This window comes from Telopea speciosissima, chromosome 6 (assembly GCF_018873765.1).
Source record: "Telopea speciosissima isolate NSW1024214 ecotype Mountain lineage chromosome 6, Tspe_v1, whole genome shotgun sequence".
Taxonomy (NCBI): domain Eukaryota; kingdom Viridiplantae; phylum Streptophyta; class Magnoliopsida; order Proteales; family Proteaceae; genus Telopea; species Telopea speciosissima.
This window is the reverse complement of record NC_057921.1, coordinates 47490945-47626678: the sequence shown is the minus strand read 5'-3', so window position 1 is coordinate 47626678 and position 135734 is coordinate 47490945. Positions and strand designations below refer to the sequence as shown.

Genomic DNA, 135734 nt, shown 5'->3' with positions numbered 1-135734 from the left:
TCTTGTCCTATTTGTGGGGTTGAGGAGGAGTCTTTTGTGCATGCACTTTTTACCTGTCACTTTGCAAATACACGCTGGCAGGCTTCTCCAGAATGAATTTAGTGATGAACAAGGCTAATCTGTCAAAACTTTTGCTGCTCAATTTCTGCAACTAGTTGGGCAATTCTCTAATCCTGATAATGCAATTATCCAGTGGGTGTCACTTCTATGGCAAATCTGGAAGCACCGGAATATGGTTGTTTTCCAACATTCTACTCCACCCTTATTTGTTGTCATGTTTAGTTTTAATAGCTCTATGTCAGAAGGGAGACTAAGTGTTGAGAAGCAATAGGGAAAGGATATAGTTGTCTCTCCTTGTGTTATGCCTTCACTGAATACTTGCTTGTGCTCTAATCGTTTTTTCATTCATGTAGATGGTTCTTGGATTCCTGATAGTGGCCTTGGTGGCAGGGGGTAGTCATTTGAGATTGGAGGAAGAAGTTCATTACTGCTAAATGCAAATCATGTTCAGGATGTTTGGCTCTCGCTTTGGAAACTGAGGCAATTCGTGACGCGTTGCTGTTAGCTCGTAGCTTGGGACTTAGAGATATAACAATTTTTTCTGATTCTTTGGTTCTTGTAAATTTTCTGATTTCTTCCTCTAGAGCCTTAGATTGGGCTTCTAGTGTTGTTGCTAAAGACATCTTGGATTTGTGTAAAGATTTCATGGATATTAGGTTTTTGTATGGCCCCCGGTCCCTGAATAGGGAGGCGCATGTTCTGGCCACGGGGCCTTGTAGGTTTAGGTTGTCAAAGGTTTGGTGGCTTTCCCCACCCCAATGTCTTGTATCCCCTGCTCCCTTCAGCAGACCTTCTGATTTTTGGTTAATAAATTCTTGGGTAGCTTTGCTGCCCTCCCTTGATCAAAAAAACAAAATTTCTAATCTATCAAGTTCTGGCAGTACCCCCTGGATAAGTGACACGTGGAGGTGAAGCATCCAATGGTGAGAATTTGATGAGGGAGTTACCCTCAACTTAACCCTCAATCATTCTAAACCCCCATCCTAACCTGGGTAACCTCTCACCTAACCCTGGTTACGACCTCACTCCCTCACTCTCCCCTTCGTCGTCTTCAATCGAACTCAACCGGAGTACTCAACTATTGAGATCTGTCAAGGGTTCCCACCATTGAACCTGCGCTCGAGTACATATCACGTTGTATGTTCGTTGTTGAGATCTCTTCCTCCATCGTCTCCTCCACAATTGTAATTTGGATTTCTCTCTTCCACCACCGAACTGGTACTCTTTTCCTCTGAACACCCTGTTATACCCGCACCCCGAGATATAATTAAATATTATTTCTTCTCGTGACGTGTAGATACCGCTGCCATGTATGCTGGTGACCTGTTCTCCATGATGGTCAAACCTAGTTACAAAATCATTGACCACAGTACGGGTTTGCCGGTGGAGGAAAGATTCCTCAACCGCTAGTGGGGAAAGTTCATTGACGGCGACTTCGTTGACTATCCTCCAAGTACCAGCCCGGGAAGCAAGGAGTTTAGGAGAGAGCATCCTGAATCGTCGCCTCAGTTGGACACTTCGTTCAGTGATGAGCTTGGCATTGCCGTGGCGAAGCTATTCGGGGTCATGGGTGATAAACCATAACAGGAGAAAAGTAAGTTCTAGCCCTCAAGCTTTATTATTTATTCTTTCCTTGTTGACCTCGAAGTACGGGTTAAGGTCTGAATCCGCTCGAGCTGTTTCATGTGAGAAGGGAATATTTAATTTTGGGTCCCACTTACCCTTGGGAAGTATATTGAGGACTTATACCCATCCCATGTGAACCCATCTTAAAGTGGGTTTTTCCCTAATTAAAGCTTGTGGGCAGGCCCACTTAACTTAAGGAGCCATTAACTTGTATGGCCCATTTCACTAAAGGCCCATTTAACCCTATTAATCCAAGGATGGGTTATTCCATTTACTTACCCACATAGAACTAATGGATCAACCCATTTAGCTCTTGACCCATTTGGCTTAAGAGACCCAAGATCCACTTTCTATAAATAAGCCAAAGGGGGAGGGAGCATTCAATTCTCAATTACTTCTCCCATCTAACCTAAATCGTGGAGGAGAGAAAGAGGAGGAGGAAGGTGGAGAAACTTGGTGGAAGGTTGAGACCCCACCTCTTGGAGCCATAAATCGTGGAACTCTCTTATCTTGGGGGTAGGTAAGCCATTTGAAGCCTTCTTCTTTCTTCTATTTTTGGGTTTTAAAAGGGTTGAAAAGTGGGAGAGATTCGACCTAGAGCTCTCTTGGAACCCAAGAAATCGATGAAACCTTAAAGTCTAGGTTATGGTGGAGTTATTTCACTCCATTATGAGCTCTAATGCTAGTAGTCTCATTCCATTTGGGAGATTTAGGATTTGGACCCTATTATGCTTTAGGTTAGGTTCTGCTCGGTTCCTTCTCTTGAATCTATTGGGTTGAATGGACCTAGAGAGGTCTTAGAACCCTAATGAGCTTAGGATGGAGCTTCCTTGATGTTCCTATGCTTTAAACTACTTGAAAATGGAACCCTTGGAGGGGGATCCTTTGAATTTTTGATCTGCAGGTGTGAGGTTTTACATGTGGTTTGAGACCTGCAAGAAACCACCCTGAGATTACCTCCCTGAGAAGGTCCCTGGAAAGCTAGGATTTATGTGCGATTTCATTTCCTGAGACAAACCACTCCTGCAACTGTACTTGACTGAGACTGTCCTGAGCCCCTAGTTTTATAGGATTTACATGTGGTTTCAGAAATTGGGCATGAAACCACTCCTGCAACCACTCTGCTACTGAAACCTTGTACTTAAGTGGTTGTGGGAGACCTTTTGGGGATCCTTTCTCTTTGCTTGTTTAACCTTATTTTTACTTCTTGTTTAGCTTAATATATCCATCTTGTGGCTTATTGCTTGATCGAGGCGACAACTTATAATCTTGGTGCTTAGCATATATATTGTGAGTGGGTTTGGTCTTGTTTGGGATTTCTATCATTAAATATACATGTATCATGCTAGTAGTATATCTTATAAAGCATGCTTGTGCATTTTGCATACTTATTATTGGATTTGATACATTGATGTTGTGGTTGTTTTCCTTTTCTTATTGGGTTACGGTGTCGATGAATGCCGGTGCTGGAACCCCAGACTATATACATAATATGTTGATTGAATTCATATTGAACTGTATGCACCGTGCCGTGCTGGTAACCGGGCACTAAACCAGATGAAAAGTTGATGCGCCCGGATTACCTCTTGGGACGATAGAACTTGCATGTAGTATATCTGCGGCTAGGATTTTGCACCTTATTGCTACGACCCTTGCCAACAGGGATTTTGGTGTTGGATAACCAGAGCCCGGATTCTGTGGTGTAAGAGAGAGCCAGTCATGGTAGTGATGGTTATATTGGGGTCTGCTACTAGAATATTTTGGTGGCATTGCCCGACGTAGGCTCCCTGATGACAATTGAGGTTTCATTGTAGTGATGAATGGAAGTGACCCACAGTGTCTCCCGAGTTGTCACAGTAGCATATACCTCTGACTTAGCTGTTTGTTAGGTGGAAAATGGAATTAACATGTGCAAGTATCATTGGACTATGTGAATTGCATGTTTGTGCATCCCCATCCCCTCACTGGCTCAGTGGAGCTAACCCCCTCATGCGCACACTTTTTAGATTATGATGCAGGTGACGGATATCTCGCGGGACTTAGAGTTCAGCCCTCGAGATACAATGAGATTGGTGAGGAGGAGCCGAAAGCCGTGTTCGAGGAACATGGTGACGAGTGTCCTTGCGATGATTGCGCCTACGGGCCGTGAGGATTTTGGGTCTTGATCCCTTTTTGATTTATTTTTGGGGCTTAGGCCCATGTATAAATATTTACTGTTATACTCTTTTGATAGTTATTAAATGGTCATTGGAAATGTAACTAACTACTGTATTTATCATCTAGCCTTTGAACATCTTGTAACTATTTGATTTTATACGCTTCCGCAATACTTCTGAACTTTGGAATGTAATATTCCTTTTTTCGCATTCTGATATTATAGTGTTAATATTGGTTATGACTGTGCGTTGGGACATTGTATCAGTGATCCGGGCAGCTTAGTAGGATGACACACGTCGTCCTAGTCACCCTTTATATTATATTATATTTCTTGTCAGGAATAGAGGCGTGACACCCCCCCCCCCAAAAAAAAAAAAGCTCTGAAGTTCAACAGTGTCGGCGAGGCATCATTGAGAAAAAAGAAAACCACATAAGCAAATAAAAGCCTCATTTGGGGATTCTCGAGTTTCTAAGGTTCGGTATTACAAACCCTAACAATTGTCAGACAAAGATGGAATGAGAGATGGAGAAGGAGAGTTGATCTCTCTGGTTGAGTTCTTTAGAGGAGACGAAGGGGAGAGGAGGAGACGAAGGGGAGAGTGAGGGAGGGAGTGTCCTGTGACCAGGGTTAGGTTAGGATGGATTAGTTCCTTTACCCGGGTTAGCCTGGGGTTGGCGGAACCACGGTTAAGTTGAGAGGTAAAACCCAATTTTCAAATTCTCGCCGTTGAATGTTTTACCTCCACGTGTCACTCACCCAAGGGTACTGCCATGAAACTTAGATTAGACATTGAGAGAATAAAACTCCGATTCACGATTCTTTTAGTATTAAAACCACTATCTTACCAACAGCTGCCTGGTGTAGTTGGTGAGTTGTTGATGCGCCTCATGCCCATAATCAAGAGTTCTCGAGTTCAAGTCTCCTACCTTGGTATCTTTTCCCTCCCTATTGCCCCCTAAACAAATAAAAGGAGAATATTCTTTGTACTACAATGACAATTGCACCCAAACACATGGACCTACCACTCAGGCCCAGGGGACAGGGTGGTCAAAAAAAGTATAAAAGCCGCTCTACGATTTTATGATTGGATTCGTTTTGACAATATTGCATGGACCCTACCCATGTGATCACAGGCTGAATATACCATAAAAATGTGACCACAGGCCACAGGGTGAGAGAAAGAGAATCCCAAAGTTTCACCACCTTCACACGATTTATGTTCTCGCCAATCAAAACAAAATACACCATTTATTTCCTTGTTTCCTATCTGCATTTTTCTATTATTGCTGTCTCATCTGTACCTTTTGAAAGATGCAAACCCTTATCCCCACAGGTTTTTTCTATATTTCTTTTCAATTCAAATTTTTTAAAACAGTGATCCAGCCTCTCAAGAGATATAAAAAAATAAACAATGGGCAAGGTGGCAATTATATCACTACAAAATAAAAACCCTTTCATTTCTATTAATTCTTCAAAATACAAGGGTGGCAAATTCAACAAGAACATAGTTCCTTGACTTCCTTCCCCCCCCCCTCCCTCCCTCCGATTTTTATCATCTGCGGTTCCCCTGTCCGGTACAATTTTCTAGTGCTTCTAATAAAAGGGGAGTGTACCCCACCCGAGTAGTGTGTTCGGTCAAGGGGTGAATGTTCATTTCAGCCCCCTATGAGAGAAACCGCACAACCATACCAGTCAACGAACCTCAAGGGATAAAGGTCCCCCCCAACTCGCCAAAGAACTAACAAGTGTGAAATTCATGATTTTTGAATTTTTTTTTGGGGGGGGGGTAAGATTGTGAATTTCTTGATTCACTAGGCACATCTTTGATTAACCACCGTGGAGATGTGGTCACAACTCAGAAAGAGAATTTAGGTGCCCATGTAATGTCTTTTGCTGGATCTTTGTCCCCTCCAGGTCTTTGTCCTGTCCAATTCCCCTAGTACCTATAATAAGGGGGGAGCAATGACCACCCTACCCCTGCTCGAACACTCTACCCAAGTGGGATCCCACCCCCCACCCCCCCTATTGGACCTGGAGGAGATAATTTTCCATCTTTTGCCTCCTTCCCTCTCTTCATGTTAGTGACAAGTCAGAGTTGTCACCTTTCTATTAAAAAAAGAGAGGTATGACATCAAATAAGATGGGTGGTTGAGATTTCTCAGCCCTAATATCAAACTTAAATTGGCCTGATTAATTCCCGGTTGCATTTTTGATATAGCAACCCAAAATCAAATAATATAGATATTTCATTATTTTCAAAAAGTAGATAAGATGCCCATCTTGCTTCCTTCATTTGCTGTGACTAGTCACCATCAGTGATGATAAGTTTATCACCATATGTTGGTTTTAATTGGACCAAATCAGCTTGTCAGGTGTGAATAGGAATAGCCGAATACGTTCAATAGTTTGGTGAAAGTAACATGAAATTTATTGGGTGAGAAGGAATAGATTCGACAATTTCGAAAAAGTGACATGAAATCTATCGTAAAATGAGTGACATTAAACGATGGGGATTTGGTTTTTTAACCTAAATAAGATCGAAATTTTATCAAACGAGATGAATATAAGTGAGATGGTTCTTCACGTTGCCAATATGGGGTGGTTAATAGAGAGTTGTGTGCATGACTGTGCATCATGCACGAGGTGTTCAAAATCTTTTGTATTTTAATAATTCATTTTTATTTTTTCCCATTTATCCACTGAGCAGTTTTTTATAATAGATCCTAAAACTCCGTACATGAGACACGTGGCCCAAGTACGCATGTTATAAATTATAATAGAGTCTTAGATAATTTTTATTATGTTTTCTAAGGATAGGTTGCAAGCTACATTAAGGAAAAAAAAAAAAAAAAGTGTTACTTTGATTAATTTCACATTTGGATTCTATTGATTAAAGAGAAAAGGATTTACATGATGCCGTGGTGAGGATTTCTTGGCACAATCTTTTACAAAAAAAAAAACAAAAAAAGAAAGATTTGCATGATATCGTCGGATAGGATGTGATCGGATCCAAAGTTTTCATGACAAAATACAGATATCCCTACATAGATACTGTTGCGTGTGAAAACCTCCGGTAGTTGGTTCGCCCGTGGATGAACCTGCAAAAACCAAACAATGAGCGCAAGAGGCCGATGTGGCTCCGGCCTAGGACTCTCCGATGCTCAAGTCGGGTCTTCAACGCGACAGTAGAATCTGCGTATTAAAAAGCAAGATGTCGAATAGAGCTCCATACCGGTATTTATAGAGTAAGGAGGAGATGAGGCACGTGCGGAGAGTCCTAGTATGGCGGAGTCCTTCTTTCGGAAGGTTCTCTCGCGTGAGCGGAGTGGAGAGTTATTTTGGGGTCGGACTCTTATTAAGGTAAGAGTCCATGTAGAGTGTGATTCCGTGTTGCGCTGGGATCGTGGCTCGGTCCTTATCCCGTGATTCTCGGGATGTCTTGACGTGGTCTTGGAGATCCCCGGTGGGGTGCTATGAGTGCCTCCATGGAGGAGGGCTCGGCCTACGAGGTCGGCCCGTGGGGTCGGCAATGGAGGTCGGCCCGGGAGGAGATCGATCTCGGCCATGAGGTCGGCTAGAGTCCGGGCGACTCGTATAATCTCGGCCTCGGCTCGGCCAGCTCACTCAAACCGAGGCTTTGTCGGGTGACTTATCGGATATGGGGTCGGCCCCATTTCTGCTCGGCCCACTCGGTTCTCGGACTGAGGTCGGGTCGGCCACGTGGCAGCCTCGATAGGTGGGGTGTTTTATGCCTCATCACGAGCCCCCACTCATCGGTGTCGGCTCGGCGTTGATGAGTGAAATTTCCTGGGCCCTTGTCGGGAAGATTCTTGCGGTTGGGCCGAGATTATTTATTATGCAGGATTTGACGTTGCACGATCCGACGGTTGGGTGTCGTGCCACATCAGCAGAAGTCATTATGGCGGGCTCGGGAATTCAAACGTCCTTCGATGCAGGCCGTTGGATCATCTTGAGCTGCAGTGGCCGTTGGATCGATGAAACCCAAGGATTATAAATAGGCGACTCCTAACTATTCATTCTTCATGCTCTAAGTTATTGACTTCTCGCAAGTTTGGAACCGTTAACTCGGAGATCTCGTAGTTTGCCTGCTCGTGATCGACTCGGCTGAAGCTTCGTTCGTGATCGACTCGGCCGTCGTTTCGTTCCACTCAACTCTTCTTCAACCAGTAAGTCTTCTCCGCGCTTTGTCGAGTTGGTAGTAGTCCTATGGGCGAACCGTCGCCAGCGCGGCAGAGAGGCCCGAGTCCGAGCCGAGAACTCCCGTTTGCTCTCCCACCATAGACTGTTGGGCTCGACCTCGACGAGCCCGATGTAGTGGAGCTCGTCAGGCCGAGGTGACCGAGCCCCCGTTACCCATGGAGTTTGACCACGCGCCCAATCCACGCCGGATCGGGCCGAGAACTCGGGTCGTCCTCATCGGATGAGGAATCAAGCGAGGGAGATTCGTCCGAGATGGGGTTGGCTCGTAAGCTCGTCCACCGACGCCCCGAGCCCGAGGAAGGCGGTGTCGGCACCGTTCCGAGCACAATCACGGAGGCCGACCTCGACTATCCGAGGACGACCTACGCCATCCCCGAGGACATTCAGCTCAGAGTTCCTAATCCGGGGAGATGGCCCTTCATCAGGCCCGAGGTGGCTCTGCACGAGACGCCCTTCAAGTATGCTTTCGGCTCCCCATTCTCACTGTGGACCAGATCTTGGACCACTTCCACCTATCTCCGGTCACCGGTGCCGAACTCCTGGCTGGCCGTCTATGGCTTCTACGCCTGCTTTTGCGAGATGGGCCGAGGTGCGAGCGTGGCGCTTTTCTCTCGGCTCTTCTTCTGAAGAAGTCTCCCGAGAAGGGGTGGTATTATTTCTGCCGCCGATCGGGGAAGAGTGCGGCTCTAGGCGGTCACAAGTTTCGGTCGGCACGCCGACCTTCAACAAGTATTGGAAGCCCCGTTTTCTTCGCTTCCATTCTCAACAGCCCTCTCCGAACCAAGTGGAAGGAGATGAATCTGAACTATGTAAATAGAGTACTACCCACGACCGAGAACGAGATGACCTCGCTCGACTCGATCCCCGGCGTCCGCCCCTTCGATGTTCTCCGGCTTCGGACGAGGGGTTTCTTCGAGTTGGCATATGACCCCTGGTAGGAACCCTTGCCGAGCTTATCTCGATTATCCGAGCCGACCCCTTAACTTAGTTTTCTTTTCCTTTTCGACTTGTTTCCTATGTTTTCGGTTTCTCTTGCGGTGGTCGGCCACATTCCTCCAATGGACACGCTCGGTGAGGGCCGAGATTATCGCGGATAGGAAGAAGAAGAATGCTGAGAAGAGACCCGGGGCGAGTCCTCCAAGGCCTCCAAGGAAAGGGGGTGATGCCGGGACCATCGGACGCGGTGGTCGGTCTGGAGGCCGAGAAGAACACGGGTCAAGCCGGGTCTCCAGGAAGGGAAAGGCCGAAAAGGCGAGAGGAGCCCGCCGAGAGACATCAAACGCCAAAAGCTCTCGGTTAACCTGACGAGTGGCGGCCTTCCGCCGTGGCCTCTCCACCAACATCTCCCGATACGTCCCGGGAGGGCTTCGGCCAACAACGTCCCGTGAGGCCGACTGGCGCCTCTTCCGGGGACTCGGCCTTGACGTCGGCCTCTCACGCCAAGGAATGGTGGATGCGGTCGGCTCCCACCGACAAGGAGAAGCTGGAGGCGCTGTCCGACCCTGAGCTCCTCTCCACCCTATTTCAAGACTTCAAAATGGTAAGTTTCCTTGTCGGCTCTTGCCTATGATCGATATGTGTAGTTTATCCGATTTTTGTTCTCAGTGCTTTTTTGTAGGGGTTCGCCAAAGCGGTGGAGACCATGCTCCGCTTGAGCGGCTCTGACGAGAACTATTCCTTGGGCGTCCAGTGTAAGAAGGCTTATCGGGCGCCCGAGATGCCGTTTGAGGCGTCGGGAGACCCAAGAGAAGCTCACCGCGCTGAGGCCGAAGTGGAGAGCTCTCGGGCCGAGGTGGCCAGGCAGAGAGAGAAGGTCCGGGCTCTGCAGGCTCGGCTCGCCGAGGTGAAGGAGAAGGCCAAGGAAGATCGGCCACGGCTCGGGCCGGCGATTAGCGACTATCTCCAATCGGAGGAGTACGCCGATATATCGCCACGAGATCGGAAGCCTCCCTTCGCCGAAGGTTTTGAAGCGGCCAGTGAGCTTTTGGCCGAGATCAAGGCAGCGTATCCCGATCTCAATCTCTCCCGCTTTGACGATGATGCCACTACTTTTGCGGGAGATGGGAGATGAGGAGGGAGCCGAGGTCACCCAAGCTCGGCCCGGAGGCACTGCTTGGCGACGTCGTCCCTCCGGGAGCTGGACCTCAAGACCTGCTGCCGAGCCCAACACCGTGGACGCCTCCGAGGGTGCCTCCAAGTCCCACGCCGAGGAGGCGGAGATGTAAAATTATTTATTTATTTATTTTTTTTTGGTGTGTGTGTGGGCCGAGCTGCCCTTTTTGTAACCGTGCCGATCAGTCGGCTTACAATGAATAAAACAACTTATTTTTGTCAAAATTTGTCTAAGTATTTGAACTCGGTGCCCTCGGCATTCTTTTCCTTGCGTGATTCGTTTTGTTTGTGGCCAAGTGCCGAGTCGTTTCACTAACCGAGCTTAGGAACTCGTCTCTTTTTATCCATGCCCAACGTTGTCGGCGGTCAATGCGATCTTCGATTTGGTTGTTAATTCGCCTTTCCCTTCAGTCCGATTGGAGAGGCTATCATATACGCGCACGCGTGGCCAAATATCCTTCTTGGCCGAGCCTAATGCCTTAGCGTGGTTTAGTACTTCGTTAGGCTCGGCCAAATAAGAATGTCGGCCCTTGAGAGGTCGGCCATGTCTATTTGGACAGGTCTTACGACTTGGCTGACGAGCTACGAGTGTCGGTTTTTGATGTCGGCCTGGTCTATGAGGACCGGTCTTATGACTTGGCTGCCGACCTATGAGGGTCGGTCTTGGATGTTGGCCTGGTCTATGAGGACCGGTCTTATGACTCGGTTGCCGACCTAGGAGGGTCGGTCTTTGATGTCGGCCTGGTCTATGAGGACCGGTCTTATGACTTGGCTGCCGACCTATGAGGGTCGGTCTTTGATGTCGGCCTGGTCTATGAGGACCGGTCTTATGACTTGGCTGCCGACCTATGAGGGTCGGTCTTTGATGTCGGCCTGGTCTATGAGGACCGGTCTTATGACTTCGACTTGGGAGCTTGCCAATACGTTGAGTGTTGGAGAAAAGACTTTATTGAATCAAATGTCGAACGAAACCGAATACAAACATGTTCAATTATTGAAAAAACTTTTTCAAATTTTCCGAGTTCCAAGGTCTCGGTACCTTCTTGCCCCGGTCTGCAAGCAATATGCGCGGGCGAATTTGCTTGGAGACTATGTAGAGCCTTCCGTTTGGTGCTAATTTTCCTTGTTGCCTCGGGGATGCGCCGAGTTTTCGAGAACAAGGTCCCCTTGACGAAAATGCCGCTCTTTGACTCTTGAATCATAGTAGCTTGCCGTCTTACGTTGGTACGCCGCGTTTCGGAGTAGGGCATTTTCTCGGACTTCATCGAGAAGTCAGTTGGCTCGCAGCCCATCTTCATAGGTCTTCTCATCAGTTGAGCACTCGGTATGATGAAGCCACAACTTCAACGGTGCAGGGCTTGGTCCCATAAGCGGGCGAAATGGACTCTCCCGGTTGGAGTTCTTACATCGTCCGATATGCCCATAGGACGCTTGGGAGTTCTTCCACCCATCTCCCCTTGGCCTCATCCAGCCTCCTCTTAATGCCGGCAAGTAATGTTCGGTTGGACACTTCTACTTGTCCATTTGCTTGTGGATGAGCTACCGAGATGGGTCGGAAGTCAATGTGGAAGTGCTCGCAAAATTCTCGGAAGGCCGGGTTGTTGAATTGCGCGCCATTATCAGTGATGAGAACTTTCGGTAGCCCAAACCGGTAGATGACCTTATCTCGGAAAAAATTTTCCATGTTCTTCTCAGTGATGGTGGCAAGAGGCTCGGCCTCGACCCACTTGGTGAAGTAATCGATCGCTACTACTACGTATTTTCTATTTCCCGATGCTGGGGTGAAATCTCCAAGAATGTCCATTCCCCACATAGCGAATGGGATTGGGCTCGACATTGAGGTTAATTTTGTTGCTGGTCGGCTTGGGATTGGCGCGACAGTTGGCACTTCTCACACGTCTTCACGTATTTCATGGCCTCTTCTTGCATTCTTGGCCAATAGAATCCTTGTCAAGTATCTTGTATGCAAGAGCTCGGCCGCCCATGTGACTCCCGCATATTCCCTCATGCACCTCGGCTAAAGCATACTCGGCCCCCTTCGGTCCCGGACATCGGAGAAGAGGGGCCGAGATTGCCCTTTGTAGAGTACTCCGTCGATCATTGAGTACTTGGAAGATCGGATCTTAACCTTCCTTGCTTCGTCTCGATTCCCGGGGAGCAGTCATTTTCCAAGTAGTTGACAATGGGGTCCAACCAGGTCGGCCCATCCTCTTCAATGTGCTTTATGCTTTCTTCTTGTAAGGATGGTTTCTCCAATATTTCTATGTATACTGACCGGCTCGGATATTGGAGGTCAGCCTCGGCCAACCTAGATAAGGAGTCCGCCGCGGCATTCTCTTGTCTCGGATTCGAGTCATCTCAAGTGTTCGAGCTCGGAGATCGATCTCGGCTCGACCCGGTATGCTATCATCCTTTCGTCTTTTGCCTCGTAGTCTCCTTTGACCTGGTTGACCACGAGTTGGGAGTCTCCTCGCACCTTCAACCGCTTTATGCCCATAGCTTTGCTGACTCGAAGTCCAGCTAGAAGGGCTTCATACTCAGCCTCATTGTTTGAGGCGAAAAACTTGAACCTTAGGGCATATTGGACCAGAAAGCCTTCGGGGCTTACAAGTATTAGGCCGGCCCGCTTCCTCCGAAATTGCTTGAGCCGCAACATTCATGGTCCAAGTCGGGTCGGCGTAGCCCCGACCTCCTCGATTGTCTTTTTCTTCTCCAACCTCATGCTCGGGCCCCGTGCATTCGCGATAAGTCGGCCAGGGCTTGTCCTTTTATCGCCGTCCTCGGTCGATAGCTTATATCGTATTCACTTAGCTCAACTGCCAGGAAATCAGCCGTCCCAAACTTCGGGTTTGTGTAATATCTTTTTGAGTGGCTGGTCGGTCGGTACCACGATCGGATGGGCTTGGAAGTACGGCCTTAGTTTCCTTGCAGCGTGATTAGGGCGAATGCTACTTTCTCGAACCCGAATACCTAGTCTCGGCATCAACAAGAACGTGGCTGATATAGTATATCGGCCTTTGAGTTCGACTCTCTTCCCTGATCAACACCGCACCGACCGCTACGGGAGTGGCGGCTAAGTAGACTTGAAGTTCCTCTTTTGGTTCAGGTCGGCGAGAAGAGGCGGAGTTCTCCAAATATTTCTTGACTCTTCAAAAGCTTCTTGGCATTCGGATGACCGATAAAATCTTTTGGGTTCCTGATATTCTTTAGGGCCTTAAAGAACGGTAGGCACTTGTCGCCCGATCTCGACATGAATCGCGCCAACGCCGCCACACGTCCGTTTAGCCTTTGTACTTCTCGGATCGTCCTTGGAGGACTCATCTCTTGGATGGCTCACGATTTTTGCCGGATTGGCTTGATGCCTCGACAGAGACCATGAAGCCGAGGAACTTTCCTGAGGTTATGCCGAATGCACACTTGGCGGGATTCAGCTTCATCCGGTTCTTCCTCAATACGCCGAAGGCTTCTTCCAGTCGGCCAAGTGGTGCTCGGCCTTCAAACTTTTCACCAACATGTCGTCCACGTGACTTCCATGTTCTTTCAGATCGCTCGTCGAATATATAGTTCACGAAGCGCTGGTATGTCGCTCCGGCATTCTTCAATCCAACGGCATGACCTTGTAGCAGTAAATTCTCTTGGTCAGTTCGGAAGGCCGTGTACGACTCGTCCTCCTCATGCATCATGATTTGGTTGTAGCCGAGTACGCATCCATGAAACTCGGCATCTCGTGACTGCCGTGGCGTCGATCAAGAGGTCGATCCGAGGTAGTGGGTACTCATCTTTTGGGCAGGCCTTGTTGAGGTCGGTGTAGTCGACACACATTCTCCACTTCCCGTTCGGTTTAGGGACCATGACGACGTTAGCCAACCAGGTCGGGAATTTCTCTTCTCGGATGAATCGATCGCGAAGCTTCTCCACCTCTTCTTTGATTGCGGTTTGCCGATCAAGTGCGTAGTTCCTTCTCTTACGCCGGATTGGTTTCCACCCGGATCCACATGGAGTCGGTGCTCACTATATGTTTGGGTATGCCCGACATGTCGGGCCGACGAGGCGAAGACATCGGCGTTCGCTTTTAAGAAAACTCGAGCTGCCTTCTTTGATCTTTATTTAGTAGTGATCCGAGTGGACCACCTTGGTGGGTCATCTTCGCTGAGATGAAGTGGGGTCGAGGTCTTCCACGGGTCGCCCTCTTCTCTCGATAAGCTCATCCCGCTGATCCTCGGGGAGATGTTCGACGCACATGGCCATTCCTCGAACATTACCCTTGTTTTGCTTGACGAAGGTAGCGTAGCACTCTCGTGCCTTCTTTTGGTCGCCTCGGACCTCGCCGACACCGTTCTCGGTGGGGAACTTCATCTTCAAGTGAGTCGGGAGATGATGGCTTGGAGGGCGGTCAATGACGGACGACCGAGTATGGCGTTGAAAGCCACTACCGACCGTACCACCATGAATTTGACTTGGATCGTCGCCGGCAGGAGCTTGCCCAATTGTGACTAGTAGATCGATCGAGCCCTTGATAGTCGCGGCGCTCCCGAGAACCCGTGAAGCGAGGTTCCTTCGGGCTTAAGCGCTCGCCGCCAAGCCAAATTGTCGATGCGCTTCCAATGACATAAGGTCCACGGATGCGCCGGTATCGACCAATACACGGTGTACGGATGCATTGCAATTTCTACCGCACCACTAAAGCATCGTCATGAGGTAAACTTATACCTTCGAGGTCGGCTTAGTGAAGGAGATCGTCACCGCCGGCTTGAGTTTCTTGGCGGGCATCTCGGCTACTCCGACGAAGCGAGCGTTTGCCTTAGCCTTTCTAGTACTCTCTTGCCCGGGCCCCGAGGACAGTGTATATGGGGGCTCCCTTGTCATTGCTCGGCCCGGATCCGTCCTCCTTCTTCTCGGCTCGGACCTTGTCATCGTCTCTTTTCAACTCGCCTATTTTCGGCCTTAGGCTCGGCTCTTCTTTGATCTCGGTCATCAGGCCGCCGACCTCCACGATCTTCTCGGCCTCCTTTGACATATAACTTCAAGTGGCCCGCTTTATCGCCTCTTCGCTTTCTCTTTTCAGTGATAACAATCTTGGTGTCGTGACCAATGTCCTTGTGGAATTGGCAATATTTGTTGGGATTCGAGATGACCCCGCTTGCATCGGTCGGGTCGGCGGATGTACCCCCATCTTGTATTTGCATCAGGATCTCCTTGCGAGATGCATTCAATGGCGTGTAGTCGGGGCTCCGAGCTCGATCCGACTGTCGCCGACGATCCGTCCTTGGCCTTTTGTCTTCTCTTTGGTCGCTCTGTGTCGGCCTTTTCTTGTCGTGCACGACCTTCGTTGCCCTTCCGGGCTTGGAGGACCTCGACCATATTTGCTAACTCGTTGCACCTCTCCAAGAGCTCGCCAGGTTTCTTGTCGGCTTCCGGGCCAAGTCCTTGATAAGGTCCATGTCGGCCAATCCGTTGCTCATAGCCGTATGGGCCGTGGCCTCATCCAAATCCTTGATATCTAAGGATTCCTTGTTGAAGCGGGAGACGAATGCTCGGATCGACTGTCGGGCCTTTGCTTCACGCCGAGGAGGTTGACCGTGGTCTTCTTATGTTTCATACTACTCGAAGCGGGTGACAAAGGCTCGGCAGAGTTGAGCGAAGCTTTTATGGAATTCGGCGGCAACCAGGAAAACCATGAGGTTGCCGCGCCCTTGAGGGATGCAGGAAGGCTCGGCAAGAAACGATCTCGGTACCCCGTACATGGTCATCATCGCATTAAAGTAGTTGATGTGATCTGTTGGTCGGTCGTCCCCTCATACCGTCGAACGGGGAGGTTTGAAACCGTATGGTAGCGGCGCGGTCATGATCTCGGGAGGATAAGGGTGACGCCCGACCAAAGAGTAGGCATCCCGGGGTCGCTTGTTTCTTCAACCCCTCCACTTGCTCGGCCAAATCTCGTAGCCGCTTCTCACTTCGGTTTGGTGCTCGCCAACCGGCTCCTCGGCCCGGGATTGATATGGTCGATCGTCCACCATGTAGTCGGCCATTCGGTCGCTCGGTCCTCACCATCCTTCCTTGTTCTTTTTCTTCTTGGAAGTTGGACCCTCGGGGCTCCCGTTGTTCTTCTCGGGAGGTGAGCTCACGCCGGGGAGTATGACGCGATCCTTGTCCGTGTCTCGCGCGCGCCTTTCAACCGGGTCTTTCCTTTATTCTCGGAATATCCTCGGCGGTTCGTCCTCCCGATCCGTCGGAAAATACCGACCTCCTTGCTCAGAGCCGGGCTGGTTCAATTTCCCTCTGTTCGCGGGCTTTGGCGATGTTCTTGTTCACCCTGTCGACGCCTCTCTTGGGCGCGGAGGTGGAGTCTTCGACGAGACGGGTGCGAAGACGCAGCCCGACTCGGCTCGACCCTACGCCGGCCACCATTTTCTGCAAGTTTCTTTCGGCGGGGCGAGCTGGAGGGACCAGCGGCGGTGACCCATCGCCCGCCTAGGGCCATCCCGTTTCATGAAGGCGCGCAGATCTCGTTGGTGTGGAGCATCTGCAGCTACAAATCCATAACTCGTCGATTATTTGCCGGGCTTCGGGTCCAAACTCTCCGGTAAGGGTGGCGGTGCGTAAGACATTCCCGTCCAAACTTGGCTCGGCTGTGCACGCTAGCCGCGGCCGTGGTTAGTGCACCTCCTCCATTCCCGCTTCTGGAGGTGGAATGGTGCCCGTGATGGGCTGCGCACCACCTGCTCTAGGGGGTCTTGCTTATCCCGCCGAGAGGCTTCGGGGCGGTGATCGTCTCGTCGGCACAACGGGTTGCGGCTCCTCCGTCGGGAAGTAGAGCCATGCTGCCCGACCGTATGCACCATTATTATTGTTCTAGGAATTGGCGTAAACGACGATGCTTGCCGATGTCGCTCCCACGACGCGCGCGCAAATCATTGCGTGTGAAAACCTCCGTAGTTGGTTCGCCGTGGATGAACCCGCAAAACCAAACAATGAGCGCAAGAGGCCGGTGTGGCTCCGGCCTAGGACTCTCCGATGCTCAAGTCGGGTCTTCAACGCGACAACAGAATCGCTGCATTAAAAAGCAAGATGGCGAATAGAGCTCCATACCTGGTATTTATAGAGTAAGGAGGAGATGAGACAGGCGAGAGTCCTAGTATGGCAGGAGTCCTTCTTTCGGAAGGTTCTCTCGCGTAGAGCGGAGTGGAGAGTTATTTTTGGGGTCGGACTCTTATTAAGGTAAGAGTCCATGTAGAGTGTGATTCCGTGTTGCGCTGGGATCGTGGCTCGGTCCTTATCCCGTGATTCCGGGATGTCTGACGTGGCCTGAGATCCCCGGTGGGGTGCTATGAGTGCCTCCATGGAGGAGGGCTCGGCCTACGAGGTCGGCCCGTGGGGTCGGCAATGGAGGTCGGCCCGGGAGGAGATCGATCTCGGCCATGAGGTCGGCTAGAGTCCGGCGACTCGTATAATCTCGGCCTCGCCACGCCGGCTCGCTCAAACCAGGCTTTGTCGGGTGACTTATCGGATATGGGGTCGGCCCCATTTCCTGCTCGGCCCACTCGGTTCTCGGACTGAGGTCGGGTCGGCCACGTGGCAGCCTCTGATAGGTGGGGTGTTTTATGCCTCATCAGATACGGATGTGAATCAAATTCGGATTTTCTGTTTACATTCTTGATTTGTGTAACATAGACCTTCCTCCCCTGACAAATACAATTCACTCTCAATTCATATCTATTAGTTGTCGTAGTCTCATGATTCTCATTTCTTCATTCCCTCAAACTTTTTGAATCTTCGAAAACCCTCAAGGTCGTTAGCTATTTATATTTGGATTGGATAATTTTTTTTTCCGGATATCCCTAACTGGTTACAGATGCTTCTGAATGAATACAGATGCAAAACCAATTCGAGTATCAGTTTACAACCATTTTTCTCCCATTGTACGGTTGATAACACAACCCTCCCATTCGTTCCAATTACTACACAGGCATGAAGGAAACCCTTGCCGTTCATTAAAATGCCCTTTGGTTCTCTTTCGTCTCTTATTTCTATGCTCCATTTTTCTCATCAATGACGCGAGTCAACTCAACAAATAAGCCGAGTTAGTTGAGTTGTCGAGTCGACTCGTACAACAATAGCGTTGGGTTATTCAATTTACGATTTTAACCCTCTCTTAATGGGTTGTTAGAGATCCTGGCGAAATCTCCTTCAATCGTCAATGAAAAAATGAGATAATTTCTTAGATCCTTACAAAATAAGTAGGTTTAAAATTTGTTTTACACCCATTAGTTTCTATTTTAAAAAGATTTACTTAATCCCCAGAGGTAATTATTGGTCATGCCACCTAAGAAGAAAATAAAAGTGAATTTTCAAAATTGCCCCAACCCTCATTTATCGTTTTAGATTGCTGATCTGAATAATCTCCTAGATAATTGAGTTCATGTCATATTAAAAGTAAAAAAAAACTGTTTTATTAGAAGATTGAGATGTAATGGGATGAGAAGATAACGATTAGTGCTCCTTAATTGAAAAAAAAAAAAAAAAAACTCTAGCGGCAGGTAGAGTCTAAACCAGGGTTTTAGTAAGCGACATCAGTCTCTGCCAATTCCAATATAGATCGACCGTATCGCCAGTATGGATCAGTCCTATTTTCTTCAAAAAAAAAAAAAAACTTTAGTTTCCCTCCTAATTTTTGAACTAGGATCATATTTACGTATGTGGTACGAGAATGGCTCCCAGTCGTTCAAATAGAATCCACTCTGTGGGATCCACATGGAGTGGTTTCCATCTGAACAGTTGTGAGCCGTTCTCGTGTAAACGTGAGCACAACTCCTTATTTTTCCCATTTCAGTTTTTATCTTCCCGTTTATTTTTCCATTGTGAATTAAATCTGTTATTTTTTTAGAATGAAAACGGTCATAACCTAAAATTGAGGTTTTGAAGAAAAAAATAAAAATAAAAAAATAAAGAGAAATGTGATTGGGGCCTTTTCGGAAGAACATTTCTATTTTCTTCTTAGGAGGCATGATCAATAACTAGCTAAGGGGATTAAGTAAATCTTTTTAAAAATAAAAACTATTGGTGTAAAACAAATTTGAAACTTATCTGGATCTAAGAAATTATCCCTTAAAAAATCGCTTTTTCTTTCTGTTTCTCCTCCCCCACCCCTCTGTTTTGGCGCTAAACTCTCATTTATGTTCGTAGGATGCTCTTCTCCTCTTCATGCCTTCAAAAGCCTTAAATCTGATTGTGTCAAGGCCCTGAGAGCTCTTAATTCTCAGGGTTCACTAACGCACAGAGCCTTCATGCAATCCCTGCAAATCTCTCGGCTTTCATTCTTTATTTAGACATTTTCAGAGATTCATTGTTCTAGGGATTGGAAGGGCCCCTTTTTCCCAAATTTGGGCGAAAATGGGGTCCAATTCGTTGTTAAATTACGATTGGGTCAACGATGTTGGAGGTTCTGACGCAGAATTCAATTGGGCTCTTGATGGTTTTAACGATCTTCCCAATGTCGGGTATGAATTCGACCTCATATATCTGTCGACTCCAAGAAAGGATTTCCCCCTAATTTTTTTCTTTTGATAAAATTTTGATTTTTCTTCTGTAATTACTAGTGAATGCTTGTTACTGCACAAAGTAGTAGTATCTTGCAATATTAAAATAGTTATCGAGTTCATAATATTTGATCGATTTTGCTGATGACTGAGGCAGTGTGGAGATTGCTGATGGATACACAGATTTTGATGGAGGTATCGAGAATAATAACTCCAGGAAAAGGTGAATATGCTCTGTACCCATTAACCCTGTTCTTTTTTTGTTGAATTATCATAGGTTTTACTTTCGTTCTAATGTTCTAATCAAGAAGTACAGTAGTTAATTTTTCAACTTTTGCACAAAATTTATGTTTTGTTTTGGGTGAGTGGGATCATAGTTCATTGGCTTATGCTGCTAATCGGTTCAGTTCCTGCCGTTACATTTAATAAGAGGAAAGAGGGGAAAGGGAAGGAAGAAATTACGACTCTTTGTGGTCATAGATCAGCTCTGCCGTTGCTTCTGCGGCCTAAAATCATCTAGATCAGCTTGTTTTGGCACGATTATGTCTCCTGATTTGCTAGTCTTTTTTGGAGTCATAGTTCTGAAATGGGGTTTTAATTCAAGAAAGAAGCCCAAGATTTGAGGCTTTGGATTAGGTGAGAATCTGGGATCTGCTAGACTGCTAGCACATCCCGGAAAGAATAAAATATTGAAAATTTCTGTTCATTTTCGCACTTGGAGATGTTTGGTGTGGTTGTTTTCCTTGAAGTTTTGCTTCTTTGGATGGTACAACTTAGTCCTGAAAATTACTTCGTTTTTTTGTTCAAAGTCATCTTCGTCTCATCTGTAATTGGGCACCAGCTGCTTGGTATTGTATAAGTGATTTTTACAATTTCTTGTAAATTTTTTACATTTTGAAATTCAATGTCTTCTAAGGCTATTGTATTGGGTATGATGACATCGTGTTTCACTTTTAGTTATTCAAGAGATCAATGGTTTTAGATTCCTTTCCTTCTTGCAGACTTCTTTGGAACTAGTTTCCTGTATAACATCAGGATAAGAGGACTAAAATTCTGGCGCTTCATTTTTTAATTACAACCTGCCTTGTATTACCGGGTTAGGATTGCCTGGGTCGAAAAATTAATTGATCTCTTTTGTGTTATGAATGGTATAAACAGTAATCTGGAAGCTGTTTACTTTATATATTATAGAATTAAATTGAAAATATTCCCTTTGCAAAATCATTAAATTATGTCATCTATCACCTCATACAGAGAGTCACTTGATCGGTGACTGATTGATTAGGATGTGGTACTGCAGTTCGAGAACATGTTCTATTTACGGGGATGGTGCTCTTTCTCCATGACGTGGATCATTCTCATTGAAGTAATTTGGAGAATTTATATGTTCTCGTGTCATACCCTATTGCTATGGTATTCTATAGGGAGAATGTTTATTTATAGAATTAAATTGAAAATATTCCCTTTGCAAAATCATTAAATTATGTCATCTATCACCTCATACAGAGAGTCACTTGATCGGTGACTGATTGATTAGGATGTGGTACTGCATTTCGAGAACATGTTCTATTTACGGGGATGGTGCTCTTTCTCCATGACGTGGATCATTCTCATTGAAGTAATTTTGGAGAATTTATATGTTCTCGTGTCATACCCTATTGCTATGGTATTCTATAGGGAGAATGTTTATTTGCCCGTCGCCATCAGAAATTTATTTTACCATGAAAATAGCTTGTTATTTTGTGGTGGATGGCTTTGCAACAGATGCCTTTGTGAAATTTTTACATGAGTTGAAGAACTTCCAATCTGTTTTTTTCTGACATTCTAAGAGGCTTTTTCCCGAGCTATCTTACCCTGATTCATGTCTGACCCATTCGTTTTATTACTTGCTTCTTCTGTTATCTACTGAAGCTTTGAAGTCACTGGACAGTGGAATTCTTAGGCTTTATTTCTTTGTAGGCTGTCCTTATCGTATAAACATTATCTAAGATTCTGTGAAGTTGTTATTTGATGTTCTACACCTGTGCAAATGGAGCTATGGAGTATCTGTAGTAGTTTCTTTCTTAATGTTGGCTTATTCCTTACATCTAGTAAACAAGAATACTGCTCATATTTGCTTCTAGCCTTCTAGTTTTGCATTCTAATTCTTGGGTAACTGTTCTCTCAATTTCTGATCTGTTGCTGAGTTTGACATGCTGAAACACTAGTTCTACTACTGCTTTGCTTTCCTAGTAGGACTTGGTTTTGTCGGCAACTCTGTGCAGGCTCCATTTGTGTTCTGTTCTCAGTGATATTTGGTAGGTTCATTCTGCTATTAGAGAAGACGACTCGATTAGGAAATCCGACCTGTCTGTTCTCTCTGCTTCGAGTTATATCACTTTTCTCCTTAAACAGCCCCCATTTCTCAGTTTTGGTGATCCTGGTTGTGCTAGTCAGTTATAGTAGCTATGTTTGGAACTGCATCTGCATTATTTGGTATCAGACCTATAACCACTAATGTAGGTAATGGAGGTGATGGAAATAATGATATTGAAAATCTTCAGAACTCCATTAACTAACTGTTTGAGATGGTTCAAAAACTATCAGAAGATGTTTCTGTTCTGAAGCAACAAAAGAAAGCTACTCTTGAAGCGCTAAGTGAAGATGAATATCAAAAATCAGCCACCAACAACTCTAGAATACTGGGTCGAGTAACTTATAGACCACCACCTCAATGGATGTCCTTGAAGATGCCATACAGAAGATTGTCAAGCCTGGAAACTACAATATGAGGATGGATGATTTGAAGAAAGTCAAACTTGACGTTAAAGAATAGGATGGAACCTAGACCGTTAAGTGTTTAATGATTTGCTTCTCTCTCGATGACTACTTTGACTAGTATGATCTGACAGAAGACAGGAAACTGAAATTTTCTCAGGCCAAGCTTACCAGTCATGCCAAAGAGTGGTGGAAAATTCACGAACAATGCTTGTGTTCGCCACTCTGAGTCTACTATTTGGGAGGAGATGAAGGAAGAACTGAATATCAAGTATCTCCAAGAGACATTCAGGGCATATTACATGATAAATTCAACACCTTGTGACAAGGCAACTTATTTGTGGCTGATTACATGGAACATTTTGATGCTCTTAGCTCCTGCGCTGGTCTTAATGAGAATGAGATGCAGCTGATTTCCTGCTTAAAATTAGGTCTGAATCTGATATTCGAAGGGAGCTTAATATTCACAACCTCTATGATATTTAAGATTTCTTTCAGAAAGCACTCTGTCCTGATTACTGAAGAGAACTTAAAGCAGCCCTTTAGGATGTTGGGTTCTCAAGCCAAGGATATTGGAAAGTATATATTGCTGGTACTAACAAAGGAATACCTTCGAGCATTATCAAAGGCAAGGGAAAAGCATGTATGGACATTAGCAATGGCATTGAATGCTATAACCATCACAAGATTGGGCTTTTAGCAAAGTTTCTTCCTATGAAGAGGAAGACCAATGCAGACTCTATTATTACTGAAGAAGATGATAATTCAGCTAAAGAATTTGATGGCTATCCTCCAGATGAAGAACGAGAATATGAAGATGATGATGAGGAAGAGGATACCAATGGAGCTGATGTGGTGAGCAGGATTCTAGTGGCTGAAACCAAAGGTGAAGATAGGATGTGTCATTGCACCTCCTACACATGCATGGTGAGTAGAACTAAAACAGCTGCAGTCATTGTGGACAGTGGAAGTAGTATTAATGTGGTATCTAACGCCTTCGTTGATTAGGCCAAGTTACCAATATAAAAATCCACGGCCCTACAAAGTCTCACGCATTGGAAACAACTTAGAAGTAAATCGAAGGTGTTCGTTTCCACTGAAGCTTTCATGATATGAAGAAGAAGTTTGATGTGATGTGATTTCGATGAGGCTCATACATCGTTTGCTGGGAATTCCATGGATGTATGTTAATAATGTGGTTGTCGGAGGAATCAAGAATCTATGCATATTCGAGTTCAAAGGAAAGCCCATTAAATTCAATCTTGTCAAGACGCTGGAAAAAAGAGGAAGGAAAAAATCTCTTAAGGCTACACACAAGAAGCTAGAAGGCAATGACAAGAAGATACTTGCAGTACCACAGAAGCTAGAAGGCAATGATAAGAAGATACTTGCAGTACCACAGAAGAAGATTACTGAGAGCAGCACGGATAGAAGATTTATTTTGGTTGTTGTTACAAGAGAAGGCATCCCTCAACAAGAAGTTAAGCTTCCTATGTCAATAACGGAGTTGATTTCTGATTTTTCAAATATAGTACCCGAGGAGCTTCCAGATGAATTGTCATTGATAAGAGCTATAGTTCTGGTTCTAGGTTTGAACTAATTTGTTGCCTATCAACTTAGGCCCATAGAATATGCTGAGTTGAAGAGGCAAGTAGATCATTTGCTGAAGAAGGGGTTCATACAAGAGAGTTTAAGTCCTTGCGTTATACTGAAATTGCATATACCTGAGGATGGGACTTGGCATGTGTGTGGATAGTGGGGCCATTAACAAGATTATTATCAAGTATACATTTTCTATACCCCGTCTTATGTTATGTTGGATATGCTATCAGGAACAAAGGTCTTTTCTAAAATAGACCTTCTAAGTGGGTATCTTCGCATTAGATCGGGTGATGAGTGGAAGATTGCTTTCAAAATAAAGGATGGTTTGTATGAATGCCTGTTATGCCTTTTGGCCTTATAGAAGCTCCCAATACTTTCATGTGGGTTATGACTCAGGAATTACTCCCTCTCATTTGTAAATTTCTAGTTGTCTTGATCATAGTTCGAAAACTCGTATTTCGGTCCGAAATGAGCAAAATTAGCGAAATTTTGACCGAAACTGCATTTTTTGCCAGCATGTTTCGGTTGACCATTTGGGGGGGGTGTGGGAAACAGCCATATTAAGCTCCGATACTTTAGGGAAACCTAACATAGACACCCAAGTCCCAACAATTAAAAAAAAGTCTGTAAATACATGAATACATAAGTACGAACATTAAAGTGGACCGAGGTCAGCAAAATTTCAACTGAAATTGTGCCAATCCCTTGATTCGCCTCCTGTTTCATCTCGGCCTTGTCAAAATCAGTGAAATTTTGCCGAGTTTTTGAACTATGGTCTTGATATTCTGGTCTACAGTAAGCAGGAGGATGAACATATTGACTACTTGATACAAGTGATGAGAGTATTAAGGGTTTCATCGTATCAAGTGTGAAGAAGCTGATCCCTAGAAGGTGGAAAGCATCGTAGATTGGTCCATTCCTAGGACTCTTTCTGAAGTTAGAAACTAACACGGTTTAGCATCCTTCTAGAGAAGATTTATATGGAACTATAGTGTAATTATGGCCATTATCACATAATGTACGTAGAAAAACTAAGGGAATTTGAGTGGATACCTGCTGCCACCAAAGCCTTTGAGTGTATCAAGAAGAAGATGACTAAAGCATTTGGAACTGCATTTGCATTTGCAACCCAAAAAACTATGGACCTGGACACGTTTATTTTGATTGTTGACGGTCTTTATGTCTCATCTTCATGAAACTACATATATTATGCTCTCTCACTCCTTTCTCGTTCTCATTTTTCTATTTAAAAATAAATTCTTGTGTTCTTTCTGCTATTTTAAAGAAACCTTCTACGTGTGTAGGTCGTGCTCCATACATGCTTTGCTTAATCAGCCCCATGACCCTTAAATCTAACTATTGGTCTCCGTCTTTTCTTCTCACTAGGAATATGTTTTGCAAGATGAATATTTTCAACCAGCACTGTGTCAACATATTGTTGACATGAAGGATGGAGACCCCACCATTCGTCCTGTAACAAAACAGGATCTGAATTAGTACCTGCAAAGAGAGAGAAGAGAAGAGAGAAGAGAGAAGGAGAGAAGAGAACTGCTGAACAACGATAGATTCGGATTCTGTCATGGTGATGCTCTGTTTTATTTATAGGATAGTAATTAGACTTTTAGTAGGAATTCTACTAAGAGTCAATGCACAATTACATAGGAAATAAAATAAGACTCAAACTAGGACTTAATTATTAACTAAACTAGCCCACAACATGATAGGGACAATCCCCCTTTTTGTGACAGCCACTCAACTAATGTGTGGTATACATATCTTAACACGTCCGATTTCTCTCTCATTCAAAATATTTGATTGCTTTGATGGTTAACACGGAGGATCCTAGCCTTCTTTGTGTATGCTCAATATCCTCATTTTATGATTAAAAGATCAGTTGATTCATTGGCTGTGCAACCTTTGCATCAGAAAGTGCTCTAAACTTAGAATTTTGTCTAAGTTTTATTTCTTACGTAATATCCTTACATCTATGAAATTTGCAGAATGAGGGATGAATCATGCACAGGACTTAGGTCTAAAGCATTTCGGGAGAAAATGAGAAGAGAGAGATTGAATGATAGGTATTTACCTCTCTATACCCTAACTTTTTCCCATATTCAAACTTGTTACTTGTTTTTAAGCTGGATAGAAGAAAATTTTCTGCTATTTTTTTCCCTTAGTTTTCCTCTATTTTTTTCTTTGATGTTTGTGTTATTTGTCATGGACCAATCTTAGGTTTTTGGAATTGGGTACTGTTCTTGAGCCTGGCAGACCTCCTAAAACTGATAAAGCTACTATTTTAAGTGATGCCGTTCGTGCTCTGGTACAGCTTAGGACTGAAGCACAGCAGCTGAAAGAAACAAATGAAAAGCTTCAGGAGAATATTAAAGATCTTAAGGTGTCTCTGTCTCTCCTTTGATTCTCTTACTCTTTCCTTTTCCTTTTCTTGGTTTAAAGATATGAAAGTAAAGTCTCTTTAGTTTGAAATTGCCTCTAAAAGTACCACTTGAAATTAAGCAGAAGTCCACTTGAAGAAAGAAGGAATGTCCTGGTAAGCAGAAATGCCCAGTATCAATTTCTCTGTAATAGTTGATAATGGTCGTAATCTGATTCAGCTCAATTAAGCTTTATCCCGAATACTTATGTTGGCTAGATGTTTAATGTTCCACCATTCCTCTCCATTTGTGGACGTATCTTTTGTAATATATGTTTCTGAGGAAGACAATTCTACCCAAGGTCTCTTCAGTTTACTTATGTAATTGCACTATTTCCCACTCTGGATTGCTACCTCAATTCAGAAACCAGCAATTCCTTGATTTTTAAGTTCGTGTAATAGTTTATACTAGTCAGTGGGTTCTCTATATGGCTGAGATAGCAATAGACCTCTTAGTTTTGAACATTACGGCCCTTTATTTCTCTTCTTCCAGTTATTCCAAATAAACTATTTTATTCCTTTTGACATATTTTTCTTCCATTCTTGTACTCTTATATGTTTTTTTGATTTGAGGTACTTTTATCATGAATTCATCTATTGAAAGTCATATAGACTGCAAAGTTGACATTAGAAGAGCTCTATATCCACAACAGTGGTTCCTCCACTGTTTCAATTTCCCAAATGTGATTCAACTCTTTCATGCCCAAGAAATTACTGATTCAATGATCCTAGATCTCTGGTTACATGTTTTTGAAAATACAACAACATTGATGTCACTTCTATCTCCATTTGTCTGAAAAAGGGCAGGTCATGAGGTATCGGCATCTTTCAAGAATTGAATAATGATTTCGATTCAATCAAGTGCGATGGATTCTCCAGCCTAATGGCTAGTGGATACCTAGATCAAAGCCCATCTGGATTTGTAAGCCTCCATTGATTCAGATATTAATATTCACTTTGACATCAACAGGTGGAGAAAAATGAACTCAGGAACGAAAAGATAAATCTGAAGGCAGAGAAGGAGAAATTAGAAGAGCAGGTTAAAGCAATGAGTTTACCACCAGTTGGATTCATGCCACACCCTGTTGCATTTTCTGCAGCTGCATTTGCTGCACAGAGTCAAGCTGCCTCAAACAAGATAGCAGCCCCCTTCCCTGGATTTCCTGGTGCAGCCATGTGGCAGTGGATGCCTCCTGCTGTTGTGGACACTTCACAAGACCACAAATTACGGCCTCCTGTTGCCTGATGAATCAGAGGGGTATTAAATCCCAATTTTTCCCCTGTTTTTTTTTAATGGATTCCTCCTCTCCCCCCCCCCTCCCACCCCTTAATGGAACTTGGTCCCCAACATCTTGTTGCTAACAAGTTTTTTTTTGCCCCGGATAAATATTCTATTATGTAAAACTTTTTAATGAGAGACATTCTGTACTTTCCTCGGTATGGTGTTTTTTGCTCTCTCTCTCTCTCTCTTTCTTGTAAATGACAAGTACATTTACATATGGAGGGATTTTTTTTCTAGGGGGGTGGGGGGATTGGCCAAAGTACAGGAACATTTTTTTTTCAAAATCTAATTAGAAGGTGTTTTCCTTTTGTACTATTTTCATTTATGTTAATTCATGTGAAGGAATTTCTCCATTGGAACAAATAGAGCCCAAGAGTTGGATTATATTCTTACATGAGATTACCAATAAATAAGTTGTACTGGGATTGATGAAATCTGGTTCCATTGAGGATGTCTTGATAGAAGTTTTTCTGTAAATCATCTTCAAAGATAGTAAAGATCATCAAACTGGATCCGAAGATTTCCCCCTGTATTCAGGATCAGGGATTGGGGCTTGGACTGCCCGGGAAAAAAATCCCAAAAAATCTGTGACTGTGTAAGACAAGGTTATCTTAAAAGAAATCACAAAACCCGGAATAAGTTTAGATTGATTTATATCTTTTTTTTTCCCCCTTCTAGTGGACTGCTATCCCCAGTCCCACAATATCTATTTTTCCTTTGATGTTTAAGATTTCAAAATCATCACTAACCTCTTAATATAGGATGATTTATGCACATAACATACATATAAATAGAAAGACATGGACTATATGACATTTCTTATGTCAGTGACACCAATGAGATATTAAATGAATGGAATTTGGATATGGATGGATTATAATGAAAGAGATGGTTCCATATTAACTAAACAGCGCATCAAAGATGTAATCATCAATTCTCCTAAGAGGCCACAATTACCGCAAGGAAACATAATGACGAGGAGCGCAATTTTGCTATTACCCTGGCTGAGGAAGAGTTATAAGGAGTAAAACACAAAAATATGCTGATTCTGAGTAAAAGGACTCCATTCTTCCAGTTTCATAGCTGCCCAAGCCCCAAGTGCCTTGAATTTAGCTTGCCTCCAGGGAGCCTAGCACACCTAGGGTGCTGTCAGCCATTGGACTGTGCCGCACACATCCCTAAGTGTGCAGCCGCTGGATAACCCCCTGGCAGCACCCTGGGCACTGGGCTCGTGGAGATGATCCTGATCCGCCAAGCCTTAGCTGCCAACTTCAAGATATTAAGAGAAAACAGCTTGCGGAATCTGATATTGTGTTTCCCCCAAACCCTGTTTTGGACTGAGTTGGATTTGCTAATTCTCCTCCGATCCAACCGATCCAAAACAGTTACGAACAAGGGCTAAGATTACAGAATACGTGAGTGTGATCCAGGATTTTAGGAATTGGTGCCGCACCGATATCTTTACCTGCTCCATACAGGGAGAGTACAAACAACATATATGTTTTTTTTCCTTTTTGCTTTGGAGTTCCATGGACGGAGGAATTCCATCTCCGTTACCACCGTAAGAATGTAAATGAATAATCGAAAAATCCGAATTTGATTTGAAAAAAAATCCGAATACTTCGATAGAAATCCATCTGAAAAAAATCCAAATATTAAATAAATAATAATTTTGAGGGTTTTTGAAGATTTATCAGTTCTAGAATACGAGTAAAAGAGAATCATGATCACATCTGTTGTTGGATGGTAACGGTGCTAGAGTTTTCAGTAAAGCTAACTCAAGCTGGGGTGTTCCAATCCAAGTGAATTTGAATTGGGAAATCTTAACAACATTGGTAGGGATTAGGGACTGTAGTTGTAGCAGTTTTGGTTTCCTGATCTCTATCCGTTGTTAAAAGGTTTAAATCATTCACGTCTCTAATCTTCCTAAATTAGCTCCTAACAGTTCTCGAACTTTCTTTGTTAAATTAGCTATAAATAGCGTCCCTATATGGCTATATATATATAATCTTCCTAAATTTTCGATCTCCTTCTTTCAATCCAACAAATACTTTAACCATATTTATCTATTCATTCTTATCTAGAGTGAGTTGTCTATAGAGATAAGAAACGTGGAATTGGATGATAGAAAGATAGAGAAAATAGTTAATATGGAAGAGAGATGTTCATAATTGGTGGATAAGATTTGAAATTAGAATTAAATTAGGAAACTACTTAGAAACTTTCTCCTTTACTAAGAACACGTCTGTATCCTGTGTGAATGCCTATATATTTACACCTTCTGATCCATTGGAAACCCTCAATTCTTCCTTCTCTTTTTCCTTTTCTCTTTCTCTGTTTCTTCTCCAATGGGTAGGAATTTGCTGGTTTTTTGTTTTGTTTGTGTTGTTTTTGCATTGATAAACTTCTCTACTGCTTATGAAAAGCCACCAAGAGTGGAGTTTTATAAGATCCAAAAGGGAGATTTCTCTGTCAAGTTCACAAACTGGGGTGCCTCCATTGTCTCAGTAATTCTTCCTGATAGAAAAGGTATGCTCTCTACCCAAACATCTTCTGATAAGAAATTTTCAATTTCTTGTGATTTTTGTTTTAATTTTTTTCCCCCCTTTTTCTCTTACGTTGTGCAGGGAAGTTGGCTGATGTTACTCTTGGTTATGATAAGACCTCACCATATACGGTGAGAGAAATCTTACAATCATGATTTCTTTTTTCTAAGATAGATTTTTTGATATTGGTTTTTGGGTTTTTGAATGCTAATCATGATAATTTTTCTTAATTAGCTAAAAAAAATAATTAAAGGGCATACCCAGTGCATGAGGCTCTCATCACTGCGGGTCTTACTACTGCTTCCCAGAGAGCAGGCTGTTTTCAGACCTTGATTAACTATTAATCTATATTTTATTTTTTTAACTTAAGATTAAATTAGGCAGTTACATATAAATAAGATCTATTCTATTGATTTTTCTTAATTTTCCTTTTATTTTTCCAAAGGTTTCTAAGATTTTTTTTTCCCTCTTTGGATAATAATATTTCTTAATATTTTATGAATGAATCTCCATTGCAGAATGACACAACATATTTTGGTGCCACAGTAGGAAGGGTTGCTAACAGGATTGGAGGGGCCAAATTTACCCTAGATGGAAAAACATATAAATTAGTTGCCAATGAAGGAAATAACACACTTCATGGTAATTTTTTTTTTTATTTAAAGCTCATTTAAATATATAGATAATTCTTAATTTTATTTTATTTATTTTTTTAATTACCAACTTGTTCCATATAAATAATTTTTTTTAGGTGGTCGTAGAGGATTTGGTGATGTGATTTGGACGGTAAAGAAATACAAACCAGAGGGTCACAACCCTCATATCACATTCACTTATCACAGTTTTGATGGCGAACAAGGTTAGCAGTTGTGTTTGTTATGCATTCTTGAAATACATTCTAGGTCGATTTTGCATTCTCGGATGATAAAAATAGTTGTTTTTATAGAAAGATAGTAACTATGAGGTACCAAATTAATGATACAGGGTTTCCTGGTGATGTTGCGGTAACTGTAACATATATGATCCTTGGGAAGAACAAGTTGACTGTGAACATGAAAGCCAAAGCCATAAACAAGGCCACCCCAATAAATCTAGCTCAACATGTCTACTGGAATCTAGGAGGGCATAACAGTGGTAATATCTTATCCAATACTGTTCAGATCTTTGGGTCTCATATCACTCCGGTCGACAAAGATTTGATCCCTACCGGCGAGATCGTATCAGTGAAGGGCACACCATATGATTTCACAAAACCAGCTATTATTGGAAGCAAGATCAATCAGCTTCCAAATGGATATGACATCAATTATGCCCTAGATTTGAAAGAGGGCAGAGGCAGGCATTTGCTGAAGAAGGCAGCCATGGTTTATAATAGCAAGTCTGGAAGAGTGTTGGAACTGTGGACTAATCAGCCTGGACTGCAGTTTTATACTGGAAATATGATTACAAGTGTGGAAGGGAAAGACGGAGCAGTGTATCACAAGTATGGAGGATTGTGTTTGGAGACTCAAGGGTTTCCTGATTCTGTGAATTACCCTAATTTCCCTTCTCAGATTGTGTATCCAGGGAAGACATATAGACATGTCATGGCTTTTAGGTTCTCAACTACAAAATAAGAAAATTATGGGAGATAAGATAGAGGAAGGAAGAAGAAATTGGGTCATTTGAGTCTGGTTTTTCTTTATTCATGTCAAATTTATTGTTTAAACTCTCAAGAATATAATGTTGGATGTTTTAGTTTCATGTTCAAATTCAAGTTCAAATTCAAGTTATGTTTTCTTCTCTCACTTTCAATTTTTAACATAAGGGAATTAAACTTACGGGTAAGAGATCTCTACTTGGTTGCATGGTCTCTACACAAGTGTTTGGGCCAATGGGAGAGCACGCCTGAGTATCTACCCAGGGGGTAGAGGCGTCACTTCACAGTGCCCTGTGAGATGGGCGTAGGAAACACCACCAAGCAAAGATCTTTTTCCCTAAACTTAAATACAAGGAGAATATGCCAATACATGAGAGAGATATGATTGAGACAATGTGTTTGAAAATTTTTAAATAGCCAATTCAAACCTTCTATATGCAATGGTCTGATTGGTTTTCTGCATACCTCTTTCAATGTGGAACAAGTCAGTGTCTTCAGGGAGATTCTTTCTTGATTGAGGAGTTCTGAAAAACCTTAAAGTTTCAATCTGCCTATCTATTAATCTATATATATATATATATATATATATATATATATATAGATAGGGAGAATGTTCTCTGTACCGGGGGTGCAGGTTGCGCCCAGACACATGGGGGTGGGCGCAATGACCACCCTGCCCTCCTGAGTAGCAGGCCCATGTGTCTAGGCTCAGTCTGCGCTGCGGCACAGAGAACATGAGCCCATATATATATATATATATATATTTTCCTGCAAAAATATTAAAGTCACAAAGGATCCAAGGATATAGGATGAACAAGTGTTAGATTTGATGGATTACTTGGAACCTTTTGTATTGAATAAGGTTGGAATAAGATTTTCAAAGTTGAGGTTTAGAACTCATGAATCCTTGTTGTGGGTGAAAACACAATTCAAGCATTACATTTGGGAGAATAAAAAACTTTGTCAGTGGTGCAAGGCATTGATTTTATGTCGGCATCCCATTCCACACACACATAAACATAGTAGATATGTTGGGGGTATGATGTCTTGTATTCCGTTGTTTGCGTTTGCGAATCATTACATTCACACAATTGAAAGTTTAGACCTGTATAATGTTGTTATGATTTTTTAGGGTTTTATGGGTATGTCAGTAAATTGAACCTAGGAGATTTCATTTCATCGTAGGCATTAGGAAATCTTGTCAAACCATGTAAATCCTTACATTATGTGAATGTTTGTTTGTAATTTCCTTTTATTTCCTACATCGTTATAAATATTGTTTCTATAAGAGATGAGGGAGAGAAAATAGGCGATAAAACCCGACCCGATTGACCAATCCACCAAGATCTTAAAACCTTGACACAATTCTATTGCTGCTTTTGCTTATAGGATTGACCTGGACTTCTGTGTTTGGCTTATGGATGTTGTGAACTTTTCTGTTTTTTTGGATTGAAGATGCTTCAAGAATTCTTTGTTATCTTTAATAAAGCTAAAGTTCATGATCCACTACTTTGAGCCATGGAGGGCTAAAGTAGTTCATCTCATTATTGAATAGACATATATAGAAAGAGAGCAAATTACTTCAACCATCTCAATCACATTATCCATCAAATTGGATTTTCTCCAATTTATTTAAGGCGGTGCTGTTCTTTGTGCCGCAAGCTGCGCCCCCGGACAAATGGAGATGGATAAAATGATCATCCTATCCCTTTGAATGACAACCCCATGTGCCTGGGCGCAATAAACTGCGGCTCAAAGAACATTCTCCCTTTAATTAATTTCAGCTATCAAATCAAATCAAATCAAATCAGTGAAGGGCTGGTACACAATTCATTCGATAGATATGCTTGAGACCTTGTGAATTACCACGAGGAATCGAACATCTTCCTTGTACTGACCACTTACTGATTGCCAAATATCAGATACTTTAGAATCGTGTAGATAAAGATTACAACAGCAAGCCCTGATATGATGGGAACGGACCCACTTACTGATTCCTTGTCAAAATGTGTTTTGTCACTGACAGAATCCATCCAAAATTCCTCCTTTAATCCATCTTATTACCACCTCTCTCACACCTTCCCTCCCCCAATAAATATAAAATGTTCATGTCATAATTTCTTGTCAAACATACATAGATAGGTCCACAAGACAGGGATTATTCTTGACTTTCCAATGGTCAAATTCCAGCTCAAAACAGTAAAGAGAAGTGATTCAAAGTCAAATGTAAAATTTCATAAATATTATATAATTTAATTTTCAATTTATACCCGTTTTTAAGGTACTTTTATTGTTTATTTGAGACTGAAATTTGAGAGTAAAAATGGTTATGACGTGTAACGGTGTCTAATCCAAAAGCCTGATCTTCAGGGTGGAGATATTCTTTTAATATCATAAATCAAATTGTCGCACATTATCTTATTGATGTGGGACTAAACTTTCCTCTCATTCCTGATCATGAAGCGCATTCATTGCATCAACTCCTTCTAATTTTGAGTCATGGGCCCCCACATGGTCGGTGCACATACAACCCGCTCTGATACCGCTTAATTACGTCCAACCTAGAAGCCCAAGTTTCAAGGTAAAGAAATCCTTCCAAGGTCGTAATGCCATACACTCCCCGACCGATGTGGGACTAAACTTTTCTCCCATTCCTAGCCATGGAGTGCATTCACTGCATCATATAGTCCCACATCGGTTAAGTTCAATTCTTGATGCCTTCATATACATGAGGAGCCAACTAATGCCTTCAGGTTTTCCCTTTCGAATCTAAAGCAACATCAACCAATTTCCCAAACAAATATTTCAAAACCTTTATCTTTCTTTTCACCACATTAATTCCAAGCACAAAGCTAGAGTGATAAGAAAGCTGCACATCATGGCAGCATCAAGCCATTCTCCCAAACTTGAAAGAGTCAAAAGAGTTTAAAACCACAAGAACTAAGGTACAACAAGTTGCATGAATAAATTATAGAACTGTACCAGAAAGAAATCATTTTAAGCATTTCTTTTTTATGTAACTAGATTTTATCTTATTCAATTAAATGCTAATATATGAGAATATATTCCATTATGGGTAGGGAACCAGATGTTTGAATGTTAGTTGTGAAGGATGAGATATATATATATATATATATCTCACTAAATAAAGCTATGGATGTGGCAAAAGCTAGAATCAGAAGCTAATATAATGGGTTTGTCAGAATCTTATCTCCATCCAGACTTTACTATAAAATGAAGGCTCCAAAACTACCAAATTAAACACAGCATTTCCAAACTTTAGTGAATGATAAAAGATGTGATGAGTAAGAAAAGAGGTCTTACATGAAGATAAGAGTTGAGTTTGGTAAGCCAAGGATGACTTGCCTATGTCCTCCCAAAGGGTCACAATCAAAGACATGACTATGTATCACATACCCTATTTGTGGCTCATAGCAAGTCTCCTTGGTTAACTATACCATCTTTTATATTTCATGTTAGACCTGATTTTCTCAGCATAATCACATTGGATAAGTTTTGTTGTGGATGAACAGAATTCTGCATGAGAGGATATCCTAAACCATCATATTGATCAAAGTCTGGTTTTCTTAATTTTTCTGAAACTTTATTACTTTTATATGTAAATAAATAGGTACAAGTTGATATTGATTCTTGCATACATTCATAAACCTTATAAGGAGATGCATGCATGGATTATGTAGTTTATTACTCTCTTTTTTTTCTCAGGGATTTGGGACCCTTAGGGCAAGCCATATGGTGCAGGCTTCCACCTCCATGAGAATAATTGATGATAGCAGGTCTTGACCTAGTTCTATTCCGAAAGATACAATAATTTCTTTCTATTCAACAAATATGGGAGATGCATGATACAACAACAAGCAAGCTTGGCTATATATCGAACCAATGGAGTCCCCCTTGAAGTCTTTCCAATCCACTTTGCTTGATGCACCATGTTACTACTCGGCCTCCTAGAGGGAGAGCATAAGATGCAAATTTCTATCGACAAGCAATAGGTGAATGGGCATTCAAAGTATAGATGATCTCTGCTCTCAAACCCTACCCAACATAAGCAACAAGAGGAGGGGGGGGGGGGAGACCTATATATGTCTCTTACGAAGTTGGTCCTTGGTGGGAAGACCACCACCAAACATCTCCAAGCTATGATTGACTGACCGGGGGGGGGGGGGTTATAAGAGTGAAACCATATAGTAAGAGTCCAAGTCACCAAAAAATCTCTAATGATTTTCCAAGCCGATTTGGTGGAGAAAATGTAGAGTCGACACTACATTTTAACACCTTGGGAGAACCTCTAGGCGATGATGATCAGGGCCCAGATAACTCCCATAGCGATCAAATGGAAAAAATTACAGTTTTACGCTTAACCTATTTTTATGTACCCAAACCTTCCTAGATAGAGCCAAGCCTCCTAGGATAGCCTTATTTAACCATTTTGGACCAGTGTGCGGAATTTCATCCAAATTCGGTATCATTTGCGAAAATGACTGTTTTTCCCCCGACACTTTTTTCGGTATCCAAACCCCCCAATTTGGGCCAAAACTCCTCTAATAACCTTATTTGGCTATTTTAAACTCATACATAATTTTTTTGGTGAAAATCTGATACTGTTTAGTCTCGATCAGTGTGAAACCAAGTTTTTTGTAGATTCCTCGATTTCCATCTTTTTTTTTTTTGGTGTAAAATCTTGCCATAGTCATTGTATAGATGGAAAGTACTCGAAGAGAGATTTGGATCGATATGTGACGCGTCAAAATAGGCCATATAGAGTTAAAGTTATTAATGTTTGAGAAATTTACACGTACCTCCCCTGAGATAAGGCCTAATTACAAATCCACCCATGAGTTTTGAATATTTACGCATACTCCCTTGCTTTCCGAAGTAATTAATAAAAGACCAAAGGACACCTAGAGCGAACAAAGTCCCACACAAAGGTAGATGAAAATCTCTTCGAAGATGTGGACCCCCAATTCACCAAGTCCCCACTACCACATGGCCTCCTCCTAACAGAAAGGAGGGCAGCCAAGCAACTTGGAGGAGAGGGGAAGGGGAAGGGCCCTAGACACCAAGAACCATCAACAATAATCGAAGAGACTAATGCCATATGATCTACACCCGCATCATACTTGATCCAGTCACCATAAATGTCAAGGAGCAACCCATGCGGGTACAAACGAGGAAAATTATCTCCTCCAGTTCCCCAGTGCCTCTAATAAGGGGGATGGACCCCACCCGGGTAGAGTGTTCATGTAGGGATAGAGTGGTCATTGAGTCGCCCCTCTTGTTAGAGCACTGGGGAATTGGGTCGGGAAGGGAATTAGAGAGGATAAAGATCCGTACAAATTGTCGAGCCAAAGAAGAGTTGAAGCTCAATCATCGATGTTGGATCAAAGATATCACTCCTCTCAAGAGATGTCTAAGCTTCATTAATTATCTGCTTCTTCCAGAACCAAGTATGAATCCTTAGAACATATCACAGTCCAAATGAAGTCTTTCCTTAGATACTTTGCATAGACCCAGTCTGCCCCAAAATATAAACATAACATAAGGGGTAGTTGCCTTTATTTTATTTAGAACAAAGCGTAATGTACAATTTCCCTAACTCAATTACCTATGCAAATATGTATATATTTTTAACATCCAATTGATCAACTATCATAAAAAGCTGTGATTCTCTCCCTAACAGATGGGTCAACTCCTATGACTTGTTTTTCTCCAAATTTGTTGATTTGGTCCACAAAAACTGAGCGGCCCATTACAGTTAACTGTTAGAGAGGTTCTTCTTCCAGCTGTTTCATATTAAAATTCCAAAAATTCTTTAGCTTCAACATCCAACGATGATGAACTGTCTGTGGTCACTCAAACCCTTCTCAACCAACTAAAATTCCTTTACGTTCATGGAACTTCATGGCACAGTGGATTCAAGATTTATTTCAAATTGCAATTTATTCTTAATAAATTAATTACTTCTGATCTGAACTCGTGATGCACAACACGATTGAAGAACCAATCAAGTTTCATAACTTAGAATTGTAATGAAACCCTCAAATCTATATATTTAAGAAACTCGAATCGATCTCACCATTGTTTGCATACCACAATTAGAGTTAATTTCTTCAAGATAAATGTGGTCTATTAGTTTCTTTGCTGTAACTCTACTTGTTTTATGGATTGTTCATTGGGTTTACAGATGGAGTAACCCTAAATGCAATGGTATTCTCCCACCAGGTTCAATGGGTTTCCCACTTATTGGGGAGAGCCTTCAGTATTTCACCCCTACTGCATCAATTGATATTCAACCCTTTATCAAAAAGAGGATGGATAGGTAAAAACATCATTTCTAGCTCATTACTATTTTCTTTTTGATCTCTTCTTAGGCTATGTTTGGTAAACGTTCTTTGGCGTTTTTTTTGTTCTCTAAGAACAAAAAAAACGCAAAATCGTGTTTGGGTAATCGGTTCGTTCTTGAGACCATTACCAAACGGCCATTTTCATACACAGAATGGCGTTCTTCTAGACCGGAAATGCCCGTTTTTTTCTCAGACCGTTACCAATTGTAGCCTTATTACATTAATTGAAACTGTTCTATGCAGGTATGGAGCATTGTTCAAAACTAGTCTAGTTGGTAGGCCTGTTGTGATATCAACTGATCCTGAAATCAATCAATTTATCTTCCAACAAGAAGGAAAGTTATTCCAAATTTGGTATATGGATAGTTTTACTGAGATATTTGGGGAAGAAAGTCTGATTTCTGTTCATGGTTTTGTCCATAAGTATCTCAGGAGTTTGATTTTTACTATATTTGGTCCTGAAAACTTGAAAGAAAAACTTCTTCCTGAAGTGGAACAGAAGACACTTAAACATCTCAAGTTGTGGTCAAGCCAAGATAGTACAGAGTTGAAATATGCTATTTCAACTGTAAGTTTCAGTTATTACAAACACATTTCATCCATTCTAATTAAGAGATTTTAATTAATGCCTTGGAGATTTTGGTTAATATTGACTACTGTTAATGCAATGCAACTTCTCAGATGATATTTGAATTAGCTGCTAAGAAGCTGATTAGTTATGATGAAGAGATCTCCTCAAAAAAGCTATTAGACAGTTTTATGATTTTCATAAGAGGTTTAATTTCCTTTCCTTTGAATGTTCCTGGTACTACCTACTACAAATGCATACAGGTATTATTAAATAATAACCATAAACTACCCTTTTCTAATTAAGTTCTTACTTTTTTAATTAAGGGAAAAGGTTGGGTATGTTAGCGGTATACCGTATGCTAGCACTCTATGTGTCTATCTCTCTCTCTCTTTCCCGGGCCCTTTGAAGGATAAAAGAGTCATTTCAAAAGGGAGAAGAGAGAGAGAGAGAGAGAGAGAGACACATAGGTGCTAGCATACCGTACGTATACCGCTAGCATACCTATGGTTTTGCTGTTTCAATAAGATTTGATTTCACTGTGTTCATTCATGTAGGGACAGAAGAAGATTATGAAAGTGCTTAAAGAGATGTTAGATGAGAGGGTTGCATCACCAGAGAAGAAACATGGAGATTTCTTTGATATTGTGATCAGAGAGTTAAAGAAAGAAGGGTCTATCCTTAATGAAAGGATTTCTCTACATTTACTCTTCTCTCTTTTATTTGCTAGTTATGAGACAACATCTGAGGTTTTAGCATTTGGCATGAAGATGCTTCAAGAAAACCCTCATGTCTTAGAAGAATTAACGGTATGAAAATTCTGGCAAAGCAGCTATTAAGAAGAATAACCCTATTTATTATTCCCCTCACCTGGTCCCTATTTGACGCGATTCATGATGCCCCTATTGGACTGGAAATCCAAGGCTAAAATGTTATGTGCCTAATGGGCCCACTCTAATGTATGGGTGTTAGATTGGGTCAGCCTAGTATGAGATAGGTTAAAAGACTTGATTTAACGGGTTCCATCAACTTTGAAACTTTTGGCATATCGGTTAAGTACCTAACATAATACATATACAGATTAGCCATTAAGGTAAAAACTTAAGGAGTGATCTTCTTATTATGGCTATGGATGGAGATCTTAAAGTCTCCCTACAAAGCTATGAAAGCATAGAATGAAATATTTGTTATTGGACCGAGTTTTCCTTAAGTCATGGTGATTCATTCACTGCGGGACTTCAAATGTATGTGGGAGGGTATGAGGAGGTTATTTTGGAAAACATACTAAAACACTATAGCGATTTGTGAACCCTAAAATGATGTGGTGAACCTTCACCGTGTTGTGAAGGAAAACTTTCTACTTTATTTTTTTATGCCCAAGTGATTGAAATGTTTCTAAATTATACATGATTGTGTTCCAGAAAGAACACGAGGCGATTATAACAAACCGAAAAAATAAAGAAAGTGGAATCACATGGAAAGAATATAAATCTATGACATTTACATTCTTGGTGAGTTGCAGAGTCTTATTCCAGTTGAAACATCTACATAAATTTATTTTTATTTTATGACTCTATTACAAGCAACTCTTATTTCTCTCTCTCTTTGGGCAGGTCATCAATGAAATGGTTAGGCTTGCAAATATTGTTCCAGGGATTTTTAGAAAAGTAATGGCTGATGTAGAGATAAATGGCAAGTTAAAAACCTATAAGAATGATTTACCTCTAGGGATTCCTTGTCCTTCTTTCACTTATAGTTCAATTCTTATCCAAGTCAAAAATTTGTGTAGGATACATGATTCCAGCAGGCTGGGCAGTTATGGTCTGTCCCACAGTTATTCATCTGAACCCGGAAAAGTATGATGATCCCCTTGCCTTCAATCCGTGGCGATGGGAGGTATAGTTCATTATTTCAATTATGGGAAGTAGTTTTCTGTCCGAGAGTGTGGCCTACACCAGCATTTCTATGTGTCTATCTCTCTCCACCTCAAAGCAAGGGATAGAGGTGTCTTTTCATATGGGGAGGAGAGAGATAGACTTGTAGGTAGGCGACACTCCCGGACAGAGTTCTTTTTTCCTTCAATTATTTTGGTATTTTGAAGCAAATGAATTGATGTTATCCATCTCACAATCAATACTATAGTAATTTTAAAAGAACAAGGTCTTGAATTCAGTTTGATTGTTCTTCTTACATACATTTCATGTTAAAACACAGCAAACGGAAGTGAATGCTAGGTCTTCAAATTTCATAGCTTTCGGTGGTGGTCCGAGATTTTGTGCTGGAGCAGAATTTGCCAAGGTGCAGATGGCCATCTTTCTTCATTACTTGGTCACCGGTTACAGGTAACAATTTGAGCCAATTTAATGGAAGTTTCTTATTGACATCCCTCAAACTGTCAAATAATTTACAATCTTACTTTGTTTTCCCTTTTGATACGATATAATTTTTTCCAATAAGTATAATAATGTCATTTCACATGCATACTTGACAAATATGCATGACAATCACACCTTCTGATAATGACCTAATTAATGATATGTCACTTTCAACTTAATTTTGAAATTCTTTTTATATCTCCATCTAATTTTTTTTAAACATAAGACAAACGGCAATTAAAACAAAATGTCAAGTTCTAAATATATCTATAGATGTGTCATTCCGACACTCCCTTTTAAAATGTTTTAAGGTATTAAATCTCTGAGAAGGTTTTTTTTTTTTTTAATTTTTTTTAATTTTTTAAGATTAATCTCACATCAAAGCTAGAAGAGACTTAAAATATTATTATTATTATTTTATCAACAAATCAAATATATAGAGCAAAAAAAAAAAAAAAAAAAAAGGAATATACAAAGAAGGGCACACAACAGCCCTAGAACCCAATAGAAAAGGACCTGCTGGCCATTAATCATAACCATCACAATTAGCTCAAAATAATAGCATTCACCCCTCCACTCCCCCCCACCCCTCCATTTATCAATAAGGCAATAGTTTCAAGCAGATCTCTTCCTCCTCAGGATAATTGAGTGAATACGATTTCTCACATCAGTAGTGATATCTCGAACAATGGAAAATCTAAACCGCACTTTGTTCCTGGAACATCCTTAAAATATTATGTAAACCCTAATATTTAATTATGTTTATGAACCTATATAATTGAAGGGTTGCTCCAAAGGGGCAAACAATGGCTTCCATTGATATCAAGTTTTCCATTAAGACCCTCTCTCTCTCTCTCTCTCTCTCTAATCATTTTAAATTTTGATTAATAGGTGGAAGACAATTAAAGGAGGTGATCCCATTCGATGTCCAGGTTTAGTGTTTCCAAATGGTTTCTACTGCAAAATATCAGAAAAGCAAAGGCAAACAGCAGCTCTTAAGGCTGAGTGAGGCCTTTCTCAGGCTTCTGTCTATGTGAACCCTTAAATTGTCTAATAACTATAGAGTTGTGTTAAGGTCATGCTTGACACATTCCTAGAATTTCTAATCAGTTTCATGTTGTGTTTTGTTCCTGGAAGATGCTCTTTTCTAGGTAGAATATACATATATAGTCCTGTATAATTTGCTTTTGAAAATGACTGTTTCAGAAGGTGTTTGCCTTCTCTTTTTCTGTTGTAATGTGTTTTCTTGTCACTCTAGACAGACAGTCCACACTTTAGGGCCACATGAATGGTTCATCAAGTCAAACTGATTATTGGATGAGAAGCAACCCTCCTTCAATTGGCTATTGTAAAGTTATAAAGTTATAGGTTTTGTCTCTATTGTGTGCCCTATAACTATAGGGCCTTTTATTGTTATATTTTAAATGGTCAAACTCAAGTTGCCCTAAAGTTGCTAAAGTTGAAGTTTCAATTAACTTGCAGAGCTTTATATCACCATGTGGGTAACGTTGGTAAAGGGTACCCATCCAGCAGAACTGTTCTAGTTAATCATTGGAAAATTTATCTATACGTATAGAAATGTTAACTCATAGATTCTTTGAGTCTCTTCAACCTGACAATCCCATCGTTTGTTTGAAAAAAATGAAAGTTATTTTTTAAAACCTTCACATTTTATGGTGTTCACGATGGTCAGATCCCATGTTACTTGTTTGGTTAGGAACAACTCATAAATGCATATTTCTTTTGTTTCCTTGGTAATAAAATTGATATTAATTATATATATAAATAAAATATTATATTAATAATTAATGAAAAATAAAAAAATTATAATTAGGGCATATCTAAATGCGTATAAATACAGAAAAAGAAAGAACAGATCCCACCTTCGGCATTGTCATTCGCAGGAACAACCTTCCACCAATAAAAGAAAGAGTTACTTATGAAAATGACACCTGGACATGCTGATGATATTTTTCTTGATTTCCTCCCTGATAAGATACGGAAACTCACAACCCACACAAGAAATTCCAGATTTAATAGCTCCTTTGTTAAGGAGTCTGCAATCGGGTTCTATTCTCTGTAGCCTTGGGAAATTTTCAACCTTATAGATGACATATATGACCACAGGGAGGACCATTGCTACCAAGAGAACGAGGAGATCTGTCTGCTTGAGTCAAAACTACCATTGCTACTGATCACATTCAATCCTAAGCTTGTTTATACCCAACTTCTTGACTCTATATAGACCAAAGATGTGTAAATATTTCAGCCTCAAAATTGGATTTGACACCAAGGTATTCTTGAAAGGTGCAAATCACTGTCCCACGATGGTCCCTAAAAACACCACTCATACCAGTTCGACCAGGGGTGCAAGTTTGGCCCTGATGGCCCAAGCCCAGCGTAGCCCGCCCTAAGCCTGAACAGGGCTTGGGTTGAGATACCTTGGCTCTTAGGGTGGGTCAGGGTTGGGAATTTCTGGCCTTGAGTGAGGACCGGGCTAGGTTAGGGTTGAGGTCTTGGGGTGATCCCGGTCCGGCCCAACCTGACCGTGTCTTCTTCTTTCTTTCTTTCTTTTTTTTTTTTTTTTTTTTTCTTTTCTTTTAGTTCTTCTTCTTCTTCCCAACCTGGCCAGTCCATGCATCTCCCCCCCCCCCCCCCAAATGATCAGGACCAATCAGGCTCAGCCCGACTTGACCCTGAGGGCGGGCCAGGGTTGGATTTTTCTGGCTTAGAGTTAGGGTTAGGCCGGGTCTAGGCCCAGCAAAGGGGACATAGGGTTGGGCTGAGGTTTAAATGGCCCGACCCAATCCTACCCTGTTGCAGCCCTAAGCTCAACCCAGATAACCACGGGAGCAGCCATCAACATTCAACTCAGGCTCACACCAATGTATTTCCATGATCTGAGACCTAGGCCGAACCACTAAGCCCATATTTTCTCTAAACAAGTAAGATCTTCCACAAACGAAACTAATCCCTTCATACCGGAACCAATATCACCAAGATCCCACAAGATCATCTTAAAGATATTGTGGGTAGATGTATTTCTTTTACCCGTAAATCTCCTTTGATTTCTTTCCAACCAAATGTCGTAAGATACTAGAGTCAATCCGCCAACCATGTACCTTTTAAAGAAAGAACTCTAGCCTTGCGTATGGACAAGAGCCAAAATTGAAGAGGGGCTGTTCCAATTTAGACCAAAGCACTCCATAAATTTGATCCCTAACGCTTTTGAGAAATTGCATTCCAGAAATAAATGACCAAATGACTCCATGTGGCACGAGTATAAGTCACTACATCTCAAGGCCATCAATAAAGCCGTCTCTGGATGGGCTCACTAGATGACTTTTACCCTTTATTTAATAGTGCTAGTTGGAGATATGTACTGTACAAATGGTACAATTTAATGCTTCCAAATGGTTTATGGGGAAAAGATTTGCACTACCCTTGCACACATTCCTTTATATCATTCTCATAGAATAAATAGTTGGGTCCACACTAACATTCTCTTTCCTATTTTATCATACGTGCCCATGTTGACTCCATATGAATCATCCTCTGTACTTTGACCAATAGCCTGTCTTCCACTACATCCCTACTGGGTGGAGGGTCACTCATACTGCTCAAACCTTCTAAATTCTCTGGCACGATGCTTGAAGAAATCCAAAAGAAAACCTGAGAAGCATTACCATGATTGCTTCAATTGTCGAGAGGCATAGGCTACTACCTTTCCGTGTTGTAAAAGCGAAACCCTTCTTTGAAGCATCGTTGTAAATCATCATTCCACCTGAACTTAAGGGAATAGTCAACATAGGTGCAATGGTCAACTTTTCTTTTACTTTCCTGAAGCTCTCTTCACAGTCATTGGTCCACTTGACCGTACATTCTTTCCTATCAACTTGGAAAAGGGTAGGACAATGCTAGAGAATCCCTCTATGAATCTCCTATAACAAATGATCAGTCCTAAGAAACTTCGGATCTCTATCACATTAGTCGGTCTGGTCCCGTTGGTCACAACTTCAATCTTATTGGGATCCACTAAAATGACATCTTTAGAAATAACATGGCTCAAAAGGTTCACTTGGTTTAGCCAAAACTCACACTTGCTAGGTTTGGCGAACAACTCCTTCTCTCTCAACCTCTGAAGCACTGCTTTTAGATGTGCTTTAAGCTCCTCCTCACTCTTGGAGTACACCAAGATGTTACAATGAACACAATGAAGAATCGGTCTAGGAATTCATGGAATTCTCGGTTTATTAGATCCATAAATGTAGTTGGGGTATTTTTCAACTCGAATGACATGACTAGAAACTCATAGTGTCCATAGACATCCACCTTCTGGATCTTCAACTGATGATACCCAGATCTAAGGCCAATATTGGAAAAGACCTTTGCACCCTGTACTTGGTCAGACAGGTCATCAAAGAGAGGAAATGAGTAGTTGTTCTTGATAGTGACCTCGTTCAACTAACTGTAGTCAATGCATAAACTCATTGATCCGTCTTTCTTCTTAACAAATAGTACCGATGCTCTCCATGGGAATGTACTGGGTCTGACAATCCCTTTATGTAAGAGCTCTTGCAATTGTTCCTTCAATTCCTTTAACTCTTCTAGTGCCATCCTGCACGGTGCTTGGAGACTGGTGTTGTTTCAGGTATAAACTCTATAGGGAATTCCATCTCTTAGTTAGGCGGCAAGACGACTAGATCGTCAAGGAACACATATGGGAAATCCCTGACAACCTCTACGTCTGCTAGCATGGGTCCCTTCACCTTAATTTGTATCACTATATTGGCAAGGTAGCCCTGGAAACCCTACTAAATCAGCTGCTTAGCTTGAATGGCTGATATCAATTATAATAGTGGGGCAATCACCCCAGAATGTGTGAACTCATCATCATCTCTGGGTCTGAAGATCACCTCCTTCTGAAAACTATGGACATTAGCATGGTAGGTAGCTAACCAATCCATACCCAATATCACATCAAAGTCCCTCATAGCCAAGAGTATTAAGTTCGCTACCAAGTTTCTATCCTCTATATGGATGATGCACGTCTCTTATACTAAATTCGTCAATAGTACTCCACTAGATGGAGTGGATAAACACAAAAGAGGGGTGAGCGAAGAAAGGATTGGCAGTTACAAATTCTTTGTTATTCATTTTGTTTCATTTCATTTCATTCCTTTACTTTACTTACCTTTACTTCCAATCCATACTATTCGTACACATGGATGGACCTATAGTTTCAGTTCACTTCATTCCTTCATTTCATTTTAGACTTATCAATTTCATCATTTATAAATATTTTAGTAAACTTAAAGCTTATATATTTATTGGCCTGTTTGTAATTAAAACTATGGTATTATTAGGTTGTAGATGGGATTGATTACATAAGCTTTAATATAAGTGTGGCTGGTATGAAAAGTTAAAGTTATCACTTTATCTTCTACCAAAAAAAAAAAGTTATCACTTTATGTGTTAGATGAATATATATTAAAATTGATTGAAACTTACCTAAGTTCTAGAAAAATATAGCCTCCAATTATTTGGAATTCAGTCAAAATTTTATTACCCGATTTATAGTTGGGTTAGATCCCAAATTAACATTCTTAATGCCCAGCTAATTTCAATATGGTCTAGGTGCAATGCACCAACAAAACTTTATAAATGAATGAATAAACTATTGGATGGTACATTGCTAAGCGGCTAACATCTAAGGATTGATTTTTGGTGGATGACACTATAGAGAGGAAAAAAATATAGTGGGTGGACACTTAGGGCTGTGTTTGGTATGCATTCTTGGAATGTATTCTAGGTAGATTTCGTATTCTCAGGTGATAAAGACAATTATTTTTATCATTCGAGATTGCGTAATCGACCTAGAATGCATACCAAACGCTGCCCTAGCAAATAGGTAGATCCCAAGATATCTAACTCACATGTCAAGTTATAGTCCAATGAAAAATGACAACGTGGTCAATTGAAGTATGAAAAAATTTGAAACTATCAATATGAGACTACTAGGGGTGTCAATTCCAGGTCTGGCCTGGTTAAAGCCTAGCCTGGCCCGTTTACTAAATGTGCAGGCTTAAGTCTGACACATGTAGTAACCGGGTGGTCCCGATGTGGGGTCTTAGTCCGTCGAGCGCCCGATCGGACAGACGGAATGCTAGCCCGACCTAGCCCGATCTTATTTGCTGGTTTTGAAACCTTGTGAACTGAATATTTATAAATTTTAATAGCGTGTTTGGTCTTTGGATGATCAGGTTTAACTTAATATGGGTCTTGAAAATTTTCACCTCTTGGCCGATGGATTAGGTTATTAATACACACATACATGTTATAATATGGTCTCACTCACTCTCATATCAAAACTGATGCAGTAGCTTGATCCCTTGTAGCATGAGCAAGCCTAGGAGACGTTGGACTTTAATTGATACCTTGATTAACTTATATACCCATATTTTTTGGATCACATGATTAGGATTTTTTTTTCCCCACCATTGATCAAAACTAATAAACCTAAGAAGCGAGGAAGAAAAAGTAAACATGTCCATAGCCCGGTTAAGACCCGGTTAAAGCCCGTTTAGAGTTAAACATGTCCATAGCCCGGTTAAGGGTTTATTACACTAGCCCGATTATAGCCCAAAACCCGACCTAGCCCGACTTAAATGGTCGGTCATGGTGCAGGCTTTAAGCACCGTGAGGCCCGTCTAAGCCCGACTGAACCCAACCGGTTGACACCCCTAGCATAAACCTGAATAGATGGCAAATTAAATGATTGCACTTGGAGTTGAAACTTGATAAGGGACATGCTAAATCATTCTTTTGAGGGTTCTTTTAAGGGAGTGTCGAAGGACACCTCAATAATGAACTGTTGTTTAAGGAAAACTCAATCCAATATTTTTTTTAAGCTAATCAAGGATCAACAAAATGAAATTAAAAAATTAAAATTAATACAGAATTAATGTCCAGGTGATTGTATGCATGGACCACCAAAATTAAAAATTTTGGTGGTTCACAAAAGTATCAGGGTTTGGCAAAAAGCAAAATATCTGAAAGAACCCATGAAATTATATTCTCACTGAAACTATTAAAAAAAGAGTGGTTGACTTAACCTTTGATTGGTAAGCAAGATCTGTTCTACCAGTAATTATAGATTGAATCATTGAAAAATGAGAATCTATATGAACTATACTTTCTTTCTGATTGGCTTATTCAGTCTCCTCTCATACATATATGATATATAGCTGTATGAATTTTCATGTTAGTTAATAAAGTGTTCTTCCCAAAAAAAAAAAAAGTTTTTTACAAATGGCCCCTACAATTTTTCTAATTGTAAATTTCCCTTTACTTTCAAAACAGTGTAGCACTTTGGTCCAATCCGTTAGTCTGGGCCGTTAGAGGTTAGTTTCAAGGAATCTAATGACCAGAATACCCTTATGATAAAGACCAACCAAAATTAAAATGTAAAGTGACCAAATTGCGTTCATCTTCCCAAATCGTTTAGGTTTGAAACTGAAAATGGAAAAAACCCCAAAACTCTATCCAAAAAACCATCCTGTGCAATCTCATAAGGATCTCATACTGCAAATCCATAATCAAAATCTTATCCATTTCAAAATATTTGCTATATTTATTCTGAACACTAATGCTTTTGTTCTACTCTATTTCTTTCTCCTTTGCTGTCACTTTTTTGTCCATGAGTTAACGACTAATCCAAAATTCCAATCGATTTACAACCTAGGGCTTTTCGTTGGTAGATTGCTGGTCTTTTGTACTAGATTGATTAAACAAATAAGAGACTAGAGACTAGAAGATACTAGTTCGGCAAAAGTAATTTATTTGATTTCTTTTCCCCCTTTCAATTTGAACTTGATGTGGTCTAATGACACCAACCCATGCTTAGTTAGAAATACTCCATTTGGGCATTCGTCAAATTTGTTCTTCCTATTAAACTTAGTTATTAATAATCGTTTGAAGCTAATTGCTAAGGACCAATTTCATTCGTCAAAATTTATGAACCCGAGAAATTTAATTAACTCTTGGAATTTGGGGAAGAGAGGATTGGACTTCTCAAAGATACGAAAGCTTAGTTAGGGTTTTTGTGCTACGATTTGAGGTGGTCATGATCATTTTTCCATTTGGTGAATCAATTGAAGAGGAGAGTCGTATTAAGTGTTCAAATAATGATTTTACACTATACAGAGCTGAGTTGATTTCATTGAAGAGAGGGAAGAAGATCTGTTTTTGAGTTGCAGGGTTTTCATAAATTTTTGATAGTCTAGGTGGGATTTGGTGAATTGTGGGTCTCGGTTTCATGATGAAAACCGAGAAATCAGGTGTTTGCTTTCATGGATTTCATTTCCATTTGGTCTCTCAGCTTATGGAATTTCTCAATTAAAATCAATGAAATTAGGGTTGCGCGACGAAACCATTTGGATTTTGGGGAAGATGAGGGCAATTTGATCACCTTCTTATTTAATTTTGGTGGGTTTTATCATAAGGGCATTTTGGTCATTAGATTCCCTGAAACTAACCTCTAACTTCCCAGACTAATAGATTGGACCAAAGTGCTACACTGTTTTAAAAGTAGGGGGGAGTTTGCAATTAAAAAAATTGTAGTGAGACATTTGGACAAATGAACATTTTCAGGGGGGCATTTATAAAAAACCCAAAAAAAAAGGATAAGACTTAAAATGCCACATCGGACTCTTCTCCAATGACCCCATAGCTCAGGGAGTGCCAAACTGCCAATGAGCATCCAATGACTGGGCTGATTGAGCCCACATTGGGATGTGTATTTACATGCATCTCGGCATGTATCCAATCAGCCCAGCCATTGGATGCCTCACTGATCATTCCCTGGGTGATGGACCGGATCCCAAAATGCCATTGTTAAACATCAACTAGGCTCTCTCTCTCTCTCTGTCTCTGTTAAAGCTTACCTACATTGAGTAAAGTTTTAAACATTTGTATTTGCTTCAACTCTGACACCAAGAGAAGATGTACAAAACTTAGATTCCCTTGGTTCCAGCTATAGGATCATTGGTGGAGACCCCAATGTGAGTGGATTTTATTTATGAGATAATTTCATAATTTCATTTTTTCTAATTTATACCGTACAACATTCATTCATAGAACCAAGTTATAAATTTATTATCTTAGCAAAACCACCTCGTGTCCTGAAAGAAACTTGAAGGGGCGGGAATGGTCAAAATTATATTCACCCAAGGAGAATAAAGAAGTCATTACAGAGGTATATATTATTAAATATTAAATCAAGGCTTTGTTTGGTATGCATTATTGGAATGCTTTTGGTTTCTAAGTCGATTTTATATTCTTGAGCGATAAAAATAACTATTTTTTATCATCTGAGTATAAAAAATTCACTATATCAAACACTATCCAAATAAAAAAAATATAATTAAAATTATTAATATATATATTTTTTTGGGTGTTACAAAGTTGACTTTGGTATTTTCTTTTTGATGAATAGTTGTCAGATTGGGAAAATCATAAAAGCATCAAAGTGAGGATCATAAGGAGCATTAGCATGCATGAACAGTTTTAATAGATCAGTTTTTGATAGGATGGTCCATTGGTCCTCTCTCTACATGGTGGTTGAGGGGGACATCCATTTAAACCAAAAAAAAAAAAAAAGTGCTCGATGGGGACAAGAAGATATTTATATATTTCTTTAATTAAGAAAAGACACTGAAGTGGAAGAATGGGTGTAGATATGTATTTGGGTATTTTATATTAGTTTGACTTTTTTTTCAGGAGACAATAACCAGTTTTAGAAATAATTGCACGATTTTTTTTAATTTATGTTTATAATTTTTTCTGAAAAAGGAAACATCTAAATACTAACAGGATAAAGTTTTCCTCCACCCCTAGAGGACGGTTCACCCACCATCCTAGGGTTTACAAATCCTTCTTAGGGTTTTAGTTTGTTCCATTTTTTTTTTTTTTTGGTAAGAGTTTGTTCCAATATATAAGTTGATTACAGTGGATCTGGTCGTTTTTTGGGTTTTTCTTGGGATAATGAAATTTAGCATTATTTGTTCTTAGATGCTTTTATTAGTATGGGGTTAAATATGCATACCTCCCTAAAATGCGCCCAATATTCCTCATACCCCCCTAAGGTTCTGACAAGTCCACGTACCACCCCTAAAAATTCCACATACCACCTCTATTTTACTCCCCTAAAGCCATTTAAGTCCACACCAGGCGTTAAATGCTAAAAAATGGCCAAACTACCCTTTCTTCTATCTTTTCTAATATTTGGAAAGACCTAATTGCCCTGACTTATTTGCTAAAATTTAAAAAGCCAAAATGCCCTCATTGTTCCCAAATCATCGTCTTCTTTTACAATGTAGATACCCAATACTTCTACCACCACTGCCACCCACCATTAACACCATCACCACCATGAAGCCCCACCTCCAACACCACCTCCAACTCCTCTACCCTTACCAATTCTCGAGTCCCCCTCCCTTACCTATTCCTCCACCAACACCGCTGCCCTCCTCATGACCGTTTGGGTTATTGCCAATAACCCTCTCTCTCTCCCTCCACACCTTGCCCAGAAACCCTAACCTGTCCAAAAATTGCCCTGGAAAACCACTTCTCCAACTTTTAAAACCACTTACCACTAATCACCTAGAGTGGATTCTGCACATGCCTCCATTCCATGAACAAAATTATTCTGCCGAACGGAGACATCGACATATTGTTGAGACATGGCTTGCCTTACTTGCACATGCCTCCATTCCTTGGAATTTTTGGCAATCTGCATTTTTTTTTTTGGGGGGCTAAAGGTAAGCAAAGTATGTATTAGAATAATGAATATAATACAAGTTCTAGAGGGTCCCCAGGTAGGGGACTGCAAAGATACAAAACCATCCTTGGCACTATGCCAACAATAAACTAGTTATAGGACATCCTCGAAATCCCACCTTTGGCATTGCCATCAACAGGAAGTCAGGGAATACCTACACCAGCACTGGTCAGAGGTTAAAAGTCTACCATCATCAGAAACGAAATCGACTCGTCTCTAGCAAGTCCCATTCAACCTCATAGTGAGCATAGGGTGGTGCTTCATCCCATCGTTGAGAGGTGTGTGTAGAGGCACATTTCTTTGCAATAATGTCAGCAACTGTGTTTACCTCCCTGTAGCTATGAGTGATTTTCCACCTGATGCCTTGGAGATAGCTTGCCACGCCAATCCAAGCCTGTTTGAATTTCCAGGGGATGTTCCCATTTTTTATAGCTGTCACGACTACCTCTGCATCACTTTCAATCCATAGTCGTATAATGTGTTTGTCACAAGCCAACTGCACACCAATAAAGAAAGCCGTAAATTCTGCAGTATGATTAGTAGTAATTCCCAGGTAATCGGCATAGCTTCCCACAGGCTGACCTTGGGAATTTCTAAAAATTCTAGCGGCACTGGAATGACCCGGGTTCCCCAATGAACATCCATCAATGTTCAGCTTCACCCAATCAAAACTCGCCTTTTTCCACAATACTTCAATGATTTCAATGGTGTGTGCCTGTGGGAATGCAACACCAATATCACGTGCAATCAGCAGGTCTTGTATGGATTTGATGACGCATTTCATAAAGGATGAAGCATCTCTAAGATCTGATTTAACGTGGCGAAGAATGGTATTTGAAGTCTTCCCCTACCCCTCAAATCGCCTATGGTTTCTTTCATTCCAGATTTGATAAGGAATCAAAATTAACCCCGCCATCCATACCTGTGGTAGAGGGGCGCATGTGGCCTTGTCCTTCCACCATGTGAGTAAGTCAGATAATGAGCTCACCATCGGCCATGCCTTCTGAAAAATTGCAAGAAACCCTTGCCATATCTTCAAAGAGAGTGGACATTCAAAGAAGAGATGTTGTTGGGACTCAAAGGCTTTCAAACACAAATTGCTGCGAGAAACAAAAGGCACTCCCAGTTGTACCACCTTATCATCAGTAGGCAATTTTCCTTGGAAAAAACGCCATCCAAACAAAGACTGGCGGGGCTGCAAAAAGCGTGCCCAAACTGCTGCATGCTAAGGGGGGTGATCAGCTGTTCGACAAAGCCCCTCCCACGCAGATTGTACCGTGAAGTTACCCTGTTAAGATAGGGTCCACACCCTTTCGTCACTCGCCTGGATCGAAGGAAGGGTAATTTTCGCTGCATCATTGAAGATATGCCGCAAGGTAGGCGACTCAACTTGGGGGAAGGTCCAAGTGGCATTATTTATGAAACAAGCTAAAGGCGAGTGCAACCTTTTCACCCCCGGATCATCAATCCCTGCTCTAGCTGCAACCAAGCTGACATCAATCCACTTGTCATGCCAGAAATCAATTTGCGTCCCATCGCCAACAATCCATGATTCATGATCAGAAATAAAAGCCCACATCTTCTTAATCCCCAACTAGATTGAAGAAGGTGAGTTAAAGTCTGCATTTGTTATTGCGGTTTTCTTAATTAAATGACTCCCAACTCCTACTTCAGAATGTCTCTCTTATGTTTTGGTTACATGGTGTGCCTCCCCCTTATGATCATTTACGGGTATTTGGATGTGCATGCCATCCGTTCTTGTGACGCTACATAAATTGGAATACCGATAAGATCTACCCATCTTCTTAGGGTATAGTGCTCGACACATGGGATACATTTGTCTTGACAATGGAACCAAACAGATTGTTATTTCTCGACATATTGTTTTTGACAGGAGCTAGTTTCCCTTACTGGAAATCACCTCTATACGGCCAAACGTAGTTATATCTTAGCCCTCTCTCCTTGGACCTCCTCTCGTTGTTCATTACATTGGCCAGCATCATCAGGCCCTACCCCACCACCACCATCATCACCGACCTCCCCTGGCACACCGCCATCACCTCCATATGCTTCCCTTCCATGGGATGTGCCCACCCCTATCCCCCCCATCCTCTTCCTCTCTTTCCATTGTTGACATTGTTGTAGATCTTCCTACTCCATCTCCTCCTAGACCACTTCATCACATGGTCTTGTGTTAGCAATATGGCACTCGTCATCCCAAAATTTATATTGCAACTTCTGCACCATTGCAAATAAACATCAAGAATGGTGCCAGGCCATGGATTGTGAGTTCATCATTCTCTTGCGAAGTGGCACTTGGATTCTTGCCCCCCCCCCCCCCGGTCCAAGCCTGAATATTGTTGGTTGCAAATGGGTGTTTAGGATTAAGAGAAAGGCTGATGGCAGCCTTGATCAATACAAAGCTTGTTTCATTGCCAAAAAGTATAACCAGCAGGAAAGTTTAGACTATACCAAGACATTTAGTCCGGTTGTCAAACCCACTACAATTTGTCTGGTGTTGTCGATTGCGTTATCCAAGTCATGGCCTATATGGCAACTTGACGAATAAAATGCTTTCTCCACTGGATTCTAAATGAAGAGGTATTTATGTCACAACCTCTTGGGATCGTTGATTCTCTTCACCCAATCATGTGTGTCAACTTCACTGCTGCCTCTATGGCCTGAAGCAAGCATCGCATGCTTGGTTTGAGCATCTCAGCTCCTTTTTGCTATAAAATGAGTTTGACAGTTCCAAGATCAATATGTCACTTTTCATCTACAGCAAAGACATTGTCACGATTTATATTTTGATATATGTCAACGAAATAGCTATCACTGGGAGTATTGATGCTACACTCAAGCACTTCAATAGTACCATGGCGTCGATCTTTGCAATCAAGGATCTGGGGCTGCTCCAATATTTTTTGGGTATCAGTGTCGTCCTTGCTCGTCATGGATTGGTTCTTTCCCAGAGGCAATACATCCTTGACTTACTTGCTAAGACCAACATGTCTGATTCTAAGCCGGTGTCTACCCCATGGCAATTTCAACTAAGCTCACCAAGTTATTTGGCACACCGATGAGTGATCCAACTTTATATAGTAGCACGGTTGGTGCATTGCAGTATGCAACCCTGACTCATCATATACAATTTGTAGTTAATAAGATGTGTCAATTTATGCTCCCATCTACGGATTATTGGGCGGCCATAAAGTGGATCCTTCGTTGCCACTATTGATCATGGGCTTTTCTTTGAAAAATAATCTAGCATGAAGTTATCTTCCTGGTTATCCTGATGATCGGAAGTCTACAGGGAGTTTTGCCATTTTTCATGGCACCAATCTAATATCATGGAGTTCCCGTAAACAAGCAATGGTTGCTCGATCTAGCACTGAGGCATAATATTGAGCTATTGACAATACAGCCGTGGAACCCACTTGGCTTCAATCCTTACCCAAGGAATTACATGTTTTTCTTCCATCAACTCTGATACTGTGCTGTGACAATGTGGGTGTCACCGACCTGTATTCCATGTGCAAAATAAGTATGTCGAGATCGACTTCCACTTTGTCCGAGATAAAGTTGCTAAAGGAAATCTGGACGTCTGTTTTATCTCAACCAAGGATCAGGTGGCTGATATCTTCACCAAGCCACTTTCCCACGTCCATGCTTTGCTACTCTGCTATCCAACCTCATGGTGATTTCATCCCCATTAAATTTGAGGGGGTGTATAAGAGAAAATCTCTCCTCAGCAACCCATGCTACCAAGGATATTTCCTCACCTATCCATGCCACCAAGGATATATCATTGTGGCCTACCAAATATAACGGAGAATTCAGTTGGAAGGAAAATCAAAACTAGCTATCAAGATAAGGTTCCAACTCTCCTTACCTTACGTAGAGGGATTGTTCCACAAATAATTAAAGAATCGTCTTTAAATAAGTATTGTAATCAAACCAATTGATAGTAAAAAAACCCATTACCCTAGACCTAGGTTTTGACAACCAAAGACCACACTAAATTCTTGGTCTATATTATCTTCTTCCTCCTTTCTGTATTCAGTTCACCTGTTCTAACAAGTAGAAATAAGCTCACTATTCGAGCTTGGAACCTGCCTACCTCCTTCCTTCATTGGGTCCCTCTTTGTTGGGATCAAATTCTCTATTAGTTGTTGCCGGATCTTTCCTTTTCTTTTCTTCCCTTCTCCCCCTATTGGGTGGTTTCCTTGTATTTTGATACTTAGTTGAATATATTCTTCTATTCATAAAAGTTAAATTTTAAAAAAAAAAATAAGTCTTACATGTGAGTGCATGAGGCTGAGCAGTCTTTTGATACTAATTAGAGGAGTTATTGCACCTTGGGGCGAGCTTTGGTGGGAATCCATTCATTGGACTTAAAGCTTAGTACAGAACTTGAAAGAAACAAAGGTGACGTGTAGTTTATTGTTAATAAAATGAATAAATGATTCTGATCTGATCTCGTAATGCACATCACAATTGAAGGACCAATCACCTCAACTGTAATAAAGCCTCACTCACCCTATCTATTTAAGGAGCTCTGTCCCTTGTTCCTGCCCTAATCAACATAAGAGAGAGAGAGAGAGAGAGAGAGAGAGAGAGAGAGAGAGAGAGAGAGATGTGGTCTGTTGCTTTATTTGGTGTGTCTCTAGTTGTAATATACATTGTACATTGGGTTTACAGATGGAGTAACCCTAAATGCAATGGTATTCTCCCACCAGGTTCAATGGGTTTTCCACTTATTGGAGAGACCCTTCAGTACTTCATCCCAACTCCATCAATTGATATCCAACCATTCATTAAAAAGAGGATGGATAGGTAAATATTAAGTTCCTTTCTATCTCAACTACTATTTCCTTTTTGATCTCTTCTTATTACATTAATAATTGAAACTGTTCTATATATGCAGATATGGAGCATTGTTCAAAACTAGTCTAGTTGGTAGACCTGTTGTGATATCAACTGATCCTGAAATCAATCAATTTATCTTTCAACAAGAAGGAAAGTTATTCCAAATTTGGTATATGGATACTTTTACTGAGATATTTGGGGAAGAAAGTTTGATTTCTGTTCATGGTTTTGTCCATAAGTACCTCAGGAGTTTGATTTTGAGTATATTTGGTTCTGAAAACCTCAAAGAAAAACTTCTTCCTGCAATGGAACAGCAAACAATCAAACATCTCAAGTTTTGGACATCCCAAGACAGCATAGAGTTGAAATATGGTATTTCAAGTGTAAGTTTCATTCATTCTAATTAAGAGATTTTAATTAATGTCTTGGAGAGAGCTTTTGATTAATATATATTGACTAATGTTAATGCAACTACTTCTCAGATGATATTTGAATTAGTTGCTAAGAAGCTGATTAGTTATGATGAAGAGATCTCCTCAAAAAAGCTATTAGAGAGTTTTATGATTTTCATAAGAGGTTTAATTTCCTTTCCTTTGAATGTTCCTGGTACTACCTACTACAAATGTCTACAGGTATTAAATTGATAATTACTACTTTACCCTCTTCTTTTGTTTTAATTATTTTTTTTTATTGTTTCAATAATCCTCTTTTGATTTCACTGTGTTCATTCATGTAGGGACAGAAGAAGATTATGAAAATGCTTAAAGAGCTGTTAGATGAAAGGGTTGCATCACCAGAGAAGCAACATGGTGATTTCTTTGATATTATTATCAAGGAAATAAAGAAAGAAGGGTCCCTCCTTAGTGAAAGGATTGCTCTACATTTACTCTTCACTCTTCTATTTGCTAGTTATGAGACAACTTCTGAGGTTTTAGCATTTGGGATGAAGATGCTTGAAGAACACCCTCAAGTCCTAGAAGAATTAACGGTATGAATAATTTTTATTATCCCCCTCACCTCGCGTGGTCCTTTGATTAGTCCTCTCAATTGATTTGGTTCTCTCGGGTAGGCCCAGGTGTGGGTGTTTTGGGTTGCTCCGTCGTTGTGTCCTCTTCAGTTTTCCCTTTTAGTTTGATTCATCTGTAGGGATAGACCATTGTGTTTTTTTAGGGGGAATGATTTCTGGGCTTCGTTAAATATATTTTTAATATTAAGTTAGGACTAAGTTTCCCTCCACCCATAGAGGACGGTTCACCTACCATCCTAGGGTTCACAAACCCCTCCTAGGATTTTAGTATGTTCCAAAATACTCTCCCCATACCCTTTCACGCCCTGCAGTGAATGAGATTCCGTTCACCATGGGGGGAGGGAAATTCAGTCCATATATATGGGGAGGGTATGTTCCAAAATACCCTCCCCATACCATGGGTGGAGGGAAACTCGGTCCATATATATAGAGAATTATTAAGCACAAAGATTAGGCACTAAAAGAAACAAACTTAAGAGTCTTCTTATTATGGATATGAATGGAGATCTTAAATTCTCCCAACCAAGCCATGAAAATCAGAAAATACCACTTTCTTTCTTTTTGATGCCTAGCTAAGTTATTGTGATGTTTCTAAATTATACATGATTGTGTTCCAGAAAGAACATGAGGAGATTATAAGAAACCGAAAAGATAAAGACAGTGGAATCACATGGAAAGAATATAAATCTATGACATTTACATCAATGGTGAGTTACAGAGTTTTATTCCAGATGAAACATCAACATTAATTTATTTTTATTGTCTGGCTTTATTACAATGAACCCCCTCTCTCTCTCTCTTTCTCTCTCTCTCTCTCTGTCTCTCTCTTTTTGGGTTGCAGGTCATCAATGAAATGGTTAGGCTTGCAAATATTGCTCCAGGGATTTTCAGAAAAGCAACAGCTGATGTAGAGATAAATGGCAAGTTCAAAATCTATTAAATTATTTAGGCTGTGTTTGGTGTGCATTCTAGGAATGCATTCTAAGTCGATTTTGCATTCTCGGACTATAAAAACAGCCATTCGAGAATGCAAAATCGACCTAGAATGCATACCCAACACTGCCTAAGTTGTATGGACTAGGGGATTCCTTGTCTTTATTTCACTTCTAGTTTCACTTCTTATGCAAATTGAAATTTGTGTAGGATACATTATTCCAGCAGGCTGGGCTGTTATGGTATGTGCTCCGGTTGTTCATCTGAACCCGAAAAAGTATGATGATCCCGTTGCTTTCAATCCGCGGCGATGGGAGGTATATATAGTTCATTCTTTTAATTATTACGTCATTTTGAAGCAAAATGAATTGATGATATCCAGTACTATTACTATAGTAATTTTAATAGAACAAGGTATTGGATTCAGTTTGATTGTTCTTCTAACTTAAACATTTTTGTGTTATAACACAGAATATGGAAACAAATGCTGGGTCTAAGAATTTCATAGCTTTTGGAGGTGGTTCAAGATTTTGTGTTGGTGCAGAATTTGCCAAGTTGCAGATTGCCATCTTTCTTCATTACTTGATTACAGGTTATAGGTAACAATTTGAACAAATTCTCTGCTAGATTTGTATATTTTAAAATGTTTCAAGGTACTAAATTTTCCAAAGTTTTTTTTTTTTATATAAAAAAAAAAAACAAAGAACTCAAAAACCCAACAACCCTTGAAAATTTTACTGATCAATAAAATTATGAAAAAATACAAGGGGATGTATTGCCTCACTCTAAATGTAGAAGATAGAAGCTCTTCTCTCATTAGTCATGACACAAATATACATTAATAAAATAGAACAATGCACATGGAGATAGTATATCCTCAATAACTAATTTTCTAGATTTTATTTTGTTTCAGACTATAAATCCGTTTATGGGTTTGAGTGGTTTTATTTTATTATGAGTGAGCATGAGTGCTTTCGAGTTGGAGTAAGGTGGGTTATGTCTCCCTTTGTATTTTATTTCATTTTATTTTAATAATATCTTAGGGACATTCCTAAGTCCTAAATAATATTCAAGATAAAAAAATAAAAAAATAAATTAATAAATAAAAACTAATTTTCTAGTAGTCCTAAGCTAAGAGCCTTGAAACAAAATAAAATGTAGAAAAAACATACATAATTATTAGAAATCCATTGGCATACATAACAAGTTTCTTTGAACATTCACCTTTGATACTAAGACTGAAGTCAACCATCTTCAAGCTTCGGCTCTGGATTGTGCTAAGTACAGGCATAGTGTTTCCTCATGAGGTCTTCGGATAGGGCTTATTTTGTCTTTTGTCTTACTTTGTTGTTTTTAGTTTTCCCTTGATTTATTTTTGCCCATCTGAGTGTTGTAATTCTTTCTTTCTTTAATAAAATCTACTACTCTACTTATCCCCAAAAAAAAAAAAAAATTTAAAAAATCTTTATACAATATTTATTAGTCATTTAATTGGTACTCTATTAAGTTAGAAACGTTTTCTTCCTCTCCTCCCACCCAGTGTCCCAAATTCAAGCTAGAAAAGACTTAAAATATTATGATGCCTAATATTTAATTATGAGGCTGATGTTCTGTGTGCCACAACGCAGTCTGTACCCAGACACATGGGTTTACTATTACGACAGGTAAGATTTTAATGATCATTTCGCACACCCATGTGTCTTAACATAGCCTGCACCCGACACAAAGAACATTTGGCATTAATTATGTTTATCTCTCTTTCTCTCTTACAATAATTTCAATATAGAATTATATGTCAGTCTAATCATTATAAATTTTGATTGTTAGGTGGAAGACAATAAAAGGAGGTAATCTGGTTCGATGCCCAGGTTTAGCGTTTCCAAATGGTATCTACATCAAACTATCAGAAAAGCAGAAGTCAATAATAAGCAACAATTAATTCTCAAGGGTGAGAGCTGAGAGGCCTATCTAGCTGGCTAACTACCTCAGTAGGGCGTCTGTCCATGTGAGCCCTACTGATCTTCTAATCACTCCGAAGTTGTGTGTGGAGTTCATGGGTGACACATTCCTAGATTCTCTGAGTTTCGTGTTATAACATGTTTAGTTTCTAGAAGGATGTTCTTTTCTAGGTATAAATAGAATAGGTCTGTTTAATTTGCTTTTAAAATTACTGTTTCGGAAGTTCATCCCTTCTTTTTTTATTTTTATTTCACTTGGGCCGTGTTTGTTTGCTGAAAACAATTGAATGGAAGAATTTTATAGTTTTCATAAAATTCCAAAAGTTTTATCAAGAAAATTAAGGTTCTCTTGACAGTCCACTTAATTCTTTTGAGCCATATAGATAGTTCTTCAAGTCAAACTGATTCAAGGCTGACTCATGTTCATTCTCTTATAGGCTTGAGGCACACAGATATTGGAATTCAAGAGTGGGACCCAACTCTCTTGAATTCCATCTGTGCGACTCAGGCTGTACTGGAATGATTCTCATACAAGAAACTGAGCTACACTCAACTGATTGTGGGATGGGAAACACCCTAGAACTATAGCCGTTTATTGTTATTGTTAACAAAACAGGTTTGTGGAATAATGCTTGAATGATAACTGAGATCAGCCAAGCTCTCTATTTATAATAATAATAAAAGAGATTACAAGGAAAAATACTATTTACGACACTGTTCACGTGAACAGTGTCACAACCCTAATTACATTTCTACCCTTGCTCATAAATACATAAATAAAAAATAAATAAAATACCTAAAAGACCATAATACCCCCATGATATTCTGGTGTACATAATTTAACACTCCCCCTCAAGTTGGTGCAAATATATCAATCATGCCCAACTTGACTAGAATGGGATGGAACAATTTCCCAGATAATCCCTTAGTGAAGATATCAGCAACCTGATCAGCAGACTTCACAAAGGGAACACAAATCAACCTTTCTTCCAGCTTTTCCTTGATGAAATGTCTGTCCACTTCAACATGTTTAGTGCGATTATGCTATACCAAGTTGTGTGCAATGCTGATTGTAGCTTTGTTATCACAGTACAACATCATGGGAAGATGAACAGGAACACCAAGATCTTGTAGCAAGCCTTTCAACCTAAGTAACTCACAAATGCCTTGTGCCATAGCATGAAACTCAGCTTCAGCACTAGAACGAGCCACCACATTCTGCTTCTTGCTACGCCAAGTGACCAAATTGCCACCTACAAAAGAACAGTACCTAGAGATAGACTTCTGATCTGCAGAACCAGCCCAGTCAGCATCGGTATACGCCTCTACCCGTAGGTTACCATTAGGAGACAAAAGAATGCCTTTTCCAGGAGCTGACTTCAAGTAGTGGAGAATCCGAAGAACAATCTCCATGTGAGAAGAATAGGGATCATGCATGAACTGACTCATAGTACTCACAGCAACAGCAATATCTGAACGAGTGTGTGAGAGATAAATCAGCTTTCTCACTAGGCATTGGTACCGGCCTTTATCAACAGGTTCACCCTCCTTTTCTTTGAGACGAACAGTAGCCTCCATAGGAGTATCTGAAGGGTGACATCCTAACAGACCAGTTTCAGCCAACAAGTCTAGGATATACTTTCTTTGGGAGAGAAAGATGCCTTTAGAAGATCTGGCAACCTCAATCCCAAGAAAATACCGTAGCAGCCCTAGATCTTTAATCTCGAATTTCTGCCCAAGAAACCTCTTCAATCGGCTGATCTCATCCCCATCATTGCCTGTAACTACAATGTCATCCACATACACTATAAGAACAGTGAGCTTCTCACCAGCTCTCTTTATAAAGAGAGTATGATCAACATTACTTTGCTTGTAGCCAACAGATGTCATTGCCTTGTGGAACCAACCAAACCATGCTTGAGGTGGCTGCTTCAGCCCATACAATGCTCGCTTCAATTTGCACACCTTGCCTTCATTATTGTCAGAAGAAAAACCTGGTGGAATATCCATGTATACCTCCTCACCAAGTTCCCCATTTAGGAAGGCATTCTTCACATTCAACTGTTGGAGATCCCATCCAAGATTAATTGCACACGATAATAAAAGCCGAACTGTATTCAATTCTGCAACAGGGGCAAAAGTCTCCTGATAGTCAATCCCATATGTTTGGGTGAAGCCCTTTGCAACTAAACGTGCCTTATACCGATCCACAAACCCATCAATCTTTTGTTTGACCATAAACACCCACTTACATCCCACTGGTTTTTTTCTTGGAGGGAGGGTTACAAGATCCCAAGTGTTGTTTTTTTCTAAAGCTCTCATTTCTTCCAACATAGGTGCTTTCCACTTTCCATCTGTATATGCTTCCTGCCAGTTTTTAGGAATAGGAACAGAAGAAAGAGAGGACACAAATGCACGAAAAGATGGAGAAAGAGAACTATAAGAAACAAAGCGAGAAATGGAATGCAGGGTGCCAGTCCTAGTACCTTTTCGATGAGCAATAGGTAGATCGGAAGGAGAGGTCTCACCACAAGGAGGAGGAGGATCTGACTCCTGGGTTGGCAATTGGATAGGTATTGGTGCCACAGTGGATTGATGCTGCCCTCTGTTGGAGTGTCTCTTGTAGGTGATGATATTAGAGTTGTCAATTTTCTTCTAAAATTCACTGATGGTTCTCTAGACTGGAGTCAACTCCCCCTGACAATGATCATTACTACCATTATTTCCTACATACTCCCCCTGTAAAGGAGTCCCTACAGATGAAGGGACAGCAGCCAAAGGAGGTTGGGCAGCAGCCAAAGAAGGCTGGACATCAGCGGTAGGAGGCTGGGCAGCAGTGGTAGGAGGCTGGGCAGCAGCCAAAGGAGGAATTTCAAGGGAAGGAAGCATAAGCACATCTTCACTGGAACCAGAATTCTCCCCCTGAAGATGTGTAGACTGATAATAGGCAAGACTTTCATGAAAGACCATGTCCATACTGACCAAAGTACGACGAGAAGGAGGGTGGTAACACTTATAACCTTTCTAGGTTGGAGAATAACCCAAAAAAATACACCTTAACCCACGATGATCAAATTTGCCATGAGGTTTAGTGTCTCTGGCATAACACACACAACCGAAAACTTTGGGAGGAACCACAAAGGTGGAATTCCCATGTAAAATATCGGCCGAACTGCGGAAGTCAAGAACACGGGAAGGCAACCGATTAATAAGATAGGTTGCAGTAAGAATAGCATCCCCCCAATATTGGGAGGGAACATGGCGCGAAAACATCAACCCCTGGCCACTTCCAACAAGTGTCGGTTCTTCCTTTCAGCCACACCATTTTGGGCTGGGGTATCAACACAACTTATTTGATGAACAATCCCATTATCAGCAAGGTATTTCTGAAATTGAGTCTCTGTATACTCAGTCCCATTATCACTTCTTAAGACTTTGAGAGTAGCATTGAACTGAGTTTTGACCATGTTATGGAAATGCTGAAAACAAGAAAAAACTTGACTTTTGGTGTGTAAAAGATAAACCCTTGTGTGTCTAAAATGACAATCAATAAAAGAGACAAACCAACGGTGACCAGAAACCGAAGTCTTACGACTGGGGCCCCAAACTTCAGAATGTTCTAAGTGAAAAAGTGAAGAACTCCTTTTATTAGAAATAGAATAAGTTGAACGTGTCTGTTTGGCCAGAACACAAGCCTCACAAAAGAAATCGGTCTTATCACAATGTTTGACCAAAGTAGAAAATAAAGATGTTAAGATGCTTAAGGGGGGGGTGACCTAATCTAGAGTGCCATTGATAAATTTCAGAAGATACTAAGGAATTCTTATGTAGTGGTAGTAATGGAGGTGGAGTGAGACGTCCATCGTCAAGTAGGTATAGGCCACCATGTACTTTACCCAATCCAATTGTCTTCCTAGAGTCCAGATCCTGAAAAACACAATGGGAAGGAAAAATGTTACTTTGCAGTTAAGATCACGAGTTATACTACTAATAGAAAGAAGGTTAGTAGTAAAATTTGGAATATGTAAAACATTGGACAAAGGAAGGGAAGGAGTGAAGTTAATGATTCCTTTTCCAGAAATGGAGGAAAGGGAACCATCAGCCACCTTGACTTTGTCTTTCCCAAAAGTAGGAGAATAACGATGGAAGAGGCTAGAGGACCCGGTCATGTGATCTATAGCTCCAGAATCAATGATCCAAGGATGGAAAGCTACAGAGGCACAATGACCACCAAACAAAATACCTGACCGAGCAAAGTGTGAACCTGAAGGAGTAGACGAAGTGGCAATAGCTGGTGTAGTAGAAGCAACAACAGTGGAAGACTTTAGCACACGTAGGAATGCCTGTAAATCCTCCTGAGATAGGCCAGTGTCAGTAGTAGGGGCTGCAGTGACAGACTCAGAGTGATTGGCCTTGGTTTTTGGTTTTCGCTTGGCAGCCCATTTAGCCTCAAAGTCAGCAGGCTTCCCATGAAGTTTCTAACATTTGTCCTTGGTGTGATAAGGCTTATGACAATGCTCACAAGTAATAGTGCCGATAGTAGTACCACCCACAGAGAGAGTGCCAACTGGTGTAGAAAGAGCCGGTACAGTAGTCTGAAGGGCTGATCTGTCAGGGACAGCAGGGTGCAACATAGCAGCTCGACGATTTTCTTCAGGGGAGACCAAGGCATAAGATTGCTCAAGTTTGGGAAAAGGGGAATGGCCCAACACTTGAACACGAATTGGGTCATACTCAACATTCAACCCAACCAAGAAGTCATAGACCCTGATTTTATCCACATGTTTCTTATAGGCAGCCAGATTAGTAGCATTATCAGGTTGGTAATCAGAGAAGTGGTCCAACTGTTGCCAAAGGTTGCGCAGAGTAGCATAATATTTAGAGACTGTTAAGTCCCCCTGAGTAGTATGAAGAACCTTCTTCCTGAGTTCATAGACTTGTGCATCATTACCAAGCTGTCCGTACGTTTCCTCACAGGCTGACCAAACCTGAGAAGCTGTATCAAAAAGGAGGAACCCATGTGCAATGTCCGAAGTCATAGAACAAATCAAATAAGACATGAGAACACCATTGTTGGCAAGCCAGCGAGTCAGGACAGCACCTGGGGCAGCAGGCATGGAAACATTGCCATCAATGTGGTCAGTGAGACCATGGCCAGCAATAGCAAAAGAGGCTGACCGAGACCACAATAGGTAGTTGTTGCCATCAAGTTTGATGGGATTGGGCTGAAAAGTATGATAATCTGATTTTTCATGTCCAGGTTGATTAGAAGTTGCAGTGGAATCAGCGGAGTCATCCATAGTTGCAACAAGGCTGTGGAGAATGAAAAACCAGCAATTACACCAAACCAAGAGCTAAAATCAAGGTCGAGTGGGCCAATATGAAGGGCAAAACAGCTCCCAAAAAATCAGCAGCAGCAGAGAGATCCCTTCCACAGAGATCGACAATGTTAGGGTTTTGGAAGAGAACCTGAAATTGGAGATCGATGTGGTGATGGGGATCCAAAAAAAATTGACGAAGAAGCTTGATCGAATCTGTCCAGGAACCTGTAGAGGATGTCCTTGATGAAGAGAAGAAGCTCCAATAAAAAAACAACAGCAAACAACCCAATTCCCAAAAATCGATAATGATCAGGGTTTTAGAAAACCCTAAAAAAGAGGAATCGATTGGGAGAGGGGGTCTTCAACAACCAAAAAGGCTTGAGGGCAGCTGGTCCAGATCGCAGATGAGTGTCCAATATGCAGAAAACCAGCCTTGATCAATGGTAGTGGCTAGGGCTTCAAAATTGTAGAAACTCCAAAAATCGCAGACAGGAACCAGTAGCAATCGAACCAAATAAATTTTCTCATAAAGGGGAAAAACAGAGGTGGGAATAGGGCAGCAACTAGATCATATGATCACCTCTGTAGTGCTGCCCTTAGGAAGGGAGGAGAAGCAAAGGGGAAAAAAGGAGAGAAAAGAAATCGAGACAAGGGGAAGAAAGACAAAACGATAGGAAGGGAGTGGGTTTTGAAAACTTAGATCAGAGAAATTTTGGCTCTGATGCCATATTAACAAAACAGGTTTGTGGAATAATGCTTGAATGATCAATGAGATCAGTCAAGCTCTCTATTTATAATAATAATAAAAGAGATTACAAGGGGAAACACTATTCACAATACTGTTCACGTGAACAGTATCACAACCCTAATTACATTTCTACCCTTGCTCATAAATACATAAATAAAAAATAAATAAAACACCCAAAAGACCAGAATACCCCCATGGTATTCTGGTGTACATAATTTAACAGTTATATTTCAAATGGTCCAACAAAGCAGCCATAAAATTGCTGAAGTTAAACTTTCAATCAAGTTGCAAAGCTTTATAGCACCATGTGTGTAAATCCATGGATTTAGTAATCGAAGTCAAATTAGGTTCTCATACTGATATAGCCTCTTAGTAATCGGTATATTGGTCTTGGTCGATACTGATTCGATATCCATACGGATTGGTTCGTATCAATGGATTTAGGTCTGCAACAGGTTGGGTTGGGATGGGCTTTTTAAAATCCTAGCCCAACCTTGAGTCAACTTAGCTAGGCCAAGACTCGACCCGACCCTGACTTAGGCCCTGAAAAATTCAACCCTGACCCACCCCCAAGATCGGGTCGGGCAGATCTTGATTGGCGGCCCCGTAAAGGAAGTGGGAAAGGAGAGATGCATGGGCTGGACCGGGGAGAAAATTATGTATTTTACATAAGTAAACATATTATATCACTTATTATCTTCATATATAATACATTATATCATAAAATGTATGTTAAGTTTAAAGTTTATAATATCAATATATATATATATTATAGTATAATTTAAAATAGGTTCAGGCTGGGCCGGGTCGGGCTCAGCCCAAGGCCTCAACCTTAGCCCAGCCCGACCTTGACTCAGAGTTAAAAATTTTCAGCCCTGAGGGTGGGTATCTCATCCCAAGCCCTGTTCGAACTCAGGGTGGGTTCGAGCCGACAAGGCCAAACTTACACCTTTAAGTGGATAAGACAGTTTAGCCCCCACTTAATACTTATCATAAAAAATTGGATATTTTACGCTTTTTCGCTTAATTTGATACCAATTACCAATTCAAGATCGGCCAGCTGATTCAATACCGATTCCTAAAACCATGGTGTAAATCCTATTGAATTAAAATTTATTAAATTAGCGCAGCTGGCTTGGAGGGGACATGAGATTCCGCCTCAGGAAGCGAGGTCTCGTGATCAAACCTTCGCCGTTGCATAATTTCTTGGGGCCACCCGCCTGAGGCTCACTAGGGTCCAGAAGCTCCCGGTTTGTGCGTGGTGCGGGGGTCATGTACGAGCCCAGGGGGATTTAGTCGGTCTAAAGTCGGATATCCCTCCTGTCTCCAAAAAAAAAAAAAATATATATATATATATATATATATATAAATATATATTAAATGGATAGATGATAACGTAGATAAGATCTGACAAAATTTAAAAACCTACTATGGATGGAGAGCGTGTGTTGATGGCCTCGTTTCAGCCTTGGCTTTAAACCATCGTCAGATCCCTGTGGAAAATCAATGCCAACGTTGTGGTTTGGCTGTGGAATTGAATGATCATATTTTTCTGAACTGTGCATTTGCACAAGCGGTATGATTTGGTTCCTCATTGTCATACAGTCTTTCCAGGGATGATGAGGCTGCTTCATTACATTACATTTGTGGATTCAAGGCTGGCGGCGCCTTACTTTGCAAAAGATGGTAAGCATGTTGCTCGACAAACAACATCTCTATATATGCTCTTTTATTTGCTGGTTTCTCTGGTGATGCTGTTCGAGACCACAGCAGATGATCTTTCTACCCAAAAAAAAACAAAACAAAACAAAAAATACAAAATTTGGATGCCAGAGGAGCCGTTTGGCAAATATCTGTACCCATCAATAGAGCTTTCTCCCAACACCTATTTGGAGGTGGTATTTGATGGAGGCCTCGATCGAAACCCCACTCAATGTGTTCGATCAACTTTCATCCCCAAAAAACCATCAAAAGTGGTTAAAATTTTATTAAAACATGGATCGAGTTTCCCTCCACCCACGGAGCTAGGGATCTCATTCACCACAGGGATGGAGAGGGCAGGAAAGGGTATCGGGAAGGTATTTTGGAACATACAAAATCCTAGGCACTAGGGATTTATGAACCCTAGGATGTAGGATGTAGGATGGTGGATGGTGGGTGAACCATCCTCTATGGGTGGAGATAAACTTAATCCATACAAAAATTCCATTTTAATGTAAAAGAATGTAATGACTACCACAGCAGAGATCGAAATTGAATTGGTGGTAATTCTGTCCAGACAAGGCAGCCTAAAAGGGAGGAACAGCCAGCAGGGCGTGGTGCAAACTCTATGGCACGAATTTTGGTGATGTGCATGGTGGGAACTGTTATGGGTGGGCCTGCTAATTATGGGTCACATGATGGATATTTCTTGAACCAAATTGGTTCAGATTCATTCTACACATACATCCGAGTTGGGTCAGGGCCTTACTAATAATGGATCTCAAGTTGAAGCCCAACTTGGTACAGCCACATTTGAGGAAGCTGGTAAGGTTCTAGAGTGTGGTAAAGAGGGTGAAGCTCAACTCGGGGGCACAGCCATGCATGAGGTGTTAAAGGGTACAACCTCTATTTTGCAACTTGGAAAACTCTATTGGGATAGAAATTCTACATGTGAGAAGGGTACCTTAGGGTTTACTGTCTATAAGATATAGGTCTCATTTAATCTCTCACATGGTGAGTATTTAGACCTCTTGATTTTTTTATTATTATTAATTTTTTTTTTTAGGTGAATGGAAATTTATTAAAAGAAGAAGAAGAATAAAAGGGCCCCAAATAATAAGAATAAGGAGAGGAGAGACCTACTTACTCCACAACAAAGAAAACAACTACTTAAAAAAGTCGAATCTAAATACCCCAAAAAGATACAATGTGTCAAATATTTTCACAATCTGAGTCAGAGGTTTGAATAGCATTGACTGACCCTAGTCATGATCTCAAAGTTAATAGAAATCCAAATTTGGTCGAACAGAAAGAAGTGGTCCATCTTCGCATGTTCCTTTCCCATCAAATATGATACATTGAAGTACAAAAAGTCATTTTATCAACCAGTCCATAGATAAGAGTTACACTTAAATTCCTTTTTGATCCATCTCCATTCACCTTCAAAAGTATGAAGGTAGGGGCGGCCGACGTTTTAAAAGCACCACCAGCCATATTCTCTTGGAGAATGAGCATCCAAAAAATATTGATCAATATCTTCGGGGCATTCCAATAAAGGCAATAGTTTGGGATCCAATATGCCCAAGGAAGAGGAACTCCTGATCGAGTTAGAAGAGTACAAGTCAAGGCATGCCATGTAATGAAGCTATTATGCCTTGGAATATGAAGTTTAAACTAAGGGTGTCAAATGGGATGGTTTTTGGTATTTGGGACGGATTTGTACCGGTATCAGTACCAAAGGTGTCAGTCCCAGTACCATCCCATTTAGTCAACGGGACCAAATCTAGGTCCCGATCCCGATTATCAATGGGACGGGTCGGTACCGGTTTCTAAACGGTTCTAAGCCTTGTAGGAATAGGGAGAAAGAACTTTAATGGTTTCTAATGAGATTGTTTAATTAGTAGTGTTGTGGATCTTTTTTCTATTATAAGATCTAAAGCATTCCTTACTTTTGAAAGTAATTTAGAATACGAAACCATGATGAATTGAATTTCATGGTTTTACTTCTTCAGATCACATATAACCTTCTCAAAACGACGACTAAGAATTAGCAAGGATGAAATAAACAAGTCCATATACAGTTTTAGTACTATCACAAAACAAATTTATAGAAATAGAACTGAAGGTCTATTAGCTAAAACCTCCATAAGAGAAAATGTCACTCAAATACATCAAAGTCCAGCCATAAAGCTTGAATGAAAGAACATGAAATATACCCTTTGAAAGGGTATTGATAGTTCTGGTCCCATCTGGTATTTAATCTGTATTTCTGTACTGGTCCCATTGGGAATCTCGTCCCAGAATCGTCCTGTCCCATTTATTATTCGGTACCAAATCAGATCCCAGTACCATCCCATTTATTAATGGGACGATCTAATACCGGGTTTTAGCGGGACGGTTCTGGGACAGTTCCCGGTTCTGGTCCCAATAAACATCCTTAGTTTAAACCAAACCACTTTCCACTAGAGATGGGAGTATTATCAATGATATGGGCCTTGGTAAAGTTCAATGGTGGATTAGATGGGGATGTATATGGGCTGGGCCTTGGATTAAACATTATGCGTGCCACTAAACAACTCAACTCTCAGTTTTAAAATTGTTATGGGTGTGTGTTAGATCATTGTAAGTGCTTGTTTTATTGTGTTCAATGTAGATATATATATATATATATATATATATATATATATCACTTTTGTTAAACCCTATCAAACCAACCATACGGAATCTATGCTTATTTTGACTTTCACATCTTACCTTGCCCTAATTTTTCCAGTTCACTTGGTTTGGTTTGAAATGCACAAGGCGAATTATATGATCTAGCTTTACCGGATGTTTAGTTACCTTTGAATTGGAAGTTTTTATTGGGATTTTTTAACACCTGTTTGTTTGGGTTATTGGATATCTCTTTAACGAAGTCTTTTCTGGTTATTTTGCTTGGTTTCTTATTTTGAGAATATCTTGTAATTGGTTTGCCAAAAGGGGGTTTTCTTTTTCCAGATTTTATTTTTTTCCTCCACATCCTTGAGCAAGGTGTAAAGCATATATATATATATATTTTTTGGAGACAGGAGGGGTATTCGACTTTAGGCCGACTAAATCCCCCTTGGGCTCGTACATGACCCCCGCGCCATGCACGAACCGGGAGCTTCTGGGCCCTAGTGAGCCTCAGGCGGGTGGCCCCAAGAAATTATGCAGCGGCGAAGGTTTGATCACGAGACCTTGCTTCCTGAGGCGGAGTCTCATGTCCCCTCCAAGCCAGCTGCGCTAACCCCTTGGGGTTTGTAAAGCATATATTTGCTTTTACCAAAAAAAAAAAAAGTAAAGCATATATTTGCTCCCCATGATAAAATATATCATGGTTAGAGCCAATCAGGGTCAGCTCGGTCCGATCCGGATGACGGGTCAGGGTTCGATTTTTCTGATCATGAATCAAGATCGGGCCTGGTCATGAGCCCAACTAAGGGGACTTAGAGCTGGACTAGGGTTTTAAGAGGCCTAGCTCGAACTGACCCTATTTGCAGCCCTACCTGTAACCTTCCACTCCACCCTCCTCAAGCCCTCCCTTGTTCTTCCTACCCCCCTGCCCTACAATTCCACTAGTTATATTACTTAGAAAGGGTGTGAGCTAGGAGGGTAGAACATTCGACCTCTCCCTAGACTGACGCCAGCTTCCGTCACTGAGCTAGAAGTTCATCCCCAAATGATTTAGAACTTGAATGTAAGAGTTTGTGGCATTACAATTAATTGGATAATGTAAATTAAACACTTCCATTCAAATAAAAAAAACTTAAAAACTATCATAATAAACAACTCAAAATTGCTTATATTTTTCTCTCTCTCGAAATATTGAATTGGATCTCTTTCTCAATGTGAGAGATCATGGAGAGAACTATCATTTAGTTATTAAGAAAATTAAATAAATGTTGATTTCAAATACAAACATCTAAGCAAATATAGAAAGCAATGGAGAATGTGAGGCGGATATATCCAGTCCTCTCTCCTTGGCTTGGCTTGAATAAATCCCTCTTTAAGAGATTAATAATCCATTTTTATTTCACACTTGCTTAGTAAGTTATACTATTGCAATAATTAACAAAAGGAACTCCATAAGTAGTAATCAAGACGTGCTAATTTTTTATTTTTTTATTTTTGACTTATTTTCAAATAGCCCTACTTGCCTTAATTTTTACAGTTGACTTGAAATATCAAGCTCTCCATTGGTTTGGCGTTATCTTCCATATATATCAGAGAAGACTTAGTTTTTCTTTTTATGAAAAAGGTCTAAAAGGGTTTAATTATTTTATAAAGGTTTTTATCTTTCTTTCTTTCTTTAAACTTATAAGGAAATGATAAATATTGGCTGAGAAGTAAATATATTTGACACATTGAGTCATGAAAGTGCAAAGAGAATTGTAGCTTTTGACCTCAAAATTAAATTATATAAATTGCTTTGGTTCTTCACATCTTGATATTGAAGAGTGTTGAGTAATAGTAGAATTGATAATACCATGAATCTAGAATGTAAAACAAATTAGTAAAATATATTGTTTTTATTTAATAAATAAATATTAATTGATTATAATATTAATATATAAATAAATAAAATGTTTACATTTTATTTAGACATAGTATGTAAATTAATAAAAGATTGGTATTTTTATATAATAACAAATAACAATATTATTTCATATTTAACTTAATATATAAATAATATTAATTTATTATAAATATTATTTTATAAATAAATAAAATATTTACATTTTATTTAGAAATAGTATGTGCATTAATAAAATATTAGTATTTTATTTAATAAATAAGTAAACAATATTTATATTATTTAGTATTAAGTATTAACATGTAAATAAATATTAATTGATTATAAAAATAAATTTACTTTAATTTACTTTTATTTCCATTAAAAAAAACAAATTAAATAAATACTCTATATATAATTCTACTACTAATTATTTCATTGCAAATTTTTTTTAATAGAATTAAAGAAAGAAAGAAATAAGCTGATATAAAATTGTCAATAAGAAATTAGGTTACCTTTAGTATAATTCTTACCTTTTATAGGAGGTTGTCATGACTTAGCAAGGCATTTTGATCCACCACCATGCCTGAACAACCCATATGTTCCTTTTGATTCACTAACTTCGACCTCATGCATATGAGTATTTGATGAAGTTGAAGCAAGAACACCTTACATGGACATTATTTTTTATTAAATGCCTTAGTTTTTCGTTCCCCTCTTTTAGGGAGCCTCTTTGTATTCTTTGAGACTTGTTAAATATAATAATGGATCCTTCTAGTGTCTGTGAAGAAAACCCTATAATTGAAAAATACAAGAATACTCAGCTCATATAGATTCTATGAGTCTCATAATCAAAGATAGAACCTAACAAAAATAAAGGGGAAAAGAAAAATAAATACAATTTCATAGAAGAGGAAATAATTGAATTTAAAATTAAAATTTGATATGTCATCAGCTCATACCGGTCTTTTTTTTTTTTTTTTTTTTTTGGGTTATTAGATACTTGATCGATACGTCAAAAGCTCCAAAATTGATGGATCGAATACGTTAAATCAAACCCTTTAACATATCTCATACTAAGCTGCATGTCCAATCTAACGTGCACCCATACACTAGACTGACTCCACTAACCATATACCAGGGGTTGAATCTTTTCCTAAAGATAACCATAACATATAATTTTTTTTATTTGTCACCTAGCTTGTATGGTGAGGGTGACAACAAATGTTTCTTATATAAGATGGGAAGCCTTTATCTAACTGAAATAGACAGATGGTCAAAAGGAAAAGAAGAAGCAGGAGAGAGAGAAAGAGAAATAGGTGTGTACATATATATGTTTGGCTGTTCAAGAAGAAAATAGACTTAAAATTCTCATTCCCAGTGTCACACGCGTTTGGTGATGTTCCTTTAATAAGTAAGGGTCGTCTCTATGTTGTCTTTATCAAAAAAAAGTCTCCATCTTGTGTTCTTCGTCATAAGGGTCTTATTTCCACCGTGATTGTCTTACTGATTTGACCAACTCCGAAACAAGCTAGCTACATGGTTCTCTTCTAGGAACCAACCAAATAAACAATAGGGAATAATCCTTTGGATACCAAGTGACAGCACATGTTCCACGTGTTGGTCAAAGCTAATGTATAAAAGGGGTATAGTATAGTAGTTGTGTTCTTTCTAATACTCTTCTGTGTCTCTTCGATATTTTCAATGATCATAAAAATTGGAAAATTCTTCTTGTATATTGTTGCAACAAATTTGAGAGAAAACCTGTTAGATACTCGATTGATATGTCAAAAGTTTCAGAGATAATGTAACACGTTAAATCTCAAGTCTTTTCATTTATCATATACTAAGCTGACTGACTCAATCTAACGCACATACACTAGATGGAGCCCTATTAGACACATAACAAAACTTATTCATCTTTTCCTATGCAAATAATTCAAATAGTCAATGGGTGAGCACGTCCACGCCTAGGTATCTACTCAGGGGGCAAAGACATCATCTCACGGTGTCCTGTGCGAGATCGTAAGAAATACCACCAAGTAGAAATTTTTTTCCCTTACAAAAATTAAGTCTGTAGATAAAGGGAGGAATAAGTTTTATTAATTAGTTAATGAAAGTGTTTAAATTTGAGTCAAATGGGATAAATCCATCCATCAATGCAAATGGGTTCATGTTTGAAAAGTGACTACTAATAATACCAAATGCAAAGTAGTGTTGTGAGTGCTTCTAGCTAGCTAGACAAAGTCTATGGATGAAGGCGAGTATAACAATGATCGAGATTGATGATGATGATGATGATCTAAGTGAAAAAAAAGATAAAAAAGTGTGAAAATTTGGGTGAACTTCCATTAATCATCCCTCAGGTCAAATGGTTCATGTTTGAAGAAGATGAACAAAGTTTATGGTTCAACTTTGAAGGGTGGGCCTGTAGTAGAGAATAAACGAAGGTTTTGTTTGAATTTTTAGTAATTAAATTAATTTTATAAAATCCCTTATTCTCCCTCTTCTTCTTCTTCAAATGGTTTATTCTTTCAGTATGTGTGAAAGTAATATTTGACTGGGTTAAATTTAGGCCAATTCTATTCAATTTTTATTTTGCATACAATAATGCAAATATATTACTTTTTTTTTTTTAACCCAGTCAAATATTACTTTCACATCTTACCTGGCCTAAATTTCCCATTTGGCTTGATTTAGTGTGAAATGCATAGGGCGAAATATGTGATCTAGCTTGTTCAAATATATTGATAATTTTAAATTCATCTATATATGGATTTTAAAGGAATTGAATTCTTTAAAAAAAAAAAAGAAAAAAGGTTAATAATAATATCAAATACTTCTCTCTCTCTAGAGAGGGTGGGTGGTAGGACGGTCGAACACTCGACCTCTCCCTGGATTGACACTAGACCTCCGTTGGTTAGACCTAGCTCTCCTCCAGGCGTGGCAGGAGCTTGAAAATCAGTCCAGAAAAACAGGGGGAGGGGGGGGGGGGTTGGTCATTTCATAAGGGTGCTCCCGCCTGTGAATTGACCCAAACACCTCTGTTTTTGCTGGGTTAGATCCTCCAACTCATGTCACGGCTGGAGGAGAGCTTAATACCCATGAGCTAGCTTCCACCACTGAGTTAGAAATGCATCCCCAAATGCTTTAGAACCTGAATGTAAGAGTTTGTGAAATTACAATTTGATAATGTAAACTAAACACTTCCTTTCCAAGAGCAACTTAATTAAACATCAAGAAATAGTGCATTGGATCTCTTTCTAAATATGAGATCATGAAGAGAACTATCATTTATTTAATAATAATAAAACAATGTTGTTGTTTACGTGCAAACATATCTAACCAAATATAGAAAGCAATGGAGAGGGTCAACAGCAGAGTCGTCTCGATCGATCCCTTATTGGCTTGAATATATAAATCCATCATCATCTCAAGTTGGCATGAGCTCACACGGTTATGACTAATTATATATAATCCATTTATTAATTGATAGTTTTTTAGTAATTAGTTTTACTATTACAAACCTACTCGATCTCCACCAACAAAATCCCTAACTAATACTTTTTCTTATAATGGATTACACTGACAAAGTCGATCACTGATCATATATCAAAAGCTCTACATTGGTTTGGCGTTATCTTCCATATACTTACAATATATCTGGTGGCGGAGTATTCATAGACAATGAAGAAAAAGGAAATTGCCACACACTTCAATTCTTTCATGATATGATGAAGGTATAGAACATGGAGTAACATGAATAGTGTGAAACATAGTCATTCTATGATATTATGGCTTTTAAAGTTTTATTTTGTGAAGTTTTTATCTTAATTTCTTTCTTTAAAGGGTGTGTTTAAATGACACCTTTTTCTAACTGAAAAGTATCACCTCCAGTTCATATCCCTTAGAGTCTGTAATAAGGGGGGTGGTTCCCATCCGGGCAGAGTGTTCAGGCAGGGGTAGGGTGGTTATTGCTCATCCCCCCCTTTTATTACAAGCATTGGGGAACTTATTCGGACAAGGAACTGGAGGGGACAAAGATCATCTTCGATCTAATTGTTTCTTGTCGTTTTCTTTAAAGTCTTTAAGATAGGGCTATAAAAGAATTTTAAAAAATAATTTGAAAAGTCATATATCATTTATGTTAGGAAAAATTACACTGCCACCCCTTAAGGTTTGTACTAAATACAGAGCGATCCCCTATGTTTTTTTAAATTATACAACCGCACCTCCTGAGTTTAGGTTAATTGTTACAGTCAGCCCCACTCTGTTAGTTGACTGTTACGGTGTTGATTAAGTTTGCCTTTAAATGGCTAATATATCCCTTCTAGGGTGTGAGCTTACCATTTTACCCATGGGGCATCCCTAACTTCCCACCCCTTCCCCTGTTACTCGAATCAGAAAAAGGGTTTAGGGTTCTGGTTGGGTTCATCGCTAACTATCGTTGCAATCAATCTTCATTCTCACTTCATCTCTCTCGCTACTACTAAGTTTCCATCTCTTCTCACTCTCTTTCAAAATCCTAGTATCCTGAAGTGGGTCTACGTGTTTAGGGACTGAAATCTACCGAACAGATAAGGAGCAGCCCTAATAGTCGCATTCTGAGGAGCAGAGACGGTGACGCAGATTTGTGTGACATTCTAACAAAGATTTTAATTCTCGTGCCACTCAAATCGGTCATCACATGCAAGTGTGTATCGAATTTGCTCAGAACGTTACTTTCAAAAGAATAGGGAGAGAATACAAAAGTTCTCTGCCAGCGGGTCATCTGGATGCCACAACACTTGCAGATTAGCTAGTGAAGAACGCAATCTTTGTTCCTCAACCTTTTTGGTTTTTTTCTCATTTATTTGTGCATACAGAGAATTAGTTTCCATATATTATTTTGTCTAAACTTTTGACGTTGAAAAGACATGGTGAAATTTCAGGATGGGTGAAGAATCGTTCCCCATAAGCCGTAACCCTAGTTTTCATACAGGGATCCTCCAGATTAGTCAGAATTGGGGGGCCAATTTCAATTCGGATCAGTGATCCAGAGAATCCGATCCCAAATTTTAGAACATTGATCAATTGCCTACTTGAAATAGGCCTTAAACTGGCAAGAGTAGAACATCATCATTTAGTATTAGCATCTGTGCTCTAGTAATAATATATTGGGGCAAAGATGCGGCTATTTCTTTTTTGTGAACGTAAGTGTGGAGAAGTCTCAAGTGTGGCAACCTTGTAACTAGGGATGTAAACGGATTGGATTCGGCTCGGATAGTGCTATATCTGCATCCGCATCCGATTAGCTTTTGGATGGATTTGGATAGTGCTAAACAGATACGGATCAGATATTTTATCTGTTTACATGTAAATATAGCTTTTCGAATAGCTATAGCCTATCCGTATCCGTATCCGTTTAGCTTTCGGACGGATTTGAATAGTGCTAAACAGATACGGACACGGATACGGAAACGAATTTTGACTATTCATTTACATCCCTACTTGTAACAAGAAGAAAGGGTTAGAGAGGAAAGAGGATGAACAGCTGAATGTGCTTGTAAAAGACAAAAAGAATGAAATAGAAACAAAATTAACAAGAAGAAGAAGAAAGGGTCAGAGCTGTCTTGGTTTTTGGTTTATGATCTTAGAAGAGGGCAAAGTTGATATTTTATATTGTATATTTAACACCATCCATTCAAGGGGTGTGACTGTATAATTTAGAAGTACAAGGGGTCGCTTTGTATTTAAGACAAACCTCAGGGGGTTGCAGTGTACTTTTCCCTTTATGTTATTATCAAAAGCTGTCATTTCGATGTACATTTTCGTGTATAAATGTAAAATGACATTATTACTCTTATTGTAAAAAAATTATGTATTATTTTGAAAGGATTAATAAATAAAATTACAAATTGTTTGACACCTTGAGGGATATCAATAAGAAAATCCCATATTTATTAGTAGTATGCATTGACATGCAATGCACTTACTCACATTGAAGATTTTGGCGGCAAAAATTCCATCCATTTCTTTGGTTCATCATTTACTGATATTGACCAGTGTTGAGTAATACAATCTAGAAGACCATGAATCTGGATGTAAAATAAATCACTTTTTTGGTTGAATAAAATAAATTACTTAGAGTAATGAAATAATTTAAAAAAAAAAATTGGTAAACAAAATAATTAACCTAATACTTGCTAATAAAACAATTGACTTTAATTTACTTTATTTCCCTAAAAAATAAAATTATATAAATATAATTATACAGCTAATTATTCTATTCCAAATTTTTTTTAAGGGAAAAAGAATGCTAACCGGGCCAGTAGCCCCTACACCTAGACTCATGGAGTGCGAATGACCGTCCCACTCCCATTGAAAAGTGAAAATCCTAACCCCCATGATGTCTCTGTTCACCCTCTCATTGGTGGGCCACCACGCATGTGCAAGCCCTAGAAGTCTCTTTATCCCTTTTTTTAATTATAAAGAAACTAATATAAAATGTCAATAACGAACTAGGTTACCTTTAGTATAATTCTTACCTTATTAGGAGGTTTTCATGACTTAGCAAGGAAATTTTTTTTATCTATTTTACTTGAACATTATTTTCTATTATATACCCGTAGTTTTCTCTTCTTCTTCGCTCACCCCTCTTTGGGGATCCTCCTTGTATTCTAATATAATTATATTATCCAAAAATATAAAAATAAAACCTATTATTGAAACTAAGACAGGAATGCTCAGCTCATGGAATCTACATGCCTTATTGTCTAATCCATCTTTAAAAATTATTTATTTTGACCGGCCCTACTACTGGCAAAGTTAGTAGTCTTAAAATTCAAGAATGCACTAAAGAGTAAGAGAGATTGCAGGATCAGGTTTTCGTGCAAGAATCATTCTCATACGTTAGATGACGCACAGATGAAATCCCTCGAACTGAATCTGATATTCGATTTTAAATCGATTTACACCTTTCCATGAGAGAGAGTGGGGAAGTGGCGGAATCGAACCCATGATGTCTTGATTATATATACAAGTGATAAAGAAATTTTTTAAAATTTGATTAAAAATTCAAGAACAATTTATTATTATTTCCCCTTAGTTTTTCTAGTTTCCTGAGCCCAAGATTCCATACCTCATGTTCAGAAAGGATTGTGAGCAACTTGTGAGGTTATGAGTGTGTGCAATCTAGCTAACAAATGGCCAACCCTACCATTGAGAAAGTTATTAATCCTAAATTCAAGAATGCAGTAAAGAGAACGATAGAAGAACCTAACAAAAATAAAGGGGAAAAGAAAGAAAAAAATACAATTTCAGGAAAATAATTGAATTTAAAGCTAAAATTTGATATGTAATTAGGTCAGACCCTTTCTTAGATATTTTTTTTCTTTTTTGGAGGGGGGTGGGTGGGGGAGGGGGTTGTTAGGTACTTGGCCGATCCCTCAAAAGCTCCAGAGTTGATGGAACTACGGGTGTCAATGAGTAACCAGGAACCAAATACCGAATCTAGATCTTGACCAAATAACCTGAACCGATCCGGACCGGATTTAATATGGTTTAGTCTTGGAACTGAAAATGTCTTTATAATTCGGTTTGATTCGGATCCGGATCCGATGGAACTAAGGGTGTCAATAGTTTATTAGGTTGAGTTTTAATGGTTTAAGACTCTAAAGTTGACGGTTAATCCTTAGTGCCTTAAAGCTTTAGACTCACTTACTCCTTAGTCATTACATCTTACTAAATATGGATTTCTTCACAATCACAACTTCTTTTGTAATTCTTCAATTCTTCACCTCTTTCTCTGTACCGCTTCATCTTCTCTATCTCTAGTAGTGTTGCAGCAGCATCATAGTCAATTCTTCATCTTCAACAACCTTGCAATTTCAAACTCCATGCAAGTTGGAGTTAATCTCTCTCTCTCTCTAAGCTTCTTCTGTGCTCATGAGTCTTGAACGAACACAGTGAAGAACGAAGGCAGAGCTTGTGGGATCATCCTTCCAATTCTCCGTTTCCTCTCCTCCATTGGTCTTACTGCACTGTTTCAAGGCAAGCAATGATTGCAATGTTATGTATTGAAGGTATAGAAGTACTGCTCTCACTCTCCGGCCATGAGCTTTTTTCGTTTTGTTTTGGGATATAGTAACAGGATGTAGTAACCAAATAAGAACCGAATATATGAATTGAATTGTAACCACATCAGAAACAAACCGATCAGTTAGGGTATTCTATTTTAGAATCGATCTGGATCCCACTACCTTTGCTTGGAACTGAATCGGATCCGAACCAAATACTCGGTGCCGTACCGAATTGACACACTTAGATAGAACACGTTAAATCAAACCCTTTAACATATCTCATACTAGACTGGTTCAATCTAACACTTATACACTAGAGTGGATCCCACTAGACAAATTAGAAGGATAGAACCTTTTCGCAAATTACAGGGATAGAACCTTTTCCTAAAGATATCTCCAACTGATTAAATTTGTCATATATAATTTTTTATATTTATCACCTTGTATGGTGAGGGTGACAACAAATGTTTCTTATATAAAATGGGGAAACCTTTAGCTAACTGAAATAGAGAGATGGTCAAAAGGAAAAGAAGAAGAAGGAGAGAGAAATAGAGAGTGAAGAAGAAAATAGACTTAAAGTTCTAATTCCCAGTGTCACACGCGTTTGGTGATGTTCCTTAATTAATAAGTAAGGGTCGTCTCCATCTTGTGTTCGTCATAAGGGTCTTATTTCCACCGTGATTGTCTTTACTGATTTGACCAACTCCGAAACAAGCTAGATGGTTCTCTTCTAGGAACCAACCAAATAAACAATTGGGTAAGCCAAATAAAAAAAATAATCCTTTGGATACCAAGTGAGAACACATGTTGCACATGTTGACCCAAGCTAATGTACAAAGAGGGTATAGTATAGTAGTTGTGTTCTTTCTTATTCTTCTGTGTCTGTTCGATATTTTCAATGATCATAAAAATTGGAAAATTCTTCTTCTATATTGCTGCAACAAATTTGAGAGAAAACTAGTTAGGTAATCGATTGATATGTCAAAAGCTTCAGAGCTAATGGAACGCGTTAAATCTCAAGTATTTTAATCTATCACATGCTAAGCTGGTTGGCCTAATCTAACACACATATACTAGATGGAGTCCTATTAGACACATAACAAAACATATTCATCCTTCTATGCAAATGATTGAAAGAGCTAGTCAACGGGTGAGCACGTCTTGGTATCTATCTAGGGGGCAAAGACATCATCTCACGGTGCCCTGTGCAATGGCATAGAAAATACCACCAAGTAGAGATTTTTTTTCTCATACAAAAAATAAATCTATAAATAAAAGGAGGAATAAGTTTTATAAATTAGTTGATGAAAGTGTTTAAATTTGAGTCAAATGGGGTAAATCCATCCATCAATGCAAATGGGTTCATGTTTGAAGAGTGACTACGCATAATTCCAAATGCAAAGTAGTATTGTGACTGCTTCTATCAAGCTAGACCAAATCTATGGATGAAGGCGGGTATAACAATGAGATTTATGATGATGATTATCTAAGGTGTGAAAATAATATCCCATGACAATGTTTTTCCCTCGAAATAGTGAGGTCATGAAGAGAAAAAATAAAGGTTGTACCTAGTGCACAAGGCTCTTGCGTTTAGCAAGGTCTGAGGAGGTTCGAATGTACGCAGCTTTACCCTTGTTTTTAGAGAAACTGTTTCCAGGACTTAAACTCGTGACCAAACGTTCAGCAAGTGAGCACTTGACCAACACGCCAAGCACCACCTTCTAATAAAATAATGCTGTTATTTACATGCAAACATATCTAACCAAATATAGAAAGCAAGGATCTGGATCCTCTACTGCCTAGCTGCCCGGCAGGACCGTGCTGCCCAGACACGGCGCTGCGCGCAAAGACCGCCTTAACCCCACTCGGGCAAGGATAAGGCGGACATTGCACGCAACACCGTGTCTGGGCAGCACGGTCCTGCCGGGCAACTCGGCAGTAGAGGATCCAAATCCAGAAAGCAATGGAGAGGGTCAAGCAGAGTCGTCTCGATCCCTCATTGGCTTGAATAAATCCATCATCTCAAGTTGGCATGAGTTCACACAGTTATGACTAATTATATATAGGGTAAAGTACACATACCCCCTTATAATGCACCCAATATTCCTCGTACCCCCCTAAGCTTCTGATAAGTCCACGTACCACCCTTGCTTTACCCCCCTAATGCCATTTAACTCCACACCAGGTATTAAATGCTAAAAGATGACCAAACTACCATTTCTTCTATCTTTTCTAAAATTTGAAAAGACCTAATTGCCCTCATCTCCCCCAAATCATCAACTTCTTTTACATACCCACCACCACCACCACCGCCACCACCACCATCCACCATTAACACCATCACCATCCCACCGTGATGGGGAGGCTCAATCTGATTCCCTGGGTGGTAGTAACAAGCAGGTTAATAAATCTGGGCAAGATGTTCAATCGCTGTCGGATTCTCCAATGATGGAAACCAATTCATCTTTTGGTTCAACAACTTCTTCGCCTTCTATGTCTAATTTGCCTCCAATTCGGGTTCATGTTGAGGATGGTGTTCGCTTGCATGATCAAAAGGTTGGGCTAGAGGAACATTTCTCATAGTTGAGTGTCGCTGCTCCACACAAGCAAGCGGAGGGTTTTGTTTCCCTGACTTCTCCGCGACCTATTCCGACAATCGTCGCAGCTGCAGCAATGGCGCCAGCTGTTACGGTTAACCCTACCACTATTGCTAGTGAAAACTCCGGCTGGGTTTACTCGGATGATGAGCAATTAGATCACGGAGCCCCTGTTGGTTTCCGGAAGCTGCCACAGCCGCAATTGCAATAGAGGATGGGAGTTAATTTACCTTCCCCAGATGCAGCTGCAAGGTATCCTCAATCTCTCTTGCTTCTTCTTCTCTTCTCAGTTCTTTTTATGTTTATTTTGATTTCTCGATTTCTATATTTCTGAGTATTGGACAGTATTGGATAGTTGAGAATCTTTTCTCCCATTGGCCAACAGAGTATCACTCACCTTTGATCACATGTCAATATCCCAAGATTGATTGTGATCCTCCAGAATTGGTAACTCCAATCCTGGACAGCCATGGCACCTACCTCACCTACCTCACCAACTTTCCTAAAGAGTGCATGGCTCATTTATCACATGTGATATATCTCTAGAACTATTATTGGCAGTCAATTGATATCAATCCTAGCCTTGCATGGCAACCCTATCCCCTTGATTCATCACCTTCTATTTATTGTCATCTATTACATATATCTCATTGTACAGAGAATCCCTAAGGCAATGAAATATACTTTGCATTATTATGGTATCATGAGCCACATGCTCCATTGAGCACTCAAAATTTCGATCCCTCCACGACCCCATTTTCGTCCCTCCTTTGCTATCTCTTCTCACTATGGGTGACACCACCACAGCCTTGGCTACCACTCCTCTCTCTATCTCATCTAATCCTCATCATGTGCTTTCTCTCAAACTCACATCTAAAAATTATGTGTATTGGAAAACTCAAGTACTACCATTTCTCAAAGGCCATAGATATTACAGCTATGTCAATGGCACCAAGCCATGTCCCACCGACCCTACTCTTGCCAAAACTTGGATGGAGCAAGATGCAGCAATTATGAGCATCCTTATTTCCTCTCTCTCTGAAGAAGCCCTCCCTCTTGCGGTTGGCTGTGACACAAGCAAAGACCTATGGGATGCCCTCCATAATGCATACAGTTCTGCCTCAACTACATGTCTCTTATCTCTTAATGTGGCACTGCAGAATTTATTTCAAAAACCTGATGAAAACATAACCCAGTTTCTTCAACGTGCCAAAGCACTATCTGATGAGCTTGCTGCAGCAGGCAAACCTTTACCATCGGCGGACTTCAACATCCATATTTTCAGAGCCCTACGCTCGGATTTTCAAGCTATGGTGCCCACTCTTATGGGACGTTCTGATCCTATTCCCTTCTCCGAATTGATGAGTCTCCTGTTGAGCCATGAACATCTTCAAACATCTCACCAGGCTATTATTGACCCGGCAGCCACTGCATCAGCCAATATTGCCCAGCAAAACCATGGCCAGCACACTTCACCTGCTGGCCGTGGTTCCTCTAGGGGATGCGGAGGTGGTCACTTTGGTGGTCGTGGTCCTCCAACCAAGCCAAGTGGATTCGGCCGATCCAATGCATTTGCTCACAATCCATGCACCATTTGCGGCCATACAAATCACCAAGCAGACATGTGTTATTACAAACATCAAAATCAAGGACAAAATTCCAAACCAATCCTACCCACCCCAAGCCACTACCCGTCCTGTTCCCGGCCAAATAATACCCCCATCACCTATTACCCCTCTCCATCCACTCAACCACCCACTCCTCATGCCCACTACACCACTCCTTCATATCCGCCACCCCAAAACCCATCCCTTCATTCTCAAGGGATAGCCGACACAGGGGCTAGTCATCATGCTATGCCAGATCTTCAAGCATTCTCATCTTATGAACCTTACAAAGGTAACAATGAACTCATGGTTGGCAATGGTAAATCTCTTCCCATCTTAAATATTGGACAATCTTTTATCCCATCTTCTTCTCGGTCTCTTTCTCTATCCAATGTGTTACATGTTCCCAATCTAACAAAATCTTTACTTTCGGTTCAGAAATTCGCACTTGAAAATTATGTATTCTTTGAATTTCATGCATCTTATTTTTGTGTGAAGGATCAGAAGTCCAGGCGCACTCTTCTTTTGGGGCCGAGTAAAGATGGGCTTTACTCCCTTCAGCCATCTCAGCTACTGTCTCCCTCTATTCATTTTGATGTTTAGTCATCCTACGCTCTTTGGCATCACCAGTTGGGGTCACCCACATGACCGAGTTCTCCAACTTATTATGCATGACACAAAAATACCTAAATCACCATATTTATGCCCTGCTTGTCAATTGGGAAAATCGTGTTGCCTTACTTTAAGGGAAACTCAATCAAGAAGTACTACTCCTCTTCAATTAATCTTTGGTGATGTATGGGGACCATCCCCCACTCTATCATCTTTGGGACACCGTTATTTTATGTTATTTGTGGATGATTTTAGAAAATTTATTTGGTTTTTTCCTCTAAAGACCAAATCTGAAGTTTTCTCCACTTTTAAACAATTTCAATCACCTGTGGAACGACAATTCTCTTGCAAAATCAAATCAGTTCAAATCGACTGGGGGGGAGAGTATCGGCCTCTGGCTAAATTCTTTGCCTCTCTTGGCATTCAACACAGGCTGTCCTGCCCTCATACCCATGAGCAACAAGGCACGGTTGAACGTCGCAACCGTCACATTGCTGCAACCAGCCTAACCTTGCTGGCTCATGGCTCTATTCCTCACATTTTTTGGGACTATGCTTTTGAGACCGTTGTGTACCTCATTAATAGGATGTCCTCCACAGTGACCTATAGCAAATCCCCTCTGGAAATCTTGTTTCATAATCCACCAGACTACTCCTTTCTTAAGACATTTGGCTATCTATGTTTCCCTTTCTTGCGCCCCTACAATAATCATAAGATGGAAGTTCGATCTCCTCCATTTGTTTTCTTGGGCTATAGCCCAGCTCCCTCTGGCTATAGGTGCTTGCACATTGAGACCAATAGGATTTACATTGCCCGCCACGTGCGCTTTGATGAGAATGTATTTCCCTTCACAACACACCAATCCCATTGCACTACACCTCAATCACCACCACTCATCACCCCGTGGGTATCCCTACCTCTTAACCCAACATCTTTACCACCATTGGATGTACCACCTGCACCTCAACCCGCAAACCCAAACCCACTTGACCCCCCATCCACCACCTCTACCGCTCCATCAACACCCTCCACGGCTCCCAACATTACTTCCCCCACATCTTCACCGCCACCAAGTCCTCCACATCGCACAAGACTTTTAAGCGACATTTATGCTCTCACCGAGCCTCAACCCTCCTCTCTTCATACCAATCTCTCATCATCCATACAAGCTGAACCAACAACCTACACCTAAGCCAGCCGTGACCCTAATTGGCGCTCTGCCATATCCGAGGAATTTAATGCCTTATTACGTAATAACATGTGGTCTCTCATTGCCCGTACTCCTAACATGAATTTAATTGGCTGTAAGTGGATATACAGGATCAAAAGAAAAGCGGATGGTTCTCTTGAACGTTACAAGGCGAGGTTGGTGGCTAAGGGTTTCCATCAACAGCATGGGGTTGATTATGATGAGACCTTTAGTCCAGTCATCAAACCCACAACCATTTGGACAGTTCTTTCTTTTGCCTTCTCCAATGGCTGGTCTGTTCGCCAACTGGACATTAAAAATGCTTTCTTACATGACATCCTTGATGAAGAAGTGTATATGACTCAACCATAGGGGTTTGAAGACCAAACAAGGCCCAATCATGTATGTCGACTTCATAAGTTACTTTATGGGCTTAAACAGGCCCCGCGGGCCTGGTTTCAACGGTTATCATAGTTCTTGGTCTCATCAGGGTTCGCCCCATCTCAGATAGACACATCCTTGTTCATCTATAAATAGGGGGTGAAGCTCACTTATGTCCTGGTTTATGTGGACGACATCTTGGTCAGAGGAAATGTCCCACATCACATCACCAAGTTACTGGCAGATCTTGCGTCTGAATTTGCCATCACTGATCTGGGCCGCTTAAACTTCTTTTTGGGTGTTGAGGCAATCTATACGTCTACTAGGGTGATTCTATCCCAAGCTTGATACACCAAAGACCTGATTGAAAAGGCAGGAATGAGTGATTGCAAACCGGTTCTCACCCTCATAGCCACCTCCATTAAAGCTTCATCCATAAGGGGTGCCATGTTCACTGATCCAACCAAATACTGGTCCATAGTTGGAGTGTTACAATACGCTACATTGACCCGTCCGGACATCACTTACTCTGTCAATCGAGCCTGCCAGTACATGCATACTCCAAGTGTTGATCATTGGTCTATGGTCAAGCGTATCCTCCGATATCTACAGCACACGAAACATTATGGGCTATCCATTACCCGTTCCAACCCCCAAAATCTACAGGCATTCACTGATGCCAACTGGGCGGGTGATGATACCGATCGTAAGTCCACAGGTGGATATGCCATTTATATGGGTCCGAACCTCATCTCATGGAACTCTAGGAAGCAAAAGACTGTGGCACGGTCCTCTACTGAATCAGAATACAAGGCATTGGCTGATGCATGTGCCGAGCTCACATGGTTACAATCTCTGTTCGGGGAACTGGGCATTCCTCTCACTCAGGCACCCGTGCTATGGTGCGATAATATTGGAGCTACATATTTGTCCGCTAATCCGGTATTTCATGCCTGTACAAAGCATGTTGAAATTGACTTCCATTTTGTCCGCGACAAGGTCGCCAAAAAGGAACTCAATGTTTGCTTCATCGCCACCGCTGATCAGATCACCGATATTATGACAAAGGGTCTATCTTAAAACCAGTTTGCTTTTCTTCGTGACAAGCTGAAGATCCGAGCCATCGAATCTCCACCTTGAGGGGGTGTATTGGACAGTATTGGATAGTTGAGAATCTTTTCTCCCATTGGCCAACAGAGTATCACTCACCTTTGATCACATGTCAATATCCCAAGATTGATTGTGATCCTCCAGAATTGGTAACTCCAATCCTGGACAGCCATGGTACCTACCTACCTCACCAACTTTCCTAAAGAGTGCATGGCTCATTTATCACATGTGATATATCACTAGAACTATTATTGGCAGTCAATTGATATCAATCCTAGCCTTGCATGGCAACCCTATCCCTTTGATTCATCACCTTCTATTTATTGTCATCTATTATATATATCTCATTGTACAGAGAATCCCTAAGGCAATGAAATATACTTTGCATTATTACTGAGGGATTGGGATGTTAAATTAGATTGATTCAGTTTTTATTTGATTGGAAAACGATTTTTGAATTGTTTAAAAAATGTTGTAGAGATGCCAATTCTCGCCCAAAACCAGTGTTCTATCAAGATCCAGTCGCACCTGCATCTCCCGCTAGAGACAACAAGGTCCCTGCAATTCCTGTTGATCCGAAAGCTAACATGTCTGATCCAAGCTATCAGATCCAGATGCAGCAACAACAACTTCAGGATGCTGGGTACGTCTTGCCTTCACAATTGGATCATCACCAGTAGCAGCAATTCATCCCGGCAGGCACGCGTTACATCCACCATCACACCACAGGACCAGTACCCGTCTCTTCATACTATCCAATGTACCCTTCAGCGCAGCAGCAGCAACAGCTTCCTCACCAACTCGATCAGCAGCAATACCCAATCTATGCCTGTGAGGCAACCACAAGCTTACAACTTGCCTGTTCAATCCTATGTAGGCGACACGCCAACCGTCCCTGATAGAAAAGCATAAACTAGAAGAATCCGTTGATGTGTGAATTATATCACTTGAGTTATTTCCTTAGCTATTGTGTAAAATATATATAGAGAATACAAATGGAGAAAATCTCTCCAAGATAAAATCTCAAAAATAATCTTCCTATAATGGGGAAGGGAGATATGAAGGAAAGAATAAATTAGAGGGAGGATTAGTGGGAGAGAATCCGTGGAGGATATACAAGGGAAGATTTTCTTGGTGGGGTTGGTGAGATGAGCTGGGCGTGCTGGATGTGCGCCAATACTCCCCCTCAAGTTGGATCATGGAGATTGGAGATGCCCAACTTGGACCGTAGATACTGAAATTGCTCACGGCCAAGAGACTTTGTAAACAAATCGGCTAATTGATCTTGGCTAGAAACCTTGGCCGTATGAAGAAATCCTTGCTTGATCTTGTCACGAACCACGTGGCAGTCTATCTCGATGTGTTTAGTGCGCTCGTGAAAGACCGGATTGGCGGCGATGTGGAGGGCCGCTGTATTATCGCAATAGAGAGGGATGGGTGCACTGATGGAGATGCCCAAATCACGTAACAAGTACGAGAGCCATGTAAGCTCACAGGTGGCCACAGCCATGGCTCGATAATCGGCTTCAACCGAGGATCTGGAAACCGTGGTTTGTTTCTTGGTCTTCCAGGAGATGGGACTAGAGCCAATGAAGACACAATATCTAGTGGTGGACCGGGGGTCATTGGATAGCTCGCCCAATTGGAGTCACAATAGGCTCGTAAAGAGAGATCCGATTGGCGTGGGAAAAAAATGCCTTGCCCTGGTGTAGCCTTGATGTAGCGAAGTAACCGAATGTTGGCATCAAGGTGAGGTTGTCGAGGTTGATGCATAAATTGACTTAAAATGTTGACCATGTGCACAATGTCAGGTCTGGTGACTGTCAGGTAGATCAGCCGGCCGATCAGCTGTCGATAAACGGAGGGATCAGAGAGAACATCGCCCTCGGAGTCGGACAATTTTAGATTCTGTTCCATAGGGAAATTGACAGGGCGAGCACCAGTAAGGCCCGAGTCTGCAAGAATGTCTAAAGCATACTTGCATTGAGAGACATAGAGGCCGGATCTGGAGCGTGCAATCTCAAGGCCGAGGAAATATTTGAGTGCCCCGAGGTCCTTGGTTTGGAATTGCTTACAAATGAGTGTCTTCACAGTGTTGATGGCAGAAATGTCTGAGCCAGTGATGACGATGTCATCGATATACACAAGAACAAAAATAGAAGTGTCGTGCTGATGAAGAAAAAAAAGGGAGTGATTAGCCTGAGATTGTGTGAAGCCGGAGTGCAATAGGGCCTGCGAGAACTTCGAGAACCAATTGCGAGAGGCCTGTTTGAGACCGTACAAGGATTTTTGCAAGCGACACACGAGGTTCTCCCCCTTTCGTCGAAAACCCAGGGGGGGAGTCATGTAAACCTCCTCATGAAGGTCTCCGTGTAAAAAGGCATTGTTTACATCTAATTGATGCAAAGGCCAATTACGAGCAGCAGCAATGGCAAGTAGAGCGCGAACAGTGACCAACTTTGCTACGGGGGCAAAAGTGTCATGATAATCAATTCCCTCAATCTGAGTATACCCTTTTGCCACAAGCCGCACCTTATAGCGCTCAATAGAACCGTCAGAGTGCCTCTTGATTTTATAGACCCATTTGGAGCCAATGGCTTGCTTGCCATGGGGTAAAGGAACCATGGTCCAGGTGGCGTTTTTCTCAAGGGCCACAATCTCAGCGTGCATAGCATCACGCCATTCCTGTGACTTCATAGCTGTGGTAAAATTTGCAGGCTCACTAGTAATAGAGAGAGAGCTAAGAAAAGAAAAATGATTAGGACTAAAATGATCATATGATAAGAACTCAGAGAGAGGGTGAGAGTACCTGAACCAACAGAAGATGAAGAGCGTGCGCGGGTAGTGGAAACATAAAAATCTTTAAGGCGGGAGGGTGGGGCACGGGTGCGGGGTGGGAGGATTCGTTTTGGTGGATCGGGAGAATGTGGGGTGGGGTTGTGGGGGTGGTGTCGGGTTCATGGCTTAGTGGGGGCTGTGGGGAATCAGGTATGTTGGGTTCGGTTGGTGGGAGTGGAGAGGGGGTGGTGAGATTTGGCGACCAATCATCGTCATGAGCAAGGGAGGGGGGGAAGTGGTAAAACAGGGGATGGGGAGGTCAGTTGATGTGTGAATTATATCACTTGAGTTATTTCCTTAGCTATTGTGTAAAATATATATAGAGAATACAAATGGAGAAAATCTCTCCAAGATAAAATCTCAAAAACAATCTTCCTATAATGGGGAAGGGAGATATGAAGGAAAGAATAAATTAGAGGGAGGATTAGTGGGAGAGAATCCGTGGAGGATATACAAGGGAAGATTTTCTTGGTGGGGTTGGTGAGATGAGCTGGGCGTGCTGGATGTGCGCCAATAGTCCCATCTAGTCGACCCTCAACACCACCCAACCCTGCCATGATCACTTCTGCTGTTGCTTTCAAAGAGCCCGCTGCGCCTGCTTATCCCCCCATGACCACAACTCCTCCTGCTAAGCCCGAATCGGCAGCCCATGTGTACAAAACGGCTGCCACAGCAGCTCCACTGCTTATTCACATGCCTTCGGATCAGCATCAGCAGCAGATTTTGGGTTTTCATCCGATGCATCACCCTTCTCAGTCGATCGCCGTTGCTGCTAACTATGCATACGAATACACCGATCCTGCGGCTCCCAACTCAACGAGAGGTGGAGGAAGTAAAGGAGGGGAGGAGAGATAGTGATGTGGGGCTTCACGGGGATGGTGATGGTGTTAATGGTGGGGGGTGGTGGTGGTGGGTATGTAAAAGAAGATGATGATTTGGGGAAGATGAGGGCATTTTGGTCTTTTCCAATTTTAGCAAATAGGTTAGGGTAATTAGGTCTTTTCAAATTTTAGAAAAGATAGAAGAAAGGGTAATTTGGTCATCTTTTAGCAATTAATACCTGGTGTTAGGGGTGTCAATACCCAACCCGAACCGATGAAACCGGCCCGAACCAACCTGAATGAGCCCGGACCACACCGGACCGAACTCTTAATGGTTGGGGTTCGGTTAGTGGATCCAGAGAGGCAAATGGTTTGGTTTGGTTTGGGCTAGCCCAACGGTGCACCGGTAGCCCGAACCGTTAGGCCCGAATCCAAACCGAACCGACCTAACCCGATAAATAAGTAAATCAATAAATGCCTAATGCCCCATTGCCCCCTAAATGTGTTGTGATAGTTTCTCACTTTATCTCATATCCTTTGTTAGTGATTACCCAACCAATTGTATCCATAGGCCATAGGACATAGGATACAAAGATGCATTGTATTTGAAATATTTTATGTACTTAAAAGAGAAAGAGAAGAAAAATTAGCACTAACCGGACCTTACTAGTTATATAAAACTGGTACCAAACCGAATTCAAACCGATATCAACCCGTTATCATAAATCGAAACCGACACGAAACCAAACCGCATCGAAACCGAACATTTCTTAATGGTTTGGTTTCGATTTCTATAAAAGTCACACCGAAACCGAAAAGTCCGAACCGAAATCGGACCGAACCAGCCCATTGATACCCCTACCTGGTGTGGACTTAAATGGCATTAAGGGAATAAAGCAGGGGTGGTACATAGACTTATCAGAAGCTTAGAAGGTATGAGGAATATTGGGTGCATTATAGGGGGTACGTGTACTTTACCCTTATATATAATCCATTTATTTGATAGTTTCTTAGTAAGTTTTACTATTACAAACCTACTCTCCACCAACAAAATTTTCAACTTAATACTTTTTCTTATAATGGATTACACTGACAAAGTCGATCACTGATCATATATCAAAAGCTCTCCATTGGTTTGGCGTTATTTTCCATATACATATATATCAGAGAAAGACTTGGAATCTAACAAGTCTCTGTACTCACAATATGTCAAGACTTGGAATCGAACAAGTCTCTGTACTTACAATATATCTGGTGGCGGAGTATTCATAGACAATGAAGAAAAAGGAAATGGCACACACTTCAATTCTTTCTTGATATGATGAAGGAATAGAACGTGGAGTAATCATGAATAGTGTGAAACTTAGTCATTCTATGATTTGGTTTCTAAACTTTTATTTTGTCAAGTTTTTATCTTTCTTTCTTTTATTTAAATGTGTGTTTAAATGCTCTTTGTCCGAATATAGCTTTTACTTTTCTAAGAAGGGAACAGGGCAGCGGAGTGATAGTCAAATTTGGTTTGTGATTCGGCACGTAATTGTAATTTTTTATTCTAATTCAAAATTTTCTTTGGATCTTAGGCAAATATTGCGTGAGGATGCGGCAGATATTTCTTTATTGAGAAAGCAATAGTTGCCTGTGGGGCGTTGTAAAGGGAGTGCAAATTTTTTTCTGAATGAACGATTATTGATTGTTCTCCGGGTTGGGGTAAGGTGGGAATGTCTCCCCCCCCCCCCCCCTTTTGTATTTATTTATTTTGATTGTTTCTATTTTAATAAAATCCTAAGGGCAAGCCCAGGTCCTCGAGAATATTCGGGATTAAAAAAAAATTTGTGTGTTTAAATGACACCTTCTTCTAATTGCTTCTTGTCATTTTTTCTAAAGTCTTCAAGATAATTTGAAAAAGTGATATATCATTTATGTCATTATCAAAAGCTGTCATTTATATAATTTGAAAAAGTGATATATAAATGTAAAATGACATTATTACCTTTGTTGTAAAAAAAATTATGTATTATTCTAAAAGGGTTGATAAATAAAATTACAAATTATTTGACACCATAAGAGAAGTCAATAAGAAAATCCCTTATTCATCAGTAGTATGCACTAACATGCAATGCACTTACTCACATTGAAGATTTTGACGGCAAAAATTCTATCCATTGCTTTGATTCACCATTTATTGATATTGACAAGTGTTGAGTAATACAATCTAGAAGACCATGAATCTGGATATAAAAATAAATTACTTTTTTGGTTGAATAAAATAAATTACTGAAAATAATGAAATAATTAACCCCTTTTTTTGGTAAACAAAATAATTAACCTAATACATTTTTTTAAGGGAAAAAGAACACTAACCGGACCAATAGCCCCAACGGGTGCGAAATGACCACCCCGCCCCCATTGAAAGGTGAAAATTCTAACCCACATGATGTCTCTGTTCACCCTCTCATTGGCCACCACACATGTGCAAGCCTTACAGGCCTGGTTACGGTTCGTTATCCCTTTTTTAATTATAAAGAAACTAATATAAAAATGTCAATAACGAACTAGGTTAGCTTTAGTATAAGTCTTACCTTTTTAGGAGGTTTTCATGACTTGGCAAGGAATTTTTTATCTATTACTTGAACATTATTGTCTATTCTATGCCCGTAGTTCTCTCTTCTTCTTCGCTCACCCCTCCTTTGGGGATCCTCCTTGAATTCTTTGGGAATCATTGAATATAATTATATTATTAAAAAAAAAAAACTATGATTGAAAGTTGAAACTAATGTATACAGGAATGATCAGCTCATAGATTCTACAAGCCTTATAGTCTAATTTATTTTTTGGTAAGAGAATTTTATTAGCGATGGAACAATGTTCCAGCAGAATCAAAGTACAAGAGGAGGTTCACACAGGGGGGAGGGGTATGAGGCCAAACATTGTGATCTTGTACAGAAGCTGCTAGGGAAGCCAGACCGTCAGCGACAGCGTTACCCTCTCTTAATGTATGCCTGAATTGGATGTCTTCCAAGGAAGGAATCAAGGAGAAACAATCAGCTATGATTGTTGCAATCTTCCATGGAATAGCGGTAGTAACCTTATTCAGGATGCTAATAACTAGAAGGTTGTCGCTTTCTATGATAATTTTATGGAAGGACGAGGAGATCGCCATCGAAATCGCATAACGGATTGCAAGAGTTTCAACAACCAGAGCATAGTTCCTACCAATCCCAACAGCAAAACAACAGATGAAGGAAGAGTCTGAGTTGCGACAAATACCATCAATCCCAGCAGTGCCTGGGTTCCCCCTGCTAGCGCCGTCAACATTAAATTTCCTATAGGAGTTTGGAGGTGGGGCCCATCTGATTGATCTTTGAGCTTGACTTCTTTGAGATTGGAAATTTGGAATGTAGTCTTTAGCTCCAGTCATAGTTCTAAGAATGATAGTTTGAGGCCTAAAATCTTGATTTCTGAAGATGAAATCCCAGTAAGCCGTCCAAATGTTCCAGATGATATTGTAGAAATACGCCAATTTGAGCTTGGAATCCCGATCATTCTTGTTAATAATGTTGATGAAATGGATGACGATGTCTTCAAAGTTGTTGCTCGAAAAGAGTTGATACAATCCAGATTGGCGCCATAACTGGAACGTAACAGGACAATCCAAGAAGAGATGACAAGCGGTTTGGTTCTAGTGTCCGCACAGAGGGCACAAAGGATTAATGTTGACACCTCTGCTAAGAAGGAGATCTGGTAGAGGGAGCTTCTGATGAATGATCTTCCAAAGCAAATGTTGGATTTTGGGAGCAGTAGGCAAATGCCAGATGTTCAACCACATAGTGTTATCATCATGATTGAAGCCATTAATGGCGATGTTGTAGGCCGATGCGACAGTGAAGCAACCATTGGAGGTAGCCGCCCAAATTAACTTGTCCTATGTTGGGAAGATGGGGAGTGGTATAGAGAGAATCATCAATGCAATGTCTGGTGGCCACCAGTGAAAAACCAGCTCTCTTTTCCATGAATTTGAAGTAGCATCTATGAGCTGAGCAACTAAGGTTGGAGCCAATCTCGGAAGGGGGAAGGGGCCAACCGACAGGGGTAATTAGGGATCCAAAAGTCTAACCATGGGTTTATATTCAAACCATTACCGACTCTGAAGAAAAGACCTTTTTTAAGGAGATCTCGAGAAGAGCATACTGACTTCCAACCCCAAGAGGCTGAAACGGGACAGGTAGCATTAAGGAATGAGGACCGAGGGAAGTATTTCTCTTTCATTAGGAGACCCCAAAGAGAAGAGGATGGATTAAGGAGCTCCCAACCCTTCTTTGCAAGGAGAGCTTGATTCATGTAAACAGATTGTTTGATGTTGAGGCCTCCAAATCTCTTGGGAAGACAGATAGAGTTCCAAGAAACTGTAGGTATCATTTTTCTGTTACCATTGGACCAAAAGAATTCTCTGCTGATAGAATCAAGGGACTTGTGAACCGAAGAAGGGATCTTGAAGCAAGACATGGTATAGAGCAGCATGGCTTAAAGAGTTGATTGAATTAACACCAATTTACCAGCAGGGCTAAGGTATTGAGCTTTCCAATGCTGAAGTTTGCTAGAAACTCTATTAATCAAACTTGAGCAATGCTTTTTTGAAATCTTACCGCTGATGAATGGGATGCCAAGGTAGGTGTCAAGAGATGAGGTTGGAGTGATTTGGAAGAAATCCCTGAGCTGCCTTTTGATTGTAGAAGACACATTCGGGCTGAATTGAGCTCTGGATTTATTAATGTTGATGACCTGACCTGAAAATCTGCAATAGGTTTGTAAGACCTTGTGGAGGGCCCGTGCTTCAGCCATAGTAGCTTCACCAAATAAAATTAAATCGTCTGCAAAAGCCATATATGTAATGGCTTCACCTCTTCTACAGATCTCAAGTCCATGAATGAGTTTTTCTTCTTTAGCCAGAGCCAACTGAGTTGAAAGGACTTCAGCACATAAAACAAAGAGATAGGACGATAGGGGGTCTCCCTATCTCAACCCTCTGGTGGGTTTAAAAAAGGGGAGAGGTGAGCCATTGAGAAGCACACTCAATTGTGTGTTCTCCACACAGAACATCACAAGTTGCACCCAGGATCTGTCAAAGCCATAGCTTAACAGGGCTTTGAGCAAGAATGACCATTCCACTCTATCGTAGGCTTTATTCATGTCAATCTTGATGGAGAAAAAACCTTTGTTGTCCCTTCTGACCTTTCTGATCTTATGCAGTAGCTCATGACAAATCAACACATTATCCTGGATATGTCTCCCTTTTATAAAGCCATTCTGATTGAATGAGATAATTTTGTTGAGAATGGGTCTGAGCCTGTTCACAAGAATCCTAGAGATAATCTTGTAGACAAAATTGCACAAACTTATAGGCCTGAACTCAGAGATATTGGATGGATGATCCACTTTAGGGATGATAGCTATATAAGTTTGATTCATCTGTAGACTAAAAGACCCAGTTGAGAAAAAGTTCTTAACACAATCACTTACATTAGCTCCAATAATAGGGCAGGATTTATGAAAGAACGATCCAGAGAAACCATTCGGACCAAGAGATTTGTGAGACGGCATGGACATGACTGTAGAAAAGATCTCGTCATCAGTCACCTGGCTCATGAGAACACCGTTATTTGAGTCAGACACTCTACCCCTGATGTTAATGAAGTAGCAATCTTCAGCTTGAGGGTTTTGGGTGGAGTAGAGATTCTTGTAGAAATCCGAAATTGCCTTTCCCATATCAGACTCATTAGTGAGGGTGAGTCAATTGACATTGATAAAATGAATCTGGTTCCTTGCTCTCCTTTTAATGGTGGTCAAGTGGAAAAATCTGGAATTACGGTCACCCCACTTGCACCAATCGGCCCTTGATTTTTGCTGCCATAGAACTTCCTGTTGGTGAGCCAATCTTTTAATGATAGCTATTTTGTGTTTTTCTTCCAAGAACCATTGGTCTGTTCTAAGAGCTGGCTGCACCTGATAATGAGAAGAAAGATCTACTTTGATTGTTTCAAGTTGTGAGAAAATATTTCCAATGTGGCTCTTATTCCAAACTTTGAGGGATTGTTGAAGAGATTTAAGTTTGGAACACATCTTAAATGTAGGAGACCCTCTAAGATGAGAAGAGTACCACGAATTGGCAATAATGTCCAGAAATCCGGGTTCTAAAGTCCAAAAGGCTTCGAATCTAAAAGGACGGGGGGCTCTTGGCCTTTGGAACTCAGTCTGCAAGATAAGTGCTTTGTGGTCTGAAGATGCCATAATTTCAGAGCTTACTGTTGCTTCAGGAAAAAGACCAAACCACTTTGCATTCGCAAGGAATCCATCAAGTTTGGCTTCAATTCTTCTTTCTCCAGACTGATTGTTGCTCCAAGTGTATTGATTTCCCAGGGCATTTAATTCGAAGACACGTGCATTGTTGATAAAATGATTGAAATTGAATGAAAGAGGAGAGATTTAAAAGAGTCTCAAATTGGATCTTCCTTATAGTCTAATTCATCTTTAAAAATAATTTATTATTATTTTACCTTATTTTACAAGTTTCCTGATCGAGCCCAAGATCTCATGCCTCATTTTCAAAAAGGACTGTGAGCAACTCAGTGAGGTCATGGAAAATTATCATCTCCAATTATCTACCCCTCCATTTCCTTCAATTCCTGTAAGGGGGGGGGGGAGGTAAGGGATAGGGTGGTCATTTCCGTCTCCCCTATGAGATGAATTGGAGGAAATGACGGGGCAGATAATTGGAGACAATAAAGATCTCATCTTTACGAGGTTAGCGAAATCGAATATATGAATCGAATTGTAACCACATACGAAACAAACCAACCAGGATCGGTTAGAGTATTCAATTTTAGAACCGATCCGAGACTTGATCTGGATCTGGATTCCACTGCCATTGCTTGGAACTGAACCGGATCCGAACCAAATATCCAGTGCCGTGCCGAATTGACACACTTAGATGGAACACATTAAATCAAACTCCCTTTAACATATCTCAATACTAGGCTGGCTCAATCTAACACCCATACACTAGAGTGGGCCCCACTAAATAAATTACATGGATAGAACCTTTTCGCAAATTACAGGGATAGAACCTTTTCCTAAAGATATCAGTATCTTTTCCTAAAGATACCTAACTGATTAAATTTGTCACATAATTTTTTATATTTATCACCTTGTAGAGTGAGGTTGACAACAAATGTTTTTTATATAAAATGGGGAAACCTTTACCTAACTGAAATAGACAGATGGTCAAAAGGAAAAGAAGAAGATGGAGAGAGAGAGAGAGAGTGAAGAAGAAAATAGACTTAAAGTTCTAATTCCCAGTGTCACACGCGTTTGGTGATGTTCCTTGTTAAGATGGCAATTGGATGTAATTGTGTGTGATTTATTTCACTAATGGTAAAGGAATATATACAAATACACTGTAGAGATTATCTCCTTGATATAAGAAAAATACCAAAATTGTTGATCAAAAGATCCTAATCTGATCCTAACTAATCTCTAAGGATATACACAAATATACACAAGAAGGGAAAGACGAGTTGATGCTGACTCATCCGATGAAGATATCTAATACTCCCCCTCAAGGTGGTGCATGAAGGTCCTGAATGCCCAGCTTGGACTTTAGGTGCTGAAATTGAGCTCGACCAAGAGATTTAGTGAATAGGTCAGCTAGCTGATTGGCCGAAGCAATCTTCGAGGTGCAAATAAGTCCCTATTGTAACTTCTCACGAACGATATGGCAATCTATTTCAATGTGTTTTGTTTGCTCGTGGTAAATTGGGTTAGCAGCAATGTGGAGTGCTGCCTGGTTATCACAATATAACGGAATACCCTTCTGTAATGGCAAGCCAATGTCTTGTAAGAGATATGAGAGCCAAGTGATTTTGCAGGTAGCCATGGCCATAGCAAGGTACTCGGCCTCGGAAGAGGAGCATGACACAGTGGTTTGCTTTTTGGTTTTCCATGAAACCGGACTAGAGCCAAGAAGAATGCAATAGCCTATGGTGGATCGTCTAGTCATTGGACAGCTAGCCCAATCTGAGTCACAAAAGGCCGTTAAGCGAAGATCAGAATATGCATGGAGGAAAATGCCTTGTCCAGGGATACCCTTCAGATATCGAAGTAATTGATATGCAGCCTCTAGGTGAGGTTGGTGGGGTGGGTGTATGAATTGGCTCAAAATGTTGACTGTATGTATAATGTCTGGCCGGGTAACGGTGAGATAAATTAAGCGACCAACCAACCGTCGATAGATGCCCGGATCAGAAAGAATAGTGCCCGTAGAGTCAGAGAGCTTAAGGTGTTATTCCATTGGGAAATCTGTCGGTCGAGTGCCAGTGAGTCCACTATCACTGAGTATATCAAGAGTGTATTTCTGTTGGCAAAGGTAAAGGCCCTTTTTGGAACGAGCGACCTCTATGCCAAGAAAATATTTCAGGGGGCCAATATCTTTAGTCCGGAACTGAGAACAAATGCGAGTCTTGATATCCTGGAGTAAGGTGTCATCTGAACCAGTAATGATGATGTCATTGACGTACACAAGAATGAAGATGGAAGCCGATTGTTGTCGAAGGACAAACAGAGAATGATCGGCCTGTGATTGTATGAAACCAAAACTGAGTAGGGCAGTAGACAATTTGGAGAACCAATTCCGTGATGCCTGCTTGAGCCCATAGAGAGACCGTTGGAGTTGGCAAATGATGGTCTCCCCCTTACGACGATACCCAGGAGGGGATAACATATAAACATCTTCTGAGAGATCACTATGTAAAAAGGCATTGTTGACATCTAATTGATGAAGAGACCATCCACGTGCAATGGCCACAGTAAGAAGCACACGGATGGTGACCAGTTTAGCCACAGGAGCATAGGTGTCACGGTAATCTACCCCTTCAATTTGTGTGTAGCCCTTAGCAACAAGGCGAGCCTTAAATCTTTCAACAGAACCATCCGCTTTCCGTTTAAGTTTAAACACCCATTTAGACCCAATAGCCTTTTTGCCAGGAGGTAGAGGAACCAAAGTCCAAGTCTAGTTTTTAGTAAGAGCAGCAATCTCATTCTGCATTGCATCACGCCATTCGGAATGTTTCATAGCCTCGGCGAAGCTGGTAGGCTCAGTGGTAGTGGTTAGAGCAGTGAGAAAAGACATATGATTAGAGGAAAAACAACGATAACTTAAAGAGTGAGCAAGTGGGTGAGACGTATCGTGACCAACAGTTGAAGACTTATTCGCTTGAGCAAGAGACAAGTGGTAATCTTTTAGATAACTTGGAGGTTTAACAATCCGAGTAGGGCGCGTGGAGGGTTGAATAAGAGAGAGAGGTTGGGTTGGGGCAGGAGGTTCAGGTTGAGGGGTTGGCGTGGCATGATCAAGGGGCTATGGGGTTGGTGGTGGGGCCGGGGCAGGGGGTGGCGGTGGGGTTTCATCATGGTCCGTGGGTGGTAGAGGAAAAACATATGAGGGTGTTGTAGAGGGGTTGGGGTATAGAACGAAGGGAAAAACTTTTTCATGAAAAATAACATCACGAGATACATAAGTAACCTTGGTAGAAAGGTCATAAATTTTGTAACCCTTTTGTCCATGAGGGTAACCAATGAAAATTCCCGGAAAAGCCCGTTGATCAAACTTGTGTTTGGTGGTGGTATTGAGGCCAAAGCAAAGGCAACCAAAGACTTTGAGATGGGTAAGGAGTGGTTTCTTTTGAAACATAATTTCATGAGGAGTTTGACCCTTGAGAACAGGGGTTGGTAATTGGTTAATTAAGTAACAGGCTGTAAGGACACAATCCGCCCAAAAGGGTAAGGGAAGGTTGGCTTGAAAGCGGAGAACCCTGGCAACATTAAGCAAACGGCGATGTTTACGCTCCACAACGCCATTTTGTTGGGGAGTATAAACACAGCTAGACTGTTGAAGAACGCCCAAAGTTTGAAAAAAAAACTAAGGTGTCTGTGTTAAAGAATTCACGGGCATTGTCAGAACGTATCCGACGAATATTGATATCAAACTGGGTTTTGATTAAAGTGAAAAAAATTCCGAATGAGGGAATTGGCTTCTGAGTTGTGGTTCATTAAGTACACCCATGTAGAGCGTGAATAGTCATCAACTATACTTAAAAAATAGCGAGCACCAGAGATGGAGGGCGTATGATAGGGCCCCCAAATGTCAACATGAATTAAATCAAAGCAATTTTGTGTTGAAATCATACTAGAAGAAAATGGTAACCTTGTTTGTTTTGCCAAGGGGCAAATAGTGCAAACATCATTATTTGAAAAAGAAATGGTAGTATCTAAGTGATGTAATTTGGGGTGGAGGGTAGGAGAACAGTGACCAAGACGCCAGTGCCAAAGGTCGATCTGAGAATGAAAAGAAGTCGCAGAGGCCATCGGAGGAAAACACTCCAAGTAATATAGATCACCGTGTCGTTTACCCGTCGTAAAAGTCGTCTTCGTCCATTGGTCCTGGGAAAGACAAGAATCATGTCAGAAAATAATTAGAGACTTTGTTTGGGCTGTAAATTTACTTACAGATAATAAGTTAAATTTAAAAGAGGGAACAAGAAGGACATTTGTAAGAGTTAAATGGGAAAACAAGGGCACAGTACCAACATGGGTTACAGGTGTGGTAGACCCATCAGGTAACCGAATAGAAGAAGGAGAAGTGGATGGTGTGAAGTTGGAGTCCGACACCATATGGTCTGTAGCGCCGGTATCGATAATCCAAAAATTAGAAGGATTGACTGTAAGAAGTGCTGTACCTGCAACGTTTGCCAAGGGGTGGGGATTACCAGCAGGGAGAAGGGCAAGAAATTGGTGGATTTGTTCTGCAAAAATGGTGGGAAGAGTAGGAGCAGGTGCAGCAAGATCGCCGGACTGTGTGGCATGAGCAGCAGGGTAACGGGCAGCAGCCGCGCCATTGGAAGGATTAGAATTGTTGCGAGACTTGTTCTTGGCAGTGTCGCTGTTACGAGGCGTCCAATTGGGTGGATAACCATGTTGCTTGAAGCACCTGGAGTCTGAATGCCCATCCATGTTGCAATGGTTGCAATGATATTTCATGCGAGCATGGCCTTTGGAATCATTTCGGGAAGATGAAGGCTGAGCAGCCAACACAACCTGATCAAGGGAAACAGAACGGGATCCTTGCAAGGATCGCTGTCTTTCTTCTTGAAGTAGCAGGGAATAAGCTTTAGCCATGCTTGGCAATGGATCCATAAGAAGTATTTGACTTCGAACAGCGGAGAAGGAGTCATTGAGACCCTGTAAAAAATCCATGAGAGCATCAGTTTCGACATGAGCATTGAGTGTCGTCATGGCGCCACAGGTGCAGGTAGGAATGGTTCGATATGAAGATAATTCATCATGGTAAGACTTCAGTGCAGTATAGAAGGCAGAGACTGAATCAGTTCCTTGAGAGTGATTGGATTTGGAACGCCGGATTTCAAATATGCGTGGGGCATTTTGTTGAGAAAACCTATCGCTGAGATTGACCCAAACATCGTGAGCATTCGTTGTCCAGAGAATGCTGTTGGCGATAGAGGGGATGGTGGAATGAATAAGCCATGAAGTTGTAAGGGTATTTATGTAATATCCCTTTATATGTTCTAATATAATCCTACTTGTATTAATGCCCAGGCTGTGAGGGGCAATCTAGTAATTAGCCCATCTGACCTAAACCCTAGTTTTCCTATATATACTAGCTGGAGGCAGCAGTCTGGGTATTCCAAACTAGATACTCAGGGTGTAATGCTTTAAGCAACCTTGTGCTTAAAACCCTAACCCTAACAGAAGTAACCATGGAATTGGAATGACCCCAAGTGAGATAATTGTCGGAATCAACACCCGGCTGGGCGAGAGTGCCGTCAATGAAACCGAATTTGTTCTTTGCCTAGAGAGCCATGGTGATGGAGCGGCTTCAGGTTGGGAAATTATCACCATTGAGTAGTTGGGTGACAAGGGGGGTGCCAGGGTGATCAGAATTGTGGAGAAAGTAAGGAGAGGTGGGGTCAGAAACGACTGGAGGTTTGGCCATTTGCAGAGGAAAATGGAGGAGAGGAGGATCGGATGTCACTCTGATACCATGTTAAGATGGTAATTGGATGTAATTGTGCGTGATTTATTTCACTAATGGTAAAGGAATATATACAAATACACTGTAGAGATTATCTCCTTGATATAAGAAAACTACCAAAACTGTTGATCAAAAGATCCTAATCTGATCCTAACTAATCTGTAAGGATATATACAAATATACACAAGAAGGGAAAGATGAGTCGATGCTGACTCATCCGATGAAGATATCTAATATTCCTTAATAAGTAAGGGTCGTCTCCATCTTGTGTTCGTCACAAGGGTCTAATTAGGTAATCGATTGATATGTCAAAAGCTTCAGAACTGATGGAAAGCAAAAATCTTAAGCATTTTAATCTATCACATGTTAAGTTAGTTGACCTAATCTAACGCACATACACTAGATGGAGTCTCATCAGACACATAAAAAAATCTATTCATTCTTCAATGCAAATGATTGAAATAGCTAGTCAATGGGTGAGCATGTCTAGGTATCTAGCCAGGGGGCAAAAGCATCATCTCACGGTGCTCTGTGCGAGGACGTAGGAAATACCACCAATTTGAGATCTTTTTTCCCTACAAAACTTAAATCTATAGATAAAGGGAGGAATAAGTTTTGTTAATTAGTTGATGAAAATGTTTAAATTTGAGTCAAATGGGATAAATCCATCCATCAATGCAAATGGGTTCATGTTTGAAGAGTGACTATACTAATAATTCCAAATGCAAAGTAGTATTGTGACTGCTTCTATCTAGCTAGACAAAGTCTATGGATGAAGGTGGGTATAACAATGAGATTTATGATGATGATTATCTAAGATGTGAAAATAATATCCTAAAAATAATATCCCATGCCGATGTTTTTCTCTCGAAATAGTGAGGTCAAGAAGAGAAAAAATAGAGATTGTACCTATTGCACAAGGCTCTCACATTTAGCAGGGTCTGGGGAGGATCAAATGTACGTAACCTTACCGCTGTTTTCAGAGAAGCTGTTTTCAGGACTTGAACCCATGTCCAAGTGTTCAGTAAGTGAGCAGTTGACCAACGCGCCAAACACCACCTTCTAATAAAATAATATTGTTGTTTACATGCAAACATATCTAACCAAAAATAGAAAGCAATGGAGAGGGTCAACAGCAGAGTCGTCTCGATCGATCCCTCATTGGCTTGAACATATAAATCCATCATCTCAAGTTGGCATGAGTTCACACGGTTATGACTAATTATATATAATCCATTTATTAATTGATAGTTTCTTAGTAATAAGTTTTACTATTACAAACCTACTCGATCTCCACCAACAAAATCCCTAACTAATACTTTTTCTTATAATGGATAACACTGACAAAGTCGATCACTGATCATATATCAAAAGCTCTCCATTGGTTTGGCGTTATCTTCCATATACTTACAATATATCTGGTGGCGGAGTATTCATAGACAATGAAGAAAAAGGAAATGCCACACACGTCAATTCTTTCTTGATATGATGAAGGTATAGAACGTGGAGTAACATGAATATTGAATAGTGTGAAACTTAGTCATTCTATGATTTGGTTTCTAAACTTTTATTTTGTGAAGTTTTTATCTTTCTTTTTTTTTTTTTTTAAGTGTGTGTTTAAATGTTTTTTGTCCGAATATAGCTTTTACTTTCAGAGAAGGAAACAGGGCAGCGGACTGATAGTCAAATTTGGTTTGTGATTCGACAAGTAATTGTATTTTTTATTCTGATTCAAATTTTCCTTTGGATCTTAGGCGAATATTGTGTGAGGATGCGGTAGATATTTCTATATTGAGAAAGCAGTAGTTGCTTGTGGGGCATTGTAATGGGAGTGCGATATTTTTTTGAATGAATGATTATTGATTGTTTTCCAGATTGGGGTAAGGCAAGAATGTCCCCCCACCCCCCTTGTATTTATTTATTCTGATTGTTTCTATTTTTATAAAATCCTAAGGGCCAGCACGGGTCCTAGAGAATATTCAAGATTAAAAAAAAAATGTGTGTGTTTAAATGACACCTTCTTCTAATTGCTTCTTATCGTTTTCTTTAAAGTCTTTAAGATAATTTGAAAAAGTGATATATCATTTATGTCATTATCAAAAGCTATCATTTCGATGTGTATTTCCGTGTATAAATGTAAAATGATATTATTACCCTTATTATTATGTATTATTCTAAAAGGGTTGATAAATAAAATTACAAATTATTTGATACCTTAAGAGATGTCAATAAGAAAATCCCTTATTTATCAGTAGTATTCGACATGCAATGCACTTACTCACATTGAAGATTTTGGCGGCAAAAATTCTATCCATTGCGTTGGTTCACCGTTTACTTATATTAGCAAGTGTTACTTTTTTGGTTGAATAAAATAAATTACATAGAGTAATGAAATAATTAAATTTTTTTTTGGGTAAACGAAATAATTAACCTAATATTTGCTAAAAAAACAATTGACTTTAATTTACTTTATTTCCCTAAAAAATAAAATTATATAAATATAATTATACAGTTAATTATTCTATTACAATTTTTTTTTGAGGGAAAAAGAATACTAACCGGGCCAGTAGCCCCTATGCCTAGTAGACTCATGGGGGTATGAAATGACCGCCCCGCCCCCATTGAAAGGTGAAAATCCTAACCCCCATGATGTCTTTGTTCACCAAGATGTCAAAATGGAACCCAAACCAAAGATCAAAATCAGAACCAACCGTTACGATCGAACTGAACCGCACCGTAGAAAAATGATCTGATTTTTATTTTGTAGGTTCTCTTTCCGGTTCGGTTTTGATTTGCACCGCAAAATCGCGGTTCTAAACCAAATAAGAAATTGAAAAAATATTGAATAGTAACCGCTAATTCTTACTTGAATACTACTCCATGCATCAATTGGATTATTAATAACATAATAATTAATTTAATAAACATAATTATTGCATCATACTTGAAACATAAAAAAAGTAAAATGTCATGGGTTAACTATATATTATATTTGTTCAAGTATGAATTGAAAATTATGGATAATGTTAAAATGGATTAACAAAATCCTACTTTTTAATAGAAGAAATAGTTTGTTTATCATGTGAGAGTGGAGAAAGAAAAAAAATTAGAAAAACAAAGAATAGGAAAGGAAAAGAAGGGCAGGTGAAGATGGAAATTTTTTTTTTTTTTGGTATCACATAAGCATGGGAAATAGGATAAGTGAGGGAGATCGGGAGAGAATGGGGAAACACGGGAAAATAAAGGCCTTAAAAATCGAGGTTATCTTCATTACTGTTTCCCAAAATGACACTACACAAACCGCATATAAACCAGTTGTGAATCGGATAACAAAAACCAATAGAAATCGATAAAACCAGACTGTATGCAAAACAATTCTGATTTTAATTGATTCTTATTTGATTTGGTTTTGATTTCACCTTATCAAAATGTAAATCGCACCGCAACCGAGCCAAATAACTAGAACCGCACTGTTTGACACCCTTACTCTCATTGGCCACCACGCATATGCAAGCCCTAGAGGCTTGGTTATCGTTCCTTATCCTTTTATTTAATTATAAAGAAACTAATATAAAAATATCAATAATAAACTAGGTTACCTTTAGTATAATTCTTACCTTTTTAAGAGGTTTTCATGACTTGGCAAGGAATTTTTTATCTATTACTTGGACATTATTTTCTTCGGTCACCCCTCATTTGGGGATCCTCCTTTTAATCTTTGGGAATCATTAAATATAATTATATTATAAAAAAAAAAAAACCTATGACAGAAACTAATACAGTAGTTGGCCTATGGACCCTTGAGTAGGATAGATCGAAAAAAAATTAATACAGGAATGCTCAGCTCATAGATTCTACAAGCCTTATAGTCTAATCCATCTTTAAAAATAATTAATTATTATTGTCCCTTATTTTACAAGTTTCCTAATTTGAACCCAAGATCCCATGCCTCATCTTCAGAAAAGGAATCAACACAGTGAAGTCATCTTTATGAGGTTTGTGAAACCTAAATTAATGAGTGTGTGCGTGTGTGTGCAGTCCATGCATTCTAGCTAGAAAATGATCGGCCCTACTACTGACAAAATTAGTAGTCTTAAAATTTAAAAATGCACTAAAGAGTAAGCAAAGTTGGATCAGGGTTTCATGCAAGAACCATTCTCATACGTTAGATGACGCACAAATGAAATCCCCCCTCGAACTGAATCCAATATTTTATTTTAGATCGATTTACACCTTTACATGAGATAAAGAAGGAAGTGTGGGAATCGTGACTTGTACTCTTACCAAGACATGGGAATGGTGATTTGTCATTCTCATTTGGAAATCATCAAAGTAAATGAAAGAGATTAAAATGACTGTCAGAGTTTTTTTTTTTTTTTTTTTTAAGGTTAAAGAAATTATATGAAAAATAACGTGAAAAACTCATGGCTGAGATGAATAAATATCTAATAATCATGGATCGAAAATAGGCCACACCATCATACACGTTACTGGTAGGACCAGTTTAGTCGTGTAAAATTAAATATGTATCCTCTTTGAGGAGTAGGGATGTCCCCAATTTATCAAATATGGGGTATGTCAAAGTCATTATATTTTTAATTATCCAAGTTGTTTTTTTTTTTTTTAAATAAAAATAAAGTTATCTCTATACATTATTGATTTTGTAGATCACAAAGGATGAAGTAAAATATTATAAAGAAAAAGAAAGCCACCTGGTTTCGAACGCTGTATGTATCTGTGTGCAAATAGCTGTACGCAAAACGACTGACACCTCCCAGATGGCATTCCTTTTCCTAATATAATATAATATCTATCTATCTTTTTTTTTTTTTTTTTTTTTTTTTTTTTTTTTTTGGTATAAACCTATATATCTTTTGGGAAAATGTTTTCTGCACCTAGACACATAGACACATGGGATTGGGCAAAATGATCACCCACCTCTTGAATGGCTAAAATGACCGTCCTACCCCAACCCATTTGTTTGGGCACAACCTACACCCTTGTGCACTGCAGTACTAGCAAAGAACATCGCTCCTTTATGCTAATATTTATCTACTTTGTTATCACCACGTTGCTGACATATGTATATATTGAATTTGATGCTATTTTTGATATATAGTTACTCTATTGCTATGTCCTACTTATCCAATTGATATTGAATTTGTCACATAAATTTTTTTCATATATGTCACAATGTATTGTGACAACTAATTGTCACCACAAGTTGTGACAACTAAAGTTTATCTAATATAAAATCAAAACGAATTACACCTTTGCCTAACTGAAAGAGACAGTCGGTCATGAAATAAGACGAAAAAAGGATAAGAAGAAGAAGAAGAAGAAGAAGAAGAAGAAGCCGAGAGAGCGATACTTTTGGATTCCCAGTGTGACACGGTATCTATCTTCAGACTTCAGGTGGTGCCGTGGTGGAGCTACGTATCCCGTCTTTGTGGGTGCTGGTGGGTCTCCTCTTGAGTTGACTTCGTCTTCGTCGTAAAGGGGGCAACTGATGAAGTTCCCATTGACCAGTCCATTGACCAAGGAATTCTTTTTCTTCTTCTTCTTCTTCTTCTTTGTTCGATATTTTCAATGATGAAAAAGACTAGAATATCCCTGTATTTATATATATATATATATTGCCGCAGCGAAATTGAGAGAAAACTAAACCGTATTCATACTAAATGCAAATGGGGGGGTTGGTTCACGTTTGAAGACTATGCTGGATGAAGGCGGATATAACTATGAAATTAATTAATTAATGATGGTCTCTAATAAGACAAATAATTAAGGTTAAATAAAAAAAGTGTTTCATTTAATTCATTGTATTAGCGGTGGATCAGATATTGTGGAGGAGATCCCGCTGCACAGCTCATGCCTTCCATCCCAAGTTTTATTTATTTAGTTTCAATTCATTTTCTATTCATACTATTATTGTATGTGAAGAGTGAGAGCTTAGAAACTCTTAATTAGCTCTATTTATTCTTCTTTGTAATCCCTCTTCTCTTCTCTTCTGTAACAACGTTCAATCAACCAAAGAAATTCTTTTATTTTTTTATACATTGGGTGAAAAAAACTTCAATTCATCGCTCGTACATCTTGCTTGGTTAATTCCCACATCTCTATACACAAAGCGTCTTGGGTGCCTAGAAATTACCGTCTTATGGCCCCCCATCTAAAAGCGGAAATTCTAAGTCACAAAAAGGCTTTATGTATCTAAACATGGGAACCGTGCCTCACTGGCGTTCTATTACCCCTAAATTCAATTTATAAACTCCTTTTCTTCCCTCTTTATTTCTTCTATCTTCTTCTTCCCTCTTCCTCTTCAAGTTGGGGGTTGCCAGAACATGGATAGACATTGAAAGTTACCATGAACTCTAAATCTGAAACCATGGAACTTTTAACCTTAAAACAATGAAACCCTACTCTCAACAATCGAAAAAATATCACCTCAATTTGTCTGTCCGTTAATTTTCTCAATTCCTTCTAATAGAGTGAGGTGGACCCCACTCCAGACAGTGTGTTCGGGCAGGGGATAGGGTGGTCATGTCTACCCTCCTATTAGATGGAATTGAGGAAATTGAGGGGCAGGGGGCAGGCAAATTGAGGGGATAAAGATCTTATACCTTATAATTATATAGTATAAAACCAAATACCTGAATTATTGTTTTACTTTAAAAAATGGAAAGATCTTGCTGACTGGACACATGGCCCCTCCACAAGCATGGGGCCAATGTGTTATACGCTAATATATGAAATGACATATTTGCTCCCTACTGTATGAGGAGAAAGCTATACACAAAAGACGCTAGCATACGTTACATAGCCAGACGCAAAACTAAATTTCTATATGTATAGAACACTGCTTTTTCAAACGACTTAATTATTGTTACCTACTAGATTTTAGTCAATGGATGAAGTTTTACGCTGCCTGCAATGAAGGAAAAACACACATTTACAGATTTACTGTCATCGTTATCCCCCCCCCCCCACCCCCCAAATAAAGCATTACACCCTGTGTGTCAAGTTTGGAATACCCAGGCTGCTGCCTCCAGCTAGTATTTATAGGAAAACTAGGGTTTAAGTCAGATGGGCTAATTACTAGATTACCTCTCACAGTCTGAGCTTTAATACAAGTAGGATTGTATTAGAACATATGAAGGGATATTACATCAATACCCTTACAGAGGAATGGATAAAATTACCCTTCACGGATCCCATATCGATCCCAACACCATTAAAACACCCTACGATGAAGAGATTCTCCTTCACTGTGGGTGGAGACTCCACCAATAGTGAAATATGTATAGTTCTTTTGTTTTTTGGGTCTTTCTAGGCATCATTATGCCTCATGAAGTATAATCAATATCCACATTGCCTCGTAATTTTAGTCAATGGAGAAAGTTTTACGCTGCCTGCAATGAAAGAAAATAACACATTTACTGTCGTCGTTATCTTCCCCCCCCCCCCTCTCCCTCCCCCTCCCCTCCCCTCCCCTCCCCTCCCCTCTTCCAATTTGACAAATGGATAAAATTACCCTTCATTGTTCCCATACCCATCCCAACACCATCAACACCCTACGATGAAAGGATTCTCCTACACTATGGATGGAGGCTCCCCCGATAGTTAAATATCGACAAATCTTTTGTTTTTGGGTCCTTTTTGGTGCCACTATGCCTCGTGAAGTATTAATTAATATCAACATTGGGGACGCGAAGCCTTGTGGACTTTCTGCTAGAACTAAACATGCATATTCACAACTAAAGCAAACATCGAACAAGATATAATCAATATCCACATCAATAAATAGAGAACTCCTATCCACAAAAAGGTTGTACGTGCGTAGTAGAGCGAAGAACTATGACTAACTTATTTCATCACTCATCTGAAAAGGGTGTGTGGAAAGCAAAAAAATCAATGAACCTCAATCATTTCTTCGAACAACACCCAAATTCTAACAAAATATCTTTTTTAATAAGAAAAGCATTCAACGGTTTTCTTCTTCGTCATTATACCTTATTTCACTATTTGCCATTTGGCAGTATATGAGTTAGTCCATGTGATAAAGGAACTCACATAAATTTCAAGGGTGGAACACCTATGTGACCCTATGATTAGACATCTATGGGCTATGGCATCAATAACTCTCACCCCTATTATAGAGGGTCGAAAATTTATCCATACTAACCAAGGGTTAGATCTCCGTGGTGAGGAGATTCTCTCTTCACCAATGAAGAAAAACTGGATCTCTCTCTCAAAGAGAATTATTTCATTAACAAAATATTATAGAAAGCCGGCCTCGAGTGCTATATGTTTAGATATCAAATAAGAAATTAAAATCTTGATGTGCACATCACTACCACATGCCTCTTCAAATCTCCATGTTTACGTTTGACATCTCCATGTGTACGGTTGATAGGGAATATAAAAATAAATTTGTCATATGATTATTTTTTATAGGGAGAAGTTTTCATACACGGCCGTGTAAGCATGCACAGTCGTGTCCTCTTTCACAAAAAATTGGAAAAGTCAAAAACCCCCACCCATTAATTAATGCCTTGAAACTCTCACCCTCTCACAAAATGTATGGGGTTTAACGTGTATGAAAACTTTCCCATTTTTTATATATCACACAAAATGTATGGAGTTTAACGTGTATATTCTAAATTCTGTAGTCAGTAGATTTGATTTATATGTCTAAAGTACTAAAGTCTCCCTATTTTATATATACACTTGTTTAGGACCACATTTCAATATAGGATTTATATATAACCACTCTTTCACAACTCCGATTTTTCAGACATTATTTATTGGTTGTGACTGGCAATATAAGTAAAAGAAGGAAGAAAAAAAAAAAAGGAGGAGAATTTCTCCTTTTGGTACCGGCAATACCGTGGCGGCCGACAACTTGGTGTGTGAATTGAAGAAATTAATGAAGATCTATTACATAGTTAAAAAAGGCATACCCATTGCACAAGGCTCCCACCAGTATAGGATCTGGGGAGGGTCATAATATACACAATCTTACCTCGACTTCACAAAGAATTTGTTTTTGATTCAAACCCGCGATCATTAGGTCACAATGGAGCCATTGCACCGAGGTCCGCCCTCTAAAATCAATTCCTTTGTCTATGAATGTATCATGTATGTGTTTCACTTTGAAAGGTATTATACTAGGTAACAAGCCTAAAAATTAAGGGGGGTGTAACAGTCTTCAACAAAATGACTTACCCTTTTTCAAAGTAAACATGTCCTTCAACTTTAAGTCTATGGTCAGCCATTCAATTTCATGTTTCGTGATATATAAGAACTACCCAAGCAGAAAAGCTACAGTTTCCTCTCTGTTTCAACTAGTTCCTTAAAGTGTTTGCTTATCATCAAAGACTAATAAATCATCAACTTTGACACACAAACACTCTTTTTGTCTCATGGAGCCTATAGTCAATCAGAAGCTTTAAAATGGAATTTTATGTAGAACTCCCAACAAAGGAACTTTCTTGGTAAGAGAAAAGAAGTTGTAGTGTTATACACGATGTGGGCCCAAAAAAAGAAAGGTTCACTTCACACGGTGGAAGACATCATAGTAATCACCTCAAATTGAACTTTCTTTAACTTCCCACAACCAATAGGAAATGAACCTTAAACCTTCCCTTCCCCTCAAGTATTCCTTGAAATCAAATCCGCCGGCTTGGACATATCTCATGTTCAAATGGACCACTTCCTCTTAGGCTGATTTCTGATCAATTCTCATGACCCAAACAAATGTTGGATTGTTGTGAAATCTCAAGTTCTACAAATAAGCCAAGTCATAGTAGTGACAACCAGACACCCACAGCTTCCAGAACCTCTTTTATTGCAGAATTAAACAATCCAGAATCTTTGTTATTTTTTTGAAAGAAATAGTTGGCAATGGAATTTTCAACCTTAGACAGCTAAGAGATAATGGCTAATTGGGTCTTTTCACTTTTTGGAATTCTTGTTACGTACACATGAAGAACAAGTTTCAAATCTATAAAAAAATGAAACATGTCATCTTTAAAACCCAACTCCCTTGTGTGTCTCTCTGCAACTTATTCTAAAACCAGAGATCTCAAACTCTGAAAATTAGAGAGTTTTATTCTTGCCTCTTGGTGGGTTCAAGGCTCTCCAATGGAGAGAAGTATTTCACGAAGTGTTTCTAGAAGTGTTTCTAGAAGTAGTTCTCGTGGAGGAAACAATTTACGTGTGGACAGTTACAATTCTTATTTTGGAAGAGAGAGTGCTTCTGATGTGTTTCGTCGATCTTCTCGTGCTGTTAGAGAAGAAGATGATGAAGAAGCTCTGACATGGGCTGCTATACAGAAACTTCCTACATGGAATCGTATGAGAAAAGGGTTACTTGCTGGAGTGGAAGGTGATATAAAGGAGATTGATATTGAATGTCTTGGGCCACAAGAGAAGAAGATTTTGATTGAGAGGTTAGAAGTTGAGAATGAGAAGTTCTTCTTAAGGCTCAGAAATCGCATTAATAGGTAACAGCTCACTCGTTTCACTCTCCCCTTCAAAGAATCAATTTCTCTGTTTTCTTTTTCTTTTCTTTTTTCCTTATGTTAGCTTTGCTTCGTCTGGTTCTTGATTTTGTACAGAGTTGGAATTGAACTTCCAACAATTGAAGTTCGATTTGAGCATTTAAATGTCGATACAGAGGCTTATTCGGGAAGTAGAGCTCTACCCACAATCCCCAACTTCACTATTAATATGTTAGAGGTAATTAATTCACTTGTAATTATTCATTATATGAAGGAATTTTGTTTTCATAATCTTGTTATTCACAACTTAACAAGTGTTTTCTCATCTGGGTTTTAAAGGGATTCTTGAGCTCTCTCCGTCTTCTCCCTAGTAAAAAGAAGCCATTATCAATCCTTGATGATGTTAGTGGAATAATCAAGCCGGGCAGGTACCAAAATGATTATAATTCTGAGGATTAGCTAATGTTATTGGTTTTCTACTCAACAAAAGAGACTTTAATTGACCCCTGTTTTGCAGGATGACATTGCTTCTAGGTCCCCCAAACTCAGGAAAAACAACACTCCTGCTGGCTCTTTCTGGAAAGCTTGACAGAAGCCTAAATGTAGGGGAAAATCAAACAGTTTTTGATATTATTCCTTTTGTGTTTCTTCAGAAAATCATCTCTGATTTGATAAACTGTAATGGGTTTTGGAAATCTGTTTCAGTTCTCAGGAAAAGTAACTTACAATGGCCATGGAATGGATGAGTTTGTACCACAGAGAGCATCTGCATATATTAGTCAAAGGGATCTCCATATAGGGGAAATGACAGTGAGAGAAACTTTGGCTTTTTCTGCAAGATGTCAAGGAGTGGGAAGTACTTATGGTAGGTTAATTAAACTCATTCTTTTCAATCAATTTAATTTAGTGGATTTTTTACTCCTATTATGTTTTACATTGATTTGCTTCAATTGTTTCATAATATGTATTATCTGCAGATTTGTTTTCTGAGTTAACAAGAAGAGAAAAAGAGGCAAATATCAAGCCAGATCCTGATATTGATCTTTTCATGAAGGTGTGGATAAAACCTCTTTATAATGGAGTTTTCAAAATGAATTTTACAGTTATAGTTGAAGATATATATTCTCAATGATTGTGTGGATTACTATACTTTATCTTCATTTTAGGGGAGTGCAATAGTTTCATAACTCTCCACTAAAGCTGATAAAGACTTCCTCAAATTTTATTAGAAAAAGCAATTCTCAAATCATATTCACACTTTATCATGTGAATTTAGAAAATTATTGTCACTTTGAGATTGATGACTGCAAATACATTTTTTAGAGGAAACAATGAGCTTGAGTGAGATATTTTATTTGTACATCTGTAGGCAGCAGCACTACAAGGGCAGGATGCCAGTGTGATCACAGATGTAATTCTAAAGGTATGTACCTCAGTAAGAAACTCTTCTATTATGAATTAATGGTGATAATTAATGAAAAATAACCCAAGTAATTAAGCCTGAATTATTATCAATTAAGCTGTACTATTCAAACTTTGTAGATTTTGGGCCTTGAGGTTTGTGCTGATACCTTAGTGGGAGATGAAATGCTAAGAGGTATCTCTGGAGGACAAAGAAAGCGTCTCACAACAGGTGAAATTAATAATTCATTCTATAAATCACACTATACTGGCCAGTTCTATTTCTCCCATTGTGACTGAAATAATTTGACTCATTTTGAAACATATATATAGGTGAGATGCTGGTTGGACAAGCAAGGGCACTTTTCATGGATGAGATATCAAATGGCTTGGACAGTTCAACAACATATCAAATTGTGAAGTCAATGAGGAATTACATTCAGATTTTGGGTGGAACAGCCTTCATCTCCCTCCTCCAGCCTGCACCGGAAACTTTCGAGCTGTTTGATGACATTGTTCTATTATCTGATGCACAGATTGTGTACCAAGGGCCCAGGGAATATGTTCTTGAGTTCTTTGAGTACATGGGATTCAAATGCCCTGAGAGGAAGGGAGCTGCAGACTTCTTACAAGAAGTAAGTATCAAGTAGATAATGGTGGCAATTATAATCTAACACAGCTTGTGTGAAACCAAGGAGCTGATATATTGTAATCCATTTCATAGGTGACATCAAGAAAAGATCAGCAACAGTACTGGAATGATAAAGACAAGCCTTACAGGTATGTTTCTGTGAAGGCATTTGTAGAAGCATTCCAGTCATTCCATGTTGGCCGGAAGCTAGGAGATGAACTTGCTACACCATTTGACAAAACCAAGAGTCACCCCGCCGCTTTAACAACTGATAAGTATGGTGTCAGCAAAACAGAGCTGCTGAAAGCTTCTATAGATAGAGAATTGTTGTTGATGAAGAGAAACTCATTTGTCTATATTTTCAAGACAGTCCAAGTGAGTAACATGTTTAATCTGATGTTATTGCTTTCTAGCTAGCTACATAGTTTTCAAATCATGTCAGTAATTGAATTTTTCTTTCGTTGATTTCAGCTTGTTGTTATGGCATTCATAACAATGACAATTTTCCTGCGTACTAAGATGCACCGTGATTCAGTACTTAATGGTGGTACATACGCGGGTGCTCTGTTCTTCGCTCTCATGTCAATTATGTTAAATGGATTCTCAGAGGTGGCCATGACTATCTTGAAACTTCCTGTATTTTACAAGCAAAGAGACCTTCGATTCTTCCCTTCATGGGCATACTCACTACCCACATGGGTTCTAAAGATCCCAATCAGTTTCATTGAAGTTGCAGTTTGGGTGTTCATGACATACTATGTCATTGGCTTTGATCCAAATGTTGGAAGGTAAAGATCAATTGAGAAGGCATTTCAGTTTCTATATTGGAACTTATTCTTGAATACTATTTTTGGAAATTTTCTGCTCATGGAATTAATCCAAAGAATGTTCCTACTGCAGGCTGTTCAAACAGTACCTCCTCCTTCTATGTGTCAGCCAAATGTCTTCCGGATTGTTTCGATTCATTGCAGCAGCGGGTAGGAATGAGATCATTGCAAACACATTTGGGTCCTTCAGTTTGCTGATCATCCTGGTTATGGGTGGATTTATCTTGTCACGTGGTATGCTCCAAAACTGAATTAAGCATTGAGCATCAGTTTAGATTGAATGAATTTCAATTCCCATGATTTTAAGGTATTCTTAATAAATTTGAATCCCATTAATCCTGTCAATCTATTCAACTAAAAACTGATCCAATTCTCTGGAATTTGGATTCTGAAGATCCAAATAGATCAGGCTAACAATTAAATTCTATTTTTCTCATTTTATGATTCAAATTAATAAGTTGACTTTTTTCGGCGACTCAGATGACATAAAGAAGTGGTGGATATGGGGCTACTGGATCTCTCCTATTATGTATGGTCAAAATGCAATTTCAGTGAATGAGTTCCTTGGGAAAAGTTGGAGCCAAGTAAGACTACTTTCTTTCAATTTTAAGACCTGAAAATAAATAGAATAATAGAATGAGAAGTCTTAAAGCAAAGAAAATCATTTTTGAATGTCATTTCTGTGGTACAGGTTCTACCCGGTTATACTGAGACTCTAGGAATGGAAGTCATGAACTCTAAGGGGTTCTTTACTGAAGCATACTGGTATTGGATTGGAGTAGGAGCATTGATTGGTTATGTTTTCCTGTTCAACCTTTTTTACACTTTTGCACTCGCTTATCTTAACCGTAAGTATAATCTATTGAGGTCTTCAACTCTTAAATCTGAATCAACATGTTTTAATAACCGAATCATATTAATCTTGCAGCATTTAAGAGCTCTCAGGCAGTTCTTACTGAAGTAGAAAATTCTACCAATGAAACAACAGAACTTACAGACATATCATCCAAGAAGAGTAGCATTGAGGGTCAGAACTCATTCAAATGTGTTACTTGAGTGCATTTCCTTTATTGAGTTCCAACTTTTACCTTCTTGGTACTAACTATATAGCTTTACTGTAATTAATACAGAAAGCAGAAATGGAACTCAAGACAAAAGGCGGGGAATGGTTCTTCCATTTGAATCTCTTTCCATCAGTTTCGATGATATAAGATATTCTGTTGACATGCCACAGGTAGCCTAAAGTTTCAAACAATATGAAAATGTGTAGCGGAGAAGCATAGTTTCTTATTCTCTGTCCTATTGAATACAGGCATTGAAAGCACAAGGTGTTATAGAAGATCGGTTGGAGCTTCTCAAGGGAGTGAGTGGAGCTTTTAGGCCTGGAGTCCTTACCGCTCTAATGGGTGTTAGTGGTGCTGGCAAGACCACTTTGATGGATGTGTTAGCAGGAAGAAAAACTGGTGGATATATCGATGGAACCATCACCATATCAGGGTACCCTAAGAAGCAGGAGACATTTGCCCGTATTTCAGGATACTGTGAGCAAAATGATATCCACTCCCCCAATGTCACAGTATATGAATCTCTGCTCTTTTCTGCCTGGCTTCGATTACCTTCAGAAGTCAATGAAGATGCAAGAAAGGTCAGTGGATTTGAGACTTCTATCTATTTATTGTGTATGTGTTAAGGACTTGGGTATAACTCATCCTTAAGAGCTAACCTTTGTACCTATAAGTTTTGACATCAGGCTACTCACGTCCGATGTGGGATTATTAATTCTGCCTTTCGCATGGAACCCCAACAGTATGCTGACCTATTGAGATGGTTGTAGATGTTCATCGACGAGGTCATGGAGCTTGTGGAACTGACTCCACTGAGGGATGCATTGGTTGGACTACCGGGGGTTAGTGGTCTATCAACAGAGCAGCGAAAGAGGCTCACCATTGCAGTTGAGCTTGTTGCGAATCCTTCTATAATATTCATGGATGAGCCAACCACTGGGCTTGATGCAAGATCAGCAGCAATAGTGATGAGAACAGTGAGGAACACTGTTGACACTGGAAGAACTGTGGTGTGCACCATCCACCAGCCAGGCATTGACATATTTGAAGCTTTTGATGAGGTTAGATATGAATTAAATTAAAGAACTATCTTATTATGGCTTTCATAACATGTGATAGATATTTATGCTTTAATGTTGGACAACACAGCTATTCTTGTTGAAGCAAGGAGGAGAGGAAATATATGTTGGTCCACTGGGGAGGTATTCTTGTCATTTGATAGAATATTTTGAGGTGAGTAATACAATAGGCAGTACATATTGGGAATTATACTTCTGAGATTTTCCAATGTCCTCCACACTTACTTATATCAACTGTATCTCATGAAGGCCATTGATGGAATAAGTAAAATCAGAGATGGTCAAAATCCAGCTGCATGGATGCTTGAAGTTTCATCAATATCCCAAGAAGCGACTCTTGGAGTCAACTTTGCGGAGCTTTACAAAAACTCTGAATTGTACAAGTGAGTTTAATTTATTTTTTGGTGAAAGTTTTTCCTCTCCCAGGGTAAAGAGAGAACCTCTTCATTCAATATGATCTGATGCTGTGATTGGACTCATGGAAAAATGAATTTCATCATTAACTCCCGCACCCTATTATCGAATGTCCGAAATTCCCTTCCTTGGTTGAATCAGAGGGTCAGATCCCATGGATGAAGGGATTCCCTTTTATTTTACCAGACATGTATATTAAGGAATAGAATCGACAAGTTATCTAAATTCTAATCTGTTTTCATTTTCTGTACTGGACCATTCAGGAGGAACAAAACAATGACAGAGGAGATAAGCAAACCTTGCCCTGGTTCAAAAGAACTCCATTTCTCTACTCGATACGCACAATCTTTCATCAAACAATGCATGGTTTGCCTTCTGAAACAACATTGGTCTTACTGGCGTAACCCATCATACACCGCCGTACGGCTTCTCTTCACAACCTTTGTAGCCCTCATGTTTGGAACAATATTTTGGAATCTTGGATCCAAAAGGTAATATATGTTCGAAATTAAGAAGAAGAATCCAAAGTTTACACACTTTATCATCTTTTCTTCCCTTATTAACTTAATTAAATGATGAAAACTGTAGCCGAACTCCACAAGATCTCCTGAATGCAATGGGTTCTATGTATGCTGCTGTTATCTTTCTTGGGATACAGAATGCCTCTGCAGTGCAACCTGTTGTAGATATTGAAAGAACAGTTTTTTACAGAGAAAGGGCTGCTGGAATGTTTTCTGCTATGCCATATGCCTTTGCACAGGTATAATTTACATCTCTATATATGTCAATAAGATTGGAAAGATAAAGAGTCTAATAGGTAAATTACTTAACCATAAATTCTTGTTTCTATTTCAGGTTGTCGTTGAGCTTCCATATGTCTTCCTCCAAAGTATAATATATGCTGTTATAGTGTATGCAATGATTGGGTTTCATTGGGAGGTTCAAAAGTTCTTCTGGTATCACTTCTTCATGTACTTCACACTGTTATATTTTACCTTCTATGGTATGATGACAGTGGCCATGACGCCCAACCGCAACATTGCTGCTGTAATTTCTACAGCATTCTATGCTGTTTCAAACCTCTTCGCTGGATTCGTAGTTCCAAAACCAGTAAGTAACAGCATTAATGCTTTGCTAATCTAGAGAAGTACAAAAAAAATTTCTCTTAATTATGGAAACAAAATTTTTTGTCTTATTTATTGAATAATAATTTATCTTTATATCTTTGTTTCTTAACAGAAAATTCCAGTATGGTGGAGTTGGTACTACTGGATGAGCCCTGTTGCTTGGACATTGTATGGATTGGTTGCATCACAATATGGAGATATAAAAGAAAAGTTTATAAATGAAGTAGAAGTAGATGAATTTGTGAGTACATATTTTGGGTTTAAACACAGCTTTGTAGGAGTGGTGGCTATTGTGATTGTTGGGTTTGCAGTCTTGTTTGCATTCCTCTTTGCCTTCTCAATAAGGGTTCTTAACTTCCAGAAAAGGTAATTAAGATCTCATAATGAATTCTGAGGAAGCTAATCAAGCAAGAAGTCTCCAATTCAGCCATGAAGACAGACTTACCAGAAGCAAGACAAAATACCAACAATGTAGAGAATAATTTTGAAGCTCTAAAGTTTTTTTAGTTATAGGGAAAAAATTAGATTTTTTTTTCCTGGTTTGAATGTCTTAAAGAGTATTTGGCTTTAATTTATTTTTGTTCTTGGGTGAATATAAAGAAGCATAATATTTAGTTTTGATTTGGCGGTTAAGGCAGAAAGTCCACCCCATGTACACGATTATATTTATTCTTTCTCTTCAAAAAAGAAAATAAAAATTCCTTCTCTGTTGGTGGCTCATCATGTTGTCAATTACTACCTTTGCTTTGTAAAATATATTTGTTGGGAAAAAGAATACCATGTCTTGGAGATGTTTTCCCATGTTTTTTCACATTCGCAACATTCTTTCTCCTTCATGGCCATGTGGGTTCTTTATTAATAAAATCGATTCCATATCTCGATTGGTGTGAGATATCGAATATCCACTACAATATTTTTATTTTGGTAAAAGCCTCTCTAAGCCCAAGGCGGACGGACACTGTACCTCCTCAATGTATTATATTAATTTTTTGGTAAGAGAACGATGCTTGCTTGCCTAGGCCTCTAGAGCCTACATATGTGCACTGACCAATGAGATCGTGTGTGTAAGCATCGACCTGGATGGGATTTCACCTTTCTATCGGATAGTGTGGTACATCCCATGGGGGTAGGGTGGTTCTGTGTCCAGGCACAGGAGTCACGCAACTAGGTAGCAATCTTTTTCCTTAATTTTTTTAAAGAAAAGAATAATAATTTAAAAATCCGATGTGGAGGGTGAGGGATTGCTACGACTCCAAAGTGGAGGTTCCTTACACTGTAAGGTTGGGAAATCGAAGGATCTTTATCACCTCCAGTTTGCTGACCGGCCCAGTTCCCCAGTTCCTCTAACAAAGGGGGGCTGAAATGACCTCTCTACCCATGCCCAAACACCCTGCCCGGGTGGGGTCCACCATCCCCCTATTAGAGGAACTGGGGAACTGGGCTGGTCAGCAAACCGGAGGTGATAATTTTCCGAAATCGAATTGCCTAGTAGAGGGTTTTAATGAGGACAGAATGTGTAGGGTACACATGTGAGATGTGAGAGGTTGTACACAACCTGAATTATCCATGTTCCCCTCCTCTCTAAGGGTGTCAAATTTGAACTAGAATCGAAAACCAAAACTACACCAGAACCGGACCAAATAAGTCAAATGAAACGCATAAAATTTAGTTAAAATCCAAATCTGAAATGTAAGAACCGAATTCAGTTCAATTCCCAGCATAAGAACATGTAGAAAACGAAACCTAAACAATGTAGGAAAGAATGATAATCGCAGACAAACAATCATACAACCGAAGACAAAGATTTACTTAGTTCAGCAAAATTACCTACGTCCACAGTGAGATGGTGGTGGCGGCGATGGCATTGTGGTGGTGGTTGAAGTTGCATAAAAGGTGGTGGTGGTGATCATTTTATTTCCCAATTTTCTATTTCTGTTTTTTTTAACAACATTTTTATGTTTCTTAAATCTGTTCCAATACTGTTTTTATTTTTGGCCAAATGTTCTCTGTGCCAGGGGCACAGGCTGCGCCGAGACACATGGGGGTGGGCAAAATGACCACCCTCCCCCCCCCCCCCAAATGGCAGACCCATGTGTCTGGGCACAGGCTGCGCTGCAGCACAAAGAATATCAGCCCATTTAAATTTACTGATACAAAAAAAAAAAAAAAAAAACCGTACGATGAGAAAACCAATTGATTATTTTATACTCTTGATCCTAAGACATAGAACTGATTAGTTAATCAATCAATTCCAATCCTGCCTTCCAAAGGCAACGACCAATTAGGAACCAAAACCAAATCAAATGACACCCTTAGTAAAGACATCAAACGAAAGGAAAAAAATGTTGCATTTTTGTATTTAATAATAAATTTGTAAGAATGAGAGAAAAGTTTAAATGAATTTTTCTATCTTAAGTCATTTTTTTTTTCAAAATTTGTGAGACAAGAAAGGTTGTGTTTGATATGCATTCGATTTCAAATTCTCGGATGATAAAAACAACTATTTTTCTCATCTAAGAATGCGAATTTTGACATAGAATGCACACCAAGCGTTGCCTGAATTTTTTTTTATCAGAAGATCACTTTGTTGAACTAAACATTCAAATTTCGGTTGTTCACCAATACCGTATCAGTCTGGTATCGGTATCAGGTGTAGTCAATACCAATATGTATTAACTGATGCACCCGATAAAATACCATGTTTTAGATGGCAATGGGGCAGCTTAAAGTAGGTGCTGTTCACCATCCCTAATGTTTGAATTATGTGCAAGTATGTACCCTCATTAACAGGTTGGATTGAAATTGAAGAAAACATACATCAAGGGGTATTTTTCTTACCCCTTATTGAAGATATTAACATTTTCTATCAGGGTTTATATATAATTTAACTTCATTAATTAAATATCCAATTTAGTGCGGATTTAATGGTTCTAATTAAGCAAAAATTACTTTCACATTTTACGTGAACTGAAAGTTTCAAATATAAAATAAAGGGAAGGTATTCATAGTTTCATACATGAGAGATTCCCCCATCGACTCCGTCAAATAATAAGTCATCTACATCATCCCTTACTACAAGATATAAGTAAGAACTATGTGCCTAAAAAGCAGCCCTATAATTAATAGGACACACACAAAAATAGCTTGAACCAACCCACACCTCCATTCTGCCGAACCCTTGTTCCATCGCCTGTTGCAACCCTTGCAAGATGCTTGTAGCTTTCGGAGACAGCATGTTCTCTGAAATTCCACAACTCAACACAGCATAATGAGATTAAAATGTTTATAAATGAAACTCCAAGTATAACTTATTTATATTCGTAATACAAGTATGGATTTGAAAGGTACAATTAGCGAATAATAAGCAAGCAATATCAGAAATCCTGGACAAAGGGACACAGTAAATGATTCAATTTTCATTTCATTAACCAACAATTAGAGGGGGAAAAATCTTTCTATGTACCTAAAGTAATTTATAAATAGTAAGGCTGATTTACCTATCTCATAATGAAATGTTTATTTCTGTCCAAAAAAAAAGACTCATTAACGTAGTCCTAGATAGATAGAAAACCTACTAAGAGCCAAGCAACTAGGATCTGTTGAGCTGTTGGTTTGATGGGGGCAGAATTGAGGTTTTAGGTCAATTTTAGGGTTAGGATTAGGTCAATGGGAGTGTGTCTTATATGGTAAAGCTAGGCAGGTGTAGGGGAGTCTAATGAACTAGGTTTTATTGGTTTTGGATGGGTTTAAGTATATTAGATGGAACTGGGTAGCAACTAGGGTTAGGGTTTTGGGTTTTTGAAAAGAGTGAAGTGAGGGATTCTAGGGTTTATAGAGGGAATTAAAGTGAGGGCTTTGGATCAAGTTTCCCTAGAGTGGAGATGAACACTTGGCCAAAGTTTGGAGGTGTTTTGATGGCTGGAATTCGCTAGGTGGATTTTTAGGGTTTTAGGAATCTAAAGCAAATGAGGGGAATTAGGGTTTCGATGAAAGGATGGGCCTGAGGTCAGGATCAAGTGGAGGGATTACTATGAAGGCGTTGTGGTTAAAATATGGATGGATTTTGATGGTGGAATAGTGTTGAACAGAATTGTGAAGGTTTAGTGTTTAATGGATCGATAGCTTTAATGGTGGATGACAATGCGGATCGATGGGGTTGGGTTTAGAGGATTAGGAGCAGCAGGGGAATGGCTGATAATGTTAACCACTTACATGGAGTTGCAGGTCTTCAATGGCAGCAGCTTGAAGACAAGTAGCAGGTCCTTCCGATCTTCAAAATGCAAGGAGTCAACTGGAGATCCACCAGTCCCTTCACCTTGATATGACTCACAAGGCAACACTCAATAGAGCAAGGCGGCAGCTGCACTGGCAGCAAGCAATAGCTATTTTTTAAATTCTGAATTGTGGGGGAGCCTCCGACGATTTGTTTTATTTATAATATGGCCAATGGCCTAATTCCGATTCAACCTAGGAGTTCGATCACTAGGCTGATTCCTAATACAAGTCACTCCCTCTTTAGAAATCGTGGACGGTTGTGGGGACTAAAAAAACAACTTAAAATAAAAGAATATTTCCTAAGCAATAAAAGAAAAAAATCACTTAAATTGGACCCTGATTTGAACTGGTTCAATTTAAGTTTACAAAATAGACTAAGTAAAGAAAAATAAACTAAGGCTCCAAACACTCGGCCCTACTCCTTGGGCTGCTTCTACTTCTTCTTGTGGTTGTAGGCCCTTGGATCCACATCAGCTCTCCCCGGCTTATAAACATTCATCTCTGATGAATGGGTGAAGGCCATGTAACGTTCATACAACTCGGGGTCAAATTTCTTGAAATCATCTGCATGAATCAAGTACTGTTCTGGCGTGGGCAACCTTTCAATTTGACTAGGAAGGAATGGTAACCGGTGCCATGTCGAGTGGTCTTGTGCATATCTTCTAGAACCTTCTCGATCACATCTTTAGTAGGTGGCTTGAGTTGGGCCAGCCTCAACATTTGTTCAGATCACCATCGTCTGAGTGATGTCCCTCATATAAGTAAAGATCAGCCACGTTAAATACATTACTTATGCCCATTTCAGCAGGCAACTCTAGAACATAAGCATTGGGTCCAATACGTTTCAGCATTTTGTACGGACCAATCTTCTTTGAATGGAGCTTGCTATTGACACCTGGCTGGTGTCTCTCAGGGTTACCCCTGACCATGACCATGTCTCCAGGCTTGAACTCAACATATCTGCGATGCTTGTCAGTTGTAACCTTGTAATGATCAGTGATGAGTGCTATTCTTCTTCTAACATCAACGTGCACCTCGATGATGTGGCGCAAGAACTCATTTGCCTCGATGTTGACCCTAGATTGAGGGGGTAGAGGAACAAGATCAATGGAGGGCCATGTCTTCTCATAGTCTCTGACCAAACACCTCAATAAATTACCAAGGCTTCTGTTTACCACCTCTGTTTGCCCGTCAATCTATGGATGGAAGGCAGTAGAAAACAGTAGTTTGGTATTAGTCTTCATCCATAAGGTCTTCCAAAAGTAACTCATGAACTTCACCTCTATCAGAAACAATAGTGCTTGGCAGCCCATGTATGTGAACTATTTCCTTGAAAAACAACTTGGCAATGTGGGAAGCATCAAGTGTTAGAGACCCGTGACGGAATCATACCTCTCACGAGTAGGGGGCAACCCAAGAACAAAGCCCATGCTAATGTCAACCCAAGGCTGGTGAGGAATCGGCAATGGTGAGTAGAGACCCATGTCTGCTTGTCACCCTTAGCTAGCTAGAAAACTCGGCATCTCCTGATTACATGCTCCACATCCTTGGCCAAGTGAGGCCAATAATACCGATCAGCCACCTATATGATGGTCTTGTCTTTCCCAAAATGTCCTCCCAAGCCTCCTCCATGTAACTCCCTTATGATGTGATGGCATAAGGAAGATTCGAGTACACACGCCCGTGTTCCTAAGAACGGATAACCATCGTGTAGGGCATACTTAGGGCGTTGTCCACCCTGTTTAAATCAGCATATGGGACACTAAAGTCCTTGTCACTAGCATACTCATCACGAATCTACTCGATGCCAAGTTCATGGGCTGAAAAGGTGTTCAAAGTCAGTACTTTTCTGCTCAGTGCATCAGCCCTTGTGCTCTCCTTTCCTGACTTGTACTTCAAAGCGAAGTTAAACTCCTGTAAATATGCAACCCACTTGGCGTGCGGCTGCTAATAGACTTCTGTCAGTGAAGGTGCTTAAGTGCCTCATGATCCGTATACAAGACTGTTAGCATTATTATGGAGTTATTTTTTTCTTTTTAGTTCAAGCTTGATTTTCTTTCTTTACTTATTTGTACAATCCAACTTAAGGGGGAGAGTTGGAATATGTAATCCAGAATACCACCACGGTATTCTGGTCCTTTTGGGGTTAGTTTATTTATTATATTACTAGGTACAGTCGGCTATGTGGGTTTTAGTCCCACATCGCCTATTTCAGTCCCTTATAATAGAGGGGCTTACCTATCAATGATGACATAACATTCTAAGCTATTATTTTCTCTCCTCTCTTTCTAACCCACGATTCTGCCAACATGGTATCAGAGCTGGTCTGATCTAGGTTAGAAAAAGAGAAAGAAAACCCTAATCCATCTCTTCAATCGACTTCTCCCTTCTTCTCCCTTTCTCAGCTTCTCCTTCTTCTATTTTTCTTCTTCTCAACCTGGTAAAGGGGCAACACTAATGAGGTAAATACAGCATACCAATGATTTAGTTGCTGCCCCCCTCCCTTTCTACTTTTTTTTTATTAAAAAACTTATGTTCGAAATCTGCTTGAGCCATACCTGCGATATTGGAGCTGTCCAGAATTTTTTGGAGATCTGATTTCTACCTAATGAAGACTAATCCTCCATTGTTGGAGCCTCCTGTGCACCCTTTTCCAGCACCCTTCTACCCTATTCCATTGTCTTCCTTCCCTTTTTTTCTTTCTCTCCATCTTTTATTAACTTTTCCAGCCCCCATACCCAAATCGATCTCAACTTGTTAGGGTTTTTTAAAACCCTGACTCCAATCGATTTTAGGGCTTCCTTTTTCAGATGCAGCTGATTTTTTAGGGGTGATTTCCTACTACTTCAAGCCCTACTCAACCTAAGTTTGGACCCTTTCTGATGGCTGGATTTGTTTCTACAACAAAATTTCCTTAACCTGCTAATTTGGTTACCTGCTAAGAACCCAAACTTTCAAGTTTCAGTTTTTGCTAATTTTTTGAGGGTTGATTACTCCAACTACAAGGACGACTCGACCTCAGTATTAGCTTCCTTCCAAGTGTTTGAAGACCCCTAACCCCAATCGATCCTCCTTTTCAGGGTTTTACAAAACCCTGACACATCGATTTTGCGGCTGCTAGAGTTTTTTGGATGTGTTTCTATTATCAAGAGAGGAAATTTACTTCAATTATTCATGGCTTGAAGAAGTTATTTTACACAAGATAGCTGCTGCCCTATTTTTTCTGCACTTTTTGGTGTTTCTCCCAATTGAAGATCAAGTCTTAATCACCAAGGAGATCGGTTATTCGATTTGGAGATCCATTCTCGCAGTTGAGGTCAGCATCTATTACCAGAAGACATCACCTTTGACAAGTCATCGTCACTTTTGTTGAAGCCCCCTTCCCTACAATCGATCTTCACTTTCAGGGTTTTTTACAAAACCCTGCCTATAATCAATCTAAGGGTTAGGGCAATCCTCTCTTGCTGATTTTTTTAGGAGAGTTTTATAACCATCAGAGGAGTATTCAACCCATATTTCAGCATCATTCATCAGTTATTTTTTGGAAAAAATTCAGGTTCATTCTTATGGCTCGGTTTCTCCAATTATCAACCTATTTTTTTTACTTGTTCCTATGTGGCTGACTGCTTCAACTACCTATGGATCTGTTGGGTTATTTAATCTATATTTGCTGGTTCTATTTAGCTTTACTCCATATATTGCTGGTTTTATTGATTGGCTTCTGTAAGCATGATTGGTTGACATGTTACTACTGCCTTTCTAAGGACTACTGCTGCCCTGTTATTGAGACTGAGTATCCTACTATTGGAGATCGAATTTCTTTCATTATTGAAGACTCGAATCTACTACCTTGGAGATCAGCTTATTTGGGATTACAACAGTTTGTTCTAAGGTTATTGGTTGCAACTACGAACCTATTCAGTTATGTGAAGCTTTTCTGGTTCATATCCGGCTTACTTTGAGAGCTTGATCCAAGCATTGTTCACAAATTCAGATCATACAAGTTTTGTTGAAGCTTCTTACATCCATTGCTGTCCAAATATCTTTGTCAATTCTATTTAGCATGTGGGAGTTTATAAATTAGAGTTTTGCACACTTGTTCTTCCTTATGTAAAGATCGATCAAGCTTTTAAAGAATAGTGCCTTGTCCTTCTAAAAATCAAACCTGTTTTTTTATAATTCAAATCTGATCATTGGAGATTGGTGTTTTGGACTTAGTTTGATCGATGGAATAAGGTTGAAGATTACTTTGTTGCATTGTTTTTGTCCATAGCTCATTATCCCGCTCATAGTTGTCACGGCGATCCAAGTCGGTGGAGGGGTGTCACGTCGATATATCGACATGTCGCCAGCCATGACGATCATGTTTTATTTTTTATTTTCTCAATTCTGAACGTCATTTAGTATGCTATAATATATATCCTATAACATCAAAAATCAACATGAAAGTGTACTACTAGAAAAATATCAACTAATTATTTTAACCCCACATAAACTGATCAATGCAGCTGTTGAGAATTGAGATAAGTCCTAAGCTAGGATAGAAAACACAAAATCAAAGGACTGGTTTTTAGCAGATTAACATTAAGCTGAAGGGAAAAAAAACTGAAATTATGAAGTTGAATATGTGCTTGCTGCTGTTGTGTACTTATGTGTGTGTGAGACTGTGAGTGATCAGTGATGGACTACTGGTTGTCTGGCTATAATAAATCCCCCCTGTCTCTCGACTCTCTCCCTATCTCTTTGTGTGTATGTGTGGGCCGTGTGGCTGTGTACAAGGTAAGAAGAAGAAAAAAAGAAAAAAAAAACACCTTCTCTGTGACTGTGCAAGCCTGCAACTGCAAGGCAAGAAGAAGAAAAAAGAAAGAAAAAAACCGAGAGGACTATGGCTGTAACTGGAATAAATCCCTCCCCCCCTTTCTCTCGACTATCTCCCTGTCTCTATGACTGTACAAGCAGTTGCAAAGAAGAAAAAAGAAAAAACCGAGAGGACTACTAACTGAAATAAATCCCCCCTTGTCTCTCTGTGATTGTGCAAGCCTACTACTGCAAGGCAAGAAGAAGAAAAAAGAAAAAAAAAACCGAGAGGATAATGGCTGTAACTGGAATAAATCCCTCCCCCCCTATCTCTCGACTATCTCCCTGTCTCTGTGACTGTACAAGCAGTTGCGAAAAAGAAAAAAGAAAAAACCAAGAGGACTACTAACTGAAATAAATCCCCCCCCCCTCTGTCTCTCGACTCTCTCCCTATCTCTGTGTGTAACTGTGTATGTGTGGCTGTGCAAGGCAAGAAGAAAAAATTTAAAAAAAAAAAGGATACTACTAGTACTGGTTGTAATCATTACCGGAGGCTGGGAGGAGAAGAACTGAAAAACTGAACTGAAAGATCGAGTTGCCGAAGGACCGGGAGGAGGAAGAAGAACCAAATTAAAAATAAAAATAAAAAATTACTTGCCTGGAGTACTGGAGGTTGCCGGAGGGGTTCGAACTTCGAAGGAGTGAAGAACTCTCTCTGCCGAGAGTTGCAAGAAGCCAAGAACTAAAGCTAAAGTTGCCGCTTGCTGGAGTCACGATCCTCTGTCTCACGAACTGTTCCTCTGTCTCGACTCTCAAACTTTCTTTTGGCTTTTGCGATTTCTATTTCCCCCAAATTAGGGTATATGTTTAATGTTTTTAATTTTTGTGCTAATGTGTATTGCAGGTGTACACCTCCAATACACATTAACGAAAAAGCATCTAAGCTATTAAATGGTTTCAAAAAAAAGAAATTTAAGCCTAACTTTTATACATTCAAATGTACAAATATCGACCGATATGCCCATATATCGTTTTATGGCGTCCATGGCGGTGCCATGGAGGCCATATCGGTCGATATTTATACATTAACCATGGCGGAGCTCGATATGTGGTTTTCCCCAGCGCCAGGACACCATGGCGACGCCATGACAACTATGATCCCGCTGCTCTTTTAACTTCGCCACCTTTAAAACATATCTTTGGCATATACCCATAACCACTTTGGACGATAATGGTATTCTCTAATTTGCCATTTCTTCCTTTTCCATTACCCTTAGCACCTCTTGGAAAATTCTGGAATATTGTGTTTTTGCCCTATCTCTTACATCATCTCTGGAATATTATGTTTTTGCCCTATTTCTTACAGTACACCTACAGACATTGTAGAAGCAGAACTTGCAGGAACACTTGGTGCAAAATATAGAAGATCAGAGTTTCCACCATTGCCATTGGGTATCTCCTTTGTTATTGGGTTGAGTTTGCCGTAAGGGGGAGATTGAAGTATTAAAATATTGAAGATGTTTGGTTATTGCCTGCCTATATGAGGTTCTACAGTTGGGTTGATCATTTATCATTTCCGTTGCTTGCTGCCCTTGTTACTTATCTTCAAGATTATCATTCAGAGATTCATCACTAGACAACTGTAGAAAATTGGTGAAAGCTGCCTTTTTAGGAAGAAATTCCAGTCCCGGTTTACTGATCAAGTCTACCCAGGTTTTGAAGATCTATTTTTCAAGTTCTTGAAAGTTTATTTGGGAGTTGCATTCGTCTTGAAGCAGGATTCTGCTACAACTTAGTTTTTTCCCATTTTGTTCAAGTTGGGCATTAGTACCTTGTATGCGCCAACTTGATGGGGAGTGTTAGCATTATTATAGAGTTATTTTTTTCTTTTTAGTTCAAGCTGGATTTTCTTTCTTTACTTATTTGTACAATCCAGCTTGAGGGGGAATGTTGGAATATGTAATCCAGAATACCGTGGGGGTATTCTGGTCCTTTTGGGGTTAGTTATTTATTATGTTATTAGGTACAGTCGGCTATGTGGGTTTTAGTCCCACATCGCCTATTTCAGTCCCTTGTAACTTTCCCCTCTATTATAAACCTATCAATGATGACATAACATTCTAAGCTATTATTTTCTCTCCTTCTCTCTTTCTAACCCACAATTCTACCAACAAAGACGAACTCCTTACCGAAAGGGTAATGTCTCCAATGGCACAACACCTGAACAACAACATAAAGTTCAAGGTCATAAGTCGAATACCTCTGCTTGGCATCGTTGAGCTTCTCACTGTAAAAAGCAATACGATGCCCACTTTGCATTAAAACTCTTAGACCAATATGAGAAGGGTTTGAAGCGACTTCAAATATTAGGTCAAAGTTTGGTAGGCATAGCACTTAAGCTTCGGTCATCTTCTTCTTGATTATTTGGAAGGCTTTGGTGGTGGTTGTTTTGTCCACTCAAACTTCCCCTTGCTTTGCTTGGTGTACTCGGTTATGGGTGCCATTATTGCACAGAAGTTGCAAACAAAACGCCTGTAGAATGAGGCAAGCCAATGAAAGCTTCTAATTTCAGTAAATGTCTTCGGAATAGGCCACTCAACAATGCTTCAGACTTTCTCCGGATCAACTTCAACACCCTTTAAAGATACAATAAATCCAATAAAGATAACCTTGGGCAGCGTAAAGGAACATTTCTTCAAATTGATATACAACTTCTCCTGCCTGAGTACCCTTAAAACTTGCTTCAAGTGGTCAATATGCTCACCTGGATGCTTACTGTACACCAAAATATCGTCAAAGTAAACAAACAGAAATTTACTAATGAAAGGATGAAGTACCTGTTTCATGACTCTCATAAAGGTGCTAGGTGTGTTCGTCAGACCAAAGAGCATGACCTTCCATTCGAATAATCCATCCTTGGTTTTGAAAGTTGTCTTCCATTCGTCTCCAGGTTGGATACGAATCTGATGGTAACCACTTCGAAGATTAATCTAGAGAAGATCATAGATCCAGATAGCATGTCTAACATATCATCAAGTCTTGGAATAGGGAACTTGTACTTGATGGTAATTTTGTTAATGGACCTGCTGTTCATACACATATGCCATGAACCATCCTTCTTTGGAGTCAATAGAGCAAGAACAACGCATGGACTTAGGCTCTCTTTAATAAATCCCTTTTGGAGCAACTCTCCAACTTGTTTCTTAAGCTCTTCATGTTCTGTAGCACTCAATCTGTAGGTGGACAGATTAGGCAATATTGAGCCAGGCACCAAATCAATAGCTTGTTGAATATCCCTCAGTGGAGGTAACTCGTCAGGCAACTCCTCTGGCACCACAACAGAAAAATTGGTCAATAACTCCTTGATGGGTTGTGATAGCTGGACTTCTGGCTGGGCAACAACCTCCTGAGTCACCACAGCTAGAATAAGACCTGAATCATGGCTAGTCTTCTCGAACTCCTTTTGTGGAACAACTAGTAATTTACTCTCACAATCTGTCCCCTTTTGATTTGTACGCATAGGATGGCGTTTGCGCATTTCTGAGGGTAGATTAAGAAGATTGAGAATAATATGTTGTCCCTTGTGTTGGAACACACACTAATTCTTCCTTCCATAGATGGCCATATCATTATCATATAACCAGGGCCTTCCCAACAACACATCAGTCATCCTCATTGGGATAATATCGCACCAAACCTCTTCTGAATAATGATGAAGTTGCAAAGGAACATAGCATCTCTTAGTTACCTCCAACTTGTTACCATTCAACAGAGAGACTTTGTAAGGTACTAGATGTTTCTCAACTTCAAATTGGCCTTCTTCACAAAGCCTTCAAAAACCACATTAACGTAGCTGCCACTATCAACAATAAACTGGGCAGTGTGTTCTACAACTCGCATACGAGTATAGAAGATGCAACTACGTCGCCAATCTTCACCTTTAGTTTCAGCCATCAATATTCGAGCAACAACATGAACACCTTGGGTATCTTCATAATCATCACCCAAGTCTTCATAGTAACCAGCCCTATCATCATAGTCATTTGGGGGATAAGCAGATAAACCTTGTTCATCATTACCATCAGGGGTTTCATCTTCCTTGTCAGTCGCATTGACATATCTAGTCTTTTGTGGGCAATCCTTGACATAGTGTCCCGTTTCATTACAGTGGAAATACCTACGGGTGTCACTACTAACCATGGGAGCCTTACCCTTATTGTCAACACTTAGGGGAGTTGTAGGACGGGAAGAACTACCAATAGAAAACCCTGATCGTGCAGGACCAGCAATGGGGTTTCCAGGTCGTGTATAACCAGTAGTAGTAGGTTTGGATGCTTAAAAAGATTTCTTGGTGTCAACAACAGAGGAACCAAACCGTCTACTTGCAACCAATTCTGCCTTCAGTGCCTTCTCAAAGCAATCTCGGACATCTCTAACATCAACTACTCCGATAGCCCTGGTAGCCCTCAATCCCAGTCAAAACCGAGATAACATCTATGTGCTACTCTCTCTAATGCTAGTACGAGAAGAAAGAGCATTAAATTTCTGCATATACTCGGATACAATCATAGTCCTTTGACGTAGGGAGTTGAATTGGTCATGTAACTGTGCTCTGAAATGCCTGGGCAAATACTTCTCCCGCAAATCATACCTCATATCAGCCCATGTAGTAGGTGCTTGACCGTCAAGTTCCATGTCCCTTTCTGCCGTTTGCCACCATCTCGGGCGGGGCCAATCAGTTTAGTACATGCCAATTTCATCTTCCTATCTTCAGATAAGTCATACCAGACAAAGTAATCATCGAGAGCAGCAAGCCAGTCATAAAATACCTGAGGGTCATGGTTCCCATCGAATTCCTTTTGCTCGAGCTTTACCTTTTGTGCGACATAGCATCAATTAGGAACTTCATCTGTAGTAAAGTAAGATCTCAAGTATTCTTCAAAACTAGGCCTACGAGGGTCTTCTCTGTGCCCATCTCTGCCATACCTACGCCTGTTTCTGTGATCTCTAGATCGATCTCTATAATCCCTGGATTTGTATTTATGATTCCCATCTCTGCCTAGGGTTCTTTGCACCTCCGAATTTACCTA

The 135734-nt window shown here is 40.0% G+C and overlaps 5 protein-coding genes and 2 long non-coding RNA genes across 10 annotated transcripts; 5 read left to right on the top strand and 2 right to left on the bottom strand.

Moving 5' to 3' along the window:
• The first annotated feature begins 19360 nt into the window (after nucleotides 1-19360).
• LOC122665058 (transcription factor ILR3-like) lies at nucleotides 19361-27897 on the top strand. 3 transcript variants are annotated; one of them, XM_043861116.1, is made up of 6 exons: nucleotides 19361-19674; nucleotides 19871-19936; nucleotides 26073-26150; nucleotides 26305-26467; nucleotides 27474-27777; nucleotides 27811-27897. In XM_043861116.1, exons 1-5 carry the CDS (start codon nucleotides 19568-19570, stop codon nucleotides 27747-27749), a joined length of 690 nt encoding a protein of 229 aa, XP_043717051.1. In that variant the 5' UTR covers nucleotides 19361-19567; the 3' UTR covers nucleotides 27750-27777; nucleotides 27811-27897. The 3 variants fall into 3 exon arrangements, with proteins under 3 accessions (XP_043717051.1, XP_043717050.1, XP_043717049.1); XM_043861115.1 differs by having other exon boundaries at nucleotides 27474-27778; nucleotides 27814-27897; XM_043861114.1 differs by having other exon boundaries at nucleotides 27474-27897.
• On the bottom strand, nucleotides 20835-21287 carry LOC122665059. The gene is made up of 2 exons (XR_006333424.1): nucleotides 21211-21287; nucleotides 20835-20958 (listed from the first exon to the last, which is right to left on the bottom strand). It is a non-coding gene; the product is annotated as an uncharacterized LOC122665059 (long non-coding RNA).
• A 2236-nt stretch (nucleotides 27898-30133) lies between the features above and the next one.
• On the top strand, nucleotides 30134-31993 carry LOC122665852 (galactose mutarotase-like). Its single transcript, XM_043861986.1, has 5 exons — nucleotides 30134-30314; nucleotides 30413-30462; nucleotides 30850-30973; nucleotides 31083-31190; nucleotides 31316-31993. Exons 1-5 carry the CDS (start codon nucleotides 30134-30136, stop codon nucleotides 31945-31947), a joined length of 1095 nt encoding a protein of 364 aa, XP_043717921.1. The 3' UTR covers nucleotides 31948-31993.
• A 6117-nt stretch (nucleotides 31994-38110) lies between these two features.
• Nucleotides 38111-42311, top strand: LOC122665851 (cytochrome P450 87A3-like). The gene is made up of 9 exons (XM_043861985.1): nucleotides 38111-38310; nucleotides 38579-38903; nucleotides 39017-39166; nucleotides 39461-39712; nucleotides 40325-40414; nucleotides 40517-40595; nucleotides 40693-40799; nucleotides 41118-41245; nucleotides 42170-42311. The coding sequence occupies exons 1-9, from the start codon at nucleotides 38111-38113 to the stop codon at nucleotides 42285-42287; spliced, it is 1449 nt and encodes a 482-aa protein (XP_043717920.1). The 3' UTR covers nucleotides 42288-42311.
• A 14443-nt stretch (nucleotides 42312-56754) lies between these two features.
• Nucleotides 56755-60886, top strand: LOC122665850 (cytochrome P450 87A3-like). Its single transcript, XM_043861984.1, has 9 exons — nucleotides 56755-56954; nucleotides 57046-57370; nucleotides 57470-57619; nucleotides 57724-57975; nucleotides 58632-58721; nucleotides 58856-58949; nucleotides 59131-59264; nucleotides 59419-59546; nucleotides 60775-60886. Exons 1-9 carry the CDS (start codon nucleotides 56755-56757, stop codon nucleotides 60884-60886), a joined length of 1485 nt encoding a protein of 494 aa, XP_043717919.1.
• Nucleotides 60887-77953: 17067 nt separating this feature from the next.
• On the bottom strand, nucleotides 77954-97525 carry LOC122665159. Its single transcript, XR_006333446.1, has 3 exons — nucleotides 97515-97525; nucleotides 92398-92402; nucleotides 77954-78032 (listed from the first exon to the last, which is right to left on the bottom strand). It is a non-coding gene; the product is annotated as an uncharacterized LOC122665159 (long non-coding RNA).
• Nucleotides 97526-114606: 17081 nt separating this feature from the next.
• LOC122666236 (pleiotropic drug resistance protein 1-like) lies at nucleotides 114607-122075 on the top strand. 2 transcript variants are annotated; one of them, XM_043862391.1, is made up of 24 exons: nucleotides 114607-115032; nucleotides 115147-115267; nucleotides 115369-115457; nucleotides 115547-115631; nucleotides 115735-115894; nucleotides 116007-116083; nucleotides 116399-116452; nucleotides 116572-116662; nucleotides 116764-117065; nucleotides 117155-117436; nucleotides 117533-117849; nucleotides 117962-118122; nucleotides 118369-118472; nucleotides 118580-118736; nucleotides 118817-118915; nucleotides 119019-119122; nucleotides 119201-119533; nucleotides 119723-120013; nucleotides 120102-120185; nucleotides 120281-120414; nucleotides 120709-120936; nucleotides 121034-121205; nucleotides 121301-121555; nucleotides 121685-122075. In XM_043862391.1, exons 1-24 carry the CDS (start codon nucleotides 114671-114673, stop codon nucleotides 121940-121942), a joined length of 4320 nt encoding a protein of 1439 aa, XP_043718326.1. In that variant the 5' UTR covers nucleotides 114607-114670; the 3' UTR covers nucleotides 121943-122075. The 2 variants fall into 2 exon arrangements, with proteins under 2 accessions (XP_043718326.1, XP_043718327.1); XM_043862392.1 differs by lacking the exon at nucleotides 117155-117436 and having other exon boundaries at nucleotides 116764-117025; nucleotides 117784-117849.
• Nucleotides 122076-135734: the final 13659 nt, after the last annotated feature.

What these genes read in the sequence shown, in the direction of transcription:
- LOC122665058 (XM_043861116.1), top strand. Translation starts at nt 19,568, where the DNA reads ATGGGGTCCAATTCGTTGTTAAATTACGATTGGGTCAACGATGTTGGA. An exon ending in AACGATCTTCCCAATGTCGG is followed by an intron (nt 19,675 to 19,870) that starts GTATGAATTCGA and finishes TGACTGAGGCAG; the next exon opens with TGTGGAGATTGCTGATGGAT. An exon ending in AGAGAGAGATTGAATGATAG is followed by an intron (nt 26,151 to 26,304) that starts GTATTTACCTCT and finishes GACCAATCTTAG; the next exon opens with GTTTTTGGAATTGGGTACTG.
- LOC122665850 (XM_043861984.1), top strand. Translation starts at nt 56,755, where the DNA reads ATGTGGTCTGTTGCTTTATTTGGTGTGTCTCTAGTTGTAATATACATT. An exon ending in TGAAATATGGTATTTCAAGT is followed by an intron (nt 57,371 to 57,469) that starts GTAAGTTTCATT and finishes ACTACTTCTCAG; the next exon opens with ATGATATTTGAATTAGTTGC. An exon ending in TACTTGATTACAGGTTATAG is followed by an intron (nt 59,547 to 60,774) that starts GTAACAATTTGA and finishes TTTGATTGTTAG; the next exon opens with GTGGAAGACAATAAAAGGAG.
- LOC122665851 (XM_043861985.1), top strand. Translation starts at nt 38,111, where the DNA reads ATGTGGTCTATTAGTTTCTTTGCTGTAACTCTACTTGTTTTATGGATT. An exon ending in CCTACTACAAATGCATACAG is followed by an intron (nt 39,167 to 39,460) that starts GTATTATTAAAT and finishes TCATTCATGTAG; the next exon opens with GGACAGAAGAAGATTATGAA. An exon ending in GGCTGATGTAGAGATAAATG is followed by an intron (nt 40,596 to 40,692) that starts GCAAGTTAAAAA and finishes AAATTTGTGTAG; the next exon opens with GATACATGATTCCAGCAGGC.
- LOC122666236 (XM_043862391.1), top strand. Translation starts at nt 114,671, where the DNA reads ATGGAGAGAAGTATTTCACGAAGTGTTTCTAGAAGTGTTTCTAGAAGT. An exon ending in CTCAGAAATCGCATTAATAG is followed by an intron (nt 115,033 to 115,146) that starts GTAACAGCTCAC and finishes GATTTTGTACAG; the next exon opens with AGTTGGAATTGAACTTCCAA. An exon ending in TTGGGAAAAGTTGGAGCCAA is followed by an intron (nt 118,473 to 118,579) that starts GTAAGACTACTT and finishes TCTGTGGTACAG; the next exon opens with GTTCTACCCGGTTATACTGA.
- LOC122665852 (XM_043861986.1), top strand. Translation starts at nt 30,134, where the DNA reads ATGGGTAGGAATTTGCTGGTTTTTTGTTTTGTTTGTGTTGTTTTTGCA. An exon ending in ATAAGACCTCACCATATACG is followed by an intron (nt 30,463 to 30,849) that starts GTGAGAGAAATC and finishes TCTCCATTGCAG; the next exon opens with AATGACACAACATATTTTGG. An exon ending in AGGAAATAACACACTTCATG is followed by an intron (nt 30,974 to 31,082) that starts GTAATTTTTTTT and finishes AATTTTTTTTAG; the next exon opens with GTGGTCGTAGAGGATTTGGT.